The 144179-nt window shown below is 40.8% G+C and overlaps 1 protein-coding gene across 1 annotated transcript; it reads left to right on the forward strand.

Moving 5' to 3' along the window:
- The first annotated feature begins 3426 nt into the window (after positions 1–3426).
- Positions 3427–69326, forward strand: LOC140736016 (cadherin-like protein 26). The gene is made up of 18 exons (XM_073061695.1): positions 3427–3593; positions 3878–3992; positions 6243–6365; positions 16062–16220; positions 18969–19116; positions 23918–24084; positions 24220–24348; positions 26626–26811; positions 28243–28502; positions 32818–32960; positions 33182–33415; positions 33886–34107; positions 49235–49350; positions 50037–50135; positions 54826–54906; positions 58060–58143; positions 60249–60338; positions 67539–69326. The coding sequence occupies exons 2-18, from the start codon at positions 3951–3953 to the stop codon at positions 67743–67745; spliced, it is 2490 nt and encodes an 829-aa protein (XP_072917796.1). The 5' UTR covers positions 3427–3593; positions 3878–3950; the 3' UTR covers positions 67746–69326.
- The last annotated feature ends 74853 nt before the right edge of the window (positions 69327–144179 follow it).

Consider the following 144179-nt stretch of genomic DNA (forward strand, 5'->3'; position numbering starts at 1 on the left):
TGGATTCATTTTGACAATAGAGGAGGCCATGGATAGACATATCAGAATGGGAATGGGACGTGGAATTAAAATGTGTGGCCACTGGGAGATCCTGCTTTTTCTGGCGGACCGAGCGTAGGTGTTCAGTGAAATGGTCTCCCAGTCTGCGTCGGGTCTCACCAATATATAAAAGGCCACACCGGGAGCAGTATACCACACCATCCGACTCACAGGTGAAGTGTCGCCTCACCTGGAAGGACTGTCTGGGGCCCTGAATGGTGGTGAGGGAGGAAGTGTAAGGACAGGTGTAGCACTTGTTCCGTTTACAAGGATAAGTGCCAGGAGGGAGATCGGTGGGAAGGGATGGGGGGGCGAGTGGACAAGGGAGTCGCGTAGGGAGCGATCCCTGCGAAAAGCAGAAAGAGGGGGAGGGAAAAATGTGTTTGGTAGTGGGATCCCGTTGGAGGTGGCGGAAGTTACGGAGAATTATACGTTGGACCTGGAGGCTGGTGGGGTGGTAGGTAAGGACAAGGGGAACACTATCCCAAGTGGGGTGGCGGGTGGATGGGGTGTGGGCAGATGTGCGAGAAATGGGAGAGATGCGTTTGAGAGCAGAGTTGATGGTGGACGAAGGGAAGCCCCTTTGTTTAAAAAAGGAAGACATCTCCTTCATCCTGGAATGAAAAGCCTCATCCTGAGAGCCGATGCAGCCAAGACGGAGGAATTGTGAGAAGGGGATAGCCTTTTTGCAAGGACAGGGTGGGAAGAGGAATAGTCCAGGTAGCTGTGAGAGTCTGTAGGCTTATAGTAGATATCAGTAGATAGGCCATCTCCAGAGATGGAGACAGAAAGATCAAGAAAGGGGAGGGAGGTGTCAGAAATGGACCAGGTAAATTTGAGGGCAGGGTGAAAGTTGGAGGCAAAGTTAATGAAGTCGACGAGCTCAGCACGCGTGCAAGAGGCAGCGCCAATGCAGTCATCGATGTAGCGAAGGAAAAGAGGGGGATGGATACCGGTATAGCCTTGGAACAGGGACTGTTCCCCAAAGCCAACAAAAAGGCAGGCATAACTGGGACCCATACGGGTGCCCATGGGTACACCTTTGGTTTGGAGGAAGTGGGAGGAGCAAATTCCAATCTCACTATAAAACCTGCTGATAAGGGAGGAGCTGTTGTTGTCTGGCGTACTGACCTCTACCCGGCCGAGGCACAGTGACAACTCTCTGATACCTCCTCTTATTTACCCCTTGATCATGACCCCACTAAGGAGCACCAGGCCATTGTCTCCTATACCATCACCAACCTTATCAGCTCTGGGGATCTCCCATCCACTGCCACCAACCTCATAGTTCCCACACCCCGCACTTCCCGTTTCTATCTCCTACCCAAGATCCACAAACCTGCCTGTCCAGGTAGACCTATTGTCTCAGCTTGCTCCTGCCCCACCAAACTCATTTCTGCGTACCTTGACACTGTCTTATCCCCCCTTGTTCAATCTCTTCCCACCTATGTTCGTGACACTTCTCATGCTTTGAATTTTTTCAATGATTTTAAGTTCCCTGGCCCCCTCCATCTTATTTTCACCATGGACGTCCAGTCCCTATATACCTCCATCCCCCACCGAGATGGTCTCGAAGCTCTTCGGTTTTTTTTGGATTCGAGACCTAACCAATTCCCCTCTACCACCACTCTCCTCCGTCTAGTGGAATTAGTTCTTACTCTCAATAATTTCTCCTTTGGCTCCTCCCACTTCCTCCAAACCAAGGGTGTAGCAATGGGCACCCGTATGGGTCCCAGCTATGCCTGCCTTTTTGTTGGCTTTGTGGAACAGTCCATGTTCCAAGGCTATACCGGTATCCATCCCCCTCTTTTCCTTCGCTACATCGATGACTGCATTGGCTCTGCCTTTTGCACGCGTGCTGAGCTCGTCGACTTCATTTACTTTGCCTCCAACTTTCACCCTGCCCTCAAATTTACCTGATCCATTTCCGACACCTTCCTCCCCTTTCTTGATCTTTCTGTCTCCATCTCTGGAGATGGCCTATCTACTGATATCTACTATAAGCCTACAGACTCTTACAGCTACCTGGACTATTCCTCTTCCCACCCTGTCTCTTGCAAAAAGGCTATCCCCTTCTCACAATTCCTCCGTCTCTGCCGCATTTGCTCTCAGGATGAGGCTTTTCATTCCAGGATGAAGGAGATGTCTTCCATTTTTAAACAAAGGGGCTTCCCTTCGTCCACCATCAACTCTGCTCTCAAACGCATCTCTCCCATTTCCCGCACATCTGCCCACACCCCATCCACCCGCCACCCCACTCGGGATAGGGTTCCCTTTGTCCTTACCTACCACCCCACCAGCCTCCAGGTCCAACGTATAATTCCCGGTAACTTCCGCCACCTCCAATGGGATCCCACTACCAAACACATTTTTCCCTCCTCCCCTCTTTCTGCTTTTTGCAGGGATCGCTCCTTACGCGACTCCCTTGTCCACTTGTCCCCCCCCATCCCTTCCCACTGATCTCCCTCCTGGCACTTATCCTTGTAAACGGAACAAGTGATACACCTGCCCTTACACTTCCTCCCTCACCACAATTCAGGGCCCCAGACAATCCTTCCAGGTGAGGCGACACTTCACCTGTGAGTCGGCTGGTGTGGTATACTGCGTCCGGTGCTCCCAGTGTGGCCTTTTATATATTGGTGAGACCCGACGCAGACTGGGAGACCGTTTTGCTGAACACCTACACTCTGTCTGCCAGAGAAAGCAAGATCTCCCAGTGGCCACACATTTTAATTCCACGTCCCATTCCCGTTCTGATATGTCTATCCATGGCCTCCTCTATTGTCAAAATGAATCCAAACTCAGGTTGGAGGAACAACACCTTATATACCGGCTGGGTAGCCTCCAACCTGATGGCATGAATATTGACTTCTCTAACTTCTGTTAATGCCCCTCCTCCACTTCTTACCCCATCCCTGACATATTTAGTTGTTTGCCTGTTCTCCATCTCCCTCTGGTGCTCCCCCCCCTCCTTTCTTTCTCCTGAGGCTTCCCATCCCATGATCCTTTCCCTTCTCCAGCTCTGTATCACTTCCACCAATCACCTTTCCAGCTCTTAGCTTCACCCCACCCCCTCCGTTCTCCTATCATTTCGCATTTCCCCCTCCCTCCACTACTTTCAAATCTCTTACTATCTTTCCTTTTGGTTAGTCCTGACGAAGGGTCTCGGCCCGAAACGTCAACAGCGCTTCTTCCTATTGATGCTGCCCGTCCTGCTGCGATCCACCAGCATTTTGTGTGTGTTGTTGTTTGAATTTCCAGCATCTGCAGATTCCCTCGAGCAGTGAAATATTGTTGCATTTCTGTTGACACTCTGTTTTTCTGTAATGGCCTATGATTTATTTTGGAAAGTCTGAGATGGAGCTTCAAAATTACGACAATAACTCCACCCAGAATCAGCAATTTCTTCTTTTTTTCACATGCATCAGTTTCTGATCAAATTTCAATTCACTGAATGCAAATTAGCCTATGTACGATGTACACTTTTCAGATATCAAACGATACACACCTACAAAGGAAACAGAAAGCAAAGTGATATTCCTGTGATGGATTAAGTGAGCTTGTTACTAGAATCACTGAAATAATTTTATTATTAATTTCCAATTAAAGTAGCATAAACTTTAATTTGTTTGAATTTATGGTTCAAATATACTGTAAAATATCATTACTCTGTTAAAGTCATACCCAACTTCATCGTAACTGAGAGAAATTCACTTAATTCTCTGGAACCTGTGGTTACTGGTGGAGCATTGAAATGAGAAAAATCGCGAAGTAAATAAGTTGACATTAAAAACAGGAATTTCAAGTTGTGTTATCTGATCTTATTAATCCCTCACAGAGTTAAATAAGCCATCTGCAACTGTGATTTGCAAAACAAATTCAGTATTAGCATTGTTGGATATACAGTCATCATGGAGCTGGGAATGCATACATTTCTGCTTTTCTTCATAATTGTAAGTATACTTAGCTGATTTATTTTTTAATTTTATTGTTAAATTGATATATAATACATTTTAACAAGTCGCTTTGTTAGAAGAGACTCAATGAATTTTATGCAGAGCACATAAAAATGTATTGTTTCTGCTCAGTATATAAACATTAATTTCTATTGTTTCAAAGCTTTAGCAAAGACTAGTTTGCTTCATCTTATTAAATTTTAACCTCTGCACAACGTGATGGAAAGTTATTGTTATAAGAAGGATTTGTATATTTTAGAGTGCTCAAAGATTAAATTTTGTGCCAGTTTCTGTAATGATTCATCAGTAGGCAGCAGGCAGAAGAAAACCGCTGAACGGAAACACAATTTAAACAAACTGCAGCTTTTCTTCCTCTGCATTCTTAATGGTGCCAGTTGAAAACGGTATGATTTATTTTGCTTTGGCCATACAATTGCCAACTATTAATGAAAAATAATTTAATGTGAAAGAAACTAAGTGGGTTTCTTTCAAATTAAATTTCATATCTCAGTTTTCTTTTGCTTTGTGGTGTCTAAAATACAAATCTGTGTGTTCACAGTTTAAGCCTATACTAATTACGATTAAGTAAAAACATACCTATTGTACGAGGTTCCACTACTGTCTTCTGTCAAACAGGGTATCATCTTTTCATTCACTTTTAATGGCTTAAATGTTGTTTTTTTTTTGTCTATGTAGTGTTGCATCAGCTGAATGAGAGTAGAAAAGGATATTTGAAGTCTAATTTCTCTGCAGACTCATCCTGGCTCATTCAACATTTCCTTCAAGGACTGTAGCTTTCTGTACCTGAACAACTTTGATGTGACATCAGAAACTTTAAAACAGATCTTACTTTCACAATACTGTGCATTATGTTACATAAAGTGAATTTTATCAAAGAAGTGATTGCCAAATGGTTAGTGCATCAGTTATTTTCTCCCAGACACTCTGTTTACATCCTCCACCTCTGATGCAATGTGCTTGGAAACCATTGTGTCACAGGCTTCCAGTACTAAGGCAGATTGGAATGAAGTGGTTGATTCTACTTTGCATTATTTATGGACCTCAAACTTCAGCTGGGCCAAAGATATGGCAGATTGAGGCATCAAATATCCCCTAGATAGACTCTTTTCTTTGAATTTTATTCATTACTTATCACCCTTCTCCTTGCTGTTCTTCAGCCTAGACATCCCAGCCCTGACCCTACTCTTCACCCATCTCCTGAGCAAAGCTGCTTTAATACGTGCGCTAAAATGGGCTGTAGTTTCTAGTGTTCAGGGAAGTTTTTCTTTACTGACGAAAGGTCTCGGCCCGAAACATCGACAGTGCTTCTCCTTATAGATGCTGCCTGGCCTGCTGTGTTCCACCAGCATTTTGTGTGTGACGTTTTTACTTACTTTCTTTGTAGTTTTTAGCATCCAGGAAAGTTTATGTGGATAACCCTAGATCATTTCTAAGGTAAGGACATGTTGGGCACAGCTTTGTGGGCTGAAGGGCCTGTGTTGTACTGTAGATTTTCTATGTTTCTATATTTCTATTCAAAATTCTAGCCTGTTTCAGGTAGTAACCTTATTTTGATAATAAAAATTCTTTAGGTACAATAAAATCCTTATTTGCCCTGAATGGGAATGGACCGTGGTCTTTGGAGTACAAACTCTAATCATTTCTTTGCATTTGGAGCAGAAAAGACTCCATAAATTGAAAAAAAATGTGTTTTTTTTTGTGGAAACTGGAGGCATCAGGAATACATAAATTTATCTTGCCGGTTAACTGGCTAATAGCCAAGTGTCAATCCAATATTTTGCATGGATGAATCATTTGGCACCCTGCAAACTGTTGGTTTAGTTAAAAACACAGCTGACACCTGAGCACCCTGACTTCCACATTGCAGGCACAATACTTCATTGTGTGCAGCTTGAGCTCCTGCCCTTCACCTAACTCAGAAGGCTAAGCCCAAATAAGATGAAGACCAAACTTTCTATCAATTTTGCTTTCAAATAGCATGTGCAGAGTTATTATTTAATGATGTTATGTACGGATAAACTTGAATGGCAAATTAAAGGATTTTCAGAATTTGGTGCTGTTTAAGATTTAAGAAAGCAGATTTCTTTGAAGTGGATCTCTTATTGATGGATTAGATACAACTTCAGATTTCCAGAACTGAAGCTTAAAGAAAGTACTTGTTAATAAAAATATTACACATTAATCTTTGATACTTTATATATTAAAAACTGAAATGCTTAAATTTAGGACATGTGCAGGGCTGAAGAACAGCATTCAATCATACTGAACCGGCAAAAGAGAAGGTGGATTTCAGCTGTCTTTAGACTTATAGAGGAAGATCCAGGACCTTACCCAAAAAAGGCTATACAAGTAAGCATTGTAATGGAAGAAAGAAAACTTTTAAAAAAAATGAGAACAAACTAGCATAAAATAATTCTATGTCTTTCATAAAGTTATGAGGTAGTGCAATTTTGTTTCTGTCTCACATAGAATGTTGATGACTGGCTTATTGTAGCCTTGTGTTAAGCATTATTATTATTTTGGAGTCAGGAAAAAAAACTGTAACTCATTATTCTCTATTTAAATTACTTTGGTGTTGGTTACAGTTGTGAAAGTTTCTAGAAATTTCTCCTGTACAACAAGTACACAGGATATGTCCACAATCTAAGTTTTGCCAAACTGCTACCATGTATCTCTAGCTGTGGAAGCCCCAGTGTCTTTGCCTTTCCATGGGTTCATGGCATACGTCTCTCAAATGCAGGAAAAGACTGGGATCAGATAGGGCAAATAACTGAATGTCAAATTTATGCACTTTACAAACACAGTCTACAAATGTAGTTGATCTAAAAAAATTGTGCTGGAATTGTGATGTAGAAGAAATGCATGTCAAAATGACCTGGCCTCATTCTTGAAGTTAGTGCCCGCCTTTCTATAACACAATTATAGGCTCTAAGCAACTGCAATACTTCTGAATATATGCACATTAGATGTACTTTGGTGCACATTCACAGTCTGTGAACTCAGGATGCTTAAGCACAAACCAACAATGCAAGTTATGCATGACAGGCACAGGTATTGACAATAACTGGGCAGTCACAATGTAGGGAGTGGGTTACAGAACTGATAAAGACGATAGCAAGCCCATATCCAACCCCCCTTCTCACTATCTATCCCTTCCAAGCTGCTTTGTCATTTATCAATTTCATAGCCAATCTTTTATCTGAGCATCCTTTTTCCAGCACTATTGCTATATCTGTTGATTCCTTTAACATCCAGAAATCTACTTACTTTTGTTCTGAATACATATAATGGCTTGGATTCTTCAGCTGTCTGAACCTGAGAATTCCAAAGGTAGACAATACTCTGACTGAAGACATTTCTCCTAACCTCATTCCTAATGGCCTCACATTTATTCCGAAACTCTGCCCACTAATCTTAGATGCCTTGAGCAGGGGAAATCATCCTCTCTGTATCTTGCCAGTCAAGTTCTTTAAGCATTTTCTACATTTCAATGACATTTCATTTTAGCCTGCAGTCAACAGGATGAGTTGCAACGTAAAAGGCGGACAAAATCGAAAAAGTAAATACAGGACTGAAGGTGTTATATTTGAATGCACACAGTATATGTAATAAGGTAGATAAACTTGTAGCACAGTTGCAAATTGGCAGATAGGATGTTGTAGGCATCAATAAATCATGACTGAAAGAAGACTACAGCTGGGAGCTTAACATCCAAGTGTACATATTGTATCAAAAGGACAGGCAGGAAGGCAGAGGGGGTAGCATTGCTCTGAAGTGACCTACAGTCAGAAGGTGATGATCTTGTGCATAGATCTAAGGAGCTGCAAGGTGAAATGGCCCTGTTGGGAGTTGTATACAGACACTCAAACAGTAGTAAGGGTGTGGTCTACAAGTTACAATGGGAGACAGAAAATGCATGCCAAAACAACAATGTTACAATAGTCACGGGGGTTTCAATATGCAGGTAGATTGGGAAAATTATGTTGGTACTTGATTCCAGGAGGGGGAGTTTCTAAAATGCCTACAATTTGGCTTTTTAGAGCAGCTCATGGTTGAGCCCAGTAAGGGATCAGCTATTCTGGATTAGTTTTTGTGCAATGAACCAGAATTGATCAGAATATAATCAAATTCACCCTGAAATTTGAGAAGGGAAACCAAAGTCAGATGTAACAGTGTTACAATGGAGTAAAGGGATTTACAGAGGCATGACTGAAGAGTTGGCCAGAATTGATGGAAAAGACACCAGCAGGGATGATGGTAGAGCAGCAATAGCTGGAATTTCTGGAAGCAATTCATAAGGTAGAGGATATATCCATCCCAAAGAGGAAAAAATATTCTAAAGGAAAAAATGATACAATTGTAGCTAACAAGGGAAGTCATAGTCAACATAAAAACCAAAGTGAGTGCATATAATAGAGCAAGAATGAGTGGGAAGTTAGAGAATTGGGAAGCTTTTAAAAACCAACAAAAGACAACTAAAGAAGTCATTAAGAAGATAAAGATGAAATATGAAAGTAAGTTAGCCTATAATGTTAAAAAGGATACCAAAAGTTTCTTCAGATACATAAGTATAAAAGAGAAGCAAGAGTGGAATTTGAACTGCCAAAATGATCCTGTAAGGTAGTAAAGGGAAACAAGGAAATGGCGGACAAACTGCATATGTATTTTGTATTAGTCTTCACAGTGGAAGACGCTAGTGAAGTTCCAGATGTCAGGGGTCAGGAAGTGTGTGAAGTTATGATAACTAGAGAGAAGGTTCTTGGGAAACTGAAAGGTCTGAAGGTAGGTAAGTCACCTGGACCAGATGCTGTACACCTCAGAGTTCTGAAAGAGGTGGCTGAAGAGATTGTGGAGGCATTAGTAATGATCTTTCAAGAATCACTAGATTCTGGAATTGTTCCCGAAGACTGGAAAATTGAAAATGTCACTCCGCTCTTCAGGAAGGGAAAGAGGCAGAAGCAAGGAAACAATAGGCCAGTTAGTCTGAGTTCAGTGGTTGGGAAGATGTCAGAGTCAATTATTAAGGATGATGTCTCTGGGAACCTAGAGGCACATAATAAAATAGGCCATCGTCAGCATGGGTTCCTCAAGGGAAAATCTTGCCTGACAAATCTGTTGGAATTCTTTGAAGAAACAACAAACAGCATAGACAAAAGAAAATTGGTAGTTGTTGTGTCTTGGATTTTGATGCACCATCAATAACTCACACTGAGACTTAGGAAACGAGATATCGGCTTTTATTGACTGGAAGAATAAACAACACTACATCCTGGGGAAAATGAGGGAGAGCAGCAGCCCACAGTCGCCTTTATACAGGGGTCTGTGGGAGGAGCCACAGGAGCAGTCAGCAGGGTCTGTGGGAGGAGCCACAGGAGCAGTCAGACAGGTATATCTAGTTCACCACATTCACCCCCCCTTTGTTTTAAAAGAGTCCCCAAGTATATTTACAGGTTAAGTCTATCAGGTGGTCGAATCGTTCACTGCGATCTACGTAGCTCCGGCTGCAATTGCACAGGTGCCGGAGGTGGTGTTTGCACCGGAGGCGGAGAGTGGGTTGGTTCTGTCCCAACTGGAGGTGTCAGGGATCCCTCGCATGTGTGCGAGGTCCCCGGAATAGACGCGTACGAGATGCCCGGTACATGAGCGTCATGAGGAGTCTGGGTGTGGCACGGTGTGTGCGGTGTCACCTCGGGTACAGGGTGCATAGTTACCGTGGAATGTTCGGGGTAGTGGTCTGCTGCTCCGGCGGGCGCCAGGTCGCGGACAGAGACCGTGTCCTCCCGCCCATCAGGCAAGACCACGTAGGCATACTGGGGATTAGCATGCAGGAGGTGAACCCTCTCGACCAGCGGGGAGTACTTATTACTCCTCACATGTTTACGTAGCAGCACTGGCCCCGGGGACGTCAGCCAAACTGGTAGGGTGGTCCCAGTGACAGACTTCCTGGGAAAAGAGAATAGGCGTTCGTGAGGGGTGGCATTAGTGGACGTACACAACAGGGAGCGGATAGAGTGGAGTGCCTCAGGGAGGACCTCCTGCCATCGGGAGACCGGCAACCCTTTTGACTTAAGGGCTAAAAGTGTGGCCTTCCACACTGTGGCATTCTCCCTCTCCACCTGGCCATTCCCCCGGGGATTATAACTCGTGGTTCGACTAGTAGCAATGCCCCTAGCTAGCAGGAACCGGCGCAACTCGTCACTCATAAAGGAGGACCCTCTATCACTGTGGACATAGCAGGGATATCCGAACAGAGTGAAGAGCTGGCGCAGGGCTTTTATGTCCGACGTGGTAGTAGTGTCGGGGCAGGGAATGGCAAAGGGGAATCGCGAGTACTCATCAATAATACTGAGAAAATAGACATTGCGGTCGGTGGAGGGAAGGGGGCCCTTAAAGTCAACACTCAGACGCTCAAAAGGGCGGGTGGCCTTGACAAGCTGCGCAGTGTCAGGACGGTAGAAGTGCGGTTTGCACTCAGCGCAGATCTGGCAGTCCCTGGTCATCGCCTTGATGTCCTCCAGGGAGTACGGCAGGTTCCGGGCTTTAATGAAATGGTAAAATCGGGTGACCCCCGGATGGCAAAGATGGGCATGAAGGGCATACAGCTGGTCGAGCTGTGCGCTAGCACACGTTCCCCGGGATAGGGCATCAGAGGGTTCATTGAGTCTGCCAGGCCAGTACAGGATATCATAATTGTAGGTGGAGAGTTCTATTCTCCACCGCAAAATTTTATCATATTTGATTTTGCCCTGCTGTTGGTTGCTGAACATGAACGCAACTGAGCGCTGGTCGGTCAGCAAGGTGAACCTTTTGCCGGCGAGATAGTGCCTCCAGTGCCTAATAGCTTCCACTATGGCTTGGGCTTCTTTCTCCACCGTGGAGTGCCGAAGTTCAGAGCCTTGAAGGGTACGAGAAAAAAACGCCACTGGTCTGCCTTCCTGATTGAGGGTAGCAGCCAGCGCGACGTCAGAGGCGTCACTCTCTACTTGGAAGGGAATGGTCTCGTCCACCGCATGCATCGTTGCTTTGGCAATGTCCCCTTTAATGCAGCTGAAGGCCGCGCGGGCCTCGGCAGAGACGGGAAAAGTGGTAGACCTGACCAGGGGGCGGGCCTTGTCTGCGTAATGGGGGACCCATTGGGCGTAATAGGAAAAAAACCCCAGGCACCGCCGGAGGGCCTTGAGAGTGGTGGGAAGAGGGAGTTCTAACAGGGGGCGCATACGGTCGGGGTCAGGGCCAATGACCCCGTTCTCCACGACATACCCAAGGATAGCGAGTCGTGTGGTTCTGAACACACACTTGTCCTTGTTATAAGTGAGGTTCAAAGCTTCGGCCACTTGGAAAAATCGTTGGAGGTTGGCGTCGTGATCCGACCAGTCGCAACCACAGATGGTGATGTTATCTAGATAGGGAAATGTGGCCTTCAGTTTGTACTGGTCCACCATCCGGTCCATCGCCCTCTGGAAGACTGAGACCCCATTTGTGACACCAAATGGGACGCGCAGGAAGTGATAGAGCCTGCCACCCGCCTCGAAGGCGGTGTAGGGGCGGTCCTCTGGGCGGATGGGGAGCTGGTGATAAGCGGATTTCAGATCTATTGTCGAGTACACCTTGTACTGAGTTATCTGGTTGACCATATCCGCGATGCGGGGTAGGGGGTACGCGTCAAGCTGCATGAATCTATTGATGGTCTGGCTATAGTCCACAACCATCCTATTTTTCTGCCCAGTCCGAACAACAACCACCTGGGACCGCCATGGGCTTGTGCTCGGCTCAATGATCCCCTCCCCGAGCAGCTGCTGCACCTCTGAATGAATAAAGGCCCTGTCCCCTGCGCTGTACCTCCTGCTTTTAGTCGCCACCGGTTTACAGTCGGGGGTCAGGTTGGTGAACAGCGATGGGGGAGGGATCTTGAGGGTGGAGAGGCTGCAAGTAGTGTCAGTAGCACAGCTATCGGCATGGTGCTGGGCGGGATGTGTGGTTCGGTGTGTATGTGCGTGTGGTAATGGAGTATATGGCGAAGTCCCACCAAACTGAGGATTCCTGACAGTGAGTGGTGGGAGGGGCCCGTCATATGCCATAGTCACACTTTTGAGATGGCTCTGGAAGTCCAGCCCCAACAGCACAGGTGCGCACAGTCGAGGCATGACCAGGAACGCAAAGTTCCGATATTCTGTGCCCTGCACCACCAATGTCGCTACACAACCCACCCGGATGTCTGTGGAATGCGACCCAGAAGCCAAGGTGATCTTCTGACGTGCCGGCCGTGTCACGAGTCCACAGCGTTGCACTGTGGCCAGGTCAATAAAACTCTCAGTGCTGCCCGTGTCAAACAGGCAGCTAGTCCTGTGTCCCTCCACCAGGATGTCCATCATCGACCTTGCGAGCTGGTGCGGAGCGCTTTGATCGTGGGTCACGGTAGCCAGCGTTGAACGGGGCGAGTCGGGGGCGGGGCCTGGTGACGCCGGCAAAGATGGCCGCTCACATCCGGGCATGCAAGATGGCGGCTCCCAGGTCGCACACGGGTAGGTAGGGGCGGGGCATGGTGACGCCGGCAAAGATGGTTGTTCACATCCGGGCATGCAAAATGGCGGCCCCCAGGTCTCAGACACAGCGCTGCTCGACCCCGGGCGCGGTTTAGATTTACAGACCTTGGCGAAATGGCCCTTCTTCCCACAGCTGGAACAAATCGCTTCGCGAGCCGGGCAGCTGTTTCTGGAATGTTTCCGAAGCCCACAAAAGTAACAAAGTTTTATGCCTGGCGAGTTCGAGGAGTTCGTGATACCGCGACTGGCAGCGGCGTTGGCGAATTCGCTCGCAGGAACCGGGGAATCGCGCGGCTGGACCGCCTCGGCGTACAGTTGTGCAGCCTCCAACATATCAGCCGTCTCTATCGCTGAGCGTAAGGTCAGATCAGCTTTTTCCAGCAGCCGCTGGCGCAAATACACTGACTTGACTCCGGTCACAAAGGCGTCTCGGACCAAGAGTTCCGCATGCTGTTCCGCTGTGAGCGTTTTGCAGTCACAAGTCCGCACGAGTGCCTGTAGAGCTCGGAGAAATTCAGCAGTCGACTCCGTAGGCCGCTGTTTCCGGGTAGCCAAGCGATGCCGGGCATAAACTGCATTCACCGGCCGCAGGTACTGTCTTTTGAGGGCATCAAGCGCCCCCTCATAGGTCGAGAGGTCCCTGATGAATGAATAAACTTTTGGGGCGACCCTCGAGAGGAGAAGTCTGTGCCTAACAGCTGGGTCGGTGGCACGAACCTCCTCCAAGTATGAGTGGAAGCATACAAGCCAGAGTTCAAAGGCAAGAGCTGCGTCAGGGTCCTGGGGGTCCAAATCTAAATGTTCTGGGCGTAAAAAGGTTTCCATGTTTTATCCTTCCAGTCAATAAAATTGATGCACCATCAATAACTCACGCTGAGACTTAGGAAGCGAGATATCAGCTTTTATTGACTGGAAGAATAAACAACACTACATCCTGGGGAAAATGAGGGAGAGCAGCAGCCCACAGTCGCCTTTATACAGGGGTCTGTGGGAGGAGCCACAGGAGCAGTCCAGACAGGGGTCTGTGGGAGGAGCCACAGGAGGAGTTAGCAGGGTCTGTGGGAGGAGCCACAGGAGCAGTCAGACAGGTATATCTAGTTCACCACAGATTTTCAGAAGACCTTTGACAAGGTGCCACACATAAAACTGTTTAACAAGCTATGAGCCCATGCTATTATAGGAAAGATTCTAGCACGGATAAAGCAGTGGTTAATTGGCAGGAGGCAAAGAGTGTGAATAAAGGGAGCCTTTTCAGATTGGCTGTCGGTGTAGATGATTTAAACATACTTTCATAACTTTCAGACTTATCCGTGAACTTCCAGCTATGCAGGTTTCAATTGCTTCATGGAAAGGCATTGAAGAAGAAACCCTTTCATTCAATCTGATGACAGCAATCACCAAATCAGCTTCTGGCATTCCTATAATGAAGGCATGCCACCAGGAAATAATGCCCTCCAATCATGGTACAAGAGAAGATGAGCCTTTGTGTCAGTTTCCTAAACGTCAAAGGTGGTTCTTCTCCAGTGGACTCAACTTAGGCTTCTGCTAGCTGTATCAATGATAACCACTGAGCATTTTAATTGAATGTGTACAAATAAGCTGGAGGAACTCAGCAGGTTGGGCAGCATCTGTTGAAACGAGCAGTCAACGTTTCAGGCCAAGACCCTTCATCAGGATTGAAAAAGGAGGGGACAGGGACCCTATAAAGAAGGTGGGGGAAGGGGGAAAGGTACCAGATGAAAAACCAATCGGAGGAAAGATCAAGGTGTGGGGGAGCAGAAGCAGGGAGGCGATAGGCAGGAGACATGAAGAAGGTAAGGGGAAAGCACTATGGGTAGTAGAAGAATGCAGGTATGAATGGTATGAATGTTTACAAATGGTACGAACATTGAATTCTCCACCCCGGTAATTCCCTCCCTCTCCCTTCCCCCATCCCACTTTCACTCTGCCTCCTCTTCCAGCTGCCTATCACCTCTCTCATGATTCTGCCTTCTTCTACTACCCATAGTGCTTTCCCCTTACACTCCTTCTTCACCTCTCCTGCCTATCTCCTCCCTGCTTCCCCTCCCCCACCCTTTGATCTTTCCTCTGATTGATTTTTCACCTGGCACTTTCCCCCCTCCCCCCACCTTCTTTATAGTGCCCCTACCCCCTCCTTTTTCAGTCCTGACGAAGGGTCCCAGCCCAAAATGTTGACTGCTCTTTTCAATGGATGCTGCCCAACCTGCTGAGTTCATCCAGCTTGTTTGTACGTGTTGATTTGACCACAGCATCTGCAGTGTACTTTGTGTTTACTGAGCATTTTAATTGGATTGGTAAGTGGGTGGGTGGGGGTATGCAAAAAATATTGGAGTGATTATTCACTATCAAATTTACAGTCAAATTGGGACTATAAACCAATTTCTAGACCTCCTCATTGTGTCATCCCTAGTGTCATGAATAACTGTGACAGGGATTGCAAATCCCTTAACTAGATCCAAAATAAATCCATCTTGCTGATGCACACAGTCCACCATTCAACTGTATACTGTTCCATACCTAACCAATGTCACTATGTTTTGCTTTTTGTGGAGTTCCTGCTATGGTTCCTGCTGTCAAGACAAATGTTGGATTTTTACAATAAGAATATATCTTCACAGTCTCTTTCCTCAAACTCATTTTCCTTTCTCCTTCTCTAGATTTCTTCTTTTTAACATTCTTTTGTTTAATGGATCACATGTTTTGTTTCAGATTTATTTTGAACTCACTTTCCTTCTCTTCATCCACCCACATTTTTCCCTTTCCCATTTAACCTGGTTTTGCTTGTGTTGATCTTTCTGTTTGCCCATTGCTCATGCTCAGAGGTACTTGTATCCCTCCTTGCTTCTCCAAAGTTGGAATCTGAAATTAAACAGAGAGAGAGTGGAAGCAGAGGGATAGTTAAAGACACAAGGAACAAGGCTCAGAGGGTTTTCATTATTTTGAAATCTTGGTGCACTTCAGTCAAGCTGTGCTTTCTATGACTTAATACAAGATATCACATATCTTTTTCAAGCCATTACATGATTGTCCAGTTAAAATCTGATAAAGATAGTGGATATTCTTTGAAACGTTTTTGTAATAAAATGGGTAAGTGTTTATTCAATCTTAAGAAATAAAGGATGGCAGAGCACTCCACAGTAAGTAAAACTTGTCTCTCAGTTCTTGCAAATGTCAAACACAAGTGTACAAGCATTGGCATGCTCATCTGGTGTAGATTGTGAAAACTTGTCATAGATTCCAGATCAGCTAAGAACCTACAATCCATTTCAAACAAACTGGCAAAAATTTACTTATTTAATAAAGATTAATAGCTCAGACATAAAAATTATTCCTTAGAGTAAATTCAAAACAAAATGGCACATCATGTTTGCAAGTTAAAAGCTAAGCAATTGTATATTTTAAAGAAATGTTTTTAATAAGTCACTTTGACTCATCCTCTTGCACAATCATTTCTGGAAGTAACAGCTTTCTTCTCTTACAGCTTGCCAATGACAGGTCAAAAAACCATACACTGCTATATATAATTTCCGGTGAGGGTGTTGATAAGGATCCTGAGAGAAACTTGTTCACAATTGACAAAGAGACTGGAGAAATATTTGTTCATCACAAAGTTGATCGTGAGCAAACAAGATCATTGATGGTACTCGTTTTCTTCCTATGATTCACTTCAACAAATGTTTTGCTGTATGATTCAATGCATACGAACCGGGCCCTATGATTTGTTCAACATTTATACAAAAGGCAGTGCTAGCTTTCTTAGGGCTTGGTAGCCAATGTTCCACCGGCAGAGCTGGAATGTCATAGGCAGGGATAAGGGACAATAAAGTGTCCCACTGAGCAAAATTATCACAATCAGCTGAAAGCTTCAGCCTTGAATAAACATGGTCTCTCTTGTTCAGAGGTTATTTCTCCTTGTCACAAAGACCCTGTGGTAGTAATTTCAATCGATCCTGAAAGACTGAAAGCACTGCGGTTACTTTCATTAATATTATTACTTGCCAGGATCAACTGCATGTCTTGCAACTGCTCTGTTTTTGCACAGTCATGAAAAATCAATGTTTTCAGCTTTTGTATAGCACCTTCCTGAAAATGATGCTGCCCTTTATTTGCTTTTATTGTGCATATTAACCTTAATATTGTGTCCAAGAATGTTCATCATTACCTTAACCTCCTGATTACATTACAAAGGTTCCTGATATTGATATGATCAATAATAGCGGGAGACACACATTCACTTCAGCCTCTGTTCATAAATTTAAAATCACTCCTTCTATTCATAAAAGCTATCATCTGCATTTCCTGTCTTGTGATCCTGTATATTTCAAGCTCTATATCAGACCATGATGCTACAGAATGGACAGAATGCTCTCCCGAGTACATCTTATATCAATCTGTTGGGCCTATAGTAGAACCTCTGTGATGCTGATGCCCATTCCTTACCCCTCAACGAGGACTGGTGTGTGTTCCCTTCCTGAAGTCCACTATCAATTCCTTGGTTTTGCTGGCACTGAGTCAAAGGTTGTTGTTACAATAGCATTCAACCAGCCGATCTATACCTCACTCTTTACGCCTCCTCATTGGCATCTAAGATTTTACCAACAGTAGTGGTGTCACCCATGAATCTGCAGATGGCATTTGCGCTGTGCATTCCTATCCAGTTCAATGTTTTGGTATGTTCTGGTGAGACTTGTCATGAAACAGGTGTTCAGATGTCAGGTCTCAGATCTTTAGAGTATTCCATTCTTCAGTGCTGCAGGGCACAGAGGCAGATGTTGAAAATGCACTGAATAAATGAACCTATGTTCGTTCATTACGTGCTGTGTTGTATAATGAGGGCGATCATGGTCTTTCCATGTCCATGACTGTTCTTGGCATTTTTTTTTCCAGAAGTGGTTTGCCATTGCCATTTTTTGGGCAGTCTCTTTACAAGACAGGTGACCCTATCTTATCAATACTCTTCAGAGGTTGTCTGCCTGGGATCAGTGGTCACATACCCAGGACTTGTGATATGCACCAGCTGCTCATACAAGCATCCACAACTTGCTCCCATGGTTTCATGTGACCCTGATCAGGGGCCTAAGCAGGTGCTGCACCTTGCAGGCAAGTGGAAGGAAAGAGTACCTTACACTTCCTTCAGTAGAGATGTATCCCCACCACCCAGACTGAACCTGTCAGCATATGAATTAGGAGTTGTGTAATCCCTTGAACCAACCTTGACATTCTATCAGACCATGGGTCATCTGACTTTAACCTCAAGTGTAGTTTAGAGTCATGCAGAGATATAGCACAAAACAGGTCCTTCAGCCCTTTGAATCCATTGCAACCATCAACCACACATCTAACACTAATCAGATAGTAATCCCATTTTTTATTCTCCCATGCAAATTCCATATAAAGAGAACCAGCAGTAGGATTGAACAAGGATCTCTATACCATGCGGTGGTGACTGTACCACTTGTGCAACTGCACCGTCCTTTCCCATGTTTCATCCCTAATAACCTCTCATTCCCTTGCAAATATAATTACCTCTGCTTGAAGTTATTCAACAACTTTGATTCCACCATCCCTTTGAGGGAGAGAGTTCCAAAAATACATAAGCCTCTGAGAGAAGAAACTTTCGCTTCATCTCTGACTTGAACATGTAATATTTTTTACTTGTCTTTCAGAACTAGATTCTTCCACTAGACTAGGGGAAACATAGTTTTGATGGTCATATAGTCGGGATTTTTATGTTTCAATACATTTGTTTTTTAGGTTCCTAAGCTCACCCAATTTGTCCAACCTTCTGTCATCAGGCAGCCTGAAAAAAAAAACTTCCATTAACTTCCTGATTTTTTTCCTTCAATTTTAATAGTGGTCACCATTCAGCACCACATTGGATCATTGCTATCAGAGAATGATCCATGAAAGATCTTTCTAATAGAGTGATATTATGGAAGTTTATAAAATTATGAGCAGCACGGGTGATCAGCGTCTTTTTGCCAAAGCAGGGGAGTCTAAAGCTAGAAGGAAGTGGTTAAGGTGAGATGGGAAAATTTTAAAGGGGATCTGATATTAAGTTGTTTTTCTATTTGGATGAGCTGCCAGATGAGGTTGTAGAATCAGGTATGATAAGGCACTTGGACTGGGATGAGAAATAAGTAGAGAGTAATGGGCCTAATGTGGGCAAATGGGATTATCATAGGTGGACATTAAAACTGGCATGAGCAATCTGAGTTTTAAGGGCCCATTTCTCTCATGGTTCCATGATTTTATCATAACTTAAATATATAACACCGTTTTTAGTACTTACTGAATATATTTATTCTGAGAAAATAAATACATTGAATTTGCTAATGTATAATTATTTTTGGATTTTATCTAATACTATCTTTTTTGACTTACTTAGTTTAAAGTTGATGCTATGGATAAGGATACTTTGAAGATAATTGATGACCACATGTTATATAGAATTCAAGTGATTGATATCAATGACAATCCTCCTAAATTCAACCAAGATGTATATAATGTTGATGTATTGGAAAGTACACATCCAGGTAGGAGTCTCTATCAGAACAGATTTTGCTTTTATATTTCTCTTCATTTATTCAGCATATGTATATTATTGTTCAGAAAGAAAGAAATAATGCTTAATTAATTTAATTACTTTTGCAGAAGATGAAGCAGTCCTTGTCTGTTTGAGAATAAGACAAAGACAAAACTGTAGGGAGAGCTGATAGGTTGCACGTAGCACACTTTGCATGAAAATGCCAAATAACTGTTTCTGTCTAGAGTGTTAAGTGACCTATCCTTAACATTCAAGGACATTTCAGTTGCCAAGTCCCACATCTTCAATATCTTAGGATTCATTACTGCTCATAAATCGAGTGGACCAGCCTCATAATTTCTGTAGATACAAGGACAAATCAGAAACTAGGAGTCTTCTTGTGAGTGACACACCACCTGACAGTCCAAAAGATTTCTACTATCTACAAGGTACATGTCAGGATGGTGATAGAATAATCTCTACTTGCCTGCATAAGTAGAATTCTAACTACATTTGAGTAACTTCATACTAATTTGCTTCTTTGGCATTCAAGCCACGACCTTAATCATTCAGTTCCCTCTACACCAGTACACAGAAGCTGTAGTGAGTAGCTTTTATGAAATACACTTTCCTTAATGATTCTAACAATACTTCCCAAATCTACAATCTCTACCAACAAAGTTGCATGGGACTATCTCCATCAAAGGGTTCCTCACCAAGTCACACCATTCTGGTGGTTCATTATCACTGATTCTAAATCCTGAAACTCCCTACCCAACAACCCACCAGAAGGACTGTACTGTTCAATAGAAAACCAAAATACATGCTGCCTTGACTGGTCGCATTCTGAATTTGCAACAATCATAAACAAGCTGGTTACCCCTAAATATGGATTGTGTATTCTGAAATCAAAAACAAAAATGATCAGTAAAGTAAAAAGAACCCACAAAATCTGTTCTTGACTTAATTTATTGGAAGGACAAAGACTTGGGAAGTAGGGGAATCATGTATTACCTTTTAAAATATATATTTTGATTTTGTTTATTGTTTTTATGTACTATTGATTTTTAAAATGCTTCAGAATTTTGTTTTGACAAATTGCATCAGCTTAATTAATTTTAACTGTTACTTGATTTTGGAGACCTCAAACACCATAAAAATCCATTACATTTGGCAAAGATCTACACTTTGAAGGAATAGAGTCTCTGAAGCACATCGTTTGAACCCAATAAACACCTAGGCAGCTCCACACAAGGGTATAAAGGACTAGTGAGATAAATCTACCACATCAGCTCTCTGTTCCATGTTTGTGCCCACATGTGGAGTCCTTGCAGGTGGGGTGGGGATTCCAGGCCCCATTATGTTGTTAATTTTTAGTTTTTCAATCAAACAATCCAGTGTCTTGTATTTTTGTTGGATATATCACTGCATGGAAAGTAATCTCTGCAGAATTGTTTTCAAAGTCAAACTAATTTTATTATCAAAGTATATATATATATATCACAAAATATAACCTTGAGATTCATTTTATTGCACATATTTGCAGAAAAATAAGGAAATATAAAAGAATTTATGAAAATCTCTACACAAACAAGACTGATAAACAGTCAATGTGCAAAGGAAGACAAATAGTGCAAGTAACTGTTGTTGAATGTGGTGGTGCGGGGCTCTTGGCTGATTGTAATAGTGAGTGTTACGTATCCCGTAACTGGATCACTTACCAGCAAAGATAGAGAGGTCTGCTGAAGTCTGATGGTACCATTTTCAAACGTTTTTATTTATAAAGGGGGCACAAACGTAAGGTTAATACAAACATTCAGATAACATACGTCGTCAATACTCAATCTAAAGCGCAGGGGTAGTACTACTCAATAAGAAATAAGCTCTATCGTTGTCTAGGGGTTAAACGATTTGTCCGATGGAAATATAAAATTCTTGCCAGTTCATGGAGGCTTTTTGCCGCTTGAGGGACCGCTGGGTGTTCACGGGTTGGAGAGAGAAAATAAACTTGCCAGCCTTCTGGACTCAAAGCGTGAGATCGAGAACGGGAGTTCCTCGTTGTCAGTCCGAAATCCTTTTCGGGGTTATTAGCCACTCGATTCCCTAGCTAGGGGATTCAAATCACACGTGGCTTCCGAGCAGCTTCCCGTTATTACGAGAGGAATGAGCAAAAAAGTCTCCTTTTTATCATGGCTGGCAGATTTGTAAATGTCAATCAAGGTAGGGTGATACCATCCCCACACCACATGGCCCGAGGGTGTCCTTGTCCCTGATAGCTGGCACGTACTATAGAGTTGCAATTCACACAGGTGCCTCTAAGAACAATGGTCAATTCCATTGCATTGTCTCTCATTTCCTGGGTCCAAGACCCGAATTAATAGCGATCTTGCGATTCTCTTGAAGGAGGGGGCTGGTCCCGCACCCTTCGGCCCCTCAGAGCTGTGGTACATTCATAACATGAGAAATAGCACTGCCTGGATAGTGGGAGCCATTGGTGACGAATGCTGCTTTCTTGTGACAGCACGCCTTGTAAGTAGGTTGATTGGTGGGAAGGGCTTTGCCTGTGGCGGATTGGGCTGCATCCACCATGTTATGTAAACGTTTCTGTTCCTAGGTATTGGTGTTTCCGTACCAGGCTGTAATGCAACTAGTTAGGATACCCTCCACTGTGCAGTTATAGAGGTTTTTTAGGTGACACCGAGCAAGTGACACTTGAGCAAGTGGGTACTTCAGATTGGTGAAGCTCGAGGTTGAAGAAATTTAAAAATACTCCAGCCAGTTGATTAGCATAGATTTTCAGTACTTGGGCCAGGTATGCCATCTGGGCCAGATGATTTCCATAAATTCACCCTCCTGAAGGATACTCTAATGATGGCCTCAGAGACTGAAATCACAGAGTCGTCAAGGGCTGTGTGGATTTGTGAAGGTGCCTTCACGTTAGACTACCTAGGAGCAAAACCTTGTTGTCATTTATGTTGCTTGGTGTTGCTTTGTAGGAAATGATGGCATTTGAGCCCTGCCAAACCATCAAGCATCCTTCTGTGATTCTTGTTTAGTCTGCAATTGCCACTTGTGAGATGGCCTTTTGGAGTCATACCTGGATCTCTTGTATTTTTCTAGATTGCCAGTTCTGAATACTTTTGATCCAACCATCATCAGATTATGAACCTCATGGTTCTTCTAGGGCTTCTGGTTGGGGAAGACTCTGAATGAGTTCGTGGGGTCCCACTTACCCATGAGTGTCTTTAAAGTCCATGACAACCATAAGATGTAGGAGCAGAATTAAGCCATTCAGACCATTGAATTTGCTCCACCATTCCATCATGGCTGATTTATTATCCTTCTCAATTCCAGACTTTACCTTGTAACCTTTAATACCTGACTAATCAAGAACTTATCCACCTCCACTTTAAATATACTCAATGGACTCTACAGTCATCTTTACCAATGTATTCCAAAGATTCTCTACTCTCTGGTGAAAAATCTTCCTTCTCATCTCTGCTCTAACTGGATGTCCCTCTATTCTGAGACTGCATTCTGGTCCTAGACTCCCCCATTATAGGAAACAACCTCCCCACATCTACTATGTGTAGACCTTCCAATATTTGATAGGTTTCAACCTCCCCTTCCCCCGTTTTTCTAAACTATAGCAGGTACAAGATAATGAGAGGCATTGATCATGTGGATAGTCAGAGGCTTTTCCCCAGGGCTGAAATGGCTAGCATCAGAGGGCATAGTTTTAAGTTGCTTGGAAGTAGGTACAGAGGAGATGTCAGGGTTAAGTTTTTTACTCAGAGAGTGGTGAGTGCATGGAATGGGCTGCCGGCAGCGGTGGTGGAGGCGGAAACGATAGGGTCTTTTAAGAGACTACTGGATGGTTACATGGATCTTAGTAAAATAGAGGGCTACGGGTAAAGCCTAGGTATTTCTAAGGTAGGGACGTGTTCGGCACACCTTTGTATTGTGCTGTATGTTTTCTATGTTTTTATGTACAGGTTCAGAACCATTAAATGCTCCTCATACATTAACCCTTTAATTCCCAGAGTCATTCTTGAGAACCTAACCTCCTCTGGGCCATTTCCAATACCAGCTGACCTTTTCTTTAATAATGGGCCCAAACTGCTCACAGTACTCCAAGTGCAGAGTGACCAACGATTTATAAAACATCATCATTCCATCCTGGCTTTTATATCCTAGTCCTCTTCAATGAAGCCCAACATTGCATTTGCCTTCCCTAACAGTGAGTCAATTTGCAAGCTAATTTCTAGGGAACCCTGTGCAAGGACTCCCAAGTCCCTTTGGTTTTTAAAAATTTTCTTCCCATTTAGAAAATAGTCAACACTGAAGTGTATGACCAAACACTTTACTAAACCACATTCCATCTGCCACTTCTTCACTAATTCTCCCAATTTGTCTAAGTCCTTCTGCAGACTTTCTGGTTCTTCTGTACTACTTGCCCCTCCACCTATCTTCATATCATCTGCAAAGCTACCCACAAAGCTATCAATTCCATCACCCAAATCACTGACATACAATGTGAAAAGAGCAGTTCCAACACTGACCCCTGTGGAAGATTTCTCGTCATTGACAGTTAACCGTGTTGTATTCATTTAGGTTCTCTGATAAATCCATAAACATGGCACAGTCCACAGTCTCATAGCTCTTCCTCTGCCTCCCATGACCATCCATTTGTTGTCTTTACTCCTGATGCCTTGCTCTTTAGTCTCTGCTTACATGCAGGTAGGAGGAGGACAGCTAAGTGGCCAGATGTTAAAACAAATTTACTGAGCAGTTTTTGCTCTGTGTTTTAGGGACAAGTGTCTTCAGAATAAAAGCAGAAGATCCTGATGAAATAAGCAATGGTAATGGACGAGTTTCATTCTCTATTATATCTCAAGTTCCTAAAATACCTGCAGAAATGTTTGGTATTGATAAAGACAATGGAACCATTTTTCTTCGAAAATGTTTAGACTATGAGGTATGTATTGTATCTGGAGATTTATTCCAAACCTGCTTTGATTACGTCTATAGTCAGCCCAGACACTTGTCACTTACTATGACCTAATGTTTTTAAGTCATTGCTTGTACGGTCTGATTCTTATTTGTGTTCTAGGCCATCAAATCTTATTCATTAATCATTAAAGCAAGAGACAATGGACAAAATGTGTTTTCATCTTCTGCCGAAGTGAAGATCAAAGTGAAGGATTCCAATACCCATCCTCCTATTCTCATTCAGAAAAGTGTAAGTATTTTTAAAGAAACTTTGAGGTGAACATTAAGTACAAGGGATGAAGGGGATGGGGGTTGGGTGGACTTAGCTTATTTCAGATCAAAATGACAATCCAGCTCTGTAGCTCTTCACCTGTGTTTAATTCCTTTGTATTTGGATACTGCTGAGCTGAGATGTGCACGGTAACTTAAATTTGACTACTTTTGAAAAGGCATGTAATATACATAACAATTGGATGCAAGTGTGCATACATGCACATCCTCAATTTGCATAATAGAATACAGAACAGTGCAGTACTGTACAGGCCATTTGGCCCACAGTATGGTGCCAATGCTTTAAGCTTCTCCACAGTCAATATAACTCTTTCCCCTCATGTTGTCCTCCATTTTTCCTTCATCCCTGTGCTTATCTAAGAGTCTCTTAATTCACTGCAAAGTGTCTGCCTCTACCACCACCCTTGGCTGTGTGTTTCACACACCCACCACTCCCTGTGGTTAAAAACCTACTTCTATATCCTGCCCCATATAATTTCCTTCAATCACCTTAAATTTATGCTTCCATATATTGACCTATCTTCCCACCCCCCGTCCCTGGGAGAAGTCTTTGGTTGTCCTTTCAATCTATGACTCTTACCATACAGTACACCTCTAACGTGTCACCTCTCATCTCCCTTTTCTTCAAAGAGAAAAGCCCTAGCTTGCTCAAGGCATCCTTATAAGCTCTGCTGTCTGATCCAGGCAGCATCCTAATAATTCCTCGTTCTTCCTAGAGTGAAATGACCAGAACTTAGCACAATGCTCCAAGTGTGATCAAAGTGGAGTTTTATAGAGCTGCAACATTATCTCACAGCTGTTGAACTCAATCCCCTAATAAAGGCCAATACACCTTATGCCTTCTTTACCACCCTATCAACTTGTGCTGAAATATTGAAGGTTCTATGGATGTGAACCCCAAGATCCTTCTTTTCCTCTACATTCTTAAGAATCCCGCCATTAATCTTGTATTCTGCTTTTAAGTTCACTGTTCCAAGGTGAGTCACTTCACACATTTCCAGATTAAAGTCCATCTGCCACTTCTCTGTCCAGCTGTATTTCTACATTCTATCAATATCCCATTCTAATCTATAACTGGGAGTAGATGTCTGTGCCTTTTCCAAGCTAGCTGCAGTGTACACTCACTGAAGATGGAGAAGTGAGCTTTGAAGATGAGTGATGCACCATCAATAACTCTCGGAGATGGGAGGCGAACGATAGGCTTTTATTAGCACCAAAATGGAGCACAGCATCTCGGAGACGGGGGGGGGGGGGGGGTGGGGAGCAGTGCCTCCAATCGCCTTTATACCGGGGTCTGTGGGAGGAGCCACAGGAGCAGTCAGCAGAGGGGCGTGTCCAGACAGGTATCCATAGTTTACCACAATGAGCAGGTATATAAGTTATCAACATCTTGTTGAAGATGTGAATGAGAACACAGAACTGAGAATAGATATGTGCCTTTGTCACACATGCTTATCTGGCACCTTAATATTCTCCTGTCACATTCAAGAATTTCTGTACACAGGTGTTCCTGCAAAATTGTCTAACATTGTCATATATTACAATTTGTATCAATACAAAAACTGACAGAACTCCATGCCAATGCAAAATTATTTCAAACGAGTACATAATTTGTTTTAAATTGATTTCAAAAATCTTTAATATCATTTGAAATATTGTTTTACAAGTACTTCTCTATTTACAACTTCCTGTCTAATTATTTTGGACTAATATTGTATTGTTTGTAGACGACAGAATTGTAGTTTTCATTAGTTATTGAGTAGAACATTATCAAAAATTCAAATTAACTTTAGATGCAGATGCAAGCAGCAGTTTTAAGAAGTATATACACTCAGTGGCCTCTTTATTGGGCAAAAATAGTTTGTTAATGAGAAAGATCGGAGGAGAATGGCCAGGCTGGTTTTAACTGACAGGAAGGCAACAGTAACTCAAAGAACCACCTGTTACAACAGCAATGTGCAGAAGAACATCTCTGACTGCATAAAATGTTGAACCTTGAAGTGGAGGGGCTACTGCATCACAAGACCACAAACATACATTCAGTGGAGGTACCTAAGAAAGTGGTCACTGAATTTAAATTCTGGTTCATTTATCAAGGAGTAAAGGATATGAATCAAGGAATTTGAGCACTGGAGTCTACAAAATTAAAAAAAAACTTATTTATTTTGGCTTTGGAGTCTAAATGTTTGGTGTATGTTTTTTTTTTCTGTGACCTATCTAATTTTCTTTTCTCTAGGCTGCAGCAGTTATCAATGAGACTGACAAAAACATGGTTGTATTACGAGTAGGTGTTACTGATCAAGACACTCCCAATACACCAGCCTGGAGGGCAAAGTTTAAAATAGTAGAAGGGAATGAAAAAGGAAATTTTAAAATGGAAACTGATCCAGAAACAAATGAGGGTCTACTGAGTCTGATAAAGGTATGATATGGAAACTCTGCTTTAATTTTGCTTGAAGAAAAAATGGGTAAATAGAAATATGTTAGCTTCATTTTTATCATTTCCAATATAAATATTTATAATCTTCAATTTTATATTGCAGCTGGAATGTAAAATTTTCCTTCATTCTTTAATATTATTTATATGCAATTTTTGTTATTATTGAATTAAGTTAATGTTTCTGCCTTATAGATTTGGTGATCAAGTGATCAATATGAGAAATCTGGGGTGAGATTTCTATATCTATGGATTTGATTTTTAGTTCATGTAGCTGAGTTTAAAACTGTATCTATGTACTTGCACTTACCATCATCTAGTCAGGGAAAGAAAACCTCCCAACTTGGTTTCCTTTTCTGTTCCAATTATTCTAAGACCATTTGTAATACTTCAGTTCTTCATGACTAATTTGATCATTCAGAAATGCACAGTCAAATTCAGTCTGCTCTGCTTCCAAAGACTAGCAAACAATGTCAGCCACAGTGCTGAGCTTATGTTGAACATATCTGAATCTGAAATGGTGAGTTGGATTTCAAATAATCTTTAGCTGTTAGAAATTAATGTATTAATGCTGAAAAAAATGCCTATCAACTTTAATAATTGATGTGCAAATAAATATTATTATATGCTAGGACCCAATTACTGAAGCTTTGTAGATTTTGAATGACAAGACACATTGTTGATCAATCATTAAGAAAGCATTTGGAAAGGCTTTCAGTATTTTTAAATAGTGTCAAGTGTAGTTACTAAAATTCATTATCACAACCTCTGGATTAAAAATAATGTTCCCTTTTACTTTTTTAATGTGTTCTGTTGTGTTTCTTTGTTTTGTGACTGCCTGTAAGGAGATGAATCTCAAGGTTGTATACTGTATAGATACTTGGACGTTAAACGTACTTTGTACTTTGAACTTTAAAATTTGAATGTGGTTCTTCCTTGCTTCACGTTTCTGTCAATTCAGAAGTCACATTTAGTTCTACAATCTTGTACAATTTTGTAATCACCAAGGTAAAGATTGGAATTTCCTTCAGAAATCAGTATTATTCAACCGCAGGTAAACATTATCCAAAACAAAAAAAATGACAACTCAGCATGCCTGAACCTTTATTCAGAGCTTTGACAATACACAAGGAACAGTATATAATTGACTGTTGTAGAATACAGAATCCCCTCCAGGTTACGACAAGGTCCGTAAATTGAACTACACACAAATCAGAAATGTAGCTGCATAAACCCAGAATAGAAGATGCCTGCAGCCCTAGAGCAGCCTGCAAAGCCATTCCACTGGCGTCCCAGATGTTGTTCAAAAATGCAGACTGTACATACATTGGGTGTTCATAAGCTGAGTTGGCCACATAAGGAAAAACTCCATAAGGTATTTAATTCAAACTGATGATGTGTTTCTTACTATTGCAGTCTCTGGATTATGAACTTGGTCCTAAAAGGAATCTTAAAATAACTGTGGAGAATGAAGAGCCATTTTTCATATGTCTGGATACAAACCTTATAGAGCCGGAAATGTTATCTGCAGTTATTACTGTGAAGGATGTGAATGACCCCCCAGTGTTTGATCCTCCAACGTTAGTTGTTCATGAGCGTGAAGGTGAAACACCTGGAAAAGTTCTGGGAAAATTCAACGCTTATGATACTGACAAATTTTATAAACATTCCATCAAGTAAGATACTGAAATCGACAGAATAATAATGTGAAACATTGAAACATGCAATTGTTTTGCAATTCTAGATTATTGTTACATTTCTTTGATCATGAAGAGTGAAGTTTTAATTAAGCCTTTGGCATGGTGAGCCAATGCCATAGGATCAGCTGGATAATGTGTAAATATGGTTTTGCTACTACATGAGTAAACTTAAGTAATTTAAATGTAAAAGCAGCAAGTGAAATGAAATACCACATAACCAATGGATTATGAGATAAAAATCTTTTGTTTGTCAACATTTTGTTGAAAATGCTGGCAGAATAATAGAAAATGACAAGGCCCAGTATACAAGTCAAAAATATCAAATAAATTATCTTACTAACATCACCATACATGCTAGTATCTAGCTACAGAAAGTTCGTAAGTGACTGAATCCATTGAAATTATAAACTCGAGAGACCCTGCAGATACTGGAAATCTAGAGCAGCATGCATAACATGCTGGAGGAACTCAACAATCAGGCTGCATCAATGGATGTTCCTCCATCAGCAGTTTCTCTTTTTAGCTTCTCTCTCTTTTCATTGGCATGTGTATGAGACTCACCTATGCTTGCCTTTTTGTCATACATGTGGAACAATCCATTTTTCCAAGCCTACACTGATAACATTCCTCAGGTCTTTGTGTGCTACATTGATAAGTGTATTGGCACTGCTTCCTACAGCCATGCTGAGCTTGTCATTTTCATCAAATTTGCATCCAACTTCCACCCTGCTATTTTGGTCTATCTCTGACACTTCTCCCCCTAATTTCAATCTCTCTGTGATAGGCTATCTAGTGATATCTTTTATAAACCTACCAACTCTCATAGCTATCTTGACTTCCCACCCTGTCACTTATAAAAATGCTACTCAGTTTTTTTTCTTTTTTTTGTAATTTATTTTTTATTGAAGTTCATCATCAAACATTTCCATAAGATGTGTTTCAGATATTGTACATATATATCATATAGTCATATATGACACAAATCTCCCACTTAATATTTATCTGAGGTATACACTTATAGAAAAGAGGAAAGTAGGGAGTGATCCTATTTTTACAACATATTAATTGATTTGTGAGGATAAAATCAGACCTATGAGGTGTTATGTAGTTAAACGATTTTTCCCAGTATGAATCAAATTGTTCCAACTTATGATTAACAGATGTTGGTATCTTCTCCATTTTGTAAATTTCCATTGTAATTTCCATCCATGCATTTAAGGTTGGGCTCTCCTGTGATAACCATTTCCTAGTAAGGTTCTTTTTACCAGCCACCAGCAGTATATTCATTAAATATTTATCTCTTTGCAACCATTCTTGAGATATATACCCAAAATATATGGTCTTACTTTCTAAGGGTATTTCACATTTAAAGATGTCTTATAGGGCATTGCGTATTCCACTCCAACAGTCTTTGATGAAGGGGCATTCCCAGAAAATATGATAGTGATTTGCATTTTGATTTCCACAATATCTCCAGCAAACAGGGAGCTTACTATCATAATGGGATTTCTGAGAGAGTGTAATAAAATATCTTATCAAGTTTTTCCATCCGAACTCCATTTCTGTGAACTGCTACGCTTCCATTGATATCTCCATATTATTGTCCATTCTTCCTCAGATATAATTATCCCTCCATCCTCCAATTTTGTTTTAATGTATGAAGTCGAATGTGTCTTAAGATTTGACAAACCCTAAGAGATGCTTGAAATGATTATACTACCATTATCTGAGTTACATACTTTTCTAAATAGCTCTATCAAACATGCTCTTGCCTTGGTTACATTTTAACCGTCCTATTAACATATTGTTGCATCTGTAAATACCAATGAAAATCTTATTTTTCTAATAAGTGTTTCTCTTTAAACATTTCAAAACTGAACAGTGTTCATTCTTTCATTATATTGCTAAGAACAGTTATTCCTTTAGCTGTCCAGTTCTTAAATCTAGCATCCAGTTTATTCAGCGTAAAATCCGAGTCATATGCACACCACTTAAGAAATGCAACTCTTTTTTTCCATTCATTTTGTCTACATCTGTTCTCAGGGTGAGGCTTTCCATCCTAGAACATCTGAGATGTCCTCCTTGCTTAAAGAACAAGGTTTTCCTTCCACCACCATAGATGCTGCCCTCCTCGCTATCTACCCCATAAGCCTCTGTATCCAGTACTTAATTCTCCATTACTTCCACTATCTACGGTGAGATCCTTCCACTAACCACATCTTTCTGTCTCCCCCCTCCATCCCACTCCCAGGCTCAGCTTTCCATATGGGTCAATATGACTTCCTTGTCCACTCATCCTTCCCCACTCATGTGCCTCCTGGCACTTAACTCTGTAAGCAGCACAGGTGCCACATGTTCCCTTATACCTACCCATCACCACCATTCAGGACTCCAATCAGTCCTTCCAGATGAGATGACAATTCACCTGCAAGACAGTCTGGATCATCTACAGTATCTGGGTTCCTGTTGCACCCTTCTCTACTTCAGCGAGACTTGATATAAATTGGGGTCTGGTTCATTGAGTGCTGCCTGCCACAAACGCAGAGATTTCCCAATGGGCACCTATTTAAATTTGATTTCCTATTTCCATTCTGACATGTTGGTCCATTGCCTCTACTGCCATGATGAGGCCACATTCTGGTCGGAGGGGCAACACCTCATGTTTCGTCTGAGTAACTTCCAAACTGATGGCATGAACATTGATTTCTTTAACATCCAGTAATTTCTCCCCCCACCCCTTCTCTGTTTTTCCATTCCCCAAAATGGCTCACTTCTTTCCCTTTCTCTTCTCCTCAGCTGCTCATCGCCTCCCTCTGATGCTCCTTTTTCCTTACCTTTCATCTATGGTTCACTATTGCCTCATATCAGATTCCTGTTTCTTCTGCCCTTTACCTCTTCCACCTATCATCTTCCAACTTCTTGCTTTTCTCCCTCCCCATTTTCTTGTTTTGGCTTCTGCCCCCTTCCTTTTCAATCTTGATGACGGGTCTTGGCCCAAAATGTTGATTGTGTCATTCCCTTCCGCAGGTGCTGCCTGACATCAGCATTGTGTGTTGCTGAATGTATTGAAAGGCAAAAGCTTTGAAATTCAATGCAATACTTCTCAAAATCACACAAATGATATTTAGTTATTTTTGGGGTGGAACTTGATAGTGATCATTTCTGGGTTGAATTACATTACATGTACTTTGGAAATTTAACCATGTCATGGGCTTCCAAATCAATTGTCATTTGCATACTTTGCCTGGGAAATTATGTCTCATCCTGTCCACAACTGAAGTTGGAAACTTCCAGAAGCAATGGTCCCTCTGTAGTAATGGAAGTTGATCAGATGTGACTGAAGAGGACCTCCAGGTGCTGGGAATGTTGACTCATGCAGGCTTTCTTAATTAGTTGCCAGTTTTCCTCTGGCTCAACATATCCCCCATATAGTGTTTGGATTTCCAACAATGACTGCCTAATCCTGAAGGTTTCTATTCCTTGAATGTTGACATCCATGCTCCCATAAACTATGAAAATGCCATATGTTCCTAGATGTGTTCAAGACTTTCCTTTACACATTCCAGTATTGTCAAGCTGTCCTTCTTCCACCATGGATGAGCTTCCAGCACTCTGGGGCCTGACAATATTGCTACTCTAGTATCGTGGGCCAACACACCAGAACAAATGGCACTCTCATCAGGCTAAGTATGTCACTGCCATGAAGGCCTTAGTGGCAATGGGATAATCACTCAGAGACATACCATCCATCATAAAGAGTGAATTAATTAATTTCTACCAATTATTAGTTCATCATCTCTAAAGTTTTTTTTCCTGAGGAACCTTGATTGAGTAAGTCATGCAGTAAGGTTAAAATATCTTCTCTCACTCATCAGAAAACAAATGGAATGATAGACAGTCAAGCAATTTCTATTCACCACTAACCAATGGCCTTGGAAACAATGAAAAGACCTCGGAGTGATCATGTTTATTGCTGTATAATATCCAGAATTCAGACCTATTAATCCAGAGTCATAAAAAATGTGTGACCATGAAATTGGCCAAATAACGGAAGCAAATGTGTCAGCTTCACATGCTCTGGCCAATGTTTGATTTCAGAGAGATCTCTTGAAATGTCCCAACAAGGCAATTTGTTCAGAGACAATTAGTAACCAGAGTTAAATGTTTGCCAGGGTCAAAAAGAAGTTATTTCTCAGATAATTGAATGCAGTTCAGGAGACTATATAAACTTTCTTAATTTTTAACAATCTGAATTCTTCACTAACCTAGTCTGTCTCTTTTTGTTGGAAAGATATGCTAAAGGTCATGAACCAGCGGAATGGGTGACTGTAGATTCAGAAACTGGTGTTGTCACAGCAGTAAAAGAATTGGATCGAGAATCCCCTTACGTGAATAACAGTGTTTACATATTTACAGTGTATGCAATTGAACTTGGTAAGTCTTTTCTGGATATTATTTATTTACAGCTCACTTGCTTGAATATGAACAAATAGAACATAGACATTGGCATCTGTTTATGCACATTTTTTAATTAGACTATCAACACATGGCAGGCTCTCTCTCAGTTTCTCCATGTTGTTACAAACCATTTATTTCCAAGGAAAATTTGTATTACCATTTCATTTTGGTTTTGATTGCATCTCTTCCTACTCTAGGTGAGAGTGCCATGACAGGAACTGGCACAATGTCTATTATCCTGTCAGACATTAATGATAATCAGCCATATCTGAAAACTGAATATGAAGACATGTGTGATGAGGGAGAAGTCCAATTTATAACTGTTGCAGCAAATGATAAGGACCTAGAGCCCTTCAGTGGTCCCTTTACATTTGAATTGTTGGACAATGAACAAAATATAAAGAAATACTGGAAATTAGGTGAACCGACAGGTATGCATCAATAATGTGTTTTCTTTAAATGTAATAAATGAAAAAATAACTTAAAGCAAAAAAACCTACAAATACTCTACATCTTAGGTAAAAATGTGTGAACTGTCAAATTAATATTTCGATCTTCTAGCAATAATGTTCTGTTGATGAAATATTTACTATGGCAAGCAGTGAAAAGCAAAAAACCATCTTGAGCAATTACACTCTGTCAATCTTCATTGGCTGTATAAGGATGGCATTTAATTGAAAAGTTAACTTTCAAGAGTACAGGAAGGTCTCTCAAAATGAATGCTGGCTATCAGGGGAAAAGGTAGTGAAATAATGAGAGGTTGATACTTGTCATTATTGTCATTATTTTTCCTCTCAGAATATTCATTATATTTGATTTTTTACAACAACTGTGTTGTAATGATAGTGTGCAATGTTATTATCTATAAGTACCCTACTGTTGTTCTCATTTGTTTTGCTAGATACTACTGTTCAGCTCCACAGAATAAGTAACGTTCCCGTTGGAAATTACAGCATACCTTTCAAAATCCGAGATAGGCAAGGAATTTCCAAGGAAAGTTCACTAAATTTACATGTTTGCCATTGCATTGATGGGAAAACATGTCCTGTTCCAAAGCCTGCAACATCCTTCTTGGGCAAGGCTGCAATTGGTCTTCTCCTTGTTGGTTTATTATTTTTAATTTGTAAGTATACCCAAACTCAAAATATCCATATCAGCTATTTTCAGTTGAACATGTTGCATTATTTCATGGTTTGATGCTATTTTGAAAAAGTTATATATTTAAGGATAGGTCAGTACGATTTTATAGAGACATATGAGACTGCAGATAATGGAATCTGGAACAGAAAAAAATAGAGAAGGAGCTCAGCTGGTCACATAGCATCTGTGGGGGAAAAGGAATTGCCAACATTTTAGTTCTCCCCCTTATGTTGCTGAGCCTGCTGAATTCCTCCAGCAGTTTGTTACTTGCTCTAGTAGAATTTAATTTTACATTCAGAGCCACATATTGTTAAAATACTTGAATGCATTCCATTATTAAAAGCAACTTTAACTGATTTTTCAAAAATTTGCGTAGAAAATTTGAAGAAATGAAAAAATGCGGAAAATACTTGGTGTATCATTGAGAGTTTGTTGAGAAAAAGCAGTTAATATTTTAAGACCATTAGACAAAGGAGCAGAAGTCGGCCATTCGGCCCATCAAGTCTGCTCCACCATTTCATCATGAGCTGATCCAATCTCCCCTTTAGTCCCATTCCCCCGCCTTCTCACCATAACCTTTGATGCCCTGACTACTCAGGTACCTATCAATCTCTGCCTTAAATACACCCAATGACCCGGCCTCCAATGCCGCCCGTGGCAACAAATTCCATAGATTCACCACCCTCTGGTTAAAAAAGTGTTTTTGCATCTCTGTCCTGAATGGGCGCCCTGCAATCCTCAAGTCATGTCCTCTCGTACTAGACTCCCCCACCATGGGAAACAACTTTGTCACATCCACTCTGTCCATGCTTTTCAACTTTTGAAATGTTTCTATGAGGTCCCCCCTCATTCTTCTAAACTCCAAGGAGTACAGTCCAAGAGCGGTCAAACGTTCCTTATATGTTAACCCTCTCATTCCCGGAATCATTCTAGTGAATCTTCTCTGAACCCTCTCCAATGTCAGCACATCCTTTCTTAAATAAGGAGCCCAAAACTGCACACAGTATTCCAAGTGAGGTCTTACCAGTGCCTTATAGAGCATCAACATCACATCCCTGCTCCTATACTCTGTTCCTCTAGAAATGAATGGCAACATGGCATTCGCCTTCTTCACTACCGACTCAACCTGGAGGTTAACCTTAAGGGTATCCTGCATGAGAACTCCCAAGTCCCGTTGCATCTCAGAACTTTGAATTCTCTCCCCATTTAAATAATAGTCTGCTCATTTATTTTTTCTACTAAAGTGCATGACCGTACACTTTCCGACACTGTAATTCATTTACCACTTCTTTGCCCATTCCTCCAATCTATCCAAGCCTCTCTGCAGACTCTGTTTCCTCAGCACTACCGGCCCCTCCACCTATTTTTGTATCATCAGCAAACTTAGCCACAAAGCCATCTATTCCATAATCCAAATCGTTGATATATAACGTAAAAAGAAGTGGCCCCAACACAGACCCCTATGGAACACCGCTGGTAACCGGCAGCCAACCTGAACGGGATCCCTTTATTCCCACTCTCTGTTTCCTGCCAATCAACCAACGCTCTATCCACATATGTAACTTTCCTGTAATTCCATGGGCTCTTATCTTGTTTAGCAGCCTCATGTGCGGCACTTTGTCAAAGGCCTTCTGAAAATCCAAATACACAACATCCACTACATCTCCCTTGTCTGGCCTACTTGTAATTTCCTCAAAAAATTGCACTGGGTTTGTCAGGCAGGATATTCCTTTAAGGAAACCATGCTGAGTTCTGCCTCTAGGTACTCCGTAACTTCATCCTTGACAATCGACTCTAACAACTTCCCAACCACTGATGTCAAGCTACCAGGTCTATAATTTCCGTTTTGCTTCCTTGACCCCTTCTTAAATAGCAGAATGACATTTGCAATTTTCCAGTCCTCCGGAACCAGGCCAGAATCTATCGACTTTTGAAAGATCATTGCTAATGCCTCCGCAATCTCCACTGCTACTTCCTTCAGAACACGAGGGTGCATTCCATCTTGTCCAGGAGATTTATCTTCCCTTAGACTATTCAGCTTCCTGAGTACTTTCTCTGTCGTAATTGTGACTGCGCATATTTCTCTTCTCTGATACGCTTGAATGTCCGGTATATTGCTGAAGTCTTCCTCAGTGAAGACTGATGCAAAATACTCGTTCAGTTCCTCTGCCATCTCCTTATCTCCCATTACAATTTCTCCAGCATCATTTTCTATCGGTCCTATATCTAGTCTCACCTGTCCTTTACTCTTTATATACTTGAAAAAGCTTTTAGTATTGTCTTTGATATTATTTGCTAGCTTCCTTTCATAGTTCATCTTTTCCCTCTTAATGACCTTCTTAGTTTCCTTTTGTAAGCTTTTAAAAACTTCCCAATCCTCTGTCCTCCCACTAAGTTTTGCTTCCTTGTATGCCCTCTGCTTTGCTTTTACTTTGGCTTTGACTTCTCTTGTCAGCCACAGTTGCATCCTTTTTCCATTCGAAAATTTATTTTCCTTTGGAATATATCTGTCTTGCACCTTCCTCACTTCTCGCATAAACACCAGCCACTGCTGCTCTGCCATCCTTCCTGCTAGTGTCCCTTTCCAGTCAACCTTGGCCAGTTCCTCTCTCATGCCACTGTAATTTCCTTTACTCCACTGAAATACCGACACATCGGATTTTAGCTTCTCTTTCTCAAATTTCACAGTGAACTCAATCATGTGATCACTGCCTCCTAAGGGTTCCTTCACTTCCATCTCTCTAATCACCTCTGGTTCATTACACAATACCCAATCCAGTACAAACGATTCCCTAGTGGGCTCAACAACAAGCTGTTCTGAAAAGCCATCTTGTAGACATTCTACAAATTCTCTCTCTTGAGATCCAGTGACAACCTGATTTTTCCAATCCACTCACATGTTAAAATCCCCTACAATTATCATAACACTGCCCTTCTGGCAAGCCTTTTCTATTTCCTGTTGTAATTTGCAGTCCACATAACTGCAGCTGTTTCGAGACCTGTAGATATCTGCCATCAGGGTCCTTTTACCCCTGAGATTTCTTAGCTCAACCCATAAAGATTCTGTACCTTCCGATCCTATGTCAACTCTTTCTAATGATTTAATATAATTTCTTACCATTAAAGCCATGCTACCCCCTCTACCTAACTGCCTATCCTTCCGATACACCGTGTATCCTTGGACGTTCAGCTCCCAGAGACATGCGTCCTTTAGCCACGTCTCAGTGATGGCCACAATATCATACCTGCCAATCTATAACTGTACAACAAGATCATCCACCTTATTCCTTATGCTGCGTGCATTTAAGTATAACACCTTAAGTCCAGTATTTGGTACGTTTTGCATTGACTGCACAGCAACTTTATTGCACTGAAACTCATCCCAATGGCTGCAAATTTGCTCCATCACCTGCCTGTCCTTCCTGACATCCTTACTGCTCACTACCTTAGATCTATTTCTGTTTTTCCTCTCCTCCGCTCCATCACTCTGGTTCCAGCAACATCAAACAAGATCAAACAACTTCTATCAGAACCAGAAAAGTGAGAATACTAGCAACTATTAACTTGTAGGGAATTGGAGAAAGCAAAGTGGATGTCAGTGAAAGGTGAAAACCAAGTTTGTCCAGCTAACACAGGTAGTGTTGGTACTGTAGCTGAAGATATTTGCTGACAAAAGTACTGTGGCTGTTGAAGTGAGGTTTGCTCAATAAATTTTCAAGATGAGGAAGAGAAACAGAAGCCATTGAGGATTAGCATCATAAAAGAGACAAATGGAGATCCCATCAGAAATAGGAAAAGAGTATCTTCAAGGCTAAATATTTTCAGCATTTTCTGGTTTTGTTTTAGATTCTCAGCATCTTAAGTTGTTTGGTGAGGAAATTGGATTAGAATTATTTATAAATAATTTGGTTGTAAAGCTCAGTTATTGAATGTTTGTGAGACAAATAGCTGAATTTCCATAGACATTGGATCATTGGCTATTGGTATATTGATAAACCCTGGTAAATGATGGGGACAGGAAGTGCCAAGCTTTTACTGTCGAGGAAGAAATCTGCATCCCATTTTGCAAGGAAAAGAGTATTTGCCCCACTCAAGGCAAAACCATTGAGCATTATGATGGCATCTCCCTTCAGAGGAACTTCTGCTTCAGTGGAATTAGAACTAACGCTAGCCAACAGCAAATACCATTTGTTCCTGATTTGCATGTTGTGAGAAAGTTTGTTAAATAAAACTATGATACAACCTGTTTATGCAATTAAACCTCCAGCTAAAAACACACAGCAGGTCAGAAGAGAAATGGAATTAATGCTTCACGTCAAAGATCATCTGGCAGAAATACGAGAGTGAAAAACAAGTTAGTTTTAGCTTACAGTGAAGGTGGGGAAGAGTAATCACTTCTGATAAGGCAAGGCCAGATGATCTTGACATTAATGGAGACATGGCAACTCTTCACCTAAATAAAAAATTGAGATAAGGAGCACTTACAGGTCACATCAATATACTTTCTGGCCACGGAAGTTCCTAAATAGCTGTCATTAATGCCAGAAATACAGCAAGGCATTTATTAGCATTGAGACCCTATAAACGGCAAGAGTGAAATTATCAAGAAATCTGTGTTTGGCATGATGCTTGATGGATGAATATTGTCCGGGACACTAGGGAAGACATAGTGCCGTGAATTTCCATCTGAGAGAGCAATAGGGGAGCAGGTTTAAAATCCTGTCTGCCAATGCAGCAATTCCTCAGTAATAATGGAAAGTTAAAAAAAAATGTGTGGATGGGAGTCAAGGTCTGGTGAGAGTTTGGGAAGATGGGTAGTGAGGGTTTAGTGTCTAGCCTGTTGAGCAAAGTAATATCTTTTTTGAGGTAAGCTTTGCTGGAAACTACGCTAGTTTTGTTAAAGGAGAGCAGTATTCACACTCAAATGAAATGCAGAAATTTCTGCCTAAGGGAAGACTTTCAACACTTCAAACATTTAAATTACGTAATAGCTTTACTAGCAGGTTTTCACAATGCATGGAATTTACCTTGATTTATGCTGTCAAACAGAATAGGGAGTTTTACTGAACTTCATTCTTATGGAAAGTAAGATAATAAATTTTGGATTTATGCTTCTATTTACCATAAGTTGGAATGAGTGCAAATACTGCCTTAGATCTGAACAAAATATCGTCTCTGAAAATGCTCAATGAAGCTGTATGTTTTACATTACATATTTTAAGCACTTAAAAAGTTAGGTACATCAACAATAAAAAAAAGTTCAATTCAGATCTTTTGTTCTTGAGGTAAGCTCTATCCATCTAATAAACAAGGAAGTGTGTATTCCAACAATGTACTACAGGAAGTAAACAGCCAATTGACCAAAATATTACAAGATATAGGAGCAAAAGTAGGCCATTCGGCCCATTGAGTCTGTTCCACCATTCAGTCATGGGCTGATCCAATTCTTCCAGTCAACCCCACTCCCCTGCTTTCTCCCCATACTCTTTGATGCCCTGGCTTATCAAGAACCTATCTATCTCTGCCTTAACTGCACCCAATGACTTGACCTCCACAGCTGCTCATGGCAACAAGTTCCACAGATTTATCCCTCTCTGACTGAAGTAATTTCTCTACATCTCAGTTCTAAATGGACGTCTTTCAATCCTGAAGTTGGACCCTCTTGTTCCAGACTCCCCTACCATGGAAAATAACTTTGCCATATCTAATCTGTTCAGGCCTTTTAACATTCGGAATGTTTCTGTGACATCCCCCCTCATTCTCCTGAACTGCAAGGAGCACAGCTCAAGAGCTGCTAGACGTTCCCCATATGGTAAACTTTTCATTCCTGGAATCATTCTCATGAATCTTCTCTAAACCCTCTCTAATGTCAGTATACCCATTCTAAAATAAGGAGCCCAAAACTGCATACAACTTCCCAACCACTAATGTCAGGCTAACAGGTCTATCATTTCCTTTCTGCTGCCTCCCATCCTTCCTAAATAGTGGAGTAACATTTGCAATTTTCCAGTCATCCAGTTCAGTTCCAGAATATATTGATTCTTGAAAGATCATTGTTAATGCCTCCGCAATCTCTCCAGCTACTTCCTTCAGAACCCGAAGGTGCATTCCATCAGGTCCAGGAGATTTATCCACCCTCAGACCATTAAGCTTCCTGAACATTTTCACAGTCGTAATTTTCGCTGCACATACTTCACCTCCCTGACACTCTTGAATGTCTGGTATACTGCAGATGTCTTCCATTGTGAAGACTGATGCAAAATATGCATTCAGTCCTTCTGCCATCTCTGCATCTCTCATTACAATATCTCCAGTGTCATTTTCTATTGGTCCTATATCTACCCTCAACTCCCTTTTACCCTTTATATACTTAAAAAAACTTTGAGTATCTTTTTTGATATTAGTCGCTTGCTTCCTTTCATAATTCATCTTTTCCTTCCTAATGACCTTTTTAATTTCCTTCTGCAAGTTTTTATTAGCTTCCAAATCCTCTATCTTCCCACCAGCTTTGGCTTTCTTGTATGCCCTCTCTTTTGCTTTTACTTTGGCTTTGACTTCACTTGTCAGCCACAGTAGTGTCCTTCTTCCATTCAAAAATTTCTTCTTATTTGGAATATGTCTGTCTTGCACTTCCCTCATTTTTTGCCGAAATTCCAGCTATTGCTGCTCTGCTGTCCTTCCTGCTAGTGTCCCTTTCCAGTCAACTTCGACCAGTTCCCCTCTCATGCCGTTGTAATTTCCTTTTATTCCACTGAAATACTGACACATTGGCGTTCAGTTTCTCCTTCTCAAATTTCAAAGTGAACTCAATCATATTGTGATCACTGTTTCCTAAGGGTTCCTTAACCTTAAGCTCTCTTATTACCTCTGGATCATTGCACCAACACCCATTCCAGCACAGATGATCCCCTAGTAGGTTCAACAACAAACTGATCTGAAAAGTCATCCCTTAGACATTTTACAAATTCTCTCTCTTGAGGTGCAGTACTAGCTTGGTTTTCCCAATCCACTTTCATGTTAAAATCTCCAACGATAATCATGACACTGTGCTTCTGACATGCCTCTTCCATCTCCTGCAGTAATTTGTAATCCACATCCTGGTTGCTGTTTGGAGGCCCATATACAACTGCCATTAGGGTCCTTTTACAAGCTGAATTTCCATTCCCCATATTCAAAAAAATACTGATTGTTTTAACATCGCAAACACAAGGAAATCTGCAGATGCTGGAAATTCAAGCAACACACACAAAATGCTGGTGGAACGCAGTAGGCCAGGCAGCAGCTATAGGAAGAAGTACAGTCGATGTTTTGGGCTGAGACCCTACATCAAGTCCCGAAACGTTGACTGTACTTCTTCCTATAGATGCTGCCTGGTCTGCTGCATTCCACCAGCATTTTGTATGTGTTGATTGTTTTAACGTACTCTTTCTGTTACAATACATTCCATTTGATTACGGAACAAAGTTCTTTGTTGTAGTTTACACCTTAAAATATTTGAATGTGCTTTATCATGCTACTGTTATTCTATTGTTAAATATAGAACATAGAATGTTAACAGGTACAGCACAGGATCAGACCATTCAGGCCCACAATGTTGTGCTGAACCAGCTGAAAGCCAAATCAAAAACACCCAAACACTAATCCCTCCTACCTATACCATGTCCATATCCCTCCATCTTCCTTAAATACATGTGACTTTCCAAACATCTCTTAAAAAGCCTCTAATGTATTTGCATCCATAACTTCACCAGGCAGTGCATTCCAGGCATCCACCACTCTCTGAGTAAAAAAGTTACCCCTCCAATCCACCTTGAACTTGCCCCCTCTCATCTTCAATTATTGTTTGCCTCTCATAATCTTATAAACCTCTATCAAATCTCTTCTCTGATTCTGATGGGCCAGAAAGAACAGCACAAGTTTGTCCAATCTGTTGTGATAGCACATTCCTCTGAACTAGGCAACATCCTGGTAAACCTCTTCTGCACCCTCTCCAAAGCCTCAATAGCCTTTCAACTGTGGGGCAACTAGAACTGTACGCAATACTCCAGATTTGGCCCAACCAGAATTTTATATACTTGCTGCATAACCTCCTGACTTTTCAACTTAATGCCTCGACTGATAACAGCAAATATTCAATAAGCCTTCTAATCACCTTATCAACCCGTGTAGCCACTTTCAAGCAGCTATGAATTTCAATCCCAAGATCTCTCTGCTCAGCAAAACTGTTAAGGATCTTGTTGTTAACAATGTATTGTCTCCTTGAACTTGCCCTACCGGGGTGCAACACTCACATTTATCTCGGTTTAAATCCATCCGCCATTTCTCATCCCATCTGCAACTGATCTATGTTGTGCTGTATCCTTTGCCAGTCATCTACACTATCCAAAACTCCACCAATCTTGGTGTCATCTACAAATTTACTAACCCACCCATCTACATTTTCATCCAGGTCATTTATATACATTACAAACAGCAGAGGTCCCAGCACCGATCCCTGTAGAACTCCACTAATTACAGACCTCCAACTCAAATAAGTACGTTCAACCACTTAGGCATCTGTTAGTCTTGTGAGACCATGGATTTGCGCCTTGGAAGGTTTCCAGGGTGCAAACCTGGGCAGGGTTGTATGGGAGACCGGTAGTTGCCCAAGCTGCAAGCCTTCCCCTTCTCTGCCACTGATGTTGTCCAAGGGAAGGGCACTAGGACCCAAGCAGGTTGACATTGGTGTCGTCGCAGAGCAATGTGTTGTTAAGTGTCTTGCTCAAGGACTCAGCACGCTGCCTCAGCTGAGGCTCAAACCAGTGACCTTCAGATTACTAGTCTGATGCCTTATCCACTAGGCCACAAGCCAACACAACCACTACCCTCTGTCTTTTATGCAGACACCGGTTCTGAATCTCCTTATCCCTCCTTATCCCTTTCCTTGGCAATATGGAATACTCATTAAGTACCTCACTCATGTTCTCTGTATTCAAGCAAATGTTACTCCCTTTACCTTTGAGTGGTCTCACACTCTCCCTAGTTATCCTCTTGCTTTTGCTGTATGCATGGAATGCCCTGGGATTCACCTCGGTCCTAATTGCCAAAGATTTTTCAGAGCCCCTCCTGTCTTTCCTAATTCCCTTCTTTAGTTCATTTCTGGCTTGCTTATATTCCTCATGTGTGTCCTTCTTTCTACCAGGAACCTTTTATGTACTCCGTGCAATAGATATTTAAAGTTGTAAGTTGGTTCAGTATTGCCACGTGTACTGAGATACTGGGGAAAAATTGTGTTACACCCCCATCCATTCAGACTATTTCACCACATCTGTACATAGAGGCAGTATAAAGGGATATAAATAACAGAATGCAAAATAAAGTGTTACGGTTACAATGAAAGTGCAGTGAAGGTTGACAATAAGATACAAGGCCATGATGAGGTGGATTGTGAAGACAAGATTAAATCTTATCGTACTAGAGAAACATGCTTATAATGTGGGATAGAAGCTGTCCTTGAACCTGGTGGTGTATACTTCCATGTTTTTGTATCTTTTACCCATTGGGAGATGGAAAGAATAAAGAATGTAAGTAAATGTAACTTCTTAATGAAAATCATAAAAGAACCTACAGATGCTGGATATCTAAAACAAGCTAAAATAATCAAAGATATATCAAATAAAGCAAGTCAGTCTGCATCTGAAGCAGAAAAGCAAAGCAAATGCATCAGGTCAAAGATCAAAGTTAGAAGTGGAAAGGAGAGACAAGTTTATTAAGCTTCAGGGAGTTCAGAGGAGTCCAATGAAGAACTGATGTGGTAGGCAATTAAAGCTCAGGGATCCTCCAGCAGGCATTCTGTAAGGTGATTACTCAATTTGCGTTTTGTTTCTTCCATGCAGGGGAGAAAACATTGTGAATGTTACAGTAAATGCTGTGTTGCCTTTATGGCATTTGTTTAGTTTATTATATTTTCGCTTTAGTAATTCGTTTGTTATCATTTTCTAGTTAAAGTTAAGATGTTTAAAGTAAATTCGTTGTCTGTGATATATCGCGGCATGCGATGACGTCACACCCGGTTTCGCCGCGTCTTGTGGGAAAATACCGGTTTGGAGAAACGGGAAGGAGGGGGCTCACATGTGCAGGATCAGCGCAAGAAAAGTTTTCTTTCTATGCACTAGAAACATTAGTGAAGCAACGCCGTAAGTTCATGAGATAATCGATATGTTGAATTAAAAACGTTAACGCTGATTCTGTTAAAAGTAATGACGGTTGATAAGGTTTATGTTTTTGTTATTTAAAGAGTTGCGGATAGTTTGTGTTGAAGTGTATTTAAAGCAGTCAATGGCGTAGGTAGATTCTGACTGTATGTTGCACTTTAATGTAATGTAGTTGTAGTTTTACTTTTGCAAGTATTTACGATGTAAATGTGATATCAAGAAGGAAACAAATACTGTATACATTTTGTATTGTTTTATCAACAGTTTTCACCATACGTTAATGTGGAAGAGTGAACAGTAAACGGTTAATCTTACTGTGATCCTGTTTTCATTGACGACGGTTTACCTCGGTGTTTAGTTCAGAGTTCTCTTACACCTGAGCGAGAACACTACAGTGAAAAGGCGACATTATCAGGTGTTTCAAGTGCTGCAATGACAACTCGATCCAGCATCAAGTCGTTGCCATCCAGCGACAGGGGCAGTAGGGCATCATCAAGTAAGACCGCCCATGCAAGAGCTAAGGCAGAAGCCGCCAAGGTGCGAGCGTTGTACGCCGAACAAGAAGCAAAATTGAAAAAGGAAGCGGCTGCCAGAGAAGCCAAAAACCAGTTGGAAAGGGTAAGGATAGAGTCAGAGTTAGAAGTGCTGACACTACACTGAGAAGCAGAAGCTGTCAGGGTGGAAGCAGAGTTAATAGAAAATGCTGAAGAAATGCATGATCTGGTTGACGTAAAATCTACTTCAGAAAAGATCAGATTGGAACGCACAAGCGACTATGTCTGATCTCAAATAGACTTGAAGATTCGGTCTTCCTCTCCATACTTATACGCTAACGCCTCATTTCATGAGGAGTCTCAGAGAGGCCCAATTGCATCACATCCATCCGAGGAAGACAACTTACCCTCGCAACTCCACAATGAATTCAAGAATGAAAGAGCTGATGACAAATACTTCTCGACACCAAACTTATCAGATTTGGTGAGAAGAGAGGCAAAGGCTGAATTCAGAACAGCAAATTCCATAACAGATGTACGCACTCAGTCATATACCCGCCGACATATTCCCCCAGCCCGCATGCCACTTGCAGTTGAACCCATGGCACAGTATTTAGCACGACGAGATCTCGTCACTTCAGGACTATACCAGTTTGACGATAAACCTGAAAATTACCATGCATGGTACTCCACATTCACCAACGTTATTCACGGAGTCCAGCTCAGAGCAACCCAAGAGTTGGATCTTATGGCGAAATGGCTGGGAGAAGAATCATGCGAACAAGTGAGACGCATACATTCAGTGTACATCAACAACCCCAAGCTAGCCTTACGCAAAGCATGGGAGAGACTTCGGGAAGGCTATGTGGCCCCCGAAATTATTGAAGCGGCACTATACTGACGTCTGGAAAATTTTCCTAAGGTGTCAGCCAAGGACTACACTAAGTTAAGAGAGCTCGGAGATTTACTCATGGAGATTCAAGGCGCCAAAGAAGATGGCTACGTAACCGGTCTATTATACCTAGATACTCCATACGGGATTAGACAAATCATGGACAAACTTCCATTTGGGCTGCAGGAAAGGTGTGTGTCTGTTGGCTCAGAGTACAAGGAAGAGAACGATGGTCGATTTCCTCCCTTTGAGTATTTCATTAGATTTGTGTGTAAGGAGGCGAAGAAGCAAAACGACCCTAGCTTCATGGGTCCAGGAAGTAGTACAATTTACACCAAGCCAGATAAATCCACTTTGAATAATTTCAACATTAATAAACCTGTCTCAGTGCTTAAGACTGAAGCCTTTACAACTAACAAAGACCCTAGCAAGAATTGTCCATTGCATAACAAACCCCACCCCCTCAAAAAATGCAGAACGTTTAGGGAAAAACCCCTTGAAGAGAGGATGGCCCTTCTCAAGGAGAAAAAAATATGTTTTAAATGCTGTTCCTCTACCTCTCACCTTGCTAGAGAGTGTACGATTGCCGTGAAGTGCCCGGAATGTAATAGCACTAATCACGATGGGGCCATGCATCCTGGCCCATTACCGCAAACCGACAACGCTCCTTCATCCCCACAACAGGACGGCGGGGAGGGAGAGGCTCACTCCAGGACAACTGTTGTCAGCTCGAGCTGCACAGAAGTTTGCGGTCAAGCTCAGTCAAACCATTCTTGTTCAAAGATCTGTCTCACTAAGGTGTACCCTAAGGGAGCCAAAGACAAGGCCATCAAAGCCTATGTAATTCTGAACGATCAGAGCAATCGCTCACTAGTCAGTCCAGTGTTCTTTGACTTGTTCAACATTGAGAGTAACCAGTCCCCATACTACCTTAGGACTTGCTCAGGCAGCGTGGAAACTTATGGAAGGAAGGCAGAAGGCTTCCAGCTCGAGTCCCTGGATGGTAAAGTTGTCATCTGTCTCCCTCCACTCTTAGAGTGCAATGAAATTTTGAATAACCGCACTGAGATCCCGACGCCAAGTGCAGTGCTACACCAGCCACATCTCCACCACGTTGCCAAGCACATCCCAGAACCGGATCCAAAAGCAGAAATACTCCTGCTATTAGGAAGAGATGTTCTCCGGGTACACAAGGTTAGGCAGCAGGTCAATGGACCACACGACGCCCCCTTTGCGCAATGCCTGGATCTGGGCTGGGTGGTGATAGGAGAGGTGTGTCTTGGCAACGTACACAAACCGACAGTTAACACACTCAAGACCAATGTGCTAGAGAGTGGCCGTCATTCAATTTTTCAACCCTGCACAAGTTTCATGTGTATCAAGGAAGCATGACAAGACTTTAACAAATGTAAAGTAACCGACAAGACGTTGGGTCAGTCAGTCTTCGCTCAAACTGAGCATGATAATAAACTTGCTCCATCAACTCAAGACGTCATTTTCTTAAAAATAATGGACACCAAGGTCTTCAGAGATGAAGAAAATAACTGGGTCGCCCCACTACCTTTCAGAGAACCACGTCAGTGCTTGCCAAACAACAAAGAGCAGGCAGTCAAGCGGTTCACATCCTTGCAAAAAACCCTGAAAAGGAAACCTGAGATGCAGCAACAATACATAGCATTTATGGAGAAGATCTTCGCTAATGGACATGCTGAAGTAGCGCCGCCACTGAGGGAAGGCGGGGAGTGCTGGTACCTCCCAACGTTTGGGGTTTACCACCCACAGAAGCCCTATCAGATCAGGGTGGTCTTTGTCTCCAGTGCTCAGTGCGCTGGTGTCTCCCTTAACGACGTGCTCCTTACAGGCCCCGACCTTAACAATACCCTTCTCGGAGTCCTGCTGCGCTTCCGGAAGGGGAAGGTCGCAATCTTACTGGACATCCAGCAGATGTTCCATAGCTTCTTAGTACAGGAGGACCATCGCAATTTCCTCCGTTTCTTACGGCACAAATGTAACTTCCTTCGCACTGCGGACGAATTGGCCCAGGCAAAGGACGTCATCTTTAAAGCAACTCAAAGAGCGGCTTTTGCAAGGGAGTTTTCAGCTCTCCAAGCTAATAAACCAATACCAAAGGACAGCCCCTTGAGGAAATTCAGCCCGATCCTGAAGAACGATATCATCTGCATTGGAGGCCGGTTAATACACTCCCAACTTCCAGCTGCAGAAAAGAGTCCAGTAATCCTGCCCAAAGACAGCCATGTGTCCTTACTGCTCACTCGCCATCACCATGAACAGGTAAAGCATCAGGGCCGTCACCTGACGGAAGGAGCAATAAGAGCAGTGGGACTGTTGATCTTGGGAGGTAAAACACTGATCAATTCAGTACTTCATAAATGTGTAACCTGCCAGGAAACTGCAAGGCAAGTTGGAAGCTCAACATATGGCGGACCTCCCACCAGAACGCCTCGAAGCATGCCCTCCTTTTACATACGTGGGGCTCGACGTATTTGGTCCCTGGACTATCACTACGAGACGCACCAGAGGAGGACAAGCAGAGAGCAAGCGGTGGGCCAAGGGATGGACATGTCAGGAAGGTTGAGTTGAAAACTACTGACCACGGTGATGTGAAAATTTACCAAAGGCCGGTTACAGAAGTCATTCTACTTCTACCTAACGACTGATTCAGAGACTGAAGTTTTGTATTATGTTCATTGGGACCCTACGAAGGTCAAGCGGGGAGTGTGTTGCCTTTATGGCATTTGTTTAGTTTATTATATTTTCACTTTAGTAATTCGTTTGTTATCATTTTCTAGTTAAAGTTAAGATTGCTTAAAGTAAATTCGTTGTCTGTGATATATCGCGGCATGCGATGACGTCACACCCGGTTTCGCCGCGTCTTGTGGGAAAATACCGGTTTGGAGAAACGGGAAGGAGGGGGCTCACATGTGCAGGATCAGCGCAAGAAAAGTTTTCTTTCTATGCACTAGAAACATTAGTGAAGCAACGCCGTAAGTTCATGAGATAATCGATATGTTGAATTAAAAACGTTAACGCTGATTCTGTTAAAAGTAATGACGGTTGATAAGGTTTATGTTTTTGTTATTTAAAGAGTTGCGGATAGTTTGTGTTGAAGTGTATTTAAAGCAGTCAATGGCGTAGGTAGATTCTGACTGTATGTTGCACTTTAATGTAATGTAGTTGTAGTTTTACTTCTGCAAGTATTTACGATGTAAATGTGATATCAAGAAGGAAACAAATACTGTATACATTTTGTATTGTTTTATCAACAGTTTTCACCATACGTTAATGTGGAAGAGTGAACAGTAAACGGTTAATCTTATTGCGATCCTGTTTTCATTGACTACGGTTTACCTCGGTGTTTAGTTCAGAGTTCTCTTACACCTGAGCGAGAACACTACAAATGCATTACACTAGATTGGAAGATGTGCGAGGATTAAGACTAGTGATGAACTTGGTGCCCAAATGAACATTAACTGATTAAACTGTGCATTCTTTTCTTTTAAAATATTGCAGTGGGATTATGTTTACTCCTGTTTTGCACATTTAAAAAGGCATTTATGAAACCTTATCATGAACCTGTGTGGACCTTGATTAAATACAATGATGAAGGAGTTCTTGTAGAGAATCAGGTGAGTAAATGAAATCTGTTTTAAACCTCTGTGCATTGCAATTTTATGATAACATTAGTTAATTTATTGTCTATTCTTCTGAGTAAACATAAGTAATCAGTGAAAGTCATTAAGATGCATGTTTAATTTTTATATTACTTGTAGAGTCCATTAAATCATGTGGCCAGAAAGAGGTTCTTCAGACCAAGGGTATCACTCTGTAGTAATCACATTTCCATCATTATCTAATGCTTTATATACTTGTTCTAGAACTCACTGCTCTTATATTCCATGTCTCACTGGAGAAGGTAAGTATCCTATTTGACTTCTTATAAGTCCACCCAACTTCAGTGGAAAAAGCCTGCTTACATTTACCTTATCTATACCCCTCTTAATTTTGAATACCTCTATTAAATCTCCTCTCAATCTTCTATGTTATAAAGAATACAGTCCTAACCAGTTCCACCTTTCCATATAACACATTACAGTTCATTAATTGATAACACAAATTGAGAATACAAGCCTTTGAGCATCACTTGAATGTGTTAAATATTCTATGTATAGCACATCTGTTCATGCAACATTCTGGTCAAACTATATCAGTTAAGATTCATTTACTGTTTTAATGTTAAATACAACTTACCCACTTTCACCATGTACTGAATTTATGAAATTATTTAAAAGACATGATTCCTTTTTCACAACAGAAGCCAGCAAGTTTTCTTTCATCACAAGTAGTTTCCAATGAAGTTGGGCTGAGTGCTGAAAGAAATACAATCAATTATGGCAGTCAGAGATATGTTGGAGTAAGTAATTGGCTTTTTAATTTCACTTAAAGGTGTGATGATAGCTATTTTAGATGCATTTAGTTTTAATTTAAAATATCACTTGACAATGTACATGTCTTTGCAGGAAACAGTTAAGTTCAAGTGCATGAACATTCTGTACATTATTAAGACGAGTTCTTTTGTAAACAGCAGTGAGTTTAGACCTTGTAAATATAAACAAAGGTTTTGATTTCCTTCAGCATTGTCATATTCAAATAAATAAAGTAAAGGCAGCAAGAAATATAAAATATATAAAAATAATAGCTCATTATTTGGTGGGGCCATCATAGTTCCTGATTGCTGTGCCTTGGTATTGATTACTTCTTCTTAGGTAATGATTAAAGATTAGCTTTATTTGTCACATGTACATTGAAAAATATAGTGAAATGTGTTGTTTTGCATCAACAATCAACACAGTCTCGGGATTGTGCTGGGGACACACAAGTGCCAATATAGTATGCACAACTCATAATCCTAACTGCATGTCTTTGGAGGAAACACATTCGGTCACAAGGGGAATGTACAAACTCCATATAGATAATGGCTTATTTTTTTGCCAACTATCAGTGACAAAAGTCATTGCTTTTTGAACACATACACATGCAACTGATGTTACTTAAAAACTGATCACTCTAAACTTGGTGTGATACCTAATAGTGTAATATCTAAAGTTCTTGCACCTGACAATAGTTAGAAATTGCTCAGCAATAGTCTTCTGTCCCAATTAAGTGACATAGTATCCCAAAGAAACAAAGGGACTTCTGGCTATTTTCTCAATTTAGTTTTTGTCTTTAATAATTGTATCAAATAATTGGCTATCTTGAATAACAGATAACCCAATTAACTATAATCGACTATAGTCGTATCCTAGGTCCTCTGTCTACCATGCACTGTGGAAGTCCTATCCTGGTCTGACTTTACAAAATACAACACCTTGCACTTCTTTGGGTTGAATGCCTTTTAACGTTTCTGACCACACTTACTGTACCTTGCTAATCAAGATCCCCTTTTAAATTCTGATAACCTTTTTCACTGTCTATGATACCAATTATTTTAGTGTCTGCAAACTTATGAATCATGTCTTGCAGATTCTCATTCAAACACATCATCATCATTATTATTATTATGTGCCATTTGACATGTGTGTTCATGGTCTTCCATCTGTCTCTAATTTGATCCTTGCCTGGAGGAAGACCCCCTTCACACTGTTCTCATTCTTTTCTCTGTCCATGACCATGATTGCTCTTCACAATTTTTTCTACAGAGGTGATTTACCATTACATTCTTCTGGGCAGTGTCTTTACAAGAAGGGTGACCCCAACCAATATCAATACTCTTCAGAGATTTTCTGCCTGGTGTAAATGATTGCGTAACCAGAACTTGTGATATGGACCAGCTGCTCACACAACCATCCACTACTTGCTTCATGGCTTCATGTGACCCTGATCAGGGGGCTAAGCATGTGCTCTATCTTGCCCTGAAGGCTAGCAGAGGGAAGGAGTGGCTTACATGTTCTTTGGTAGAGACATTTCTCTGCCTCACCATAAACAACAATAGGCCTAACATCAATCACTGTGGTGTATCACTAGTCAAAGTTCAAAGTAAATTTATTATCAAAGTACAGATATGTTACCATATACAACCCTGAGATTTATTTTCTTGTGAGCATACTCAATAAATCCTTAATAGAATAATAACCATAACAGAATTAATAAAAGGCCACACCAACATGGGCGTTCAACCAGTGCACTAAAGACAACAAACTGTGCAAATACAAAAATAAATTCAAATAAATAAATAAATAAATAAATAAGCAAGCAAGCAAGCAATAAATATCAAGAACATGAGATGAAGAGTCTTTGAAAGTGCATCCATAGGATGTGGGAACATTTCAATGATGTGACAAGTGAAGTTGAGTGAAGTTATCTCCTTTGATTTGAGAGCCTGATGGTTGATGGTAATAGCTGTTACTAGCTACCAGTACAAAAAAACAATCTTCTACTCTCACCCTCTGTTTCCTACCATTAGGCCAATTATTTTTCTACTTAGCTAGCTTTCCTTGGATCCCATGTAACCTAACCTTCCAGATAAGCTTTTCATAAGTGATCTTGTCAAATGCTTTGTTATAAAAAATGTCCACCATGCTTCCCTCGTCAGTCCTCTTGGTTACCTCTTTAAAAAAAAACACTAAGACTTCTGAGACACAATTTCCCATTCACAAAGCCTTTCTAACAATTCCTAGTTGGTCCTTGTCTATCCAAATGCTGCTAGGTGTGTCTCTCAGAATCACCTCCAGTAACTTATCTACTGCCACTGTCAGGCTGACTGGCCTCCAGTTTCCTGGTTTGTTTTAGCTACCCTTTCATAAATATAGTAACAGTATAACACTAGCCATCTTCTGGTTTACCATGAGAACTTTACTCATGGTTGAAGATTTTATTTATTTATTTATTGAGATACAGCACACAGTAGCCCTTTTGGCCTTTTGAGTTGTGCTGCCAAGCAACCCCTGATTTAACCCTAAACCTAATCATGGGACAGTTTACAATGACCAATTAGCCCACTAACTGTTACATCTTTGGAATGTGGGAGGAAACTGGAGCACCTGGAGGAAATCCACATGGTCACAGGGAGAATATACAAACTCCTTACAAAGAGCAGCAGGAATTGAACCCAGGTAGCTGGTATTATAAAGCAATGTGCTAACCACCACACTACCATGCCCCCCCACCCCATGTAAGATGATGTAAATATCTCTGTAATTTCTTTCTTAGCTACCCATAAGGTTTGAGTTCTCACTTGGACAGGCCTTGGAAACTTACCCTCTTAAATGTGCTTTTGGATCATTAATCTCTCATCTTTGATAATTCGTATATACAGTAGCCCAAGGGACATCCCAAATTATTTGTCCCAATTCCTCAATGTCCATCATTGTCTCAACTTACGTAGCTTGAGATAATTGTTCCCCATGTAAATTCATGGCAGAAATTTGTTATGTACCCCGTAACTGGGTCACTTACCAGCAAAGATAGAGAGGTCCGTTGAAGTCTGATGGTACTATTTTTAACAGTATTTATTGATAGAAATATACAAAAATAATATCAATGCAAACACACAGATGATATACATCATCAATACTAAATCTAAAAGCGCGGGTATAATAATAATAATCAATAAGAAATAGCTCTATCGTTGTCTAGGGGATAATGTATTGTCCGATGGAAATATAAAAGTCACTTTAGTTCAGTCAAGCTGTAGGCTGCAGCCTTTGGTTGGAGAGAAAGATGGGTTAAAACTTGCCCATTCCTTTTATGATGCCAATCCTTCGAGAGTCGTTGGGAGTTGAGTTCCCTGTTGTTAGCTAAAAAACCGTTTTTCCGATTCCGGGGCAAATGGAAGCGGACGCACGTGGCCTTCCACCGGCTTTCGCTATTACGGGATCGCTAGCGTTTCTTCTGTTGCATCTGAGGGGCTGTTCCCCCAGACCCTCTTTTTATCCTGACTCACAGGGTCGCAGATGTCGATCAGGTTGGGATGATGCAATCCCTCCACCAACCTCCCCCTCGGTTCATTGCCTGGGTGGGGGGGCGGCTTCGATGCATCGTGCAGGATGCAATACACAAGTCCGTCTCCAAGAGACAATAGCCGGTATCAATGGGTCCGCCTTTCGGAGGCCAGGACACATTCCAACCCTTTTGTGGATTTTGCATGTCTTTCTCTCATTTCCTGAGTCCCCTGAACTGACTTAATAGTGATCTTGCGATTCTCACAAAGGAGGGGGCTATCCCGCACCCTTCGGCCCCTCAGAGCTGTGGCACATTCGTAACAAATTGAAATGAATTTCTCTTAATCAACAATAATTGATTTTGTTGTAACGCAAATCAAATATTATAGTAAGGAATACATCAAAATTGTGGTAATCCACTATCTGACAGGTTTGTACGTGGTTCAACAGGTGCTGATTCCGGTGCTCCTTTGAAACTTACTCAGTTCAGTTAAAAATTGTTTTTTTCTACTCTTGTAACATTTTTTTCAAAAAGTGAATTAAAATGTGTTGGAGTATTAATAGAATAACATTCAATAATCCAAGACATCCACTAATATGGCACCGCTAAAGTGCCGAGTGTCCCTAATTTGATAGTTCACAGAAATGAATACAGTAATTTAATTTTTTAATTATCAGTAATATATGATTAGCTAGGTTTCACAAAGGCATTGTGGATCTGTAATATAATTTCTACTTTAATATTCTGACTTCAGGTAAGACCCAATATTTTCATTAATCTTTTCAACCAATTTATAGTTGCCACTAATTTTTAGTGTTTTTTATTCTTGGACTTCTAAATTTCTCTGCTCTTCTACAATTCCCAGCTTCTTGTCAAATTGAAAATATTCTCATATATCTTTACCAGATCTAAATTGGAGAGCATCTCACTTACACACATTGAAATCCACTTGCACGGTTTTTTCCCAGTGGGTGGACTGCTATTTTAATATCATCAATATACAGTACCTTTCCATCTTCTTTCTGGCTTCATTAGAAATTCTGTGACAAAATGTGATTATATACCCATGATTACTTCTCATTCTCCTACTTCTAAACAATTCTTTTCCAAACCAATAGACTGCTTTCAATTTAATAACAGAACATGATTTCTTTTCACATTAGGGGATGAGATCCAATGTCAAAGGGACAATAAGACAAATGAGTGTCCATGATGCAAGAGCGTTGTCTCTTAGAAGCAATTCGGTAAGAGCAAATACTCATCACTGCTTTATAATATTTTCATTTAATTTTGGTAGAATGGCAGAAAACACATAATTGAAGGTCTCAAATTAAATTGACAGAGCAAAATACAATTAAAATTGTTCTTTAGCTTCATTCGGTGATTGGTTCTTTAAAGACCCAGGTGTGTGGTGCTGGCCTTCTGATCATTATAAAATATTGGTTCAGCTATTGTACCATGATCATTTCAGAGCACAACACCTCAGGAAAGAAGTCAAGTGGAGACAGAGAGACAAGCTGTTCCTATAACAGAGGAGTCAAAATCTAGTGAGATTGAATAAAGTTGATTAACCAAGCAACCAATTGTTGCATCAGGGAAGCATTTCTTTGAAATAAGAGATTTGTGTCTGGAATGTACCAAGGGGAGCAGTAGAGGTCGATTCAATTATAGTAATTCCAAAAGGAACTGGCTAAGCATTTGAAAGGAAAAAAATTGCAGTACTGGGGAAAAGTTCTATCTGGATTAATCTTACATAGAGATGGCACACATTGGCAAGCTTAATGGTCTCCATTTCTTAATAGCAAAAAGTTTGTGAAATTATGATGCTCTGTGCTCCAAGGAAAGGTACTTGCACTACTTTTCTTTCAGTAGAAAACATAAGGGTGCATGGGCTTGCTCTGACCTCAGTTTCCCAGGATGCTTGCTGTGTTTATGGAGCACAGTGGGCTCCCCTTCAAACCCAGAGTTCTTCATTATTAAAGGGCTCCCCGTGCTTCCAAATACATTTTAATTGATACATAGTTTCCTTTGTTCCTAACCATTGCAATTGAAAGATTCTGTGCTGGAAATGTAGTAAAAGTTGAAAATAAATGTAAAGTCTCAGAAGATTTACTAATCCTTAAAGACTGCAGTTCACTTATTCAAGAAGGTTTTCTTCAGAGAACTTAAAGTTTAATAAAACTCTTGATTTCTTTCAGATGTAGATTCATCACTTGAGGGGAGCGTGTTCAGACCAGTCACTAGCTCCTTGACATTTTGGAAATACAAACAAATTCCTTTGACAAATAAACAAAACTTGGTACCAGCTGTCATGGAAACTTGAGAAAATATTGGCAGCAAACTTTCAGCATGATTCTTCAATGTTCTGTAAACATTCCCATCTTGAATGTTCTGCATTTGAACATAAATGATGAAAGGAGGAGGAGACGGGGGGGGGGGGGGGGCGGTTGTTGATGAGAGGAGAAGGAGGGAGGCTGAGGACAGTGAGAGGAAGAGAGGGAAGTAGGAGAGCAGAGAGAGGAGAAAATGGAGAGCAGTCTTGGTTCATCTGCATTATAGGTGAAGATTATATCTGTAGTATGGCAAAGAATTTTGCACACCTTATTCCAATTTACTTATACAATATGTTTATGGGTTGAATCCACAGGATGTCTAATGATTAAGTCTATTCCATCTACAGTTCATAAATACACCAATAGATCTTATTAAAGTGTAAGATTGTGAGAAAGCTGGTAGAGTACTGTGATACACACAAGATGCTGGTGGAACGCAACAGGCCAGGCAGCATCTATAGGAAGAAGCACTGTTGATGTTTCGGGCTGAGACCCTTCGTCAGGACTAACTGAAAGGAAAGATAGTGGGAGATTTGGAAGTAGGAGGGGGAGGGGGAAATGTGAATGATAGGAAAAAATTCCAGCATCTGCAGATTTCCTCAAGAGTGCTATGATAATGTTTTTTTAAAGTGGAGGACATCTAAGTAAAAACAATGTATCCATGGGATAAAGGGACTCCCACTTGAGTGTGAGATTAGGATGAATTTCTTTCTGCAGAGGGCCATGAATTTTGGAGACCTTTATGCCGGAGACCAGTAGCTGTTGAGTGATTAACTATATTTGAAACCTGGTAATGTCCTCAATGCTCAGATACTGGTTTCCTAAAATTGCCTTGATACTCAGGCAGCAGCTCTGAAAATCAAAAGAGTTAACTTTTCAGGCCTAAGACTCAGCGTTAATTGAAGATAATTTCGAACACATCTCCGCCTGGCAATTACTCAAAGTAGTCTTTTCCCGTGTTTGTAGGTGTTCAATCTTGCAAATTATTAAAGGTTGCCTACAGCACTGTATCTTCATTACACAATTATGCCTTTGGTAATTTTAGTGTCGTAATTGCTCCTTCATGCTTGGTTACAACATCTTCAGCTGGTCAGCGCTACAAGTCTGTAGCATGTTTCCTTCTCATTCCAGTGTCAGTGAATTATTCCACTGTCCTCTCAAGGGAATAACACTTAGATTCACATTTTGACTTTTATCATATCAAGGTGATTTGATGAGGTAAATTCTAGGTATTTTCACATTTTGAATGGATTTTACTCCAGGTCCACTATGGTTCCTGCATTTTGGACTTGTCTCTTTATTTGAAGATGGTTATGATTATGGCATTTCTGCGCTCCTCTGTCAAAGTTGGGCATTTTAGTCAGAGAGTCCAAGGGCTTAATGTCCTTCACAGGCATTTTTTTCTTCTTTTTTTTGGTGTTTTGGGTGGTAGGGTGCCTGCACTGAGTAGTTTGCTGTAGTATGGAATGAAGAGCAGAGCCATAGTTGAGGAATTCTTCAACATGTTCTTTCCTCTTAGTGCTGATTACCTCCTCATCCAAGACATTTGCCTCTATTCTTGGCTTACATTCAGGGTGGGCCTTAGGTGTTTGGGCTGCAGATGAAGAGTCATCATGATTACAGAAGTGTTGCTGGTCCGCCTGTACTCATCCTAGCAACCTGTTAAGTAACAGGTTTTCTAGTCTTCAGAGCCTAAGGAGATGTTTCTTTTCCCTTGAGGTCTGGTGGACTTCCAACCCAAGCAACTGCTGGTCATACTCATCAAAACTTTCCTGGTAGAGTAGCAGCTCAAAATTGTAGACAAGGAAGGTATTTTTGAGTTAGCCTGAAGTTGCTGATGAAGGTGTACTGGTAAGTAGCCCTATTGGTAAGCACAACTTAAAATGCAACTTGTATAACCGTATTCTTGGTTTATGGCATAGTCTCCATAAGAGATCTAAATAACCGTTGTTTACTTTAGTAAGAAACAAGCTAAAGTATTGTAAAGTATTAATAATTTTAAAATTTTATTTAATTTGATTACTTTAACTCACTTTAAATTATTCATCTTTCCTTTAATTGTAGCATATTTATGGAGATGGCAGATTAAGAACGAATAACATGTCACAAAGATTTAGCACATTTGGTTTGGCTAAGGGGCACAGTATGGTAAGAACAATTAACTCTGATGTTTGATCCTTTGTTAAAGAAATATTAATATATTGTACATAGGCTGCAAGATGTGGAGAATAGAAGTTTTGCTCTCTGCCTAACTGTGCATTCTCTCTCATTAGCAAGAATATAGTTATATGCCTTAATACTTGACACTGGGTCAGATGAATTAGTGCCCAGGATATGAAACCAATATTACTCATAGGTTAGGCATTAGAACCTTGAAAATATATATTGAGCATACTCAGGGTGCTGCCTAATGAAGAGTGCTATGATCAGGGAATGAAATGCTGAGTTCCTACTGGGCCCCACTAATGGACTTTGTTTAAACCCTGGCGCAGTCACAGGTGATTGCTGCAGCTGGTTATGAGGAAGCTACATTTGCTCTAACCACGTCTCCCTTTGCCATTGTTTTGCTGAGCCCTTTCAAAAACTCAAGGTATGAGAAATCATAATACAAGGAACTCCCCATCTCTTCCTTTAGCAATTACAGGGAATACCATCCCAAAAATGCCAATTTAGAAAGTTAGATAGCAAGTGTATTCATGTTCATATCATTGAACACCAAGTTCCTTTTCAAGTTACAGTGAGAATACACAGGAATTCCATACATTTTCAGGGCTTACAAGCCATAATTCCCTCTGCAGAAGTTCATTTCATGGGCCAGCAATTTTGAGGGAACCATGGACAACCAAGTGATTTCCAAGTAATGATTTTCCATGGTTCCACAAAACCACTGGCCCATCCAGCATCTCATTCCATCATTAGTCTCCATGTTGAAAATTGGGAAAAATTGGACTGAAGAGTTGAAAAATTTCCAACATGGGAATGAAAACTCCAGGTATTTCAGTGGGGGTACCCAGACCATGGACTAGGAGGAGAAAAGTAAAAAGTAATTTACGCAATTTGTATTAATATTGTTAATGTCTTTTAATCTGTTTACAACATTATAAATGTTTCTTCAATTATTTGTAGCAATCGTAATTACTCCGAACATGCGACATTTATAAATGTTCACCAGGTCAGGCAGGAGGTGAGGGTTTAGTTATGCTTTGCCTCTTAGGGAAGCTCAGTAGTGTGGTGGCTAGAATAATGCTATTATAGCACCCGTACCATGGGTTTAATTCAGCCGTTGTCTGTAAGGAGTTTGTACTGTATGTTTTTCCCATGACGTGTGGGTTTCCTCCAGGTGCTCCAGTTTCCTCCTGTATTCCAAAGACGTACGGGTTAGTAAGTTAATTGGTCACATGGGTGCAAATTGGCAGTGTGGGTTTGCTGGGTCAGAAGAGCCTGTTAACATGCTTTATCTCTAAATAAATAAAATCTAGGACTGTCAGGGTGGACTAGACTGGGCTTCAGTAGCAAACAGTCTAAGGCAAATTTATCTTCTAAGAACCCCTACGCCTCACTGCTCAAACCACAAGGGCAAGTACTCCACTCTTTCAGTCTCATGCATTTACCCTAAGTAAGTGCATGTAGATAGGAGCCATCATTATTAAGGTCAGTTCAGCTCAAAGGGCCCCAGGTCTACAAATAATGCAACTGATGTACAAGGGAGAACAGAAGAAAGACGTGCAAAATATAATGCCGTAATGGTCAAAAGAGCAACTATTGCCACAGGCTTTTTGGCTGAAGCTAGACCACTTCCATGAAGCCAGTGGGGTATCCAGGAGGAAAACTGAAAATGTAACAGTGTAGTATGAATGGAATCTAGAAACCAAAAAGGTCTGATATAAAACAAAGTGAGGGAAGAGAAACACAAAATAAAGTAGGGGTCAGGTGGAACTGGGCAAGAGGTAGAATGAATCTTAGTGAATTTTGGAATAGCTGGAAAGAAACAATCAAAGCAGATGAAGTTGGTGTGAGTCACAGTCAGAGGGCCTCAGATTTATTGCTGGAAGGGAGTGTAAAGGTGGTAGGGAGAATGGCTGCGCTTCCTGTAGGATAACATATTGTTGTAGGAAGGTGAGACACCAAAGGAACCTAACTACAAGTGTAGACATGAAGTATTTTGTCACTCATTGGATGAAGTATTAGTGCATTCATAATAAATGTTTTTGGTTTCTTGGACAATTAAATTAAATGATTATTTTTCTTGGTAGGACCATTCATCGCGTGCAAGTTCAATATTCAGCTCAAGGAATTCTTCACACTTTTACAGGGCACAAGATTGGGGTACCAAGGAAAGGATGGTAAGAATAAATCTTATCATTATGCCATTATCCAAAACATTCCTTTCTGTTCTAGAATGTTCAAAGTGGTACAGGAAACTAAAATGCAAATAACATTTTACAAGCACAAGAAATTCTGCAGATGCTGGAAATCCAAAGCAACACATACAAAATGCTGGAGAAACTCAGCAGGTCCAGCTTTTCAGGCCAATGCTCTTCTTCAGAACTGTAAAGGAAATGGGAAGACGCCAGAATTAAAAGATACAGGGCGGGGAAGGAGTACAGCTAGTAGGAAATAAGTGAAACCAGATGGTAGGAAAGGTAAAGAGCAGGAGAGGAAGGAGAGGAGAGAGGACGAGAGGAGAAAGGGAAGAAGGAGGGGACTCAGGGGGAGGTGATAGGGAGGTGAAAAGGGGTAAGAAGCTAGAGTGGAGAATAGAAGATGAGGGGAGGGGGAGGAAGTTTTTTAAACAGATGGAAAAAAATAATATTCATGCCTTCAAGTTGGAGGCTTTCCAAATGAACTATAAGGTGTTGCTCCTCTATCCCGAGGATAGCCTCATTTTGACACAAGAGGAAGCCATGGACCTAGCAGCATGTCGAATGGGAATGGGAATCAGAATTAAAATGTTTGGCCACCGAGAAGTTCTGCTTTTGGCGGATGGAGTGAAGGTGCTCAGCGAATTAGCCCCGCAATTTACGTCAGGTCTCACCAATGTAGAGGAGGCTGCATCAGGAGGACTGGCCACAATAGGCCATGCCAGCAGAGTCACAGGTGAAATGCTGCCTCATCTGAAAGGACTGTTTGGGGCCTTGGATGGGCAGGTAGCACTTAGTCTGCTTGCAGGGATAAGATGAGTGGGGAAGGACAAGTGAACAAGAGAATCATGGAGGAATCAATCCCTGCAGAAAATGGAGGATGGGGAAGATTAGTAAGGAAGGACAAGTGGACAAAGGAATCATGGAGGAATCAATCCCTGCAGAAAATGGATGATGGGGAAGATTAGTAAGGAAGGACAAGTGGACAAAGGAATTATGGAGGAATCAATCCCTGCAGAAAATGGAGGATGGGGAAGATTAGTAAGGAAGGACAAATGGACAAGGGAATCATGGAGGAATCAATCACTGCAGAAAATGGACGATGGGGGTGGGGATAAGGTAAAGACATGTTTGGTGATAGGATCCCTTTGGAGATGGCAGAAGTTGCAGAGGATGTTGGATGTGGAGACTCATGGGAAAGTAGGTAAGTAAAAGAGGAACTCTATCACTGTTCAGGTGGCAGGAAGATGGGATGAGTATGGGTGTTTGGGAAATGGAGGGGATGCGGGTGGGGGTAACATCAATGGTGGAAGAAGGGAAACCCCATACTTTGAAGAATTAAGACATCTTTGATGTATTGGTAAAGAAAGCCACATCCTGGGAATGTTTTATAAGTTTCTTTTTAATATGGTGAATGGACAATAATCATATAGATTTAATGAAAGGAAATTATTTATTCTCATCAATTCAACCTATTGGATACAATCTGGCTCACTAGGGATCATTCCCATCAACCATTTTTGCTCTCTCCTTATTTGACTGTTGCCCTGCAATTCATTCTCCAACATCAACTCCATGGGAAGGGGAAAATTACAATTAACCTGTCAGATACGGGAGAAAACCCATCTAGCCACAGAAGAAATAGCACACCTAGACTTAAACCTAGGCCCCTCCTTAGACCAGTGATGTTGTCCCACTAACAAATGTGCTAACATATTACTCTAGTGGCCACCATCCAGTCCCTGCCAGCTCCCTGCAGAGGAAACCTCATTAGCTCCATTCATCTCTTTTCTATTTCCCTTTTCACTAGTGACTCATTCTCACTCACACCCATCAATTCCAATGTTGATTATTCGCCTCTTAACTACATCTAAAGGATTCTTCTCAGCAGATAATGAAACTAATAAAATGTTTTTGGTATGTGAGAGGAAACAAGTGCATTTGAAGGAAATCCGTGGCAACTCTTTCCAGACAGCAGCAAAGGTTGGGATTGAATTCAAGTCATGGGAACAGTGAGGAAGCATGCTGCACTAGCCATTATTACTATAGTTTATTTTACAAATAAATATAATAGCTCAAAATCCATCCTAAATTCTCTGGCTTGAAGCAGTCTGTATCAAACTGAATTTCTTTGGAACTGTAAATGGTGACCAGCATGGAAATTCAATTCAGCTGAATCTATCTTCCATGTGAAAGTTGCACATGAAAGAGGTTTTACCAAGGCTAGCTCATGCAAGATGATCTTCAAGGTGAAACAGTGTCCGGTTGGAAAAATGCCTTAGCAAATCTATAAGCCTTGTCAAATCATTTGTGAATCTGATGTTAACTGACATCAGTTACATGTCTGGTTATAATCATACTTCCATCATCACCAGCAAGAATTTGAACTTGCATTGAAATCCACTTATAGAATAAGAGATTGATATTGCTTTGGAATTGATAATGAGATTTAAATTAAAGCATGTGCATTATGTCATTGACATCTTGTACACAATATCTACCAGTCTCAGTTTTAAACCCTGAAGAAGGGTCTCGGGCCAAAACGCCGACTGTTCATTCATTTCTATAGATGTTGTCAGACCTGATGAGTTCCTCCAGCATTGTGTGTGTGTTGCTTTGGATTTCCAGCACCTGCAGAATTTCTCATGTTTATCAGTTTTAAATGTTCAGTATAATGGAAAACATCACCAACTGTCCCTTCAGCAGTCTTAGTTTTAATATACAAGTTAGAGTGCAAACTGAAACCTCTGCCCCTCACAGTGGTGTGGAATGCTCATGCATGGGGCTTGTAGCAAACCACATGAAGATATCCAGGTACATAAGAGGTTGTTTGTATCCACCCAATTTTTGCCCCTCACAGCCACAATAGCCCTTTGTGTAGATATTTCATGGCTGTGATGTGGAGAAGGGCGAGTAAAGTACTTCATGGTGACCCTAAGGGCATTGACCTAGCAGCTGCACATTTTCCTGGGAAACACCTGGATTCTGTTTTGGCGAATGTCTCTGTGTGCAAACTGTTTAAATGCTGTTTCTAGCATACTTCATCCAATATTACAGAGTTTTAGAGATTTGACTGCCTGTTAATGCTACATGGAGCATGTGTTCACCAGACTTGTAAAGCCTAAACTGCATGTTTCTAGTCAACCGACTGATAAGAAAAGCAATGGACACAGTTCATGCAGATACTGCCAGTCATCAACATGGTTCATAATGGTTGTTTAAATCTTAGTGATGGTATGGAAGTTCAAAATCTGCTGGGATGATAGTTCTGTGTACACCCATCCAGAGCACGGAAGGAGATACCTGCATCTGTTGTTTTAAACCAGTGTATCTAGATTAACAACATAGTTAAAAATGCCAGCTTAATTAGAGACTTTGTTGTCTATATTTAGTCACAGGAAATTATGATGAAGCAAATGGGTTCCAAGGGTGTGTTAGGCCGAAGGGCCTGTTTCTGCTCTGTAGAGCTCTGTGACTATGACTGAGCTCTATGTGGGTAGCCGTGGATGCTCTTATGCTAAAAACAGCACCTAGTGACAAAATAGTAAACATAATCAGAGTCGGGAAATCATATTGTTGAATACAGGAATTCAGGAAAGAGTTTTTATGCAGTTTTTGAGTATATCTTCACAGTGCATTAACTATAATTAGCACAGAAACAGGCCCTTGCACCCAACATGATTCCTATCTAAGCTAGCCCTATTTGCTTGCATTTGGTCCATATCCCTTTAAATGATAGCTTTGCATGCCCCATGATTGGATTAGGGTTAAATCAGGGTGTTTATGCGTCTGCCTGAACCATTTCCTGTGCCAGTGCATTCCATATACAGGTCCACAATCCCTTATCCGAAATTCTGAAATCCAAAAAGCTCAAAAACCGAAGTTTTTTTAGCCACAGTTGACGTCACTCAGGTGTGACGTGACAGCACTAGCAGAGGCCGCCAGACGTCAGTTGTGGCTCAGCGCTCGTACTGGTTACACGTACATTTGCTGTTCGCTGATATTTTGTGTTCACTGTTGAATTTGTGTTTAATTTCACTGTGAAAATGTCAAAAAGAGCTGCTGATGCCCCAATGGGTAACAATGAGAGAAAGAGAAGGAAGCATCTATCATTATCAATAACGCAGAAAGTGGAGTTATTGCAGAAGCTTGATCATGCTGTGTCTGTGCGGCATCTTACTGAAGAATATGGAGTCGGATCTACCACTGTATATGATTTAAAGAAACAGAAAGACAATTTACTGAAGTTTCATAATGACAGTGACGTTCTACATTTATTCCAATAAGTCATTTACCATGTGTTTGATTTGGTTCTAAAGCTGTATATTTTTATGTTTTATTGAATATTTTTGTTATAAATAAAATATTTTTCTTGTCATTATTTCCTAACCAATACAGTATAACAACTATTTACATAGCATTTACATTGTATTATGTGTTATAAGTAATCTAGCGATGATTTAATATATTCGGGAGGATGTGCGTAGGTCTGGAGCTCCACCGGGTCCTAAAGTCCACCCGCACTGAGACAGGTTAAATAAAGGACTTGAGCATACGTGTTTTTTGGTACCCGTGGGGGGTCCCGGAACCAACAAGGAGGGATTCTGATAACCGAAAAATTCAGAATTCCGAAATGCAACTGGCCCTAAGGATTATGGACCTGTACTGACTATTCTCTGGGTGAAATAATTGTTCTTCAGGTTCCCATTAAATCACTTCCCTCTCAACTTAGAACTATATGCTCTGGTTCCTAATTCCTGCTTCCTAGGGAAAATAAAACTACAGTATATGTGCATCAACCTTATCTATGTCCCTCATGATTTAAACACCTGTATACGATCAACCTTCTTTCTCTTACACCACAATGTAAAAAGTTGCAACCTGTTTAAACTCCCTGCATAAGAAGATTCATCAAGTCCTAGCACCATCCTCATAAATCTCGTCTGAAACTTATTGGCATCTTTATTACATTAGGGTAATGGAAACTGAGCAAAATATTCCAAATGTAGCATAACACCTGCAACATAACATCTCAGTTTCTATACCCAGTGACTTACTGATGAAGACCACCCTGTCACCACCTTCAGGGAATCATATACTTGTACTTTTAGGTTCCTCTGTTCTACAAAACTCCATTGGCCATACCATTCACTGTGAAAGTCTTACCCTCATTTATCTTCCCTAATACCATTATTGAAATTAGTAATTTATTGAAATTAAACTCAGTTTTCCATTCTTTTTTCACACTTACTCAGCTGATGAAGAACCTTCTAAATCCTGACACCACCTATTTCAATGTCATCTATAAACTTACTAACCATGCCTTGTACTTTCTCACGCAAGTCATTCAAATAGATGACAAACAGCAAAGGGCCTAGCACTGACCACTGAGAAACACCACTAGTCATAGAGTCAGGAGGTCTGAGAAACAGTCCACCATTCCTACCTTCTGCTTCTTACCATTGCGTATCCAGCTAGCTAGCTCTTCCTAGATCACATGTGATCTAACTTTCCATAGAAGCTGGCCTTTGAGAAACTTATCAAATACTTTACTGAAATCTACCTTATGTCTACTACTCTGCTGTCATTGAATTTCTTGGTTACTTCAATCAAATTTGTGAGAAATGATCTCACATGCACAAAGCTGTGCTATGACCAAGCAACTTGTTTGTCCAAATGCCAATATATCTTGCGCACCCAGAATCCCCTGTAGTGACTTATCTACCACAGATGTTAGACTGACTGGTCTATAGTTATCAGGCATTTCTTTGCAACCCTTCATAAATAAAGGCTAACTATTAGCCACCCTCCTGTCTTTTGTCCCTTTATTCGTTGCTAACGATAATACATATATATCTGAACCTGGGCTCCTGCAAATTTTTCTCCAGGTAGGTAAATTGCACCTAATAAGCTAGCAGACAATAATTCAAGAGTTATCTTAATAATACCTTAGAATAAATGTTTATCATTTATCAGAAATGACCATTATTTAAGAGAATATTATAGCAAGTTAAAAAAAATTGAATATGGTAAATAATGGAGGATTCTTGATTTAAGAGATGATGAGAAACAGAAAATATACTATACTACTGGTTTAGAAAATCACTTGCCTAGAGGATAATTTTTTTGCAATATGATTTCCAAATGCCTATAGGATCTGCATAGCTCGTCTGTAATGTCAGATTGGTGTCAGATTTAAGTTACTTTATGCAGGTTGGTGCCTTGATTGAAACAGTAAAACACAAAATTGACATCACTTCCAAGCAAAGTAGGATATTTGTGCAGAAACATGTCTTCATGACACTCAACGTCCATTTCACAGCAAACTAAAATGCACCTAACAGAATAAGTTCAACATAGAGAGCTGGTAATATGGAAGTGTCTATAAGTGAGTCTCCTTTAAATTTTGCACCCACCCTTTGCTACAGAAAATCTTGGGCTTTTCGCCTCCAAGTTTTACCTGTTGTAATGCAAATCCATCCCATGACAACTGATCACAACCAGACCCACCATCTTCACCATTTGGTAGGAATATCTGCCTCTGTGCCCACTTTTCATGGTGACCTTGCATTTACTGAATGTATTTACAGCCTTTAATTTCTTCCTCACCCTGATTGTGCTTAACTGCAACCAACTCTAGTTTCTTGGTTAATCTTACCAATTTAGTTTTTAGCAGTGAAGATTCCAAACAGGCATAACTTAGCTCACCTTTTTCCTTATCAGAGAACAAATACTAGACCATGTCATCTTTCCTGGTTTTCAGCCAATCTTCCACTGCTCAAGAAAGAAGCTCTTTTCCCCATGAGATATGTGGTATGAAAATGTTATCTTTACTAGGTCTGCAAAATTGGCTCATTGTAAATTTTTTCTTTGGCTGCAGCCTTACTAACATTGACCTGTTAGATATGGAGGAGAGGTTGGTCTCCATAATGTCCAGGCTATAGAGAAAAAATGAAGAAAACCAATTTCCATGCACAACCCACCCTGGAAATACAAAAACAAGTGTTTCAGTTCTTCAAATTATTAGCTTAAATGTAGGGCTTGTGATGAATGAGTTCATGGTTCATAATAACTCAGATTTTAATTTTTAGAACAGATACTGATTTAAGATACATTTTAATAGAAAATCATAAACAAAGTGATATCTAGTTTGATTTTTATTACTTCAACTTGTGTTTCTAGGAACTGGATGCAGAAATGGCAGAGGCTGTCTATAAGCCTTGTGTATATAGCTATGAAGGAGAAGAAGCAAGTATGCTGACTCTTGATTCCATCAGCCGGATTGAAGATAACATAAGCTTAAGCTTCTTGAATGATTTGGGACCAAAGTTTAAAACACTGGCAAATATATGTCAAGATAAGAATCCACATTTAAGTCAACAGAAATAGATCAAAGCTGTGCTATCAATGCCTTTTATTTAGCCAATTCCTAACTAAATTGCATAACTTCAGTTTGTGACATTTGAATAGTGATAAAAATTATATTTCTCAATGGTTCTGGATTCAAATCAGTTGTTGCATGTTATAACAAGCTTGTACATTGAAGCAAAATGACTTCATTGTGACTTCTAAGGCAACCCTATGCAATACTGTGGAACATTCAGATATTTGAATTTCTGCGGTGTTTCCTAGATTATCACGACTGGCTGATCATGAGATTAAAAAAGCAAATTCAAATCTTAGAAAAATAACCAGCGTTTTGGAAATTTCTGCAATAGACCAAACAAGTGAGGAGAATTATACTGGAAATTAAATTCCATAAATTATAGTTTATGCAAAAACTGGGGACTAGTTTTGACAATGTTTCATGTGGTTTTTACAGTTCTGACTCATTGCCAATTAAGGATTGAAAATGTGTTCAGCTCGCTCTTGCATTTTCTTTGCAAAGCTATTTTAACTGTTTGAAAAGGCTGTAAATATTTCATATAGCAAGAGGAGTTAGTATTACATTTTTCCATATAAAAGGAATATTCAATTATATTACTATTCCTTTTTTCAGGTATTTTCAGTGTTGAAACACAGGATTAAATTATCATTTGACACTACATTAACAAAATAGTAGGACATCATCATTCCTGACTTAACTGCAATACTTATTAATTAGATAAGTCCAGAGTAGTTGCCTCTCTCGACATGCCTCTTCATTGCAAAAACTTCACAGGGGTAAAAAAGCACCCTGTAAACCACTTCATTTCCTTGCCCTTTTCTCCTGCATTAACCAGAGAAAGGACACTGTTACTGTCAAAATCCTGCTTGGTGAGGGGATCCTCCTGACATTTCAATTTTGCTTGACAAACTTCAAGTGAAGTAGTTTAAGGTCATTATTGTAGTTGCAAGTCTTGGCTCAATGTTATCCCACCAGCAGAATTTTTAATCTATATTTGAATGTAAGATGATAGGTTCACCATTTGGAATTCTATGTTTTTCTGTATTAGCTTTACTTAAATGTTATACTGGTGTCTTGGAATAGTGGGCTGTGTAAATATTGTGTATTTTTTACAGGGATTTGAAAAATGTACATTGAATTGTTTTAGACAGCAATTCTTTTGGAGTATGGATTATTTTGAGAATTGGTGAAGCTGGTTTTGATCTTTAAGTATGCAACTTTAAACACATTATATTTTTGTTAAAGAAGGGTTTATATGAAATATAGTTCAATATGAAATACTGTATGTTTAAATATCCCAATTTTTTCTGCCTGTCTACCAAGTACAGAATAGCAGCAATAAACATTTTTTCCTTAAAAGTCTACGTCAGCAGTTCACCTGCAACAGATATTGCTGTCACAATAGTGCTGATACTAGATATCACTAGTACTGCACGTCCCACCAACACACTCACACTCATATTCTACTGTGGTACATTTGAAGACCATGTACATTTAAAATCTGTGCCTTTTGTGGTTTGTTATATTGGTGGACCAGCTGATAGTTGGAAGTTGTTTGTCTTCAATAAAGGATACATAATTGGTGACTCTATCTGACTTACTTGCCAACTGAAGTAGTAACACCAACACTACATCATTGAAATTGTTTTTGTTGACACAAGCACTATATTGTTGACAAGTCCTGACATGTTAAGTGAGTTTCAGTTAACAAAAGCTGGGACTTTGAGTGAGATGCATGAGAATTTGAAGGAGGTAAGTACTCAGGACTTACTGGTTAGTTTTACTTAACAGGACACATTTGTTGATGCTCAGTTAAGTTGATTTGAGTTATGTTTAATAACTCCAAACCATAAAACTAATTCACTGGTTTAAAGAATTCACACTTGTTGCCTTGAGCTGCAAGCCCATAATCTTCTAATCTTTTTAACACTGTCTAGAGATTTTTAAAATGTTCTTTGTCATCCTTTCCAATAACAATGATGTCATCCAGGCAACATTGAGTGCCTGACTGCCTTGCAGTCACCGGTGCAGGTGCAGACCCTACTCCAAACATAAGCTCATTTATAGTAATAAAGCCCTTTGCTTATAGGGAAAAACAATTTAGACTCTTCTTCCATCTTCATCTGTGGCTTCAGCTAAATCCACTTTGCAGAAGTGTTCCCCTTCAGAAAGGTTTGCAAAAATATCCTTTAACCTGGGCAGGGGGTATTGATCTACTCAGTACTGGGTTGATGGTGACCTTACTGGTGCTACAGATTCTGACAGACTCATTCTTCTTGGCCACTGAGCCTCTCAGCCCTGGAAGAACTTATTTCAGCCTCCAAGTGATCCAGCTCACTAGTTATTTTATCATGGATAGTATAAGGAACTGGACGGGCTTTGTAAAACTTAGGTGTGGCATTTCATTAAACACTGTTTTACCCTTAATATGTTTGAGTTTTCCAATGCCATGCTTGAACACTGCTGTGGCCTCATTCAGTACTTTTCTTGATTTGCTCTCAGTTGACTTTATTGCTGGGGATGTGGCATGCAAATGGTAGATGGATGTTCAATCAAGTTGTGATTGTCTCAGCCGCTGATGACAGCACAACACTGGTTCTCCTGTTCTTACCACATACAAATGCAATGTGGCTTGTTAGTCATTGTACTTCACTGTTATGAATCTCATTCCCACTGGATTGATCATTTTTCCCGTATAAGTAGAATATCTGCAGGCTTCAGTTCAGTATTTTTGAAATACTGTTCAAATTCATTTTGTGAAATGAATGAAACAGCTGAGCCAGTGTCCAATTCGATTTAAGTTAATTTCCCATTCACTTCTGGTGTACGCCATATTGCTTGTGGCCTGTTAGTTTTCACTTTGTAACTCTCAAGGCAATCCAATCCTGTGTCACTATCATCACTATTAATTTTTTTGTCAACAGCATGCAGATTAGTACGCTATTGAAACAGCAGCTTGACTTTTTAGCTTTTTCTCTTCTCTGTGTAGTCCATTTATTTTCGTCTGCCCAACATGCTCTTTGTATGTGTCCTAGTTTGTTGCATTTTCTGCAAGTTTCACCTTCAAACCTGCATTGGTCTGGTGTATGGGAACCCCTGCCACAATGATAACATAATTTGTTTGGTCAAGCATGTATCCAGCTAAATACTCAATTTTGTTCACACTCAATTCCATTCCTTTTTACAACACAGTTCCATCTCCCTCTGGTGCTCCCCCCCCCCCCCCCCCACCTCCTTTCTTTCTCCTGAGGCCTTCCGTCCCATGATCCTTGCCCTTCTCCAGCTTGGTATCAGTTTTATCAATCACCTTTCCAGCTCTTAGCTTCATTCCACCCCCTCCGGTCTTCTCCTATAATTTCTCATTTCCCCCTCCCCCCACTACTTTCAAATCTCTTACTATCTTTCCTTTCAGTTAGTCCTGACGAAGGGTCTCGGCCCGAAACGTCGACAGTGCTTCTCCTTATAGATGCTGCCTGGCCTGCTGTGTTCCACCAGCATTTTGTGTGTGCATCTTTGTCTGTTGTTTCCATTGGTATGGGTATTTTAACTGCTCTTTAAAATGTAAGTTGTGCTTCAATTAGGAGCTGTTTTTGAATGATTTCTTGTAAAATTCCACAAACTAAGCAACCTCTTAGTGCATTACTGAACTGATAATGATCAGACGATTCTTCAATTCAATCAGGTTGAATGGACTTCCCTTTCTTTTGATTTCACTTATGAAACCTAAAGTGTTCTGCAATCAACAATGGTCTTGGTTCTGAATGTCTCTGCATTACCTTTGCGATATCAGAAAAGCTAATTTCTGCTGGTTTGGTTGGAGCAGTCAAACTTCTAAGCAAACTGTATGTTTTTCTACCCAAATCATTCAGCAAAACTGGTACTTATTTCTCACTGGCTATTCCATTTATTTTAAAATATTGCTCAATTCGCTCAGTATACATATTCCAGTTATCCGCTATGTAATTGAACAGATCTGTCTTTCCAATATAACCAGCTATTTCTTCTTTTTTTAAATTTATGATATCACCCAGTGTTCACTGTTTCCGAAACCTTGGGTTTGTCTGTTTTCTGCCTTTACTTTAAACTCGACTGTGTTCTCTCTTTCTCTTCTGAAGAAATATGTGTTACATTCCTTTTTTTAAACTCGAACAACTCACTACTCTTCAACAGGTAAGTAATTGTCTCTGAATCATTTAAAACTTTCCCATTGCCACTGTTATGTTTTGTAACTCTAAAACATAAAGCTAATTAAAAGTAAAAAGATGCGAGTCCAGGAAAACTTGTCTGGGATTCATTTTTTACTTTCAGTGAGGCACGTATGTATGACTTGGTGGAATAATAACGTATGCCATTTACATACTTATGCATATAACCTGCTATGCATAATGTAAACATCAAAAAGTACTTAATCAAGCATATATGTGCATTATTACTCCAATATTACTGAAATATAAACTGCACAACAATTAGCTAATAAACTAATTAACAGCCGGTAATTTAAAAAAAGCAAGGGTCAAGATGAGGTGGGTTACCAGACCTCTGGAGAGTTGAATTGAGCAAAGGACTGAGCCTGCTGTTGGGAGTTCCTTGCGGGTGTGCGCAGTTCACAGGAAGCGATGAAGAAGATGGAGATAGTGAACAGGAGATGGAATTGGTTGATAGGAGTTGTATGGAGAAAGGCAAATGGTGAGTTTTTGGGAAATGGGAAAGTAAGCATTGAATTTTAGTGGATTGTTTGCCTGGTGGTGAAGGCAGTAGATAGGAGTTAAATGAAAGAAGGAATGATTTTGAGTGTGGAACTGTTTCAGATATCAAACAGACTAGAGTAACTAAGGATTTGAATAAAAGCGGTAGAAGGTATTGAGGGTGCAAGACCTTTAAGAAATGGGCATTCAATGTTTTTTAATGATAGTAAGCAACATGAGAAAGCTTCAGGGTTAAAAGCTGTGGAAGGAAGGAAAGTAACACAAAGGAATTATATTGAACAACAGTGGCTTTGGGAAGTAATCACAGGAGTGCCTCTAGATGTATCCAAGTTAAAACTAATTTAGTTGGAGATAAAGTTGTAGATGCTAAACAATTTGAACTAGAGGAAGAACAAATTGCTTACACTGGTCAACAAAGATTTTACTTATAGAATATAGAATACTTTTGGCTATATCTTATTTATTATTTAAGTCTTGAGAGAATAGGGGTTATGTCTACAGAGCCAATGTTCTGTTCTGGGTATCAGATGTGGGATTTTCAGAAGACTCCCAGCCTCCCCAGTGATGACATCTGTGCCAGGTGCATCGAGATGCAGCTCCTTAGAGACCATGTAAGGGAACTGGAGCTGCAGCTCGATTACCTTTGGCTTGTGTAATTTATAGTAGTTTATAATAAATAGTATATACAACAGGACAGACAGTATAATGTAGAAGTACATTTATATCAGCATGAATTAATCAGTCTGATGGCCTGGTGGAAGAAGCTGTTCACGAGGACGATTCCAGGGATAAAGGGGAATACTTGGTAGACTTGGCCCTATACTCACTGGAATTTAGAAGAATGCAGGGTATCTTTTTGAAACTACTGAATTTTGAAAGGACTAGACAGGGTGGATGTGAAGATGATGTTTCTTATGGCTGGGGTATCCAGAACTAAAAGCCACAGCCTCAAAATTGAGGGGTGACCCTTTAGAACAGAGGATTTTTTTAGTCAGAGTGTAGTAAATCTGTGGAATGCTCTGCCACAGACTGTGATAGAGGCCCGGCACTTCCCTAGGATCCCAGCGTAGGGTTTCAGTTCGGGTACATATGGCTCTCGAGGTGATTGTGTTGCCGACCCAAAGGGCAATGCCATCCCAGGCTGTGCGGTTTGGTCAGACAGGGTTCTTGGAATGGACGGAGTAAGGGGAACAGAAACCCAGTAAAGCTGCTCACTGACCTTCCTTACATCCTCGGACAGGGCACGAAGATTTTCCATGACTTCTCTGAGCAGTTGATCATGTAAGCCCAGTAGGGGCCCTGGCTGACAAGGGCCTGTTGCACAGGGCCCGTGTTCTCTGGGTTCATTCTTGGCCCGTTCGTTCTGTTGCAAGGACGTGATTGAGGATGAACCCAAGTGCAGGACACAGGCACGGAGACAGGGTCAAGAGGCGCTAGCACAGTTGCAAACATGGAGCAGATACCCAGAGGAGTCTTTACTCAGAGACAGGATTCATGTAGAATTTCCAGGGAATGGTGCAGAGCTAGGAACTAAGGGATCAGGAAGCGAGGTTTACACACACTAGAATTGACCAACAAACTGGCAGCTCATTGCTGTGATGCTAGGGATCTTATCCTGCATTCCCTGATGGAAACCAGGTGTGCTGTAATTAATGGAACTGGGAACAATTGGAAATCAGACGAGGGGATTAAGGCCCAGTCAAGGAGATGGGGGATTGCCAGATGGGACCATGACAATATCTTTATTTACCAGATTGCTGCCTCACTCAACCAATTTACATCCCATTGCAGAGTCCAAATATGTTTTCACCATGTCCACCTACCTATTTTTATGTCATCTGTAAACTCGGATGCCTTATACTCTGCTTCCTGAATACTTTTGGGTGTATCTTATGGATTTTGGGCTGCTGATGATGAACATTGCCATGAAATTTCCCCATCATGCACCACTTTTTAAAAAAGTCATCTATATTTGCTATTTCAATTCATAATTCAAGTCTATTAAAATGTTGCCCACAATGTAAGCTGATAAGTATTCTATCTTGTCCAGGCATGCTTAGGCAGATGCTACATGGTAGGGGCAAGTTTTAGAAAGATTAACATTTCTTTGAAGGATGTATATATTTCAAGCAGATATTCCCAGAATAACAGATGCCAAGATTAAGGAAGACAGTTCTGATGGTCCACTAATCAAACAGTTCATCAATGACAGGCAATTTGAAGACTTTCTAGTGGGACCATTGAAAATTGCTTAGAAGTCTTTCAAGGATGTTGCTGAAAATTTTCTTGACAGGGGGGTCAAGTCTGAGGCAGAGCAGTTCACAGATTTACAGCTCTCTGGCTAAAAAAAAATTCCTCCTTACCTCTGTGCTAAAGGGTCACCCCTCAATTTCGAGGCTGTGCCCTCTAGTTCTGGATACCTCCACCATAGGAAACATCCTCTCCACACCCACCCTATCTAGTCCTTTCAACATTTGGTAGATTTTAAAGGTTCAGCGTTATCTCATTGCTTTTATATTCTATTCCCCATGCAATCAATGCCAACATTGCATTTACTTTCTTTACCATAGACTCAACCTGTAAATTAACCTTCTGGGAGTCTTGCACAAGGACTTCTAAGTTCCTTTGCACCTCTGCTGTTTGAACCTTCTTCCCATTTACTTAATAGTCCACACTATTGTTTCTTTCACCAAACTGCAATATCATACATTTCCCAACACTGTGTTCCATCTGCCACCTTTTTGCCCATTCTTCCAATGTGTCTAAGACCTGCTGCAATTGCATTGCTCCCTCAGCACTACCTACTCCTCCAACTGTCTTTTATCATCAACAAACTTTGCATCAAAGCCATTATTTCCATAATCTAAATCACTGACAAACAATGTGAAAAGTAGCAGTCCCAATACTGATCCCTGAGGATCACCACTAGTCACTGGCAGCCAACCAGAAAAGGCCCTTTTATTCCCACTGATTTACAGTAATGCCATTGAATTTTATCTTGGTAAGCAGCCTCATTGTGGCACCTTATCAAATGCCTTCTGAAAATCCAAGTAAATGACATCCACTGCCTCTCCTTTGTCCACCCTTAAAGAACTCTAACAGATTTGTCAGGCAATATTTCCCTTCAGAGAAACCATGCTGACTTTGACTTATTTTATCATTAGTGTCCAAGTACCTTGAAACCTTATCCTTAATAATAAATTCCAACACTTTCTCAACAACTGAGGTTAGGCTAACTGGTTTATAAGTTCCTTGTTTTCCCTACCTCCCTTCTTAAAGAGTGGAGTGACATTTGCAATCTTTTAGTCCTCCGGGACCATGCGAGAATCAAATGATTCTTGAAAGATCATGACCAATGCATCTGTTATCTCTTCACCAACCTCCGTCAGGATTGTGGGATATAGTCCATCTTAAGACTTTTGAGTTTAGCTAGCACCTTTTCCTTTGTAATAGCAATGGCAATCACTTCTAGACACTCACGGACCTCTGACACACTACTAATGTCTTCCACAGCGAAGACGGATGTAAAGTCCCCATTAAGTTCATCTGCCATTCCTTTGTTCCCCATTACTACCCCACAAGCAAAACTTTCCAGTGGTCCAATCCTCACCTCCCTTTTACTCTCTATAAGAACTTTTAGTATCTTGCTTTATATTATCGGCAAGTCTGCCTTCGTATTCCATCTTTTCCCTTCTTATAGCTTTTTTAGCTGTCTTTTGTTGGATCTCAAAAGCGTCCCAATCATCCATTTTCCCACTCACTTTTGCTACTTTACATGCCTTTTCCTTGGCTTTTATGCAGTCCTTAACTTCCTTTGTCAGCCACGGTTGCCTACCCCTGCCATTCATATACTTCTTCCTCTGTGGGATATATATATCCTGCACCTTGTGAACTATTCCAAGAAACTTCATCCATCTTTCTCTGCCGTCAACACCTCACCATTATCCTCCTCCAATCCACCTCTCTCATGCCTCTGTGATTCCATTAGATACTGATACATGTGTATTAAAGTCCCTCTCAAACTGCAGTTTATGTTCAATCATTTCATGATCACTGCTTCTTAAGGGTTCCTTTACATTAAGCTCGCTAATAAGATCCAGGTTGTATAATAAGATAGCCTTCCCCCGAGTGGGCTCAAGCACAAAATGCTCTAATAAGCCTTTTCATAGGCATTCAACAAATTCCCTCTTATCCGATCCGACACCTAGCTGATTTTCCGAATCTCCTTGCACATTGAAGTCCCCCATTACAATTGTCTCATTATCCTTATTACATGCATTTTCTAGCTCCCTGGTTCCTGTTTCCCTCTCTCACATTATTTCCTTATCTGCCCATCATCTCCCTCTACTGCTCCTCCCATTTCCCTTGCATTCACGGTCTTCATCCTCTCCTATCAGATTTCTAGTTCAGCTCTTTATTTCTTTCACCAATCAACTTACCAACTCCTTAATTCACCCTACCCCCTCCAGGTTTCACCTATCACCTCCAAGAATCACCTGCAAGAATCCGTTAATTAAAATCTAAAATGTGTCTGAAAATCATTGTGGGATATTTTAAAGTGCTGTCAAATTTATCTGAGCACTAATCTTGTATTATCAAAGGCAGGATAAGGTGAGGGCAGGGCCAATTGATATGACCAAGGAAGAGAGCAGAAACATTGATTAAATTAACACCTCTGGTGCAAAGACATTGGGAAGTGACTGAGTTAAAAAAATGTTCATGCTAGATCCTGCATGTACATTATTAGTATATATCAACAGGGGGAAACTGTGCAGAACAGTCTCAGGACTTTATGAGCTGTGCTTCTAATTAACCAGTTCTGTGCAATAAATCTCCTTTCTACTATTTCAGACTTGATCTAATTTTGCCTCCATGCATTCCAAAAGTTCCTCTTCCATGATACATTGCCAGCTTGATTAAGCCAAATAAATGCATAGATTAAAATCTGCAAAAGTAATTGTAATTGCAATTTCATATGTATATGCATTTCAATACTTCCCTGTTCACGCTTTGTCCAAATTGAGACAATACCTATGGGTAAAATGGCTGATTCGCACCTGCCGAAGGAACTCTGCTTGGAACTTTGACTGTACTTTTTTTCCATAGATGCTGCCTGGCCCATTGAGTTCCTCCAGCATTTTGTGTGTGTCCTTCACACCCTTATCCTCTTTCCTTGAGGTTTCTGTACTTCATGAATTGCTGCACGAATACCTTCCTTCATTAGCAATGCTACCCCACCACCTTTCCCTTTACTCATATTCTTCTGAAACATTGGGCAACTTGGAATGTCTTGGTTTCCCTACAGTCACACCTCTGTAATGGTTATTAAAATTCAAACTATTTTCATTCTATTTTGCCATCAACTCATCTATCTTGTTACATGTTGAATGTCTCTGGGTAGCTCTTTACCACAACATGTATATTTATGCCATTAATATTATTACAAATATATCATTCATTCAGAAACAGATGCTTAGCTTTTGTCTCTACTTCCCTCACAGTGGCCCTTTCTGCAGACTCATTGTTTTTACACTGTTACAGTCTGCTCATCCTTACTCAAAATCACTGCACTCTGCTCTTAACTGCTCTCTTTAAATTTATGAAATTTAATTTCACCTGAACCAAACTCTCACTTTTTAAAATCAGACCACATTCTCAGCCCCAGTTAATTGATTTCTAACAGCACTGGCCATTCCTTTTTAGGTAAAAGACAATGCAACAGAACTGCTCCCCAGTAAATGCCACTAGTGCCTTATGAATCAGGAACTCCTACTGTACCTCCCAGACCACATTAAGCCGGCTGTCAACTCCAAACTGTTTGACTTAATGTCCCAGTTTGGCTATTTGCCCTGTATCTCGATATATAAATATATAGGTAAAATGCAAGCCTTAATACCCCTGTAGCTCTGTTTATGAATTTAGACACTTGCCCCTCATATGTCTGCTGGGATTACCTCTATATTACATTGGGCAAGGGCAACTGGATCTTCCCCCTCTCACTGCAAGTACATCTCCGGCCCTGATGAGTATGCTTAATCCTGAAAATGAGTAAACTGCCTGGTCTGCAAGAGTCATACTCTTGAGAGTAGAGGATGGTATTTATTTCTCCTTCTCCCCACCATCTACACCGTCCCTATAATCTTTTATTTTACTCCTCCCTTCTGAACCATTGGAAATGCATAATTTTTGCTGAACAAGATCAAATGTAAATATTCCTGCATTACGTAATCCTGATTTCTCAAACTGCCTGACTCAAATTTCATATTCTGCTCACCATAATTACTATCCAGTTTTTATTTATTATCTGACCTAGGGCTTATGACTACCCTTCAAGTCAAACTGTTCAGATAACTCCCCTTTCCCTCATATATCATAACATAGTTAACTTTTTTTTATTAAGTGCAATCGTGAACAATAGCCAGATCAGAAATGCTGATCAATTCAACTAGTTCCCAAAGAGAACTCTGATAGGCCAATCAGATGGTTCACTGCTCCTCAGCGATAGAACCCAAAAAAATCATATGTACAATTAAGAAATATTAAAAAATTGTAGAAATACTGGAGTCATGATGATCATGATGAAGTCTGCTGGAGAGAGACATTTATACACATGCTGTCCTCCATAATTCAAAGAGATTGATGGATAAGGTTGCAGGGTGACAAAATGTGGCAGGAGCACTTGGAACTAAAAACTAATCCCTACCGGGAGAAAACAGCACCTGATCTTTCCGCACTGTTCTCCAGCAGTTTAAGGACTAAGTCCAGCTGGAACATAACTCCCAAGTGCTCTTGAAAGTCAGGTATAAACCCTACCTACCAACAACCAAGCATTGCCATCCTGGTCCCCTTCATGATAGCTTATGAAGAAGCACGTGACTTCCCTCCCAGAGATGATAGGTGTAAGTAATACTGTTACAGAGGCATTGGAAATTTATGCATTTATTGGCAGAGGAAAAGCATACAAAACATGTTGGTGAAATACAAAACATTAATTAGGCCATGAGTAGTATCATAGAGTCATACAGGATGGAAGCAGGGTCTTCAATGCTGTTTATTCCTGTTGACTAGCGAGCTTATCTAAATTAGCCCCACATGCCTGTGTTTGGCCCTGATGGTCCTAAGCCTCACCTATCCATGTACCTGTCCAAATATCTTTTAAATGGAATATTGTATACAGTTTTGGTCATCCTGTTATATAAAAAAATTGCCAGGCTGGAGAGGATGCAGAAGAGACTTACAAGGATGCTGTCCTGAGTTATATAGATCTTTATATAGAGTTGGTTGTGCTGGATCTTTATTCCTCTGAGTGTAGGAAAATGAGGAGAATTTCTACCTCATAGAAATTTATAAAATCATGAGGGGTATGTATAAGGTGGATGGTCATAGTCCTTTCCCCAGGGTTGTGGAGTGGAAAGCTAGGGGTGCAGGTATATGGTAAGAGGGGAGAGGCTTAGAGAGACCTCAGAGGTAATTTCTTTACACGGTGAGTGGTGAGTACCTAAGATGAACTGCCAGAGGAAATGGTTGAGGAAGGTAAAATTGCAACATATAAGAGTCATGTTGATAAGTACATGGTGGGGAGGGTCTTTTTGGGTTATAGACCTAACGTAGGCAATTGGGACTAGCAGAGGTTGCTGTGGTCAACATGGACCAGTTGAGCGAAATAATCTGTTTCTATGCTGCATTGTTTTGTAATTCTAATATTGTAATTCGACCTGTATCAACACTTCCTCTGGCAGCACATTCCATCTAGTCACCACTTGTCAATGAACATTCTAACAAGCTTCTATTGTTGATATACTGCTGAAGGAACTAGTTGCATCATGCTCTGGCATGGCTATTCAAATGTGCTGGGCGGTAAAACACTAAAGACAGCAATGACTCTGCCCAAGAAATCTTGGGCACATCCCTCCCCCTGAATGGTATTTGTGGTGAACTAGATACACCTGTCTGACTGCTCCTGTGGCTCCTCCCACAGACCCTGCTGACTGCTCCTGTGGCTCCTCCCACAGACCCCTGTATAAAGGCGACTGTGGGCTGCTGCTCTCCCTCATTTTCCCCAGGATGTAGTGCTGTTTATTCTTCCAGTCAATAAAAGCCGATATCTCACTTCCTAAGTCTCGGCGTGAGTTATTGATGGTGCATCAGTATTATCTACAAGAGGCCCTGCCCGAAGAAGGCGACAACTATCATTAAAAAGCCCATCACTGAGGCCATGCCACTTTTTTGCAGCTTGTGTCAGGCAGGAGTTTCAGAAACCTAAGTCCCACACCATCAGGTCCAAGAATAATTACTTCCCTTCAATCATTCAGTTCTTGAACTAACTAACAAAAACCTAATCGCTACAGTTTAGCGACACTGTGGCTTCATTACCATTTTGCACTCATATAGACCTTGTTTTTTTGTGTTCTAATTGTGTTTTCTTTTTTAGACGTGTATGTTCTGTTTAATTTATGTTTACCTTGTCACTTGCTTATATGGATAATGTGCCTGTGATGTTGTGCAAGTAAGCTTTTCATTGCACTTGTGCTGTGATAATAAACTCAACTTCAACTTTGACAATTTGTGATCAGTGTTTCCCTCACATTCCCATTACATGTTTCCCCATCACCTTAAACTTGTGTCTACTAATTTTCGACACCCCTATCCTGGGAAATATCCATGACTTTCTACCAAATGTTTGCCCCTCATAATTTTATAAACCTCTCTTAAGGTTCAGGGGTCCTCCGTAAAATAAGTTCTCTGTAAATTCTGTCACCATGCTGCAGGAAGCATGTAATAACACTGAGAGGCTGCAGTGCAGATTTGAAAAGTTGTTGCCAACCCGGAGAATTTGAGTAGTGAGGTGAAATTAGTTATGTTGAGATTTGTTTCTGAGATTGGAAAAACAAAGTACCGAAGAGTCCAGTAATGGATATGTATAATGTTCTGAGATCTTCTGAAAGAACAGGAAGGAAAGATCTGTTCCCCGCAGTACAATGACTAGAGGAAATATGTTTATGACAGGAAGGCTAGTATGGGGCTGTGAGTAAAATATGTTGGGGGTCTGGAACTTGCTGCTTGAAACATGGTGAGGAAAAAGCCTTCACAGATATGAGGTACATGAATAAGCACTAGACTACAGGTCAAGAAGGAGGAAATAGAATTAGTTGAAACTGCTGTGCCTTGGCTAGTCAAGACATAAAGGTGGACTGTGCTGTAAACTGCTATGATTCCACAACTGTATAGGAAGCAGATTTGCTCCAAGCTTTTCTGTGGTCCTTCTGTAATTACCTGTCCTCTCTAAGGATTACAGCAATTATCGCATTTCTGAGGCCATCTGGGATTCTCTCATCTTTCCCAATTCTTGGATTGAGAGTAAGGAGGTATGACACAGCCAAAGACACATCTGCAGATGCTGGAAATCCAAGTAACTAACACACACACACACGCGCACACACACACACACACACACACACACACACACACACACACTCACACACACACACACACTCACACACACTCACACACACACACTCACACACACACACACACAGAGACACACACACACACACACACTCACACACACACACACACACACACACACACACACACACACACACACTCACACACTCACACACACACACACACACACACACACACACACACACACACACACACACACACACACACACACACACACACACACTCACTCTCTGCTGGAGAAACTTAGCAGCCAGGCAGCATCTATGGAAAAGAGTAAACTGTTGACGTTTCAGGCCGAGCCTTCATCAGCCTTCATGCAATGAAGACCTCAGCAAGCATTTCAACTCTGGTTACTATTATTTTTCATCTTCCGTTTAGTCTTTTATTGATCCGGGGTTCAGAGGATTCCAAGTTTCTCACTAAACCAGTGTGTCAAAAAAAAAATGCATCTCAGTGCAGTGGAATAATCTGAGTGGTTTCAGCCACTCAGATTGTAAACGATGTTGTAAACCAGGATCTCAGTGATGGAGTGTTGGCCTGGGAGATGAGGCTGACACAGTTTACTACTCTGCCTCTGGATTTAGAGGATTTGGGGGAGACAGTGTTGTTGGTTTCACTCCTTAATGTGCTTGTCATAGGTGGCTCAAGTCTACCTGTTGGAGGAAGGGATAATAGCTGTTCAGTAGATTATCAGTCTATGCCAGATTTTCAAACATTTTATGCACATTCAGCCAGAGGATGTTCCAGTGCACTAAAGACAATGTTCAAATTCATCTCTTGCCTTTGATATGATAAAACTCCCCAGATGTGGGAAGTTGTTTATGTTTACCAGATCCTTGTTGTGAACTGTTATAGGAGTGAGGTATGCCAACTAGTGAAATGGTGTCACAGCAACAACCTGGCACGCAATGTCAGTAAGATGAAAGAGCTGATTGTGGACTTCAGGAAGGGTAAGACTAAGGAACGCATACCAATCCTCAAAGAGGGATCAAAAGTGGAGAGAGAGAGCAGCTTCAAGTTCCTGGGTGTCAAGATCTCTGAGAATATACCTGGTGCCAACTTATTGATGTAGTCATAAAAAAGCCAAGGCAGTGGCTACACTTTACTAGGAGTTTGAAGAGATTTAGCATGTCAACAAATACACTCAAAAACTTCTATAGATGCACCGTGGAAAGCATTCTGACAGGCTGCATCACTGTCTGGTATGGAGGGGCTACTGCACAGGACCGAAAGAAGAAGCTGCAGAAGGTTGTAAATCTAGTCAGCTCCATGTTGGGCACTAGGCTACAAAGCACCCAAGACATCTTTAGGGAGCGGTGTCTCAGAAAGACAGTGTCCATTATTAAGGACCTCCAGCACCCAGGGAATGCCCTTTTCTCATTGTTACCATCAGGTAGGAGGTACAGAAGCCTGAAGGCACACACTCAGTGATTCAGGAACAGCTTCTTCCCCTCTGCCATCCAATTCCTAAATCGACATTGAAGCTTTGGACACTACCTCACATTTTTTAATATACAGTATTTCTGTTTTTGCACATTTTTTAATAATCTATTCAATATACGTTATTGATTTACTTGTTTATTATGTTTTATTTTATTTATTATTTTTTTTCTCTCTCTCTGCTAGATTATGAATTGCATTGAACTGCTGCTGCTGAGTTAACAAATTTTACATCACATATCAGTGATAATAAACCTGATTCTGATTCTGAGATGGTGTTGTGTAATGTGGGTGTATTTGTGGCATGGATATTTAGTGTCAGACCCGTCATCAGTGAAAGAGTCGGTGATGGTTTGGAGCATGGCCTTCAAGCATGCAAAAAAGCAAACATCATCTACATAATGCAATTTGACTACTGAGATTGGGGTTACCTTGGCTCTGGAGTCAAGGCGCTGTTGGTACAATTGTTTCCGATTAATGTAGCGAATTAGTTCTACTACAGCAGGAAGCTCAAGGAGGTTAGGTGAGGCATTGTGGATAGAAAGATTGAAAAGATTTATGGGACCCTTTGCTTTACTGAGATTGTAGTCGGCCTGTTGGTTAGCATGTCATCATGAAGTAAACATAAGATGTATTCCAGTGAGCAGATGAATTTGTCGAAAGGCTCCATAGTCCCTCTGGTTGACTGAGTTGAAATATTTAGTAAGGTTGAAAGTCGCTTCGTATGGTGATTGGTATGGCTCACTGGACTTCTCTCTCATTTAGCCTACGGTGGAATCGTGTTCACTCAGCCACTAGATGGATAGAACCAAGCGTGAAATTCAAGGAAGAATATGTTTGAACTAGGTTACTAAATGACTCTCCCTCTTGAAAATGCTCTTTGGGCTGTAAATGCATTCGTGCAGCACAACACGCAAGAAGCATTGGAGTTTTCTTTACTGTTGCAGTGCTGAATTCTGCATGAGCCAAACTTCAGTTTTGTTATTTTCCTAGTTACTCAGCTACTTTTCCTCTTCAGCAGCTAAACCAGCCATACAGAATGAAACACTGTCATTAGCACTGCTGCAGGCACTTCAGTTCTGATTTCTGTTGCTCTCTATATGTGGTCATTATGTTCCCGGGCACTGAGTAGATTTCTGACAGGTGTTGCATGTTTGTCTTATTTGTTTAAGAAGTGCTGACAGATTAATTGACTGTTGTGACTCAACTTTCATGGTAACTGAGTGGTGAAATAGCAAAAGGGAGTTGGTAGGAATGTGAGAATAAAGAATGGAGCTGCTTGGACATGAGGGGAGTGGGTTGATGGGATTATTCTGCCGGGGATTTGCATGGCCTAGTGTGCCAAATGGCCTCCTTCTAGTTATGTATGGAGAGTTGGTAACGCTAAAGCATTTTTGGCAATAGCATTAAGGAGGACTCAGTAACTTGGTATGAGGGTGATAAGACCTATTTAATACTTCACTAACAATGCTTGCGTTCCACACACAATGAGCCTTGGATGAGTCATTTATTGCCTTATGCATTAACAACAAAGGAAAAGCTTGAATGACTGAAGATATTTTAATGCTAAAGAAATCATGTGAAAGGCGATATTGTAGGCTTGGCTTCAAACGTTCTCTGATGAGTTTCGTTGATAATCTGGCTGGCTCACTGCGATGATGCTATTGTGGCATGTCTGGACCTCAATCAATTCAAGTGAGGTAAATGAAGCTCAGAGAACAGGCTTAGCCTAATGGTTGGTGTCAGAGAGCATGTAACTTGATTTTACTCCTGTATGGTTGAGACAGAGTCCTCTTCGATGGAGCTCCAAACCAAGTTGATCTAAAATAAACTTCCACATGGTAGATGCAGGGTAGCTATTTCTGTTGGCTGCAGTGTACAAAACCAGAGGTCATTGTCTAAATGAAAAAGCTGGCCACGTTGATGAGAAAAAATTATTTTACAAAGATGGTGAAGGATCTTTGAATGATAGAACAGAACCAAGGGTCTGCATGTAGCAATCCTGCTCTTTTTCTTTTCCAGGCCAAGAAACATGGGTAATGTTTTTTTTTGTTCCTCTCTGTGCCTTGTAGCACATCAGATGGCACCCTTGCCATTTCATTAGCATTTGACTGGTTTTTTTATGAGGCCATATTGCTAGCTCGACACTCCCAACATGGATGGAAAACGTGCAAGGTGCCATCCGGATTAAACCCAGGACCACTCACCTCAAAGTCCTGTGCAGATGCGTCTACACCAGTGGCTGCATGGGTAATATTGCCATGGTGACAATTGTCCTCCTTCATGGGGCTTAAAGCAATGTTTTTAAAAATAGGTTCACTTAGACCTATTTACATGTTCCTTTGAATGGGCGTACTTTTGAAATCCATTTTGCCTGTCACCTTAAAGTATGACATATCCTTAGTTAGCCATATTATTGACATTTATCTTCAGTATGGTAAGGGATGATGGCAATATCAAAGGATGAACCATCCATAACTCAGTTATTTAACATAGAAACATAGAAAATAGGTGCAGGAGTAGGCCATTTGGCCCTTTGAGCCTGCACCACCATTCAGTATAATCATGGCTGATCATCCAACTCAGAACCCTGTACCTGCTTTTTCTCCATACCCCCTGATCCCTTTAGCCACAAGGGCCATATCTAACTTATTTCATTCAAATATTTCTTATCCAATGTTCTCTTACTAGATGAGCCTCACAACTTTAGAGCATCTTGATTTTCAGAACTATTTTGAAAGGGGCAGCTTCTGAACTCACATGTGGTTAGTGCCAGCTGCTGTAGACAGAAAATCTCACAGGAGAATTTGACATCTTTCTGACTGTTTGCTCGAAACTGTCATTGCTGTAATCAAAGTAGTGTGTGAGCAGTGAATGGCGTGTTCTGCTGCACTATCACCGAGCTACTCTGTGTTAGGATTATATTGGAATTATGGAATTATGTGAATATAGTAGATATTGATTCAGGCAAGAATCAGTCTTCTGTTCCTGGTGTAAATGCAGGTGGGAATTGGTTTGCAGCTGGTGAAACAGCTTTGCAAGCAAACAGTACTATCTACAGCGCTGCTGGCAAGCAGCAGGAAGCTAGCTGCTAGGAATTGTGGTTTGCAGGGTGGAGTGACCATGGGGTTTTTCTCATCGGCATCATTCAAATGTAAGACAATGGGGCTGTGCTGACTGGCAACATGAGTACATTGTTTTGCACATTTGTTATTGAGTTCAGGGAAGCTTGCTGACCAAACTGGTTTTGTCACTTAGCATATTGATGCACCATCAATAACTCACTCTGAGACGTAAGAAGCGAGATATCGGCTTTTATTGACTGGAAGAATGAACAACACTACATCCTGGAGAATGAGGCCGGGCATCAGGCCTCAATCGCCTTTATACAGGGGTCTGTGGGAGGAGCCACAGAAGCAGTCAGCAGGGGTCTGTGGGAGGAGCCACAGGAGCAGTCCAGACAGGTATATGTAGTTCACCACATCAGGTTACTTCTAGCATTTATTAGTCATTTTGAATGGTTCTTCATAATATCACTCCTTGAATTTGCATTCACTGTTGTCATCAGTTCGATTTTATCTGCTCTTTGATTTAAAATAATGCTCAGAATTAATTTCTGCCAGCTCAACTTTTTATTAAATTCTGTATAGAAACAAATCCAACAAACTGCATCATCTCAAAATAATTTAAACATTGCACAAAACTCAACCTGTGAAACACAACTGTTGCCAGATGTTAATCAGGAAATCTTTGTTAGAAGTGTCATACTCTTGAAACATAGTGCTGTTTGCAATAAACCCAAGTTAACATTTGCAATTATCCTAAATCTCTCACTTCAACTAACTCAATTTTTAATGATTCCATATAATCTATAAAATATGCCCAAGTTGTGCTTCAGTTAGGATCCATTTTGAATGCTTTCTTGAAAGATTCCACAAAATAAACAATCTCTCCATGCATCACTTAGCCCTTCATTGAACTAATAATACTCAAAACAATTTCTTCAATTCAGGCAAATACGCGGAAGTGATCTCCCCTTGCTTTTAATTCTGTTTATAAAACCGGAAGCATTCTGTAATTAACAAATGGTTTTTGTTCTAAGTGTTCCTGCATTACTTCTGCAATAGCAGCTAAGTTCATTTATGCTGGTTTGGCTGGAGCTGTTGAACTTTGAAGCAAACTGTATGCCTTTAAACCCGATGCACGCAGCAAAATTGGTACTCATTTCTCATTGGCTATTTCATTCGCTATTTCAAAATACTGTTTAATTAGCTCAGTATACATGAGCTAGTTAACTGCTGAGCAATTGAACATGTCAATCTTTCTGATGTTGCCAGCCATTTCTGATTGTATTTTTATGATTGTTATCACCAGGTATTCACTTTTTATGGACCTGTGAATTCTGTTTACTGCAATTTTTGTACTCAACAGTCTCTGCACGTGTTGGGCTGCATTTTTTACTCACTGTTCCTTGTTACAATTTTTTTAGTTTGAATGTCAATAGGTTGGTAGCCACCTCGGGTTCATTGTAAAAAATACTTTGTCACTGTTATGTTTTGTAACTTCAAAGCATTAAACTAATTCAAAGGAAGATACGGAGTTCTAACTTTGTGTTTACTTTAAGTGAGGTATGCAGGCATCACGTGGTAGTGTGATATCATATGCAATTTATGTGTTTATACACATAACCCATAATGAATTATTTAATGAACAAGAATGCTTAATCAAATAATATATATACAAGTTTTCTCAAATGTTACTGAAATACTCAATACACAATGTATGCAAATGGCACATTTCACTATATGTTTTGATGCCATTAATTCATCTGAATCTGAAAAGTGTTAGAACTGTGTTCTGAGTCACTGGAGAGACACTGAAACTATGATATAGAAATCTTTAAGTATACCTTCTCCTGGCTTCCTCTCGGTAGAGTCTCCCAAACTCAAAGCATAATCACAATTCCCTACTCTCAGGATCAAAGGCACAACAGGTGATCCAATACAATCCTAACAGTTATGACAATGTCATCCATTTCGATATTCTGAGTCTGACAATGACTCCCCTGAGACATACATCCACAGCGTGAGACATCTCTGTATGTTCAAACACCTTCACCAGAACAAAGCAATTCTAAGCAAAGCTAAAGGCTTCTGGGAACAGACATGTCAGACACCCAAAATTACCCCAGATATTGGTTGATCAACTCCAGCTCTAACCACATTTGATATGTGTGGTGAACTACATATACCTGTCTGGACTGCTCCTGTGGCTCCTCCCACAGACCCCTGTATAAAGGCGATTGAGGCCTGAGCCCGGCCTCGTTCTCCAGGATGTAGTGTTGTTCATTCTTTCAGTCAATAAAAGCCGATACCTCGCTTCTTACGTCTCAGAGTGAGTTATTGATGGTGCATCACCTGATAATTGTGTGGAGATTGCAGAATGGATAGGGCACAGAACTAACCCACAGAGCATGTACCAGCACTACACTAGAGCTATTCCCTCCCTATAACAGTACCTGACTCTCTCCCTATAATTCTTCATACTCTAGTTATTTATCCAGTTCTGTCTGAACACTACAATTTAATCTACCTTATCTTTCAACCCTGGCAACACATTCCAAATGCTGTACAAATATATTTTTCATGTCACTTTAAGTACTTTTTCTCATCATCTTTATTCTATGTGCCAAGGGATCAGTTCCTCTCTGTATACTCTGTCCACACTCTTCAATCTCAGAAAGCATAAAATACAGCCACTGACAATTTCAGAAGTGAAGAAAGGAACAAAAAAGTGACAATTTATTTATTTACGAGGTGCTGAATTTTCATTATCTGAGGCATATAATCTTTCATATATGAGTGGTTTGAGTTTTTGTGACTATGTGACACAGTAATAATATGGTTAGTATAACACTTTACAGCACCAGCGACTGGAAGATCAGGGTTCAATTCCTGCCGCAGTCTGTAAGGAACTCTACGTGACTCTGTGGGTTTCCTCTGGGTACTCTGTTCTGATTTTTGTTTTGAGATGTAACATGGTTATAGGCCTATCTGGCCGAATGAGCCCACACCAGCCAACTAAACCCATGTGATCAATTAGCTTACCATTCACACATTCTTTGGAAATGTGGGAGGAAAATGGAACATCCAGATGAAAACCCACGTGGTCACGTGGAGAATGTACAAACTCCTTGTAGACAGCAGCGGAAGTGAACCTTGGTTGCTGGCACTATAAATTAATTATACTGACCACTATGCTGCCGTTCCATCCACGTTTCAGAGCTGCAAGCAGTGGGCATGCTATGTTGCTACTAGAAGGGTGGTGACACTTGCAGGCTTCCCCAGTACATCCTTGAACTGTGTTGGTCATTGAAGCAAATGAAACATTTCAATGTATATGTGACAAATAAAGCTAATCTTAATCTTAATGTTTGTGTAATATATATATAGTGTGGGTATCTTCCTTGAAATAAATTATTATGTATAAAGATTTAGAATTCATATAGCCTCATTGAGGATGTGTGGAATTTGGGAATTTCTTAACGTCGACCTTCCCTGGGATAGAATATTTACATTCCCATTTGAATGCCACAATGGCTTCACTCAACTCTAGCTATCCCTGTAACGTGACGGGTCATTAAAATAACATTATAGTTTAATGTATCCTCAGCACACAATAAAATGCATTGTAAATCCGCTGATCCGAATGTCAAGCATTCCATCATTTCATACATCATTTTGAGCTTAAAATAATAACTTATGCAATGTCCTTGCAGATTACAGGAATGAGAAGATATTTTGGAGCATTATTTATTTTCTGTGCAAGAGCTCTGAAGAGATAAGTAAGATTCAAATTTACTACTTGGCCTAGTAAGTCTGACTGTTGTCTTCTATGGTAATTGATTACTACTAATATAACACTGTATTTATCATGACTATTAGGCAGCCTTACATTATAAAATTGTCACCATCCATTACTGTAGACTTAAGAAAGGGAGTAGAGATAGCCCAGGAAATTATAGACCAGTGAGTCTTACCTCAGTGGTTGGTAAGTTGATGGAGAAGATCCTGAGAGGCAGGATTTATGAACATTTGGAGAGGTATGATATGATTAGGAATAGTCAGCATGGCTTTGTCAAGGGCAGGTTGTGCCTTACGAGCCTGATTGAATTGTTTGAGGATGTGACTAAACACACTGATGAAGGAAGAACAGTAGATGTAGTGTATATGGATCTCATCGAGGCATTTGATAACGTACCCCATGCAAGGCTTATTGAGAAAGTAAGGAGGCATAGGATCCAAGGGGACATTGCTTTGTCGATCCAGAACTGGCTTGCCCACAGAAGGCAAAGAGTGGTTATAGATGGGTCGTATTCTGCATGGAGGTCAGTCACCAGTGGAGTGCCTTAGGGATCTGTTCTGGGACCCTTACTCTTCGTGATTTTTATAAATGGCCTGGATGAGGAAGTGGAGGGATGGGTTAGTAAGTTTGCTGATGACACAAAGGTTGGTGGTGTTGTAGATAGTGTGGAGGGCTGTCAGAGTTTACAGAGGGATATTGATAGGATGCAAAACTGGGCTGAGCAGTGGCAGATGGAGTTCAGCCCAGATAAGTGTGAAGTGGTTCATTTTGGTAGGTCAAATATGATGGCAGAATATAGTATTAATGGTAAGACTCTTGGCAGTTTGGAGGATCAGAGGGATCTTGGGGTCCGAGTGCATAGGACACTCAAAGCAGCTGTGCAGGTTGACTCTGTGGTTAAGAAGGCGTATGGTGTATTGCCCTTCATCAATGGTGGAATTCAATTTAGGAGTCGAGAGGTAATGTTGCAGCTATATAGGACCCTGGTCAGACCCCACTTGGAGTATTGTGCTCAGTTCTGATCGCCTCACTGCAGGAAGGATATGGAAACCATAGAAAGGGTGCTGAGGAGATTTATAGGGATGTTGCCTGGATTGGGGAGCAAGCCTTATGAGAATAGGTTGGGTGAATTTGGCCGTTTCTCCTTAGAGTGAAGGAGGATGAGAGGTGACCTGATAGAGGTGTGTAGGATGATGAGAGGCATTGATCATGTGGATAGTCAAAGGTTTTTTCCCTGGGCTGCAATGGTTGCCACAAGCGGACACAGTTTTAAGGTGCTGGGGAGTAGGTACAGAGGAGATGTCAGGGGTAAGTTTTTTACTCAGAGAGTGGTGAGTGTGTGGAATGGGCTGCCAGCAATGGTGGTGGAGGCGGATACGATAGGGTCTTTTAAGAGACTTTTGGATAGGTAGCTATCATGGAGCTTAGAAAAATAGAGGACTATAGGTAAGCCTAGTAATTTTTAAGGTAGGGACATATTTGACACAACTGTGTGGGCCGAAGGGCCTGTATTGTGCTGTAGGTTTTCTGTGTTTCTATGTTTCTATCTGCAGGGACCTGTGCCAGGACCTCTGCTGTTTGCAATGCATTTAAATGACCTGGATGAAAATGCTGACGGGTGGGTTATAAAATTGGCAGATTATATCAAGGTTGGTGGAGGTGTAGATAGTGTAGAAGCCTGGGAAAGAATACAGATCAGTTGTAGACATGGGCTGAGAAATGATAGATGAAGTTTAAGCCATATAAATGTGAGATGTTGCACCTCAGTAGGGCAAATGGAAAGGGGCAAGGTCCTTAACAGTGTTGCTGCGCCAAGTTCATAGCTCCTTGAAAGCAACGACACAGGTTGATAAGGTTGTTAAGCTGGATTGTCAGAGGCTGAGGGAAAATCTGATGGGGGTTTAGAAGATTATGAGAGACACAGATAGAGTGGCCAGAGTGTACCTCTTTCCCAAGGTTGGAATGTCCAATATCAGAGGGCATGCATTGAAGGTGAGGGGGCAATTTCAAGAGTGATATGAGGGGTAAATTTTTATAAATAGTCTTAAATACCTGGAATGTGTTGCCTTGTATAGTGGTAGAGGCAAATGCATTAGAGGCTTTTAAGAAATGCTTAGATAGGCACATGGATGTAAGGAGGATGGAAGGATATGGACATGGTGTACGTAGGAGGGATTAGTGTGTGGATGTATTTCATTTGCTTTCTAGCCTGTTTGGTACAACATTGTGGGCCAGGTGGCCTGTTCCTGTGCTATACTCTTCTATGTTCCATGCTCTATGACTGGTTGATATGTGCCACAACAATCACTGTTCACTCAATGTCAGTGAAACTAAGGAACTAATTGATGACTTTATGAAGTGTTTCAAGCTTTCATATCTTCTGCCTAATGAGAAGGGGGCAGAAGAAAGAACAAAAAAGGTGGGAAGAGTCTTTTATTAAATTGGCTGTTTTCCCAAGGTGTTGGGAAGTGTAGGCAGAGCCCATGCAAGGGAGGTTTGTTTCTGTAGCAAAAAAATGATCAGGTATAGGTGCTACAGTTCGTGCTGAAGAAAATCGGTATATTAACCAACAGTTATTAAAGAATTACTGCAAGCTGCCATCAAAAAAGAAACCTAAAAATCATTTGGCTGAAGTTGGTGCAAGGATGTAAAGAGGTGTTCCATTTTGTTCCACTGCACGACTGAACATAACCAACATTCAAACAGGAGTTTCACCTGGAAAGTACCTGCTCATGACACTTCTTCACGAAATAGCAGGGGAGTTGCTCGTAATTTCCAAACCAATACTTATCCTTCAATCAACAAACTGGCTGGTATCAGAAGAGTTGTTTGGTGTACAAAAGTTTATACCTTATTTCCCATGTAATAAGTTGACTACTTGTCAAAATTTGCTTCATCGACTTTGAAGTGTTCTGTGATGTTTCAGAGATTGTGATAGGTGTTGTGTAAATGTACGTCTCATATATTTCATGCTTCGACCTCTCTCCAAGAAATCAAATTTTTTTCTTAGCCAAGATGGCACTTGCGATATACAGTGGCATCTTGCAGGAAGCTAACAAAACTACTTAATATTCAATTAAATATATCTTTTCATGACTACAATCACTGCAGTCCACAGCCATTAGTTTCCTTTTGGAAATTGTGCTTTTGAACTGTCTGAATGACCTTACATTTTTGTGGTATCTGGAAGATTCAGCAAACTGGACTCTTGATAGTGCAGGCATTTCCTCGTGGACATTGCTGGAGTGGATTTTAGACCAGATTGAAACTAAGGGCCAGATTGAAGCAATGGGGCCCTGATGTCTCCTCTAAACTTCCCTCCCTTAATTTTGCACATATGCCCTCTGTTGTTTGCGATTGGTGCCCTGGGAAACAGGTACTGACTATCCATTCTATCTATGCCTCTCATAATCTTGTAGACCTCTATCAAGTCCCCTCTCATTCTTCTACGCTCCAAAGAGAAAAGTCCCAGCTCTGCCAACCCCGCTCCACATGACCCGCTCTCCAAACCAGGCAACATCCCGGCAAATCTCCTCCGCACCCCCTCCACAGCTTCCACATCCTTCCTATAATGAGGTGACCAGGAAGGATGTGGAAGCTATGGAGAGGGTGCAGAGGAGATCCACCAGGATGCTGCCCGGTCTGGAAAACAAGTCACACAAAGCAAGGCTAGCAGAGCTGGGACCTCTCTCCCTGGAGCGTAGAAGAATGAGAGGGGACTGCTTGCAGGAATCTTCGCCGCCTGCAGATTTATGTGCTGTCTGCCAAGTCAAACCATATGTGTCAGCAAAACTTCAAAGATATGCTTATTGAACAGTGAAAGGCCTGGATAAAGTAGACAAAATTTCCAACAGAAGAGTCTAGGACCAGCAGGCACAACCTCAGAAAAGGAGGACATCCGTTTAAAACAGTGGAGAGGTAGTATTTAGAATACTATTGTTAGCAAGTCACTCATTGCAAGTACTACAATGTTACTTCTTCACAAGAATTCACAACTGTTGTCTCACTTCTCAACTTCCTGACTCTGCAAAAGCAATCAATAAGCCAGACAAACTACAGGGATATTCCTTTCTATAACAGGGAACACATTACCTTGCAGTATCTCTCATCAGAGCAGCTCCAAAAATTTAGCATGAACAACAGTGCCACCTCCTGTTGAATGGCATACAATGTGCTTCTTCAGGAATTACTGATCGTAGTGGGGATGTCATTCGTGTTTGTAGGTCCAATTTGGAACCGAACCAAATTCCCACTAGGGTTTCCTCATTTGCCTCAGAAGAACAACATAAGATTCAGGTGATTGGCAGAGCAGTTGCAGATGGTGGATGGAGTTTAGTGGTTGCAGGTGTGGATGGATTGCCTGCTTTGAATTAACCTGTCATCTGAGAGACAGATAGTAAATAGCATCCATAAACATAGATCAAACCAAATATGTGAGAAGGATTTTGATGCTACTAGGTTGATCTGAGTGGGTAAAGTAACAAAGAAATAAAGTATGTAATGTTAGATCAAATGAGTATAAGATTCAGAGCATGTGGCCAGAAGCTTTTATTCTTATTTGATAAATAACTTATCAAAGCCAGTCTATATGTGAACCATAGAACCATAGAACATTACAGCACAGAAACTGGCCTTTTGGCCCTTCTTGGCTGTGTCGACCCATTTTTCTGCCTAGTCCCACTGACCTGCACCTGGCCAATATCCCTCCATACACCTCTCATCCATGTACCTGTCCAACTTTTTCTTAAATGTTAAAAGTGAGCTCACATTTACCACTTCATCTGGCAGCTCATTCCATGCTCCCACCACTCTCTGTGTGAAGAAGCCCCACCTAATGTTCCCTTTAAACTTTTCCCCCTTCACCCTTAACCCATGTCTTCTGGTTTTTTTCTCCCCTAGCCTCAGTGGAAAAAGCCTGGTTGCATTCACTCTATCTATACCCATCATAATTTTATTTTATTTATTTATTTTTATTAGTTTTTAAATACATTTTCTACATCGCTACAGATAAAAAAAACCCAGATCAAAATGAAGAACATTAATACAGTGCAAAAATAAACATAGAATAATAATATAATACAAAAGAAGATAATTGAGAAAGCACCCAAATTGAAGATATGTAAAATTAGTATCCTCCCCAAGCCCCTCAACAAAAAAGAACTCCAGACCAACCACAACACAATCTAGAGAGTATACATCAGGACATTCAAACCCCCAAAACTGTAAATACACTTAGCAACAGAAGATATTAATGCCTACTACCAACAAAAAAGGAACTGAAAGCAAGGGACCGAAAAAAAAAACCTTAGTTAAGAGGAAGGTTATGAAAATACTCAATAAAAGGTCCCCAGACCTTATGGAACTTTGTATCCGAATTAAGAACTGAATAATGAATTTTTTGAAGGTCTAAGCAGGACATAATATCATTAAGCCATTGAGCATGCGTGGGCTGGGCAACATCCCTCCATCTAAGGAGGATTAAACGTCTAGCCAGGAGAGAAGCAAAAGATAATATTCGACACTTAGTCGAACTCAGACGTAAATCTGTCTCACCCAAAAAAACGAACAAAGCAATTAAAGGGTTAGGTTCTAGGTGGTGATTCAGAATACAAGATAACGTTATGAAGACGTCTTTCCAAAATTTCTCCAAGCTAGGACAAAACCAGTACATATGAATGAGAGAGGCCTCACCCCTTTTGCATTTATCACAGAGAGGACTAATGTTAGGGTAAAATCAGGATAGTTTAGATTTAGACATATGGGCTCTATGAACAATCTTAAACTGTAAAAGGCAATGGCGAGCACAAAGAGAGGTTGAATTAACCGATTTGAGAATCGAATCCCAAGTCTCATCAGATAAGGAGATATTTAAATCATGCTCCCAAGCCATTCTAATTTTATCCACAGGGGCACGCCGTAAGGATGCTAATTTATCACGAATAAATGATATTAAACCTTTACCTAGTGGATTAATAGAAAGAAAGAAATCCATAACATTTTTCTCAGGCATTTCAGGGAAGTTAGGAATTAAAGGATTAATAAAGTGTCTAATTTGGAGATATCTAAAAAAATGAACATTGGGCAGATTGAATTTAGCAGAGAGCTGTTGAAAAGATGCGAAGCGTTTATCAATAAAAAGATCTTCAAAATGTCTAATGCCCTTCCTATACCAATCATGGAATGCTGAATCATACGTAGTAGGTAAAAAAAGGTGATTATGTAAGATAGGGCTAGAAAAGGAAAAACCATGGAAACCATAAAACTTCCTAAACTGAGCCCATATATGCAAAGTGTGTCTAACAAGAGGATTAACAATTAATCTAGACAAACTACTAGGGAGTACAGAGCCAAGAAGTGCAGAGATAGATAAATCTTTAGTGGAACTCAACTCCATTGCCACCCAATTAGGGCACTCGGGTTGGCCATGGAAAAAAGACCAAAAGGTAGCACAACGTATATTAGCTGCCCAATAATATAAACAAAAGTTAGGTAAAGCCATGCCACCCTCTTTTTTAGATTTTTGGAGATGGATTTTATTAATTCTAGAGCGCTTATTCTTCCACAGATATGACAAAATAATAGAGTCTAAGGAATCAAAAAAAGATTTAGGAATAAAAATTGGGATTGATTGAAATAAATATAAAAGTTTAGGGAGAACATACATTTTAACAACATTGATACGACCTACCAAAGACATAGATAGAGGTGACCATTGTAACAGACTCTGTTTTATAGTATATGAAAGATTGGCAAAATTTTCACGAAAGAGATCTTTAAACTTCCTTGTGACTGTAATCCGAAGATAAGTAAATTGATTATGAACTACTTTAAAAGGGAGATCACGAAATGTTAATTCTTGTGCTTCTTTATTAACTGGGAAAAGTTCGCTCTTATGTAAATTAAGTTTATAGCCAGAGAACTGGCTAAACTGATCAAGAAGTGAAAACATTGGAGGTAAGGATGTAGATGGATTTGAAAGAAAAAGTAATAAGTCATCAGCATAAAGAGAAACTCTATGCTCAACACCCCCTCTCCAAATCCCGGTCAATTTAGGACAATTTTGAAATGCTATCGCCAAAGGTTCTATAGCCAAATCAAAGAGAAAGGGACTTAAAGGGCATCCCTGGCGGGTGCCACGTTTGAGGTTAAATAACTGGGATTTCTGAAAATTAGTCAAAACAGAGGCAGTAGGACACAAATACAGCAATTTGATCCAAGAGATAAAACTTTGACCGAAGTCAAATTTTTCTAAAACTGCAAAAAGGTAGTCCCACTCTATACGATCAAATGCTTTCTCCGCATCGAGGGAAATAACACATTCAGGAATCCCAGTTGAAGGTGAATATAAAATGTTAAATAAACGCCGAATGTTAAAAAAAGAAGACGATTTTTAATAAAACCAGTTTGATCATCAGAAATAATGGAGGGGATAACAGTTTCTAACCTGTAAGCCAAAACTTTGGCCAAGATTTTAACATCAACATTGAGCAAAGAAATCGGCCTATACGAGGAACACTCTGTTGGGTCTTTACCCTTTTTTAATAAAAGAATAATAGATGCCTCATTAAAAGAGGGTGGCAATTTACCGTAATTAAACGAGTCAGATAATACTGAGAATAACTGAGGGGAAAGAAGTGAAGAGAATGATTTATAAAATTCTTCGGGGAACCCATCAGGTCCAGGAGATTTCCCTGAAGACAATGCAGAAATTGCAAAAGATATTTCTTCTGATGAAATAGGGGCATTAAGTTTGGCTTTAAAATCAGATGAAAGCGAAGGAATATTCAGATTATTTAAAAAGTGATCAACAGAGATATTGTCATTCAAAGATTCAGAGGAATAAAGTCGAGAATAGAAATTTTTAAATGCGTCATTGATTTCTAAGTGATCTGATGTAAAGTCTCCATTCTCCTTCCGGATCTTTGTAATATGTTGTTTGGCTTTGGAACGTTTCAGCTGATTGGCTAGAAATTTACCAGATTTGTCACCATGAATATAGAAGTGACTCTTACTTTCAAGAAGTTGGCGTTCGACAGGTTGAGTAGACAGAAGATTAAATTTAGTTTGAAGTTCTACATGCTTCTTGTATAATTCAGGATTCTTAGTTTGAGCATACAGTTGATCCAATTCTTTAATCTGATTAATGAGGTCTAATCGATCAGCACAGGACTTTCTATTAAGATTTGCTGTATAGGAGATTATTTGACCCCTCAAATATGCTTTCATGGCATCCCAGACAATCTGGGATGACATTTCAGATGATGTATTGGTGTTAAAATAAAAGGTTATCTGATCTTTAATAAATTTTAGAAAATCATCATCCGATAATAAAGTCGAGTCAAAACGCCAGTGTTTATTCCTCTGAGGGAGACCAGGAAAATTTAAAGACAAAGTAATTGGGGCATGGTCAGAAATCAGTATACTCTGATAGTCACAAGAATAGACAAATGGAATAAGTTGATTATCGAGTAAAAAGTAGTCAACTCTAGTAAAAGTATGGTAAACTTTGAAAAAAAAGAGTAGTCTCTCTCAGTGGGATGAAGGAAACGCCATATATCAGAGATACCATAATTAGAGAGAAAAGAGTGAATAGCTAAGGCAGATTTAGTAAGTGGTCTAGTAACAGAGGACGATCGATCCAAATTAGGATCTAACCAACAATTGAAATCGCCACCCAGTATAAGAGAGTATGAGTTTAAATCTGGTAGCGAGGAGAAAAAACGTTCAAAAAAATTAACATCATCAAAATTGGGAGCATACAGGTTTGCTAGTACAACTTTAGTATTGTATAATTTACCAGAAACAATAATAAAACAGCCATTTGTATCAGATATCTTATTATGGAGTTCAAAAGGAATATTTGAATTAATAAGGATGGAGACCCCCCCTAGCTTTGGCAGCAAAGGATGAATGAAAATGCTGACCCGCCCACTTTGACAGAAGCCGAGAATTATCAAAACTACGAATATGAGTTTCTTGAAGGAAAGCAATGTCAGCTTTGAGTTGTTTAATATGCGAGAAGACCTTCCTTCTTTTAACAGGATGATTCAATCCAGCTCACAAATTTAAGTGAATTAACCATTATCAATTGTTAGTGCATAGAAGGTAGCAGGCATATAAAAAATCAAGCAGTACAATAACAGTCTGGGAGCAAAAATGTAAACATAGATCCGTAGAATCAAAACAGAGACATGTCCTGAATAACAAAGGAAAACAAAAGAAACAGTGAGTAGTGTTGGAACTGGAGAACTCACCCCCCCCTCGCAACCCAAAATTAGACGGCTACCTAAAAAAGCAGCTAGCTCTACCAAAAAAATTAACCCAAGTATGACTTCCAATTCTGTGTCGTTAACAAAAGTTCCATATAAATAATATAGCAAATAATAACTAATTTATGCACTAGAAAACAGAATTATAAATATGAACAACTTCAACAGAAGTATAAAACTTAATACAAAGAAAATCAGAAGAAAACTAAAACTAACCTACCCGCGAAAAATTATAAAAGATTAAAAGAAAAAAAAAGGGAGGGAGAAAAGGGGGAAATTATAAAATTCAAAGAGAGTCCTTATCAACCATTTACAGGAAAAAAAAGCAAAACTTAAACTATGAATCAACCAACAGGGAGGCCTTCAATAAAAACTCCAAACCTCCAAAACAAGTTAAAGACAATTGTAGTTCTCTATAGATAAGGTTATACAAAAATAAAATAGATTACACAGGTAAAATCTAAAAGTTTGCAGGGAAACATTAAACTTAAATTATCTATTTAGAAAAATGCACCAAGTCCAGGGAGAGATTGACTACAGCCCTTAGAGTTTCAATAGATAATGACTGAATTATTCAAGTAAAGTCTGAGTTTGGAAAAGATAGTTTTACTTCGAGAAGTACTTATCAACCATTTTAGAAGGTTAGGCCGGTTCCGAAGAAGACGAGGTGGCTGGGAGACTTCCAACAAACACCTCAGCCTCCTTCACTGATTTAAACCACCTATAATCTCCAGTAGTAAGCGTAATTCGAAGATCGGCTGGGTTTCGAAGAGAGGGTCTGAATCCGCGATCAAAAAGCACTTTCATTACACCTTTAAACTCAGCACGCATCTTCAGAACCTGGGGGGCAAAATCCTCCACAAAACGAATGACTGTATTTTGAAAGGCAAAAGTACCTCTGTGGCGTGCCTCCATCATCAAACGGTTTTTCACCTGGTATTGATGAAAGCATAAAATAATCGGCCGTGGGCGGGAACCCAGAATTGCTCGAGGAACATAGATCCTGTGTGCCCTTTCAAGCTCAGGTGGAGTCGGAAAAAATTCTTTTGCGAAAATCTCACAGAGAAACTTGGAAAAAAATTCAACGGGAGAGCCCTTTTCGGTGGCCTCTGGCAAACCAAGAATTCGTAGATTGCAACGTCTGCTCCGATTTTCAAGATCCACCATTTTGGAAAAAAGTTTACTATTCTTCTCCTCTAGGTTGGAGCAGAGAGTTTCAAGATATTGAACACGGCATTTTAAATCTTCAGAAGTTACGTCAATGCGAGATAAATGTTCAGCATGATCATCCACTCTAGCATTAATCTGATCCAGTTTGACATTCAGCTGGTTGAAAGAAGTTCTAAATTCAGTTCTAAAATCCATTAAAATATCTTGTCGATGTTGTTCCAGAACAGCGAGAATGTCAGCCGGCAAAGCCGTAGAAGTTTCCTTTTTCCCGGTTTTAGTACTTTTGGTAGCCATTATAAGATAGATGTGTTCGCAGGCAGGTAGAAGAGAACTAATAAAATACTTAACTAAGGTTTAAGAAGGGAGACACATAGTGCAAAGGTAAGAAGAATAACGGAGCAAAAGTTCGGAGCAACTAAGCAATCGCCATCTTACCGGAAGTCCCCCATCATAATTTTATATACCACAATCAAATCTCCCCCCATTCTTCTACACTCCAGGGAATAAAGTCCTAACCTATTCAATCTTTCTCTGTAGCTCAGTTTCTCAAGTCCCAGCAACATCCTTGTAAACCTTCTCTGCACTCTTTCAACCTTATTAATATCCTTCCTGTAATTTGGTGACCAAATTCAGTGAATAAGCACATATAAAGAATGTTTGGTCAATGTGTTTTCCTTGTTTAAAAAAATACTTTCTTTCTTAATTCATTTCACTGGCTTTATCTGGATACCTTTGTGAGTGAAAGATGGAATGATACGGAGATGGGGAGCAGAGCTGATCCCACAAATCCCTGTTCTTCTATGACTCTGAATGCTTGTCCACAGTGGTATTCCTTCCCTACCAACTAACCTCTCCGAATAAAAACAAATGTATGCCTACCAAAGTAATGCATCAGCTTCTTACATCAGTATGTGGAGTCCAATGACAGAGAACAGATTTGCTAAATTTGACAATACTTGTTTTAAAAAACCCTACAAGATCTGTACTAGTTTGTAACTGCCACAGGAACAGTTTATGGTGAGGAATGGCTGCAGCAGGAAGAGGTAAAAGAAAAAAGATAATATAAATTTTTAATTAAGTAAATTTGCCTCATTTTTAATAAGGCATTTAAGTGTTTTAAGTAATTTAGTTTGTTCTGAAGTTTTAACTGGTATTCAAGTTCTTATCAATTTCAACAGTTAAAACTGAGGAGCTGTCAACGTTTCTGTCACTGTTTTGGGGATGGGGAAGTGAGGATGTTCACTAATTATTGCAGAATGATCAACTCCATTTGCAAACCCTCAGCAAGTGAAGCAATCCATGCTTTCATGCAGATAAACCTTGACAAAACTTGAATAAGGCTGGTAAGTAGAAAGACATCTTAATGCCACAAAAATGCCAGGCAATGATGATCTGCAATAAGGGAGAGCCTAACCACTAACATTCAATGGCACCTTCAATACTACTACCTCATCCATCAATATCTGGTGGTTCACCTTTGATCTTCTTCATAAATGAGGCCACAGGAGCAAGTCTGATGCTGGGTATTCCATAGAGAGTGTCTCACCTCCTAGTACTTCAGATCCTTTCCAACATCTGCAAATCTCAAGCTGAGAGTGTGATAAAATACTCTGCACGTGTCTAGGTGAGTATTCCAATACAATTCCAATAATTCTCAAGAGGCTTAATATCATGTGGTTTTCTTGATTAATACCCCATTAACCACCCTAAAAACCATTCTCTGTACAACCATCACAGAGTGGTTGTGGTGTTTGCTATCTACAAAATAGGCTGCAGTTACTCAGCTAGAGAATTTAAACGGCACATTCCAGAACAACAATTTCTATTATGAAAATACCAATGGTAGTAGGTATGTGGAGACACCACCAACTTAATTGCACACCACCCTGACTTGGAAACACATCAATGAGTCTAAATCTTGGAACTCTGCCCAGTAACCATTTGGGAACACCTTCACTAGAAGGATTACAGAATTCAAAGCTTTGCTATGTCATTTGATGTTGGCACTGCCAGTGATGCCCAGATCCTGAAACATTAACATATCATTTTTCTTTCTGTATCATTATCTGTATCTGCTTCAGTACTACTAACTGGGATGTACTGCAAGGGGGGCTCTGTGGGGGCGTTGAGGAGGTCACTGAATGCACAACGGACTATATTAACTTTTGTGTGGATGCAGTTGTCCCTGTTAGAACTGTTCGCTGCTATCCCAATAATAAGCCCTGGATCACTAGTCACATCAAAGGCCTCCTAAACCAGAAGAAGAGGGCCTTTAAAGATGGTGATCGGTTGGAGCTTAAAAGAGTTCAGAAGGAACTCAGAGTACAGATAAGGGGGGCAAAGGAGCAGTATAGGAGGAAGCTAGAACAAAAACTGCAGAAAAAAAGCATGAAGGAGGTGTGGGATGGGATGAAGATCATCACCGGATGCGGTGCAAAGCGGAGGGCGAACATAAGTGGAGATGTGGAGAAAGCGAACCAGCTGAACAACTTCTTCAACAGGTTCGACAGCTCAATCTCATCCTCACCGCAGAAATCCACACCAGGCTTACTTCCCTCACAGGAAAATAGCCACTCACAGGAGACCTTGCCCACACCCAGGATTACGGCTGCACAGGTGGAAGGTCAACTGAGGAAGATCTGTACCAGCAAGGCGGCTGGACCGGATGGAGTTTCCCCACGATTACTGAGGGCCTGTGCGACTGAGCTGGGAGAACCACTACAGCGCATCTTCAACATGAGCCTGGAGCAGCGAAGAGTACCCAGACAGTGGAAAACATCCTGTATTGTCCCGGTACCGAAGAAACCACAACCAAAGGAGTTGAATGACTTCAGACCTGTTGCCTTGACGTCGCACGTGATGAAGACCATGGAGCGGCTGATAATACAGAATCTGAGGCCACAAACCAGGCACGCCCAGGATCCTCTTCAGTTTGCGTATAAGGAGAAGGTGGGAGTGGAGGATGCTATCACGTATTTGCTGCACAAATCACTCTCTCACCTAGAGGGGGTCAGTTGTGCTGTGAGGATTACATTCCTTGACTTCTCCAGTGCCTTTAACACCATCCAGCCCAAGATCTTAAGGCACAAACTAACGGAGATGGGAGTAGACTCTCACATGGTGGATTGGATAGTGGACTACTTGACAGATAGACCTCAGTATGTGCGGTTGGGAGACTGTAGGTCTGACACGGTGGTCAGCAGCACAGGGGCGCCGCAGGGAACCGTACTCTCTCCGGTCCTGTTCACCCTGTACACATCAGACTTCCAATATAACTCGGAGTCCTGCCATGTGCAGAAGTTCGCTGATGACACGGCCATAGTGGGGTGTGTCAGGAATGGACAGGAGGAGGAGTATAGGAAACTGATACAGGACTTTGTGATATGGTGCAACTCAAACTACCTGCGTCTCAATATCACCAAGACCAAGGAGTTGGTGGTGGACTTTAGGAGATCTAGGCCTCATATGGAGCCAGTGATCATTAATGGAGAATGTGTGGAGCAGGTTAAGACCTACAAGTATCTGGGAGTACAGTTAGATGAGAAGCTAGACTGGACTGCCAACACAGATGCCTTGTGCAGGAAGGCACAGAGTCGACTGTACTTCCTAAGAAGGTTGGCGTCATTCAATGTCTGTAGTGAGATGCTGAAGATGTTCTATAGGTCAGTTGTGGAGAGCACCCTCTTCTTTATGGTGGCGTGTTGGGGAGGAAGCATTAAGAAGAGGGACGCCTCACGTCTTAATAAGCTGGTAAGGAAGGCTGGCTCTGTCGTGGGCAAAGTACTGGAGAGTTTAACATCAGTAGCTGAGCGAAGGGCGCTGAGTAGGCTACGGTCAATTATGGATAACTCTGAACATCCTCTACATAGCACCATCCAGAGACAGAGAAGCAGTTTCAGCGACAGGTTACTATCGATGCAATGCTCCTCAGACAGGATGAAGAGGTCAATACTCCCCAATGCCATTAGGCTTTACAATTCTACCGCCAGGACTTAAGAACTTTTTAAAAGCTATTATTAATGCTTTTTGAGATGGTGATTTAGATGCATATCATATTTTTTTTTTACTGAGTTAAGTATTGTATGTAATTAGTTCTGCTACAACAAGTGTATGGGACATTGGAAAAAAAGTTGAATTTCCCCATGGGGATGAATAAAGTATCTATCTATCTATCTATCTATCTATCTATCTATCTATCTATCTATCTATCTATCTATCTATTATTATCAGTATGATGATTTCTGAACAGAAGTAGATAATATGCTCTGGCTTCAGATGCTGCCTGACTTGCTGATAATTTACTTATCATATGGTTTGTTGCGAAGCGATCACTCAATGCTTTAGTTAACAAATATGTAACTCGGTATGGCAAAGCAGCCATATAGTTGGATTCAGTTCTGAGCAATGAGCAATTTCTGGCTTGCATAAACTGAACAATTCAATCTTGCAAGCAATAGAACAATATTTATGGTGTTTATATTGGTATTTTTGCATTTTTCCCATATCCACACTTTAACCTCTAAATTTATTGTGATATGCTTCTTTCATCTTTTTGATTGTTGAATGTTGCTGTTTTTTGTCACATGTCACATTGAGGCATTGATCGTGCGGATAGTCAGAGGCTTTTTCCTAGGGCTGAAATGGCTGCCATAAGAGGGCACAGGTTTAAGGTGCTTGGGAGTAGGTACAGAGGAGATGTAGGGATAAGTTTTTTACTCAGAGAGTGGTGAGTGTGTGGAATGGGCTGCCAGCAATGGTGGTGGAGGCGGATACGATAGGGTCTTTTAAGAGACTTTTGGATAGGTACATGGAGCTTAGAAAAATGGAGGGTTATTGGTAACCCTAGTAATTTCTAAGGTAGGGACATGTTCGGCACAACTTTGTGGGCCAAAGGGCCTGTATTATCTGTAGGTTTTCTATGTTTCTGTTACATCTATGCTCTGACCAACACTGTAAATTCCCAATACATGAAATTGTATGTGGTGAATAAAGCTGGATCCTTGTTATTGAAATTGTGATTTCTGACCATATGTAGTGATTGGTAGAGCTGAAGAAATGTTTTGTGATTGAATATCCAGTTTATGTCATTATTACTGATTGTTCATTTTTTTCTATATTGTATTAATTTTAGTAATGAACAGTATTTTCCATCAAGCTGTGAGATTCAATACACAGAACAGCTGCACACCAGCAACCAGTCACTCTTGCAAAGGGAAGTTATACTTCAGTGATTCCTTCTTCTGAACTTCAAGTAGCAAAATCTGTCACAAGGTCTTGGTCAATTGTGGAAGTCTAGGACACAGGGTCTTTTATACAGCGAAGTGCAAGGCTATCTCTGTGAGAATTCATAAACATGAATTTCAAGTCTTCAACTTGCCTGAATTTCAATGCTTTGAACAATCTTATTACAAAGGAGGAAACAGATTATGAGAAAATATTTAAAGAAATGCATATGATGGAAACCTGAAACAAAAGCAGAAAATGCAGGATTCATTAATTTGAGGAAGGAGAGTTTATATCTTTGACCTAGAACATTAACCTTGTTTCTCTGCCCACAGATATTGCTTGATCTTTTGAATTTTTTCTACAATTTGTCTTTGGAACAGATTAATAGTCTATGAATAATAAAATTGTAATGCTTACACAAAAACATTTATGACTCTTGAATTCAGTCTTTGATAAACAAAGGAAATCTCACTGAATGTGTGATCTCCTCTGTGGAAGAGGGCAGAGTATTCTGACTGGAATTTGGTGACCAGTGTATTTTGCAGGGATCTGTTCTGGGACCACTGCTCTTGGTGATTTATAAATGATTTCAATTGGGAAGTGGGTTAGTAAGTTTGCAGATGTTAGAGGGGTTGGTGAGTGTGGAAGGTTGTTGTATCTACAATAGGACACAGACAAAATGCAGAGTTGGGCAGACAAGTGGTGGATGAAATTTGTGAAGTGATACACTTTGGAAGGTTGAACAAAGTTCAAAATTCAAAAATTCAAAGTAAATTCATTATCAAAGTACATATATGTTATCATTACAACCCTGAAATTTATTTTCTTGTGGACATACTCAATAAGTTTATACAATATTAACCATAACAGAACCAATAAAAGACTGCCCAATTTGGGCGCTCAACCAGTGTGCAGAAGACACCAAACTCTGCAAATACAAATAGAAAGAAATCATAATTAAAAAACTCAATAAATGCTTGATGTGTTGGTGTATTTGGATGACCTCATAGAATTTGGATCCACCTTGGAAGACGAGGAAGCCAGGCTACTGAAGGTGCTTGGCCGTCTGAAAGCTGAGGGGTTAAGATTTCCCTGTACAAGTGCCAGTTCTGCAAAGTGCCTGATAGCTATGTCAGACACACAATCTCACGGAATGGAGTAGTTGCAGATGCGGCTAAGATAGAAGCGGTGACTACTTTGCCGAGGCCCCAGACTGTGAGCGCTCTGCGCTCATTCCTCGGGTTCTGTGGTTATTATCAGAGAGTCATGAAGGGCTACAAAGTGAGTCACCCATTGAATCAGCTTCTGTGTGGTTACCCTCCCTTGGGGAAAAAAGGGAGGGGGAGAAAAGGACAGGAGGATGGAGAGTATCTTAACCCCTTGGAGCCCTTTGGACAGAGGTGGGATGTAAAATATGAGGTGACTTTTCAGTCGCTGAAGGAGCTGCTGACCTAGGTGCTGGTCCTGGCTTTTGCAGACCCCTGATTGCCATATGTACTGCACACAGATGCCAGCCGAGAGGGTTTAAGGGGCGTCCTGTATCAGGATCAGGGCACCGGGTTGAGGCCTGTGGCATTTGTCAGTTGGAGTCTGTTGCCCTCCAAGAAGAAGTATCCCACCCACGAGTTGGAATTCCTGGAGCTGAAATGGGCGGTGATGGATAAGCTGAGTGACTATCTCTGTGGGGCCAAGTTTGAGGTGAGGACGGACAACAACTCTCTAACTTATATCTTGACATCAGCGAAACTGGATGTCACAGGCCAGCGGTGGTTGGCAGCATTGTTTGCCTATGATTTCAGCCTGAAGTACCGACCGGGAAGCAGGAACGTTGACGCGGATGCTTTGGCCCGACGGGTGAATGAGGGACTGGACAGGGGCGAGAAGTGGGAGCGCGTTCCTGCCCCTGGGGTGACAGCCATGTGTCAGTTTGCCATCACCGTGAAGGCAGAGGGAAAGGAGGGGCAGGATCAAGTGGTGGATCAATTGGGGGCTTCTGATGACACCATCCCCCAAGTTTATTGTAACCTGACTGCGCTGAAGACAAATCAGCTGCTGGAATTGAGTTCTGGGGAAGTGGCAGCCTCTCAGCGAGATGATCCAAGCATTGGCATTATTTGAAGTTGGAAAAGGAGACATGGTTCGGGGGAGAAGACGAAACATGCGTTGGTGCCTCCATTACTGAAAGAATGGCCTCGGTTGGAGTTGAAGAACCAGATCTTATACCGGGTCACGTCACCCCCGGACCGATCTCGGCATTGCCAGCTGGTTTTGCCTGCGAAGTATCAGAGGATTGCGTTGAAGTCACTTCATGATGATTCTGGACATTTGGGGGTGGAAAGGACCTACGGATTGCTGAGAGACCGGTTTTACTGGCCCCATATGAAGTCAGAGGTTGAAGAATACTGCAAGTCATGCATTCACTGCATATGGCAGAAGACACTGCCTACACGGGCAGCTCTTTTGTCCCACTTGCAGAGTGCGGGGCCTCTGGGCCTGGTGTGTATGGATTTCCTGTCAATAGAACCCGATGCCAGCAACATGGCAAGTGTCTTAGTATTAAACAGACTACTGTACCAGATATGCTCAGGCTTTTCCTACCAAGAACTAGAGGGTGACTACGGTGGCAAAAGAGTTATGGGAGAAGTATTTTGTTCATTATGGCCTTCCCAGGCAGATACACAGTGACCAGGGACGGGACTTCGAAAGCAGACTCATCCATGAGTTACTGGGCATGCTTGGAGTTGCAGGGGGCATGAGCGATAGATTAGCGGGGGACTCGCCAAGTAGACCAGAAGTATCCCCAGTAGTGCCTGAGCCTGAAGAGTTAGGTGAGGAGGTACGGAGGTCTCAGAGAATTAGGAGACCACCGGATAGGTTGGCCTATGTAGCACCTGGAAAACAGGGCATGATCTCTACTGTTTTGGGGATCTATGTTACTGCCTTTTATACCTGGATTGGGCTTTGTGTTTTGCAGGAAGGGTTGGCGAATTATCTCAACATTATGAGGACATGACTAAATTTGGTGTAGGGAGAATGTAATGCGCTGTAAGGATTCACTGCTAATGTAATGGCTTCTTTGTAATGTTTCACTGCTAAGGCAAATGTAATGGCCTCTCTGTAATGTTCACTGCTGAGGTAATGGTTTCTCTCTAACAGCAGTGTTTGGGTTATGACTGGAGATAACAGGACTGTGGTATTCAGTTAGCCAATTAGGATTGTTGCTCTGACTTGCGAATCTGAAAGAAGGTTTCTCGCAGTCTTTGTCGAGGAGAGGTGAAGAGGGAAGAAACGTGTGGAGGGAGCTGGTAGACCACTGGATGGAGTGGACTGGGATCTGAGGGTCGAAAGGTCGGCGACACTCGGACGAGATCGATGGTGGAAGAATGGCGGCTGAGTAAGCTCCAACGTGCATTTTTGACTTTTTCTTGAAATGGGCTCTTTTAAAATTTTCATTGCTATCCCTATATTCAGATTAAGATTCATAAAGTTTAATCATTTAATTGCATATGGTGTACTGTCTGACATTTTGCAGTTGGGTTTGTAACTGGGATGGTACATTACACAGCATCCACACAAACATGATTTCTCTGTTTGTGGGGCCAAAGAGTGTTTTGACAAACACGAGCTGGCTGAGGCTGAGGGTTACATTTATTTTTATTTTATTTAATTTAAAAATACAGCGCAAAACAGGCTCTCTGGCCTTTCGAGATGCACTGCCCCACAATCGCAAGTTAACCCTAATCACAGGACAATTTGCAATGAAAAATTAATCTATAAACTAGATTGCCTTTGAACTATGGGAAGAAACCAGAGGACTCGGAGAAAACCCACACATCACAGGGATATAAGATATAGGAGCAGAATTAGGAAATTTGGCCTATTGCGTCAGCTCCATCTGACTCAGAATTGAACTTCAAACTCCAATGCCCCGAAGAGTAATAGCGACACACTAACCACTGTGCTACTGTGATGCTTATATAATTGCATAAGATGATAAAAGGCATAAATAGAGTAACAGCCTTTTTCCCAGGGTGGCAACAGTGAATATGAAAGGACAAATTTTGAAGGTGAATACAGGAAAATGTAGGGGGAAAAGAAAGAAGTAATTTTTCTACAGAGACTGGTACTGGTGTCTCCCCGCTTTATGAAAGTTCACTTTATGCCACTTCACTTTTACGAAAGACCTACATTAGTACCTGTTTTCGCTAACCAAAAGAAATCCGAAGAGGATTTTCACTTTTACGAAAAAAGGCGTCTGCTTTAAACTTGTGTTTACCCCGAGAAAGACTACCATGACCGTGAAGCCTTGCGCAGGCAGCTGTGTACGCATGCGTGTACGTGCCGATTTTTTTCTACAAATCGGTTTATGGCCGAATCTTCCCGATTCTGGTAAGTGAAACTACACTGTACATACGTTATTTCTACTTCATAGAGGCTGTGTATTTATCATATAATTCCTGCTTTTACTATACGTTAGTGTTAGTTTAGGTTTTATGTGGTATTTGGTATGAATTGGTAGGTTGTTTTTTGGGTCTGGGGACGCTCAAAAATCTTTCTCATATAAATTAATAGTAATTACTTCTTCACTTTACGCCATTTCAGCTTATGAAAGGTTTCATAGGAACGCTCTACTTTCAGATAGCCTGTAAGTACATGGAGCATGCTGTCGGGGGTACTGAAAGAGGCAGATGATGATAATGCCATCCGTTGGTCTCAAAGGCCAATGGAAAACAAGCCTAGGCGGAAAGCATGGAGATCAACTGAAATAATTCCAGCAGCAACCAGTGTCTTGGAAAGAATGAATAAAATGAGCTTTCCATTAATCAACCATTTGCCACATAGTTTATACAGAGCAAACATCACCATTTTGGCAGCTATTTCAGATCTAAATTCATGTTCAAGCTCAGATTCAAGTTCAATTTGTTCGTATTCAACTGTACACATGCATACCGCCAAATGAAAAATGCCAATTTGGACCAAAGTACACAACGCATGAGGTTATATTACCACAAATAACATAACAAATAATAAAATTCATTTAATGTAAACATTAAAGAGCAAGCAGTATGACACTGCAGGTGCTTCATATATGATGAGATCTGGGTGCTGGCAGGGAATTCAGAAGTCTTATGGCCTGGGAGAAACCACTCCCTTAACTTTCAGGGAATATATATAATGCCTTGTTACTCTCTGCTGAAGAAAAACTTAAATTTCCTTTTCTTTAATTAGATAGAATGTTGTTGAAAAAGAGGTACAAAATGTAGTATGCAGCATATCCAGTATCTGTTGGAAAGATCATGAAGCTACATAGCTTAGGGTGATATTGGCCTTTACGAACAGACAGAGAATCTGGGCATGGGAGTATTTCTGAAGTGTTGCAAACAGTAGGAGAGAAAGCTAGTGATTTAAAAACATTTGCAATTGGGAATTATTCTTCCTCGGATATATGACAGATAAAGGTTAGGAGCTTGTTAATATTTAGGGCTTTAGAATTGGACCCTTTCTGTTCCTCCTCCATAAGAGAAGCCTTACGTTGCTTTTCTTTCTTCTGCATCAAGTAGTGCAGGGCCAGTGCCAAGACTCCTATGTTCAAAATCACAAAGGGCAATCTTCATCTCAGTTATTCCAGACTTCCACAACAGTCATGGTGGGACTTCAGAAAACCTTGGTTAGGCCACGGCTGTGCGCTACAGGAGGAATATGATTGAACTGAAGATGGAGAAGAGGAGATTTACCAGGATCTGGACTTGGATGGAATATCTTAATTACAATGAAAGACTGGTAGGCAGGATTTATTTTCCTTAAAGCAGAGGAGGCTGAGGGGAGCCTGATAGGATTATATAAAATTATGAACAAGATGGATAGGGGAGATGGAATGAAATTTTCTCCATAACAGAGATGTCTATAACAGGAGGGTATGCATTTAAAATAAGGAATGAGAGATTTAAAAGGCAGCTATGGAAAGGAAAAATCATGCAGGGGCTGGTCGAGATCTGTAACGTACTGTTGGAGAAGGTGGTAGATGCAGGTATTTCCACAATATCTGTGAAATATCTGGGTGAATAGTTTAATCATCAGAGCAAAACCACTGTGGACTAAGTACTGGAAAGTAGGACTAGTCTGGATGGGTATTTGCTGGCTGACATGGTCATAATGTGCCAAAGGGCCTTCTTCTGTGTTGTGTTTCTCTGAATGTCCAGATGTCTTTAATTTAGTTTCAAGCTTCAAATAACTCCCATGAAAATTTTCAAGTATTTGATGATGCCTTTAAACAACAAATGTCCTGACTACTCTGCCCTGCTTTCCTGGGTGTGGCCAATGAACAAGTGCTATGTTTTATATACATGATTCTATTATACAAGGCAATAATCAATTTGAAATATGATTGTAGATGTGTGCATGATATACTATTGTTATAAGCTCCATTAACGTCACAATTGCCAATCACAACAGCTCTAATAGGCAGTTATAGTTTCATAAGCAAGAAGGAACCTGCTGGAAGAACTCAGTGGGTTAAGCATCTGAGTTTCAACTCAAAATGTCAACAATTCCCTTCCACCCACAGATGTTGCTCAACCCAGTGAGTTCCTCTAGCTCAGGGGCTCCCAGCCTGGGGTCCATGGATCCCTTGGGTAATGGTAGGTTGGGAAACTCTGCTCTAGCTGTTTGTATGTTGCTCTGGATTGCTACATTTGCGGACTCTTGTGTCTTCATTTATAGTTCTGATGTGGTAGGAAGAGCCAAAGATGATATCAGGATTTTTTATTGACACCATAATAGTCGTTTAATACCTTGATCAGAAGTGTACTGGAAACAAATGCAAGGTTCAACCAAATGGTATAAATAAATTCATATCCTATAACTCTACAATTCTCTGACATTGCTGAAACCTGTCAACCGGATGTTTCTGGCCAAGACCCTTTATAAAGACATCCTGATGAAGAGTCTCAGCCTGAAATGTCAACTCTTCTTTTTCTTCCATAGCTGCTGCCCGACTTGTTGATTTCTCCAGCATTTTGTGTGTATTGCTCCAGATTTTCTGGATCTGCAGTCTCCCTTCTGTCTCCAGAACATTAGAGTCCTTCTGGAAAATATGCAAAAATATTTTTGCAAAAATACTCGAAGATTTATCTTTCAGCCATTAAATTCAAATGACAATGTGCGGGAGGAACTGTTCCTCAGATAAATGCCTGCCAGTGCTGTGATAAGGAGAATGGGACCTGAACGTTATCACTAAAATATTAATTCAAATCTATTTTTAAAACCACTCATACTTGACTTCAGTTTGGCTAAATTATCCTAAAAAATGTTCAAATTAAGGTACAATACACTTGTCAATTAAATATTTAAATACATTTTCATTTCCTTGATCAAAGGAGGTAGTATTATTTTATCGTCCATTTTGTTAGCTATTTGACCAATTACATGAAAAGAATTTGGTTTTCAAAAAAAAAGCAGCCATAATGCATCTGTATTTCCATGTAACAGCACTGGTTAACGTTTCAGTATTGAGCTGTAAAGGAAGAAAAATCACTTCAGTGTGAAAGCAAATCCAGGAAGTCTCTTTATATTTGTTTTATGATAAATCAATATTCTAATATTTGATTGGAAATATTATTGTTATCTTGCACAAAAATGTAAAGGATCTTACACAAAGAAATGAAGAATCAAAAATGGTAGTGATAATCAAGTCAACTTAATGGGTTTTTGAAACAAACTTTTTGTTAACATTTAAAACTGCAGACTCTTTATTTGCCTCATTAATCTGTTTTCAAACTGTGATGTCATGTTGACTGAATTTTTTACCAACCAAATAGAAGTGATAATATTGAACCATTATGGATTCATAATTTTCTTTTCCAAGTTTTCATCATCAATATATTAGTTAAAAGAATTGAGGCAATTTAAACTTTCTTAGAGTTTGTATTTTTTAATTCTTCTGTTAATAGAAGGATGCACGTTTTATTCATTGTTTGACTTTCTCCTCTGCACTCTTTGGAGCGAGGATCCTAGTCAGGATTGCAGGTTTCAATGACTTTCTGTGAAAAGATAGGAATGTATGGTACATAAAGATTATTTTTGAAGATTTATCCATATATTACCTGATGCACCATCAATAACTCTCGGAGATGGGAGGCAAACGATAGGCTTTTATTACCTGCAAGAAATGACCACACAACATCCTGGAGACTGAGGGAGGAGCAGTGCCTCCAATCCCCTTTATATAGGGGTCTGTGGGAGGAGCCACAGGAGCAGTCAGCAGAGGGGCGTGTCCAGACAGGTATATGTAGTTCACCACATTACCCAAACAAAGTAAACTTCATGATCATGTTTTTTTAAAATTCCAAATGATTTGTCATGAGTAATTCAACAAGAAATCTCCAAAAGTATTTAAAAAACTCTTAAAGGTGACTTTTTTTTTCAAATTGTCAAAGGTTTGGGTTTCTGGAAATCACTGCCATTTATTGTAGTGGACCTAATATTCTTATATTCTATTTTCCACTTTACATTAACATAATTTCAAATTCCAATAAAAGAATGAATGAAGACATCTACAAAAATAACATTAAGTCTTATTAGTTTATTATGACCTTTTAATCTGAGAATACGTGATCTTGCATTGCTGATGCTTTCCGGAGAACATAAGTCACCCGGGCCAGAATGCTAAAAGGCCTAGACAGAGTAGATGTGGAAAGGATGTTTCCCATGGTGTAGGAGTCAAGGACAAAAGGGCACAGTCTCAGGATAGAGGCTCATCCATTTAAAACAGAGATGCAGAAGAATTTCTTTAGCCAGAGGGTGGTGAATTTGGGGAATTTATTACCACAGGCTTCTGTAGAGGCCAGGTCTTTGGGTGCGTTTAAGGTAGAGCCTGATAGTTTCTTGATTGGACATGGCATCAAATGTTATGGGGAGATGGCCAGGGAGTAGGGCTGAGTAGGGAAAAAAAAGGATCACCTATGATCGAATGGTGAGCAGACTCAATGGGCCCTTTGGCCTAATTCTGCTCCTATGTCTTATGGTTTTGTAGTCTTTCCTGATGTTTTCTATGAGTCCTGCTTATGATCAATTAATCAATATTGAAATCCCCTTCCTGTTTCATCCACCCTTTTTATTTAAAATTCTTATTCTCCTTTCAGCCACAGTTCAGTCTTAGCAAGAACACCCTACTTCCTTGTGCCTATTTAGTAGCTTCAGCCATCTCTGATGAGTAATACACAATAAATATAAATACATAAGATAGCTGGTCAATGTCAATGTCAGTGGGCTAGGACAATGGTCAAGGTTAAATCTGATATCTCACCAAAATCAAATCTCATATCTCAGCAATTGGCTTCATGCACCATTCCATGCAAAACATTCTCTAATCAACTAACAAAATCCATGGTTGAGAATGACTCCTAGCTAGTAATTGTATGGCTGTGATTGTCTCATACATTCCCACATCTCATAACTTGTAATTACTCCCAGCTATTCATCAGTACATTACTTAAAAACACCGCAGCACATTCAGTAATATAATTTACTCAAAAAGTTGACCTTGAGCAATGAGAATCGTCTATTTTATTCTAGATATAACCTCAAATAATAACTATCCCCTTTATTTCCCTCAACTTCAGTTTTAACTCATTGATGCCACACTCAGTTAAATGCTGATTCAATTTCAAGGGTTGTCACTTCATTCACCCTTGCAATTTGGCTTTTTATCTGGTCATATTTGAACCACAGTGCAAAACTAACCATTTCCCTTACTCTAATAAAAGATCAAGTCCGATGTTTTTATATATATGTTCTGATTAACATCTAGTACCTGAATGAAATTTTAACATTCATTAGATTTTTCTGAGACATAAAAGTGAATTCCATACATTTGTTACAAGTAAAAGACAAAGTAAGTAGAATGACAGACAAATGATGATGAACACATAAAGGGGCTTAATTCTCAAACTAGGAAACTCATTAATTATGCTTTCTATAATTGGTTTCTGTGAAAACAACTTATTAAATAGCACGAGTAATCAAATTTCTTTCCAAATATTGCCTGAATCCATTATTTTTCTTGTACCAGCAAGAAATAGCAAGCAATGCAGAATGAAAGTAACATAATATCCCTCAGGCACATAAGATAAATTCACAATAAGCTACAATTTACCAATATCTTGACTGACCGGGTAGGCCTATTTTCTCTGTCTGCTCCTGCCCCACTGAATCCTTGTCCACATACCTCGACTCCATGTTATACCCCTTAGTTCAGTCCCTTCCCACCTACATCCTGGAGACAAACTGTCAAATGACACCGTTTATAAGCCTACTGAGTCCCATGGTTATTTTGATTATGCCTCTTCCTACCATAGCTCCTGTAAAAATGCTATTCCATTGTTGCCTCTGCCACATCTGTTTCCAGAATGTGGCTTTCCATTCCAGGATATGAGATGTCCTCCTTATTTAAAGAGTGGGCTTCCCTCCCTCTACTATCCTAGTTGCCTTCACTTGCATCTCCTCCACTTCCTGTACATCTGCACCCATCCTACATTCCTGCTGTCTTAGTAGTGATGAGTCCCTCTTGTCCTTACTTACCACCCCATCAGCCTCCGCATCCAACATGTTAACTTCTGCAATCTCCAAAGAGATCCTATCACTAAACATATCTTTACCTCTCAATAACTCTCCGCTCTCCACAGGGATCACTCCCTCTGCAAATCCCTGGTCCTTTCATTCCTCTTCAGTAAGATCCCTTCAGGCACTTATCCCTGGAAGAGTCCTAAGTGCTACACCTGCCCATACACCTCCTCCCTCACCTCCATTCAGGGCCTCAAACAGTCCTTCCATGTGAGGCAACACTTCACCTGCAAATCTGCTTGAGTTGTCTATCGTGTCCGGTGCTCCCGATGCAGCCTCCTCTACAATGGTGAGACCATTGTAAATTGGAGGACCGCTTTGTCGAGCACCATCCACCACAAGCGGGGCTTCCCAGAGCCAAAAATTTTAATTCCAATTCCCATTCCCACTTTGACGTGTCGATCCATGACCTCTTCTTGTGTCACAATGGAGAAGCAACATTTTATGCTCTGTCTGAGTACCATCCAAAATGATGGTATGAATATTGATTTCTCCTTCTGGTAAACAAATTCCATCCCTCCCTCTATTCCACACTCTGACCTTTTACTCCTTCTCACCTGCCTATTACTTCCTCCTGGGCATCCTCTTCCTTTCTCATATGGTCCACTCTGCTCTCCAATCAGATTCTTCCTTCTCCAGTCCTTGACCTCTCCCACCCACCTGGCTTCACCTATTACCTTCTAGCTAGACTCTTTTCTCCACCCCCATAACTTTTTTATTCTGGCATCTTCTCCCTTCCATCTCAGTCCTGATTGAGGGTCTCGGCCCACAACATCGACTGTTTATTCTTTTCCGTAGATGCTTCCTGATCTGCTGAGTTTCTCCAGTGCTTTGTGTGTGTTGCTTTGGAGTTTCAGATCTGCAGACTTTTCTGTGTTTGAGATTGAGTACAATAAACTAGTAGCTGTACTCTGCTTCTGAAAGTTATTGTTTTTTGTAGTTAAAAGCCAACACATACAGTATTCCTTTCACTATCACTTGTCTTAGTTCCTCAGTAATGTCTCTTTGTCACATGACTTAGCTATCAATTTTCACTTTCACAGGTAACTCCATGGCTTTAGAAAGGAAATATACACTCAGTAGCCACTTTATTACATACACCGATACACTTGCTCATTAATATACCTAAACAGCCAATCATATGGCAGAAACTCATTGCATAAAAACATGCAGACATGGTCAAGAGGTTTCGTTGTTCTTCACACCAAATATCAGAATGGGTAAGAAATGTGCTCTAACTGACTTTGACTTTTGAGTGATTGTTGGTGCCAAAAGGGGTGGTTTGAGTAGCTCAGATCCTGCTGATATCCTGCAATTTTCATGCACGATAGTCTCCAGGGTTTATAGAAAATGGTGCAAGAAGCATAAAAAACATCTACTAAGTGGCAGTTATGTGGGTGAAAACACTTTGTTAATGAGAGAAGTCAGAGGAGAAGGCCAACTGGTTCAAGCTGACCAGAAGGTGACAATAACTCAAATAACCATGTGTTACAATAGTGTTTTCACTGTTTACAAACATGCAATTGACGCTATTTAAAAACTGATTGCTTTAAGCATAGCGTAGCGTCTAACAGCCATGTATGTGCAAATGACTGACACTAGTTAGAAACTGTTTGGTAACTGTCTCCTATCTCAGTTAAAAGGCACTGTGTCGCAAATAAATAAAGGGAATCCCAGCTATTTTCTTGATTTTTGTTCTTTAAGAGTTGTCCTAAATAAATGGGGCCCCCGATTAACGGATGGCTCAATTAACCATAATCCACTGTATTTAATTCTCAAATGTAACCATTTTCTTGAATTTAATTCATCCATGTACAGCCTGCAAACAACATATGTCAGTACATAGAAGTAAATTTCACTATGAGTGCGAGGCCTAAATTACTGATATCTAAAGTGTACTCGCAAGACTATCTAATCCTCATTAAGTAAGATACTTATCCCTCTGATCATTTCTCTTACATCCTTACAAAAATAGTTTTGTTGAGAAAAGGTTCTGCAGATTTTGAAATCTGGAACAAAAAGCAAATTGTAGGAGGAACTCAGGAGGTCAAGTAGCATCTATGGAGGCAAAGGAATGTTTGACATTTTGGGTTTCCCCAAAACACCTCCCACAAATGCTGTTGGACTTGCTCAGTTCCTTCAGCAGCTTGATTTTGGCAACACATTTTTGGCGTCCTCATGAATGGTTGTCGATCTGTTTCTCCTTTCACAGATGCTACTTCATTTACTCAGTATTTCTAACGCTTTTATTTTTTATTTAAAATTTTCAGCATCAATAGAACTTTGTTTTCAATGATTATCAAAAGAGGCTACGTCAAAGTAAAAACAACACTGCATATCCTTAAAGGAAAGAATGCTGAAGTGGAATCAGTTTACTGAAATCGATGTGGGAGTAACTGGGACTTTACAAAGGACAACACAGGAGGCAGCAGACTCCACAGTTTCCTCCGGAGATGTTGACATCCAGGAACTTGAAACTGCTCAGCCTTTTCATTTCTGATCCCCATTATGAAAACTGGTGTGTGTTCCATTGACTTTCCCTTCCTAAAGCCTATAATCAATTTCTTGAATGTAAGGTTGTTACTGCGACACCACCCAACCAGCTGATCTATCTCGCTCTTCTACACCTCATCATTACCATAAGAACGTGATTGTGGACTGAGGGCCTTGGATACTCAGTAGTTCCAACATTTTCTTTTTTATGTTGGAAAGGAGAGATGGAAGTCTGGAACTCCTGACTTGTTAGTCTGATGACTTTCACAGCTAGCAGTAAACGTTACTTGATGAACGCTGAATGAGTATGGAGATTGTCTCTTTCTTCCTTGAGTAAATTCCACACCATCCATTTCTCAATTGATATGTGTGAGGCAGATAATGCCAGTGTTAAAGGTATATTCTCAAAAATGATTTCCTCCAACTTTACAGAGAAAGACTGATGCCTAAATTCTCCTTATTGAGTTGAATGGAACATCTACTCAACATTGAAAACTTCCAATTAGCCTGTTTGAAGCAAGTAGGTTAAAACATAATGAGGACTTTATTGGATTCAGATTTATCTATTACATGTACATTGAACGTACAGTGAAATGCATGGCTTGCATTAACAACCAACACACCCGAGGATGTGCTGGTGCGGCCTGCAGGTGTTGCTACACAATCTGGAGCCAACAGAGCAAGCCCACAATGTTCAAAAGAACAACACAAGCAGCAGCAACAAATCAACAACAGCAAAACAAGCCCCTTTTCCACCATCCCACGCACCAACCCAATCACACACACACAGACAGGATTCTAGCCCAATATCAGGCTTCCTCCAGGCCTCCAGTTCTTGGTCCCAGACTCTTAGACTCACAAACATCAAGCCTCCAATCTCTGTTAACTGGCCCAGACTTCCGGAATCACAGACATCAAGCCTTTGACCTCCGGACAAGCCAACCCAAGGGCTTTAACTTTTGGGCCTTTACCTCCGCACTTACCTGCTTCAGTCGTCAACCTTCGGGCTCCTACCTCCGGACTTGCTGAGCTCTGGACTTTGACCTTTAGACTTCACCAATTTCTGGGTAACAACCCCAGGACTTTCCGATCTTGCACCTGACCTTCAGGCCTAGACTTCCAGATTTGCATTGACCTCTGACCCCAGTAACCTGGGGGAGGTAGTTACCAGTCCCTGCCTGAGACTGTTCAATTAGTACAAATTAACTTCTACCTCTCCCTCATCCCTGGTCCTAACCCCTTATATGAATAAATATAGGAATGAACTATACAAACAACGTGCAAGACAAAAAATTATTTTAATTGATTGAAGACTAAAGCAACATGAAATATGCAAAGATGGTTGAACATAGAACATAGCACAATGCAGCACAGGCCTTTCAGTCCATGATGTTGTGCAAACGTTTAAATCGACTCTAAGATGAACCTAACCTTTCTCTTTTCTTTATGTGAGTTCCTTATATGTCCTTAATGTATCTGCCTCTATCACCACTGCTGGCCCCATGTTCCATGCATGTACATCTATCCATGTAAAAAACATACCTCTGATATCCCAGCTCTTCTCTCCTCCAGTCACCTTAAATTTTGTTTTTTGCTTTGGCCAATGGAACCCTAGGAAAAAGGTTCTGGCTGTTCACTCTGTCTATGTCTCTATCATTTTGTACACCTCTATCAGATGACCTCTCATCCTCATTTGCTCCAAAGAGAAAAGCCTTAGCTTTAAACAACACACACAAAGTGCTGGTGGAACACAGCAGGCCAGGCAGTATCTATAGGAAGAAGCACTGTCGACGTTTCGGGCTGAGACCCTTCGTCAGGAATAACTGAAAGGGAAGATTTAAGAGATTTGAAAGTAGTGGAAGGGGGGCGGGGGAAATGCGAAATAATAGGAGAAGACCGGAGGGGGTGGGATGAAGCTAAGAGCTGGAAAGGTGATTGGCGAAAGTGATACAGAGCTGGAGAAGGGAAAAGATCATGGGACGGGAGGCCTTGGGAGAAAGAAAGGGGGAGTGGGGAAGCACCAGAGGGAGATGGAGAACAGGCAAACAACTAAATATGTCAGGGATGGGGTAAGAAGGGGAGGAGGGGCATTAACGGAAGTTAGAGAAGTCAATGTTCATGCCATCAGGTTGGAGGCTACCCAGCCGGTTTATAAGGTATTGTTCCTCCAACCTGAGTTTGGATTCATTTTGACAATAGAGGAGGCCATGGATAGACATATCAGAATGGGAATGGGACGTGGAATTAAAATGTGTGGCCACTGGGAGATCCTGCTTTTTCTGGCGGACTGAGTGTAGGTGTTCAGCGAAACGGTCTCCCAGTCTGCGTCGGGTCTCACCAATATATAAAAGGCCACAACGGGAGCACCGGACACAGTATACCACACCAGCCGACTCACAGGTGAAGTGTTGCTTCAACTGGAAGGACTGTCTGGGGCCCTGAATGGTGGTGAGGGAGGAAGTGTAAGGGCAGGCGTAGCACTTGTTCCGCTTACAAGGATAAGTGCCAGGAGGGAGATCAGTGGGAAGGGATGGGGAGGATGAGTGGACAAGGGAGTCGCGTAGGGAGCGATCCCTGCGAAAAGCAGAAAGGGGGGGAGGGAAAAATGTGTTTGGTAGTGGGATCCCGTTGGAGGTGGCGGAAGTTATGGAGAATTATATGTTGGACCTGGAGGCTGGTGGGGTGGTAGGTGAGGACAAGGGGAACCCTATCCCGAGTGGATATCCCCACATCCAACGGGATCCCACTACCAAGCACATCTTTCCCTCCCCCCCCCTTTTTCTGCTTTCTGCTTTCAGTTGTTTGCCTGTTCTCCATCTCCCTCTGGTGCTTCCCCCCCCTCCCCCTTTCTTTCTCCCAAGGCCTCCCGTCCCATGATCCTTTCCCTTCTCCAGCTCTGTATCATTTTCGCCAATCACCTTTCCAGCTCTTAGCTTCATCCCACCCCCTCCGGTCTTCTCCTATCAGTTTGCATTTTCCCCTCCCCCCACTACTTTCAAATCTCTTACTATCTTTCCTATCAGTTAGTCCTGATGAAGGGTCTCGGCCCAAAATATCGACAGTGCTTCTCCTTATAGATGCTGCCTGGCCTGCTGTGTTCCACCAGCATTTTGTGTGTGTTGTTTGAATTTCCAGCATCTGCAGATTTCCTCGTGTAAGCCTTAGCTTTGCTCAGTTTTTTCCTCATACACCTGCTCTCGAATCCAGGCATCCTGGTAAATCTCCTCTGCACCATCCCTATAGCTTCTACATCCTTCCTATAATGAGGGGACCAGAACTGAACACAGTAAGTGTGGTCTAAATAGAGTTTCAAGGAGCTGCAATATTACCTTGTAGCTCTTGAACTTAATCACCCGACTAATGAAAGTTATCTTACCATATGCGTTCTTAACAACCCTATCAACTTGTTGGTTAATAAAATGTGCCATTAGATTCCCAATTCCCTATTAAGTGTATATTTTGAAATAAATATGAATGTAATACTTTTATTTGTTCCATTGTTTGAATTGTTTAGGTGGATCTAATTATGAGGCCAGATCATGCTGTTTGTTCCACCTCCAAACTCATGATTTGTGGGGATGCATCTTTCAACAACCTCCAGACGTAAATTCAATAAACCTTCGGCAGCTGAGTTTGGTCATGGGATTTGATCGGGTTTTCACATGATTAACTCTGAGGCTACTCATCCTGACAACCTTTGACATCTCTCACTGTCAGATCTGCAACAAGCAGAGAACGCTGGAAACACAGCGGGACAAGCAGCATTTGTGAGAAGATCTGTGGAATAGTTTCAGGTTGAAGGCCCCTCATCAAAATCATTTCATTCTGTTGAAGGTTCTTCCACATGAAATATTCACTCGTTCTTTCCTTCCAGAAATATTGCCTGATTTACTGAGAATATAGGCATTTAAAAAAATCTATTATCAGGTTTATTACACTGGCGTAAGACTAGAAGACCATTAGACATAGGAGCAGAATTAAGCCATTCAGCCCATCAGGTCTGTTCCACCATTCCATCATGGCTGATCCTGGATCCCACTCAACCCCAAACACCTGCCTTCTTGCCGTATCATTTGATGCCCTGACCGATCAGGAAACTATCAATTTCTGCCTTAAATATACCGATGGGCTTGGCCTCCACCGCAGTCTGTTGTAGAGCATACCACAGATTCACTACTCTCTTCCTCAAAAAATTCCTCCTCACCTCTGTTCTAAAAGGTCACCCCTCAATTCTCAGGGTGTGTCCTCTAGTCCTGGATACCCTCAGCACAGGGAACATCCTCTTCACATCTACCCTATCTAGATTATTCAACATTTAGTAGGTTTCTATGAGATGCCCCTGCAATCTTCTAAATTCCGATGAGTACAGGTCCAAAGTTGCTAAACCCCTTCATTCCTGGAATTATCCTCATAAACCTCCTCTTGACTCTCTCCAATGTCAACACATTCTTTCTGAGATATGGGGCCCAAAACTGTTGACAGTACTCTAGGTGCAGCCTGATTAGTGTCTTATAAAGACTCTCCATTACCTCCTTGCTTTTAAATTCTATTCTCCATGAAATATATGCTAAGATTGCATTTGTCTTCTTTACCACAGACTCAACCTGTAAATTAATCTTCTAGGAGTCTTGCACAAGGACTCCTAAGTCCCCCTGCAGCTCTAATTTTTGAACCTCCTCCCCATTTAGATAACAGTCCACACTATTGTTCCTTTTACTAAAATGCATTATCATTCATTTCCCAACACTATATTCCAACTGCCACTGTATTGCCCATTCTTCCAATCTAAGTCTTGCTGCAATTGCATTGCTTCCTCAGCACTACCTACGCCTCCACCTATCTTTGTATCATTCGTAAACGTTACCACAAAGCCATCAACTCCATCATCCAAATCATTGACAAACAATGTGAAAAATAGCAGTCCCAATATTGACTGCTGAAGAACACTATTAGCTGCTGGCAGCCAACCAAAAAAGGTCCTTTTTATTCCCAATCGCTGCCTCCTGCCTGTCAGCCATTCCTCTATCCAAGCCAGTATCTTTCCTGTAACACCATAGGATTTTATAGGAACATAGAAAACCTACAGCACAATACAGGCCTTTTGGCCCACAAAGTTGTGCCGAAATTATCCCAACCTTAGAAATTACTAGGCTTACCCATAGACCTCTGTTTTTCTAAGCTCCATGTACCTATCCAAAAGTCTCTTAAAAGATGTTATCATATCTGTCTCCCCCACCGTTGGCAGCAGCACATTCCACGCACTCACCACTCTCTGAATAAAAACTTATCCCTGACATCTCCTCTGTACCTACTCCCCAACAATTCAAATCTGTGTCCTCTTGTGGCAATCATTTCAGCCCTGGGAAAAAGCTTCTGACTATCCACATGATCAATGCCTCTCATCATCTTATACACCTCTATCAGGTCACCCCTCATCCTCCATCGCTCCAAGGAGAAAATGCCAAGTTCACTCAACCTATTCTCATAAGGCATGCACCACAATCCAGGCAACATCCTTGTAAATCTCCTCTGAACCCTTTCTATGGCTTCCACATTCTTCCTGTAGTGAGGTGACCAGAACTGAGCATAGTACTCCAATGGGGTCTGACCAGGATCCTATATAGCTGCAGAATTACTTCTTGACTCTTAAATTCAATTCCACAATTGATGAAGGCCAATACATTGTATGCCTTCTTAACCACAGAGTCAACCTGCGTAGCTGCTTTGAGCGTCCTATGGACTTGGACCACAAGCTGCCTCTGATCCTCCACGCTGCCAAGAGTCTTACCATTAATACTATATTCTGCCATCATATTTGACCTAACAAAATGAACCACTTCACATTTATCTGTGTTGAACTCCATCTGCCACTTCTCAGCCCAGTTTTGTATCCTATCAATGCCCCGCTGTAACCTCTGACAGCCCTCCACACTATCCATAACACCTCCAACCTTTGTGTCAACAGCAAACTTGCTAACCCATCCCTCCACTTCCTCATCCATGTCATTTATAAAAATCATGAAGAATAAGGTTCCAGAACAGATCCCTGAGGCACACCACTGGTCACCAAACTCCATGCAGAATATGACCCATCTACAACCACGCTTTGCCTTCTGTGGGAGAGCCAGTTCTGGATCCACAAAGCAATGTCCCCTTGGATCCCATGCCTCCTTACTTTCTCAATAAGCCTTGCATGGGGTACCTTATGAAATGCCTTGCTGAAATCCATATATACTACATCTATTACTCTTCCTTCCTTGATGTGTTTAGTCACATCCTAAAAAATTCAATCAAGCTCATAAGGCACAACCTGCCCTTGACAAAGCCGTGCTGACTATTCCTAATATATTATACCTCTCCAAATGTTCATAAATCCTGCCTCTCAGGATTTTCTCCATCAACTAACCTACCACTGAGGTAAGACTCTCTGGTCTATAATTTCCTGGGCTAACTCAACTCTCTTTCTTAAATAAAGGAACAACATCCGCAACCCTCCAATCCTCCAGAACCGCTTCTGTCCCCATTAATGATGCAAAGATCAGTGCCAGAGGCTCAACAAGCTCCTCCTTCACCTCCCAACTTGATGCTTTCCAAAAGCTCCAGCACATCCTCTTCCTTAATATCTACATGCTCAAGCTTTTCAGTCTGCTGTAAGTCATCACTACAATCACCAAGATCCTTTTCCATAGTGAATACTGAAGTATTCATTAAGTACCTCTGCTATTTCCTCTGGTTCCATACACACTTACCCACTATCACACTTGATAGGTCCTATTCTTTTACGACTTATCCTCTTGCTCTTCACTTGCCTTGGGGTTTTCCTTAATCCTGCCCACCAAGGCCTTCTCATGGCCCCTTCTGGCTCTCCTAATTTCCTTCTTATGCTCCTTCCTAGTAGCCTTATAATCATCTAGATGCCTAACATTACCTAGCTCTCTGAACCTTTCGTAAGCTTTTCTTTTCTTCTTGACTAGATTTATTACAGCTTTTGTACACCACGCTTCCAGTACCCTACCATAACTTCCCTGTCTCATTGGAATGTACCTATACAGCTCTCCACACAATTTTCCCCTGAACATTTGCCGCATTTCTTTTGTACTCTTCCCTGAGAACATTTGTTTCCAATTTAAGCTTCTAATTTCCTGCCTGATAGCCTCATAATTCCCCTTACTCCAGTTAAATACTTTTCTAACTCGCCTCTCTCTCCAATGCTATTGTAAAGGAGATAGAATTATGATCGCTATCTTCAAAATGCTCTCCCACTGAGAGATCTGACACCTAATCAGGTTCATTTCCCAATACCAAATCAAGTACAGCCTCTCGTCTTGTAGGAATTAAAATCTCCCATCATGACAACTCTGTTATTATCACTCCTTTCCAGGATCTGTTTCCCTATCTGCTCCTCGATATTCCTGTTACTATTGGGCGGCCTATAAAAAACACCCAGTTATTGACCCCTTCTTATTCCTAATCTCCACCCACAGAGACTCCATAGACAATCCCTCCATGGTGTCCACCTTTTCTGCAGCTGTGACAGTGCCACACTCCCACCTCTTTTGTCTCCCTCCCTGTCCTTTCTGAAACATCTACTGTACAACTTGGCACTTGAAGTAACCACTCCTGTCCCTGAGCCATCCAAGTCTCTGTAATGGCCACCACATCATGACTCCAAGTACTGATCCACACTCTAAGCTCATCTGCTTTGTTCACAATACTCCTTGCATTAAAATAGACACATCTCAAATCTTTGCTCTGGGCACGTCCCTTCTCTATCTCCTGCCTGTCCTCCCTCTTGCACTGTCTACAATTTTTCTCTAATTGTATGCTTATCAAATGCCTTGTGAAAATCGAAGTAAATGACATCCACTGCCTCTCCTTTGTCCACCTTGCTTGTTATTTCCTTGAAGAACTCCAACAGATTTGTCAGGCAATTTTTTCCTTTCCAGGAATGATGTTGACTTTGACTTATTTTATCATTGGTCTTCAAGCAGCCCGAAACCTCATCCTTAATAATAGACTCCAACACTTTCCCAACCACTGAGGTTAGGCTAACTGGCCTATAATTTCTTTTCTTTTGCATTCCTCCCTTCTTGAAGAGTGGAGTGACATTTGGAATCTTCTATTCCTCCAGGACCATGACAGAATCAAGTGATTCTTGAAAGATCATGACCAATTCATCTATTACCTCTTCAGTAATCTCTCCAGACTTTGGGATGTTGTCCATTTTGCCCAGGTAACCTTAGAGTTTGCTTAGCACTTTTTCCTTTGTAATAGCAATGGCACTCACTCCTGCTCCCTGATACTCATAGACCTCTGGCACACTGCTAGTGTCTTCCACAGTGAAGACTACTGCAAAGTACCCATTAAATTCATCTGCCACTTCTTTGTCCCCCAATACTACCTCACCAGCATCATTTTCCAGTGGTCCAATATCAACTCTAACCTCCCTTTTACTCTTTATATCACTTGTGCTATATGTTACGAAATTTGTTAACTTAGCAGCGACAGTTCGATACAATGCATGAGAATATAGAAAGAAAGAATGAATAAATAAATTGCAGTATGTGTGTGTGTATATCAAATCTAGTAAAGCAGTGCAAATACAGAAATAATATATATATATTTATTTAAAAAACTGAGGTAATGTTCATGGGGTCAATGTCAATTTTGAAATCGGATGGCAGAGGGGAAGAAGCTATTTCTGAATTGCTGATTGTGTGCCTTAAGGCTTCTGTACCTCCTTCCTGATGGTAACAATGAAAAGAGGGCATGCACTGGGTGATGGGTGCATTTAATAATAGACATCACCTTTCTGAGCACCGCTCCTTGAAGATGTCTTGGGTACTGTGGAGGCTAGTACACAAGATGGAGCTGACTGATTTTACAGCTTTCTGGAGCTTCTTTCAGTCCTGTGTAGTACCCCACCCCCCCATACCAGACAAAATGTAGCCTATCAGAATGCTCTTCATGGTACATCGATGGAAGTTTTTGAGTTTTTTTGTTGGTAAAACAAATGTTTTCAAACTCCTAATGAAATATAAGCGTTGACTGGTCTTCTTTATAGCTACATTGATATGTTGGGAACATGTTAGATCCTCAAAGACCTTGACACTCAGGAACTTGAAACTGCTCACTCTCTCCACTTCTGATCCGTCTATGAGGATTAATTTGTGTTCCCTCCTCTTACCCTCCCTGAAGTGTAAGAGTAAGTCAATGTTTTTAACTATCTAATAATCAGACAGGTAAAATAATTAAAGTAAACTTTAAAAATTAAAGGCAATTAAAATAATACAAAAAGTATTTAATTACAAGAACTTTAAACTATTTGTCATTAAATAAAATTATCAACTCAGTGTGAAATAAAGAAAGGCCAGGGTTTGCTCCCAGATGGATAGGACCACAGATGGTAATCGTAATCAATGATACTTATATCTGTATGCAGACTCGGTGAGGCAGCCAAAAGCATACGACTCACCCTCTTGTTGCTCCCACAGACAGAGCAGGAGTTCATGTATACCCAGTAACCATTGTTACATACCCCGTGGGTACCTTGTGACTGTTTTATGAGCATGATGTAACGGTTTTGTGATGGTGGGGTGATATAATTTCCTGCCAATGTGAGGTCACATGATGTAATTTTCCCACCAGTGAGAGGTCATGTGATGGCCTGTTTCAACAGGTATAAAAGGGGAAAGCCTTGTTGTGACGCAGGTCAGTTTGTGGTTTAATTCATCAGTTACTCCGTTCTGCTGCGTATTCGTCTCATGACACACTTTTGTTTTAAAGTGGAGTTTTACTTTCTGCCTTAAGTCTTAAAGGTTATTGCCGGCAGTTCCACAACGCTGCCAGTTTTAGTCCAGTCGGAGAGTGAAGAATTTAACGAAGTACGGAAAACCCAAAGGTTCGAGAAAAGTTGATGTCGTTGGTGGTTTACTACAGGATCGACCTTATTGAATCCTCATTCAAGGAGGTATTAACCTGCATCTGAGATAGCCCCTGCATAGTGAAAGCAGAAAGGGTTGGATGCTGCGTTTCGCCAAGGAGAAGCTAAGTGCCTTTAAGCCATTTTTAATTTCCTTCATCATAAATCCTTCAGGAAAGGCATATTTTGGCTAGGATCAGCAGTAACGTCATATCATCAAGGAACTCGTTACTTCAGGAAAGTCTCTCCTAATTGACTGTGTAAATCATTTGGTCTTTTGCATTTATTGTTTTAAGAACTGTGTTCACATTAATCGCTTTAAGAACTGTTTGAGTTGCTGCATAGCAGTTATCTTCCGGTCAAGTTAGTCATTGTTTACTTTTCATTTGTCGTTGAGCTGAGTTTTAAATAAATGTTTCTTTGTTTATAAAAAAAGTCTCAATTCTATATTCATTGTTGCCGTATCATAACGCCATGTAATTACAGAGAACCTAAGAGAGGAACACCAGCCAGCCACTCCAGACCTGACCACAGCTGATGAAAACATAACCGGAGGAAATGCAAAGACAGAAGACCTGGAGTGTGTGGCAGAAGATACAGAGAGTGTGATGGAAACCTGTGAATAGCATGTTAAAGTGTGATTGTGATGGTACTCTGCAATGAAGGCTAGTTGCTGAAGGTAGATGAATAGTTTAATAGCATAGAATAGAAAAGACATTTGGAAAATAGATGGGGAGGGACCTTTAAGTTAATGAAGAGATAGCAAGTTCCCCAACTTCGATGGCATTTCAGTCTACACACGGCATCTGAATGCAGTCACCCCCCAGTCTGAATGAGGAGCAAATCCAAATAAGCTGGGCCCTTTCAGCAGTCGGGCTGGTGATCAACTGGACAGTTTGGAAGAGGGTGCCACCGGGGAGAGGTCCTTGCAGTCATTTACATAGAGACCACCCCAAACTCGACCTGTGAGTCAAATGCACTTATCTTACTGGTGCCCCGGAAAGAGAGAATTTTAGTGATGAGAGAATGAAAGAGTGAAGACAAGGAATGTGATTAAGCTGCAATCAGCCTGCAGGGAAAGAGCCAACAGGCACACAAAAGAAGCCGCATTTCTAAAGACTTATTCAAATTTCAGGAACAACCTCTCAGCTTAACATTTGGTAGTTAGTGATTAGGAAATGCTAGGGTAGATATCGAGGCACACAAAATTGGGAAGGAATTTCAAGGGAGGGTGTTTTTGCTGCTCTATTTGAGTAGATTCTCCTTTCATGGTACAAAATTTATTTTTGTCCAGGAGGGCCAAGAGCAGGGGCTTCTCTGCAGACTAGAAATGGAGTCATGTTAGGCTACATCCACACTAGTCCGGATAATTTTGAAAACACCGGTTTCGCGTAGAAATGATAGGCATCCAGACTATGGGTTTTTTAAAATATCTCTGTCCACACTAAAACGGATATTTTGGCAAATCTCCTCCTACTGCGCATGTGCAGGACACATCTATTGAAAACAAGTGACATGTTTGGTGTCGAATCTCGCTTTGAAAGATTTGCTATGCGTTTGTTCAGTTACAGACTAGAAAAACTTAAATGACAGACAGCTGTTGGCTCTCGCGCAGGAGGACTTAAAGTAAAAAAAAAATATTGGAGTGTATGGAGGCAACCAACAGGGAGTTCATGGACAGTAAGACCCGGCTGATGACAAATATTGAAAAACTGACTAACTCTGTTGCATTAATAAAGCACCTTGTTAAATGTATAAAACATGTCTGCACCAGTGTTATCTTGTATTTCTATACAATGTTACAGTAGGCTGTTACACATCTATTGTCAGAGAAGTACTTGCATAAATAGGTAAACCACCTTCATATGAGCAAGGACAGAAAACAGGGAAAAGTGAGTATACTTATTTATTCAGTAAGTTATGGGTCAAAGTATTTGGTGATTACATTTCTAACTCTTCTGGCCTCAGTCTCATTGTCATCCGTTCTGAAATTGTTTGGTTGCGTTCAAGAAAACAATGAAATTCCGCACTGCTGCCACAATCTGTTCCAGCACGTCATGACAGTGTTTTTAGATTTCTCCGGTTACCCCATCCACACTGCTCTGGCCAAGCAGCGTTTTCAAAATTACACACCCTGGAGAGCGTTTTTGAAATTTTCCGGTTTTGAGGGATGAAAACGCCCTTTTAGTGTGGACGGAGGGTAAAAACAAAGACAAAAAGCTTCAGTTATGGATTTATCCATTGTACTGTTGACGTAGCCTTAGTGTTTTTATCTTTAGGGACTTAGGGCAGATCAGCAGCTGAGGTAAGGACCTAAATGTGCAGTTTGGGGAAAACAATTCAGGGAAAGGAATCTGATTACCTACCCTATCCATGACTCTTGTAATTTTTTACACTGTTATCATGTCGCTGCATAGCCTTCGTCACTCAGAAAAAAATAACCTCTGCTTACAGCTAATATACTCTAATCCAGATCAGTTCTAGGTGAACCTCTTCTGCACCTTCTGCAAAACTTGCAAGTCATTCCTGTACCACAGGAAATCTAACCTGTCCAAAGTTCCATTCTGCCACAACATGATTGCTGCATCTTAATATTCCACTCTGTTACATTTCTCATGCCACTTATTTAAACAATTTACCCATATGATTTGCACTTCTGAATTCAGCAACCATGTGGTCACACTTTAGAAGCTGTCACTGTGTCTTTTTTCTTGAAGACATAATGGACTTTTGTAAATTAAAGACACCATGAGTGGCAGATTTTGTGGCCAATAGTGACACTGCAGTTTCTGGATTACCATGCAACATTGTAAAACATTGTGTTGCAGTTAATACAACCTGAACAATATAGAAACTTGCAATTCTTGTGAAATCCAGTGATTGCACCCTGGCAAGAGAGAATAATAAGTTTGTATTTGCTTTTAAGAAAGCGTTAATGATCTTTCTTTGCCACAGTGAGTGGGAAAATGTGAAATGTAAATATTTCCACCTCCAGCAGATACTCGTTTTACGTCCTCCCCCACCCACCCGCCCACCTTCCCATGGTGTTCTTAACACCCACTATCCACTGATGATGTCTTTTGGAATTTCCAACAGTCCAACAGTTTTGCTTGCTTTCTTCAATGAGACCCTCCAAGACAACTTGGTATGTGTTTGTGCATCTCAACATCTTCCACATCTTCTCCAAGGACCCCCAGGATGATGTATGTCACGCATTCAGTCTTCCAGCTGAACTGCAAGTTAGAGAAATGTCAGTTCCACACCCCAGCTATTTCCTTCCTGGTTACATCCTTTCACCCCAGGGCATAACTATGGAGCCAGAGGAAATGTGTTCTGTCATTGAATGGGCCTGACCATGCTCTAACAGTTGCAGATTCTTGGACTTCTCCAACTTCTACTGTTAGCTGATTGCAAACTACAGCCATGTTGCTCCTTTTCTTCCCTCCCTTAACAAACCACTTACCTCACAGGTAACCTGGTGTGCTGCTGTGGACTATGCTTTTGAGGAGTTCAAGATGCTTCACCACTGTTCCATTCTCCACCATCCAAAACACCTATGGACCTTTTGTGGTAGAGATAGAAACATCTGACGTGGGTGCTGAGGACCGGACGGAAAGACACACCTTGTGCTTTCTTCTCACCCAGGTTCTGTTTATGGGGTAGGACACAGGGAGCTATTCACCAAATGACCTTTTGAGGAATGGAGACATTAACTTATGGAAAACACTAAGCTCTTCATGATCTGGACTGACCATCATAATTTCATCTTCACTCAGCAGACCCGCCAACTCAACCCATGTCAGGGTTGCTGGGCCCTCTTCTTCAAACAATTCAACTTCACCATTTCCAACTGATCTGACTCCAAGAATACTAAGGCAGGCACCCTATCACCATGGTTCAACTCAGCTAAAATGGAGATTGACACTCAGTTCATCATTCCATCCTCCCATATCCTCACCTGGATCATCTGGGATGTTGAGACCAAGATCTGCCAGGACCTACAGCATGAGCCTGTTCTGGCCAACTCACCTGACAACATGCCGGCAGCTATGCGTACTGAGACACTCCAGTGGGCCCACTTCACAGCCTTCCAGCCTTCCAGGTGCACCATGGACTCTGGATTTTCTGTGATGCCAGTTTTGTTGGCCCACCACGATCACAGATGTCTGTCAGTTTGTCTCTACCAGTCTCTCAAAGCCCATGGTCCCACATCACATGGATTTCAGCACAGGTTTGCCACCTTATGGTGGGGTCACTGTGATCATGAGAGTGGTGGACTGGTTCTCCAAGGCAGCCCAATTCAATGTTCTTCACAGTGTCCATCAGCTGCTGAGATAGTAGTCCTGATTCTCCAACATGTAGTTTGCTCCATGGTTTTCCCTGGATGCTCTGTTGGACAGGGGCCCACATTTCCTCTCCTACTTATGTTGAGCCTTCTGCTCCCTCTTCTGCACCTCAGTGAGTTTGTCCTTTTGCTATCATCCTCAGATCAATGGACTGTCATACAGAGCCAATGAGCAAGTGGAGGAGTTTCTGAAAAGCTTTGTCACCTCAACCAATTGCTCCTAGCCTTCAGCTAACTTGTTGCTTTGACATGTTAAGTATCTGCTGTCTCTTGTTTTCTGGCCTCTTGTGTCCTGTTATTTTTGCAGTTTATTAGTAAAATATTGGTTACTAATACATTGTCTCTGCTACTTTGCTTTTGGGTCAAGCCAAACCTTTACTTCCTGATAGAATTGATGAAAGTGAAGTCAGATGTGTTCAGATGCTGAGTATTAATGGTGGAAGCAAATATGATTTTGCTATTAGACCAGAGAAAAGTTGAAGTCAAGTTTTTGGCTAATGTTTACAAGTCTAAGTTAGCCAATTGGGAGTGGTAAGATAAAGCATGAAATAGATTTTATATGTGGAAAATAATTTTGATTTCACAAAGTTCCTTGAAAGAAATTTGATTTAAGCTTGATGATGATGGAATTTAGGCCAAAGCTCATTCACTGCCAAAAAAATAGTTCATCAATTCAATGGCTCAAGCTTCAACTTCAAAGTTTTCTCATGCCAAATTTCCTGGTGCATCTCCCCAGATAACTGTTCATTCTGAATATTCCTGTGTAGAAATTTATGATCCCATTAATAAATCCTCTTCAAGATCTTACAGCAGATGCTCTAGCAATCTAACAGCAAAACTATGACTTTCAAACTCCATCGCAGCCCACCTAAATCTTACTTCATTTTAATGAACCAGTTAGTAGCAAAAACTAGCTGACAGTTCTCTTCAAATCCAGCTTTCAACATGACTTGACAGAGAACTGCCAGCTGGCTGCAGTGCATATTGGACTGGCACACCTTCATTCTCTATTGCAGATGCTGAAGCTTTTGACTTCTTGCTCTGGTTCCATGCTTGGACTCATGGTAGAGGCATTTCATTATTTACTGAGCTTGGCTGTTGATACAGTTTGCAACTGTGTTCTTCATTTTAAACCTACCATAACATCATTATAAAGGTAAGTTTCCCTTAAAGATTTTATTTACTTTCTTTATTTTTTCACTAGGTTTTGGTGCCATCTGGCTGCAAAAAGATGACGCAGCTGGGGATTAACAGAGATGACAAGAGTGGGAAATGAGTTATCTCGAGTACAAGCTAGCCCAGTAATTTTCACAATACTGCAATCTTGTCCATTAACCCTACTCCCACAATGAAACAATGAAAATTCCCCAATGTAATAAACCAGAGAATATCTGCAGATGCTGGAAATCCAAGCAACACATACAAAATGCCGAAGGAACTCAGCAGGCCAGGCAGCATCTATGGACAAAAGCACAGTCAACATTTTGGGCCAAGACCCTTCATCTGGACTGGAATAAAAGATGAGGAGTCAAATTAAGAAAGTGGGGGGAGGGGAGGAAGAACCAGAAGGTGAAGCTGAAAGTGGGAGGGGTGAGGTAATGAACGGGGAAGTTGACTGGTGAAAGAGAAGGGGAAATCTGATAGGAGAAGACAGAAGGTCATGGAAGAAAGAAGAGGGAGGAGCACCAGAGGGAGGTGATAGGCAGGAAAGGAGATAATGTAAGAGAGAGAATTGAGAATGGAAATGGTGAAGGGGGATTGAGGGGAGGCATTACTAGAAGTTCGAAGAATCGATGTTCATGCCATCAGGTTGGAGGCTACCCTGACGGAATGTAAGGTGTCACTTTTCCAACCTGAGAGTGCCCTCATTGTGACCGTGGAGCAGGCCATAGACTGATTTGTTGGAATGAGAATGACAAGTGGAATTAAAATGGGTGGCCACTGGGAGATCCCACTTTAATTCCACTTGCCATTCCCATTCCGATACGTCAATCCATGGTCTTCTCTACTGTCGCATTGAGGCCACGCTCACTTTGGAGGAGCAAGATCTTATATTCCATCTGGATAGCCTCCAATCTGATATCATAAAAGTCGGTTTCTCGATCTTCCGGTAATGCTCCCCCTCCCCCCACCTCCTTCATCATTTCCATTCCCATTTCCTTATCTCTTTATCTGTCTATCATCTCTCTCTGGTGCTCCTCCCCATTTTTTTCCTTCCATGGCCTTCTGTCCTCTCCTATCAGATTCCCCTAGCTCCTGTCCTGTATCTCTTTCACCAGTTAACTTCTCAGCTCTTTCCTTTCCCCCTCCCCCACTCCTGGTTTCATCTATCACCTTATACTTCTTCCTCCCGTCCCCCCACTCTCCGACTCCGACTCCTCATCTTTTTTCCAGCCCTGATGAAGGATCTCGGCCCGAAACATTGACTGTACTGTTTTCCACAGATGCAGCCTGGCCTGCTGAGTTCCTCCAGCATTTTGTGTGTGCTCCTCTCTGTAATTGTTTTTTATTGTTCTTTGGGAGATAAACCACATATTATACTCAAAAAAACCTTTAACAGATTAACCTCAAAAAGCTTTCACAGATCAATTTCCATATTGCTTGGAAATCTACATTGCAATGCAAGTTAAAACAGATTGAGATATCAATCTACACAATAAGAATGTCACTTGGGTAATGGTAACTGTTACTGAAATTCGTTGGTTTGTTGTTACTTCAGATATCATGCTTTTATAGTTCAAATTGCACTGAAACTTGAGAAAACTCTTCTGTTTTCAATCTCATGATAATTCCCAGAAATGTTTCTAAATGCATCATATCATTGATGATGATTTTAAAAGGCATATAGAGACTCCATTTATTAATGGATAAAAAAAATTATATATTTTCATAAACAATGAGAAACATGTATACTGACAGAAATCATTTATTTCTTATGTATGTTTGCAAATTAACCAACAATTTTCAGAGTGACAAGCATGAAGAAAAATACCACAGAGCAAAATGGCAACGTTCGTAAAGGTGCAAGGGCACTGGGACATACGATGAAAACTTGGCCAAAACCTAAACCATAAAATGAATTGATACGTATTAGCAGCAGTACTTTAGAAAAATACTGTAAAATTATGTCACAAAAGGCAGGATCTCCTGGAGGCTACCCATTTTCAATTCAACCTCTCATTCACATTCTAACATATCAGTCCCTGGCCTCTACTACTATGTTGAGGCCAATCTCATGTTGAGTTTGGGAAAGGGAATAGGCAGCCTGTGCAGATTACCCCTGTGGCCAGTCCCCTGAACAATAAGTATACCACTTTGGATACTGTCATGGGAGGTGGGTGGATGACTACCAGGGGAAAGCTGCAGTGACCAGGTCTTTGGCATTGAGTCCGGCTCTGTGGCTCAAAAGAAAGAGGGGAGAAGAGAAGTGCAGTACTGATAGAAGAGGGAATGATACAGGAGAATAGTAGTGTTATTATATATAATATATAATTAGAGGAGCAAAAAGCAGATTCTATGGACATGAAAAAGAAACCCAGATGGTATGTTGCCTCCCAGGTGCCTGGGTCATAAATGCCTCAAATTGGTTCATGGCATTCTCAAATGAGAGGGAGAGCAAACAGAGGTCATGGTATATATTAGTACCAATGACAAAGGTAGGAAAAGGGAGGAGGTCTTGAAAAGAGAGTTAGGAAGAAAAATGAAAAGCAGGACCTCTAGGTAGTAATCTCTGGATTGCTGCCTGTGCCACGTGCCAGTGAGGGCAAGAATAGGATGATTTGGCAGATGAATGTGTGGCTGAGGAATTGGTACAGGGGGCAGGGTTTGGATTTCTGAATCATTGGGATCTGTATTGGGGGAGGTATGATATATACAAAAAGGTTGGGTTACACCTGAACCTGAAGGGGACCAATATCTTGTGGGCAGGTTTGTGGTTGAGCCCACTGGGAGAATCAGCTATTCAGATTGGATGTTGTGCAATGAACCAGGTAAAAAAGGCAAAATAACCCTTAGGAGCAAGTGAAATTTGAGAAGGAGAAGCTAAAGTCGGTATTACAGTGGAGTAAAGGGAATTATGGAGGCATGAGAGAGGAGTTGGCCAGAATTGATTGGAAAAGAACACTGGCAGGGATGACGGCAGAGCAGCAAAGACTGGAATTTCTGGAAGCTATTCTAAAGGCTCAGGATATATACACCCCAAAGAGGAATAAGTATTCTAAAGGAAAGATGACATAAACAGGTCAAAGCCAGCATAAAAGCCAAAGGGAGGGCATTACTAGAGCAAAAATTAGCAGGAAGTTAGAAGATTGGGAAGCATTTAAAAACCAACAGGAGACAACTAAAAACATCATTAAAAAGGTAAAGATGGAATATGAAAGTAAGAGAGCCAAAAATATTAAAGAGAATACCAAAAGTTTCTTCAGATAAATAAAGTGTGAAAGAGAAGGGAGAATGGATATCAGACTGCTGGGAAACAATGGTGGAGAGGTAGTAATGGGGGACAAGCAAAGAGTGGAAGTACTGACTAAGTATTTTGCATCAGTCTTCACTGTGGAAGACACTAGCAGTATGGTGGAAGGTCAAGATGTCAGCAGTCATGAAGTTAACATTATTGGAAAAAAGGTTATTGGGGAACTGAACTGTCTGAAGGTAAATAATGAGACTGCTTAACATGCTAAAATCTTTCCTGTAATACCATGGGTGTGTAGCTTGTTAAGCAGCCTCGTGTGTGGCACCTTGTCGAAGGCCTTCTGAAAATCCAAGTACACAACATCAACTGATTTTCCTTTGTCTATCCTGCTTGTTGTTTCTTCAAAGAATTCCAACAGATTTGTCAGGCAAGATTTTTCCTTGAGGAAACCATGCTGACTATGGTCTATCTCATCATGTGCCTCCATGTACCCCAAAACCACGTCCTTAACAATTGAATCCAACATCATCCCAAACACTAAGGTCAGACTAACTGGCCTATAATTTCCTTTCTTCTGCCTCACTCCCTTCTTGAAGAGTGGAGTGATATTTGTAATGGAATTGACGGATTTGTGGCAAAGTTTGCAGATAACATGAAAATAAGTGGAAGGGCAGCTAGTTTTGAGGAAATAGAGAGACTACTGAAGGACTTAGACAGATTAGCAGAATGTTTGAAGAAATGGCAGATGGAATAGAGTGCCTGGTCATGCACTTTGGTAGAATTGATGAAAGAGTTAACTATTTTCTAAATGGAGAGAAAATACAAAATAAAAACTGAGGTGCGAAGGGACTTGGGAATCCTTGTGCAGGATTCCCTAAGGTTAATTTGCAGGTTGAGTCTGTGGTAAGGAAGGCAAATGCAATGTTACTATTCATTTCAAGAGGACGCAAACATAAGAACAACAATATAATGTTGAGGCTTTATAAAGCACTGGTGAGGCCTCACTTGGAGAATTGAGAGCAGTTTGGGGCCCCTTGTCTTAGAAAGGATGAACTAAAACTGGAGAAGGTTCAAAGGCAGTTCACGAAAATGATTCCAGAATTGAATGGCTTGTCAGACAGACATACTTTATTGATCCCGAGGGAAGCTGGGTTTTGAAACTCATCATATGATGAGTGTTTAATGGCTTTGGGCCTGTATTCACTAGAATTCAGAAGCATGAGGGGTGACCTCATTGAAACCTATCGAATGGTGAAACGCCTTGATATGGTAGATGTGGAGAGGACGTTGTGCATGAGCTTGTAGAACACAATAAAGCTCATGGTATTACAGGATAGATACTAGCATGGACAGAGAATTGGGTGATTGGCAAGAAGCAAAGAGTGGGAGTAAAGGGGCCTTTTCTGGTTGGCTGTGGGTGACTAGAGCTAGTCTGCCGGTGTTGATATCGGGATGCTTCTTTTTACATTGAATGTCAATAATTTGGATGAGGGCTTTATGGTTAAATTGTGGGAGATGTGAAGGTAGGTGAAGGGGAAGAATGGTGTCTATGGAAGGACTGAGACAGATTTGGGAATTGGCAAAGTAGTGGTAGATGGAATATAATGTAGGGCATGGACTATTTTCGAAATGGAGAGAAAATTCAAAATTAAGAGGTACAGAGGGACTTGGGAGTCGTCTGCAGATTCCATAAAGGTTAATTTCCAGGTTGAGGTGGTAGAAAGGAAGGCTTTCTACCAAATGGAATGTTAACATTTGTTTCAAAAAGGACCAGAATACACAAGCAAAGATGTAATGCTGAGCATTTATAAGGCATTGGTCAGTCCGCTTTTGGAATATTGTGAGTAGCTTTGCGCCCTTTAGCTAAGAAAAGATGTGCTAGAATTGAAGAGGATGTTCACAAGAATGATCCTAGGAATGAAAGGGTTAATCTATGTGGAGTATTTGATAGCTTTCTGTCTGTACTCACTAGAGTTTAGAAGAGTGGGGGGGTGGAATGAGGGAATATTGAATCTGGATAAAGTGGATGTGGAAAGTATGGCTCCAACTGTTAGGGACACTCGGACCAGAGGGCACTGCCTCAGAATTGAGGGACTTCCATTTAGAAACGATGTGAGAAAAAATTTCTTTAGCTAGTGGGTGGTAAACCTTTGGAATTTTTACTACTGATGGCTGTGTAGGCCTAGATACTTGGTGTATTTAAGGTGGATGTTGATAGGTTCTTGATCAGGTCATGAAAGGTTTATGGTGAGAAGGCAGAAAGTTGAAGTTGAGAGGCATAACTAACCAGCCATGATGGAGTGGCAGAACAGACCTAGTGAGCTGATGGCCTAATTCTGCTCCTATGTTTTGTGCTCTTATGGTCTATAATCCCAAGATTTATCTGCTTGTATTTTCGTAATTGATCTTACAGATTCCCTTTGAAACTAATCAAAGTATTTAACAGTGCTTAATAAATGAAATAAAAGAAAGCAATGAAAAAATACAGCAAGCATCTTTGGCACAGGGATACTCCTCTTAAACCTTTCCCATCTATTTCATGGTGCCTTGGATGAACATCTGGTAGTGGTGACAGGAAAATATTTCTGCAGATTGTACTCCAACCAGAAACTCTGCCTCCTCATAATTCAATAAATGTAATAATGTTAAGTAACATTCACAATTCAATGTAACAACCAACTGATGCATTATTCATGATATACCATAACCTATAATTACTTTACTCTGTTAATAAAAAAGTATATTATGGAATGATGCCTTTGAGAAACAAAGCCATTCAGATTATTCTGCCTATAAGGTAAAACAGAAATGTTGGAAGTACTCAGCAAGCTACCGAGTATCAATGGAAAGAGAAATAGGGAACTGTTTCAGGTTGAAGCCCTTTTATCGATATCAAAATTGAACATTTTCCTGTCTACAAGCACAGATCTTTGAATTTTTGTGTAAGGAACTTAAGACCGCAAGGGACATAAGTAGGAAAATAAGCAAGTTTCAGTTTAGAACAGAGCAAGGTATAGTGACTTGACACATCCATACTCACGTCATTCTACAGATGCACAATCGAGAGCATCACTGTTTGGTATGGAAGCTCCCTGTGGTGGATAGAAAGGCTCTACAATGGGTAGTCAAAACAGCCCAGAACATTATTGGCAACAGATTACCTGCCATCAAGGACATATATCTGGAAAGATGCCTGAAAAGGACTAGTAACATCTTGAATCTCACACACTCTGCTCACGGTGTGTTTGTCCCACTCTCATCAGGGAGGATTATTTAGCATCCGCACCAGGATCACCAGACTCAAAAACAGCTACTTTCCCCAAGCAGTGAGATGAATCAACATCTCCACCCACTAACTCCACCACTATTTTGTCATTTCCCATCAATCACCTTATGCACAGCCTAACGACACACTATGGACATACAATCTATGTATATAAGCTATCTTATGTATTTATATTTATTGTGTGTTTTATTATCATGATTACTATTGTGTTCATTATCTTTCTGTTTTTTTTTTGTACTGCATCAGAGCTGAGGCAACAATTACTTCATTCCACTTACACTCATGTACACTTACACTGATGTACAGGAAAAGACATTAAACAATCTTCAATCTTAAGTCTTCAAATCTGTTGCTGCTTTTACTGGCTTTTTTTCCTGATTCAACATTTATTAGTTCATCATTGTTGATTTTTGATAAACTCAAATGATTTAATTCCATAAAAATCATAAATATAAATTTGCAACTATGATATATGTTATTGGCCCATCCTTAAGTATCTTCTACAAGTTTAGGTTTAAGATTTCCAGGAGGTGGGATCACAAAATGGTCATTCATGAATTACATAGAGGACACCAGACCATACTGATGATTTGAATTGATGTAGGATTACATAACCACCAGGTGATTAGAGGGATTTCCTAGTCTAGAGTGGTGGAGACACCACAGCTAAAGCACAGTCAAGGGATATGGAGGGCAGTGGAGAGTGATGGAGCCTTATGTCTCACCTCATTATCTATCTATAGAAAATGAGCTGGAATAAGATAATTACAAAGGTAGAGGTTGCAACCCAGTTTGAAGATCATCTCCTGTGAGGAGCAGCTCCCAGAGAAGGAGTCAGTTAAGGACAGGTTCCACCTGTACACATTACTCAAAAGCCATCACCCTGTTTAGGATTTGGAACTGATTTAGCATCACGTGGCCAAGAACTGGACTTAGTCAATGGTCTATTCAAACAATGGAAAGTACAAAATAAAAATTAATTGCACTTTAAGAAAATCATCTGTCAGTCCTTAATTATGTGCCCCAGCAAATTGAACTGATGGCAAAGAGGCTTTATAAATGCCCAGGCCTCTGCAGGTGCAAGTTCTGCACTCAACAAGAAGCTGCTGCCATAAGAATTTGCAAATGTGTTTGAAGGAACTGGAAAACAAGAGTAAAATACTATCAAAAGTGAAATGAGAGTAAACAGCCACTGATACTGTACTTCCTTCTGGAAATACACTAGTAACTGTCAAACCTAAACTGGGTTTTGGTAGAAGTTTGGTGATAAGCCAAACAACCTGAAAAGCTATTTATGGACAGATCTATTGTATGAATTCTGAATAATGCACTAAAAGGAACTGAAACTGTTGAAGAAAATTGAAAGATTCCTGCCAAATCCCAGCAGGGCAAAACACTTCAGTAAGATGGATACCAAAAAAATGTTGTTGTCAAGTTTATGTTGACAGTAGGTATTTGTCTTTCATGACCTTCAGCACATCCTTTGAGAGATAATGGTGGTTGATGGTGTCTTCATTGGATCAGCAATGCAGCCTTCGACTTGGAGTCGAAATTGGATCATGCGCTGACTTGCTGACATGAAGATATGGCAGATGGCATTTTTGTGTTTGAAGAGGTGATTTATGTATCTGTGATGTGCATCACAGTCTGTGTTATAGATATTGCTTATTCTGACATACTGGATTACTAAACATGGAATAAACTATTATGTAAAGCAGGCTACTTACAAATACTCATCTAGTAATGGATTGCTGAGTATCAATATGTTGGATGCAAGATATATATAGCTAAAGGCATAATATATCATTAGGTTTCCTTGAAAAAGCACTGCAATTTCTTTTTAAGAGTTCAAATACCATCCCTGGTAGTCTCCACTATACTCTCATTGTTTCAACTAGTTTATCTGCATGTTAGATCCCTCCAAGATGATTGAGTTTGTGGAGCTTCTGTGATTTTCTGGTTCTCTGACAGCTTGTTTGGCAGTTGTAACAATTGTAGTGTATCACTGAGAGTAAATGATTCGTTCTGCCTTTCCTCAAGGTTTCTTGTAGACCATGTATAGGTTGCATGAAACAAAATATATATAAGCTCTACTCTAGTTGAAATTGCTTTCAATGCAGACAACCATTGTGTTATAATGATTCACATTACTGGAAAACAAGCCATATAGTTTTATATGATTCCTATAAGGATGGATTTCTGTAATTGGAATGGTTGTAATCTGAATGAGGGTAACTTGTACTCATCACAGCTTGAGAAGGGCATTTGAGCTTCCTATTTAGTCAAGCCAATCAAATTTATTATCCGTCTCCTTCTCGCCAGCATGGTTGGTCCCCTGGAGAGTGACAGACCTGGCAGTGAAATATCCTCTACAAACTGCCAAAAAAAAGAGTGGAAAAAGTGAAACTGTTTTTTCTTATTTCTTTCTTTGTCTACCTCCATCTAGCACTCATCTGCCTCAGTCTTCCAACTCCAGGTTCACTCACTTTCCCTACCTGGTATTACTTGCTTATTGTCTTACACTCCTTCTCAATCTGTCAATCACTTTGGAGTCCTTTCTTGCCACTCCCCTTTGTTGTGTATTTAATATTTCAGTAATATGTGAGTAATCTTGTGTAGATATATATATGTTGGTTGATTAAGCGTTCTTGTTTGTTTAAATAATTAATTAATCATGCTACCATGTGATACATGCCTGCCTCGCTTAAAGTAAACTCAAACTAGACCCATATTCTTGGACCCTCATGTCTTTCTTTGAATTAATTTAATGTTTTGAAGTTACAAAACTGAACATTGCTACAAGGTATTTTAAAACAAACTTGGGACAGCTACTGATTTGTTAAACACAGTGATACGTTTGAAATAAATAAAGTGCAGTGGTACCATTGGCAAATAAAAAAGGCACCCCAGCACATGGAGAGAAGGTCAAGTTTAAAAGAAAAGCTGCCAACATATTTTCTTTGGAAGGGAAGACATGATCCAGTTTTTTTTAAGGCAGTAAATGGAAGAATTCAGGGTTCATAAACTGTGAGTACTGGATGATACTAATAATTAAAAACAGTCAGAAATAGCTGGTTACATTGGAAAGATAGAAGAGCTTGATTACATAATGGGTAATTGGCTCATGTATACTGAACTATTGGAAGAGCATTTTGAAGCAAATGAAAGAACAAATGAGAAGCAAGTGCCTATCTTGCTGAGTTCATTAGGTTCAAAGGC

This window comes from Hemitrygon akajei, chromosome 11 (genome assembly GCF_048418815.1).
Source record: "Hemitrygon akajei chromosome 11, sHemAka1.3, whole genome shotgun sequence".
NCBI lineage: Eukaryota > Metazoa > Chordata > Chondrichthyes > Myliobatiformes > Dasyatidae > Hemitrygon > Hemitrygon akajei.

Bases quoted from the DNA above. Each gene is read 5' to 3' on its own strand.
- LOC140736016 (XM_073061695.1), top strand. From the start codon at position 3,951: ATGGAGCTGGGAATGCATACATTTCTGCTTTTCTTCATAATT. The intron at 28,503-32,817 runs GTAAGATACTGA...TTTGTTGGAAAG, and splicing joins TTTTATAAACATTCCATCAA to ATATGCTAAAGGTCATGAAC. The intron at 34,108-49,234 runs GTAAGTATACCC...AAAATATTGCAG, and splicing joins TGGTTTATTATTTTTAATTT to TGGGATTATGTTTACTCCTG.